The sequence below is a fragment of the Ranitomeya variabilis genome, chromosome 7 (assembly GCF_051348905.1).
Source record: "Ranitomeya variabilis isolate aRanVar5 chromosome 7, aRanVar5.hap1, whole genome shotgun sequence".
In the NCBI taxonomy this organism is placed as follows: Eukaryota; Metazoa; Chordata; class Amphibia; order Anura; family Dendrobatidae; genus Ranitomeya; species Ranitomeya variabilis.
The window spans coordinates 14,080,726-14,224,904 of NC_135238.1; the positions used below are offsets into that span (position 1 = coordinate 14,080,726).

The window sequence follows — 144,179 nt, forward strand, 5'->3', positions numbered from 1 at the left end:
CAATATAAGCTCCCCCAAAATAATAGTACCATATAAGCTCGCCCAAAATAATAGTACCATATAAGCTCCCCCAAAATAATAGTACCATATAAGCTCCCCCAAAATAATAGTACCATATAAGCTCCCCCAAAATAATAGTACAATATAAGCTCGCCCAAAATAATAGTACCATATAAGCTCGCCCAAAATAATAGTACCATATAAGCTCCCCCAAAATAATAGTACCATATAAGCTCGCCCAAAATAATAGTACCATATAAGCTCCCCCAAAATAATAGTACAATATAAGCTCCCCCAAAATAATAGTACCATATAAGCTCGCCCAAAATAATAGTACCATATAAGCTCCCCCAAAATAATAGTACCATATAAGCTCCCCCAAAATAATAGTACCATATAAGCTCCCCCAAAATAATAGTACAATATAAGCTCCCCCAAAATAATAGTACCATATAAGCTCCCCCAAAATAATAGTACAATATAAGCTCCCCCAAAATAATAGTACCATATAAGCTCCCCCAAAATAATAGTACCATATAAGCTCGCCCAAAATAATAGTACCATATAAGCTCCCCCAAAATAATAGCACCATATAAGCTCCCCCAAAATAATAGTACCATATAAGCTCCCCCAAAATAATAGTACAATATAAGCTCCCCCAAAATAATAGTACCATATAAGCTCCCCCAAAATAATAGTACAATATAAGCTCCCCCAAAATAATAGTACCATATAAGCTCCCCCAAAATAATAGTACCATATAAGCTCGCCCAAAATAATAGTACCATATAAGCTCCCCCAAAATAATAGTACCATATAAGCTCCCCCAAAATAATAGTACCATATAAGCTTGCCCAAAATAATAGTACCATATAAGCTCCCCCAAAATAAAAGGAGCATATAACCTCAAAATAATTGTTCCATACAGACCCTAAAATAATACTGCTATACAACTTTAATAGTGCAATACAACCCCAAAACAATAGAGCCTTATAACTGTAAAATAATAATGTCAGGCCAGCTCAAAATAATAGCACCATATAAGCTCCCCCAAAATAACGGCACCATGTAAGTTCCCCCAAAATAATAGCACCATATAAGTTCCCCAAAATAATAGCACCATATAACCTCAAAATAATAGTACCATACAGACCCTAAAATAATACTGTCATATAACCTCAAACTAATAGTGCAATACCACATGAAAATAATAGTGTCATATAACCCCAAAACAATAGTGCCATTAACTCTAAACTAATACTGCCGTACCACCCCAAAATAATTGTGCGATAAAACCCCAAAATACAGCCACGTACACCCAAAATAATAATGAAGACATACAACCAGAAAATAATAGCACCATACAAACCCCAAATAATAGTGCCATGTGGAACCAGAACAAAACTCCTAAAGAATACTACCAGCCTGTGTATAACACGACAATAAATAATAGTGCCGTAGGGAACCCAGGTATAAGTACTACCACACTGTGCACCAGGGCTGGATAGTACCGCCACTCTATCACAGGACCGGTTTTCATTTTGAGGGGTGTCTCGGAGTTCCTGTATGGATAGATTTGCTCAGTTTCTCATACATCAGTAAATACAAATATCTGAATGAATTGATGAGACGGAGACGAGCGGCCATGTTCTTCTCGATGAAAACTTGGAATTCTTATATATTTTAATATATTTAAAGCATGGTGAAAAAACAGCACGAGATCGTTCCATAGACAGTTGCTCTCCAAGAAATGAGAAGAGTCCGAAAAAAGAGACAGCAGGAAAGAAACATGCAGGGGGTGCGGGAGAATGGACCGGGCGGGACATGGGACACGCATACATAGAGACAAACCGTGTCATGTGGGATATGAGAAAGAGAAGGATGAGAAGGTGATACCTGGAGAAAAAGACCCTGTGGAATCAGAGATGGACACAGAGACAGCACGAAACGAGAACGGAAAAGGAATATTTGATTGTATGGTAACCCCTGAAGCTTCCTTTTTACTATCACGTCGTCCAAGTGACATCTCACAGTTCTCGTGAACTCGAAACAAAGGTATCAAAAAAGCACAAATGTCATAAGAAAAAAAAATGGCACTGCTTCTTCCTGGTCTTCTGGGAATGGGGCAGGTCATGGAGGGAAGAGATGAACACTAATGTCCTCCACCTTGATGAAAGCAGTGAATCAAGCAAACAGCAACAATGTACAGGCACTGGGGCAAGCCGGGAAAATGTACGAGGGATGGGACCCCTCCCGATCCAAGCAAAGGTTTATACAAGGTCCTTTCTGCCTGACGTCCCTCGTCGAACAGTCCACCCTACTCATCAACATCTTGTGGTCATCAATCAAGACACGGCATGGTGACCACCGAAGGCCAACCAAGATCTTTCTTCTTCTGGCGTGTTGTCATGTGTAGACCTTGAACCTTTGATAGGAGGTCCTCCATCATTTTATCTAACGCCTTGGCCAAAGCTAAGGTTCCTCTCAAAGTGCCGCCAACCGTAGTCACCAAAAACCATCACGAGGGTCGTTCCTCCAGGACAAGATATAGAAAAACGTCGAGCGAGAAGGTAGCAAACAGGCAGATGTTGGAAACGTCCATACTATATATAGAGACCGGAGTGTAAAAATAAGAAAGGTAACGTGAGATCGTGGCACGGGATGGATCTCTCCAACTACTCTGTCAGAACGGCAGGTGGAGTCTGGACATTTCAACAACAGCCATGCAAAACTTTTCTAAAGAACTTTTCGACAAGTAGCTCCACGATCCGGCAGAAACATTTCCTGACGCTGGTTTTCTTGGACCTTCCCAACTTTAGGATGCAGGTTAAAAAAAACAACAAATCCCTCCAAAATAACCATCTTCAAAAACATTAGGAAACAAACTATGGAGGACCACCCCTGGAACTGGAAGCGACACTCCACAATGTGCTGCGTTTCAACCTCACGCCAAACAATCCCTGTAGAGAGAACGTGGATGGGGTTTCGGATGGGAGCCGGCTCTACTGGTTGTGAGTATCAATCCACGACAGACAAGAGATGAGGCGCGGGAAATAATACAACCCCGACATCGGGACATGGAATGAGGTCTTCACAAACCGGAGTGTGAAATATCTCTCAGGATCTTGCTCTCTTTTTTTCAGCAAATCAGTGACTCGAGATGTCAATGCTCCCGCAGCCAAAGTCCTCCTATCGGATGATGGTCGGTGCTGGGAATGGTTTCAGAGGATGCTGCTCCTGCTGGTTACTCGATCACCACGCAACGAGGCAGGTGCTGGGAGAAATATTTGAAGAGCTCAGGAGTGGCACCGGGACAGTTGGTGAGTTCCAGTTCTTCTAGGTCCTGCAGGTGAACGAGACCCGAAAGGCCGGTGGTGGTGAGGAGAGGACAACCTGGGAGAGACAAGATGGTGATAAGATGGTGATGAGGGTTCTCAAGAGTGGATTTCCCAGGGAGCTTCTCTGGGTGTAACAACCCTCAACATCCAGTCCATGGAGTATAACAACCCTCAACATGAAGTACATATGGACATGCAGTAAAGAATTATAAACTCACCGGCCAGAGATAAGAGGCGTAAACTTTTCATTCCCAGGAGATGCTTCATGCCGAAGTCTTGTACCTGTAACAGAAAGTAACACATGAATGATCAGATGCATCCTGTATTCACAGTCCAAAATTCATAGGCTTAAGATTAGGTACTCTCTGCTTACTGGTGTACGACACATGATAAGATTACATACACAGCTCAGCCAACAGTATCACACATGACAGGATTAGATATACAGGTAGACAATATTACACAGGATAGCAATAGATGCAGTGGCTCAGATACACAAAGATACAGAACATAGACTACACCACGATATTACCTGGCAGCACCAACGGAGGTACAGACTGCGTAGTGATGACATTGTGGACAGGTAGCTGAGTCCGGTGTCTGTGATCCGTACACACCTGAGGAGAGCAATAGTGCATTATATCGGTCTTTCTATATGGACATGGTGCCACCAGTCAAGGCCTTGTCATGTTGGGCTAGGATTCATTCATCTTAATACTCTATTTTAAAATCAATGCTGGGGGCGCTATTGCATAGATTTCTATGACTGCTTACCCATCAGCAGTGGTGGAATGTGGTACTGCAACTTAAAGTAAATGTAAGATTTTGGGGGATCAGCAAGGATTAGTGGGGTGGTGTGATGGATTCAGAGAAACCACTACGATAAGCATCCACTCACCGAAAATGAAGTGTTTATCAATGTGAATTTTAGGAAACCTTACGGTCCTGCTATGGGGTCTCAAGGGATCTCTGAAATGAAAGTTACCCAAGGCTGACAAAAGTGAGTGCTTGCAAGGTGTGGCATAGAAGCATTTTGTGGTTCCTGATGCTAAAATAGCTATAGAATGGCTATCTTTTCCAATTTACTCACCTATCGAGGACAAGTTCTTCCAGCTTGTGCAGATCACATGCAATGTACTCCAATGCTGTGTCCGTTAGTCTGGGGCACCATGACAGGTCCAGTCCTCGTAGTCTTCTCAAATTTTCAGCCACCAGCTCCACCCCATCATCTGTCACTTTGGAGCACCCAGAAAGGCTGAGGACAGTGAGGTTGGGCAGACTGTGGACCACATTGACCACGCCATGGTTGGTGATCTCCCAGCAGGAGTGGAGGCGTAGCGTATGTGTAGCTCGCCCCTGTTTGGCAGTAAAGTACGCCAGCGCTGTGTCCGTTACATGGTAGGCCTGCAGGTTTAGCTCCCCCAGATTGGGGAGCAGCTGGGAGATGGCAGCTACCGCGTCATCCGCCACGTTGATACAGTCACTGACACTTAAAGAAGTGATGCGTCCATGTAAACTGGACCACAAACCGGCCTCTGTGAAGTCATTACACCCAGACAGCTCCAACCGGACCACCCCCTGCATCTGCTCCAGCATCACCTGGGGAAAAGGGAACATTTCAGAGTCGGCACCAAGAATAGAACATCATAGACGTCACATTATCAACATCCTGCAATCATGGGAGCATCTTTTTATTGCTTTGCTACAATGTATCAGTCTAGACAATCCACTGTGAGCGAAACACAGCAGCAAAAACCTTGTCCTGCCCTGTAACAATGTATCAGCGCAGGTACAATGTATCGGTTTGCCCTGGATGCAATCATATGAGGTTTTCAGGTTCTGGATGGAGACAAGACGGTTTCCATTCACTGACGTCGTGCAAAGACCTTGACAATAGCCCTTCATTTACGCAAAGTATATTAGAAAGTTGCAAATTCCAACATCCGACCTCCCAACGTTCTGACATTGATGACCTGTCTCATAGATGACATCACTATCGAAAGCCTGGTCAACTTTAGGCCTCCTTCAGACGTCAGTGTTTACGGTACGGGTAAATTCGGGAGAAAGGAGATTAAACAAAAAGTGGTGAGCACACCTAACACAAGATAAAGATTAAATATAGTATTACTTATTGTACATCCTCAACACATGCAAAAACAATTACGGTAGTTAAAACCACGCCTAAGTTTTAATCCGACCTAAATCGGCCACACCCAACCCTGTGTCTGTTCTGATCCGGCCCATGGACCGAGACAGCTGAAGGGCTGAAAAGAGTGACTCACGGGCCACACCATGCTCTCCCCTGCCCGCAGCTACCGGCTGCCCGATATCACCGCTATCTGCATCCTTAGGTACAGACAGCGGTGAATACATTGGTGGAAAACGAAGCGATCGGCTCCTTCCACCAATAACCGTGTGCGACTGAGACAGCAGAATCAATGACGTCACTACATCGACCACAGACCGGAGCAGGGCGACGCGGAGACACAAGCGAGGAGAGTATCTGTCTATAGAATGTATACCTGTATACGGGGGGCTTTGTGAGCGTTCATACTGAATATAGGGAGGATCAGTGGGGGGCTCACACTATACATGTGGGGCTATGTGGGGGCTGATACTGTATATAGGGGGCTGTGTGGATAGATCATACTGCGAGTGACCTCATATATAGAGATGCTATTGGGTGCTCATACTGTGTATAGGGGGCTGTGTGTGGGTTTATCCTGTACATTGGGGGCCATGTAACGGCTCATACTGAATATAGGGGGCTATGTGACAGCTAATACGAAATACAGGGAGGCTAAATGGGAAGTGTGATGGTGTGATATGCTATGTGGGTATCATTTTTGTGTATATTTCTATTTTACTTATTTTCATGGTGTTCTCTTGTAGGATGAGTTATTTGCCATCTGATATTCTCCCCACAGTTCTGTATTGTTATCTCTCCACAGGATCAGTGAATAATGTTGTTTGCTAATATGCTAATGACATGTTGACCTAGCTTGTTGAAACAATGAGCCCCTGAGACCTCCCCCCTCCTGAGCTGTGAATGAGGAGGGAGACGAGTAAATATCAGCGAGGTGAGACACAGATCAGATCCTGTGTGGAACCATGATGTGATGTGAAGAGCATATCAGAGAGAAAGAAGGGAATATGGACTGTTATCCTCTGTGCTGGATTGTTGGACTTTTATTCTGTAACTGAACTGCATTCGTGTTCTGGAATATTTTATCCTTTGTGTGGTGGATCGTATATGGACCTTTCGTACTTTTGCCTAAATAAAGGTCTTGGGATTGTTCACTCTTCGCTAGCTCTGTTAATTGCGTGGTACCGGAGAAGGAACCTGTGACAGGAAGTCATACTTTATATAGGGGGACTGTGTGGGGGCTTATGCGATATATAGGGACCTATGTAAGTAATATAGTAGTTATATTCTTGTACATAGGAGCAGTATTATAGTAGTTATATTCTTGTACATAGGGGCAGTATTATAGTAGTTATATTCTTGTACATAGGAGCAGTATTATAGTAGTTATATTCTTGTACATAGGAGCAGTATTATAGTAGTTATATTCTTGTACATAGGAGCAGTATTATAGTAGTTATATTCTTGTACATAGGGGCAGTATTATAGTAGTTATATTCTTGTACATAGGAGCAGTATTATAGTAGTTATATTCTTGTACATAGGAGCAGTATTATAGTAGTTATATTCTTGTACATAGGAGCAGTATTATAGTAGTTATATTCTTGTACATAGGTGGCAGTATTATAGTAGTTATATTCTTGTACATACGAGCAGTATTATAGTAGTTATATTCTTGTACATAGGGGCAGTATTATAGTAGTTATATTCCTGCACATAGGGGCAGTATTATAGTAGTTATATTCTTGTACATAGGGGCAGTATTATAGTAGTTATATTCTTGTACATAGGAGCAGTATTATAGTAGTTATATTCTTGTACATAGGAACAGTATTATAGTAGTTATATTCTTGTATATAGGAGCAGTATTATAGTAGTTATATTCTTGTATATAGGAGCAGTATTATAGTAGTTATATTCTTGTACATAGGAGCAGTATTATAGTAGCTATATTCTTGTACATAGGGGCAGTATTATAGTAGTTATATTCTTGTACACAGGGGCAGTATTATAGTAGTTATATTCTCGTACATAGGAGCAGTATTATAGTAGTTATATTCTTGTACATAGGGGGCAGTATTATAGTAGTTATATTCTTGTATATAGGAGCAGTATTATAGTAGTTATATTCTTGTACATAGGGGCAGTATTATAGCAGTTATAGTCTTGTACATAGGGGCAGTATTATAGTAGTTATATTCTTGTACATGGGGCAGTATTATAGTAGTTATATTCTTGTACATAGGAGCAGTATTATAGTAGTTACTGTATATACTTATATATATGACGATCTCTCACCTCCAGACCGGCGTCAGTGATTGTTGACCGCTTCAGGCTCACAGACTTCACCCCTTTCTTGGACAGGGGATAGTTGTCGATGAACTCGCAGATATCCAGATCTGACACTCCGACCAAACAAAATGAATCAAAGCCGCGCACAGCGAATCCCTGCAGACTGACAAACTCCTTCTCCCCCGTGGGTAGGATATTGTATAGTTCCTTGGCATGGAGGACGGGCATCAGGCCCACCCAGAACCTCGGCTGGTAGAGAACCCGCCTCCACGTTTTGCAAACCTGCGCAAGAACGCACTTCTCACAAGCCGAGAAGTAACAGAAAAGACGGTTGAGGATCTTCTCGTCGAGGGCCAGGTGGCCGTCCATCCCCTGACCCTGGACTCTGTCCGGTGAGGGCCCACAAGGGATTGGCGGGTGCTCCTCTCCAGGGCTGAGGCCCAGCGGGATACTGTGGGTCGGGGGAGGCGGAAGGATTGGTAACACTGTGGGGGCGACATGCTCTTGGTGCTTGGGAAAGGCTTGACTTAAGATGGATGGCACGGAGGGCGGCTGGCAAATGCGGTTCTTGACTGCCGGTGTCCCTTTGGTGATGCTGGCAGAGCCCAGGCCATTGGTGGGACCGGGTATTTTCACCAGCCCATTCCGCGGCAAACACTGGGCCTTGGTGTCTCCGTTTGTTGTATTCGACATGTTTTCAATTCGCTAAAAAAAAATAAAATAAAATACAGGTTAGGTAGAAGAAAAGTCCCATAGAACGGCCACATAAGTCACTGTCATTCAGGGGTTTACACAGCAGAGGGCGACGATGAGTAAACAACGAAGCTCCTCCCACAGGAAAAAGAATTGTGCTGCGCCATTTCAGGCTCATTCAAGAACAATAAATGGATTTTGTAGAACCTCATTTTTAAAATATCGTAACCACATTACACAAATATGAGCCCTGCATCGGCCTTGCCAATATCAATCATGGATAGAGTTCCCCTTTAAAGGCGTAGTTTGGTCCAAATTGACTTGTATGGAGAGAAGCCACGCCCACTAGTCAGCCACGCCCACTGAACAGGGCATGACCTTGCGCAACAAGTGTATGGAGAGAAGCCACGCCCACTAGTCGGCCTCTGGCCGGGAGTAAGTATAACGCATACACGCCCTCCAGTCCTGGGTCAGAAACCGCTGAATCCGCGCCGCATACAGTACGATTCATAAGTCCGCAATCACACAGAATGACTGCAGACATCGATTTCAACTGGACAACCCCTTTAATATGCAAGAACAATGGGTTGTTAGAGAAAATGACTTTAAATCAGGATTTTGTGATAAATAATTAAATTTTTGGCAATTTTTTTTCTATATCACAGTCTGATAAAAACTAGAAATGATGTACTTCTCACACCAGCTACTGGGGATTTTTTTAGGCTCTAACTTCCTGTTGTTTTAGGAAATGCACACGAGCATTAGCAGCAATGAAGAGACTCCGCCCCTATCTGTTTTAGTGAAGCAGCTAATGAGCGAGCGCAAAGTTGGGGATTCACTGTCTCAGGGAGGCATTAGGTGGCGTGTTCACACCAGCAATGCGGTTTGGTCCAAACAGGTGCAGTTTTATTGCTTTCATAAAACTTCCAAGGGATTTGAAACCAAAAACAGCCTCTTCTGGGCACAAAGGTACAACAGCAAAATAAACAGTGCATTCAGCAGATACATATGTCAGTGCGGGCTCACCCAAACAGATTACAGTCCTTTCTCCCAGAGCAGACTTCATACACAGAAGTGACTCGATCCCACCAGTCTCATTATCACCTCCAGCCTGAACTCCAGCACCAAATAGAAAGTTACTCTGCAGCTCCAACACACAGACTGCTCAGCTTTCCCAGCTGACCCGTGCAGTTTACATCCAGAAAGAGACTCCTGCATGTCTTTCTTTCAGCTACAGCTCACGTTTCGGCTGGACATTCGCCAGACGCACACTAGACTCTGCTTCTTTCAGCAGACTGACATATCTAGTGAACACAGGTTCTGGTTCTTAGCCAAAGCAAGTCCGCTGCATCTAATAAAGGCCAGCAGTGCTAGGATTTTACCCAGTCCTGCCTGGCTTTGCTACACGAGGTCATTGTGAAGGGTCAGCTGTGACGTCGCCTATTGTGATTGGGGGATGCTGTGTAGAGAGGTGTTACCTGTAATTGCAATGCTGCCTCTGATGATAATGAGACTGCTGAAAACTGTTATCAAAAGCACACAGGACAGTATGATTCTCAAAATGGCCCAGTATGGCGTACATAGCAGGGATACCGAGAGATGCAGAAGCTAGATGTCTGCTGTCCATGGTGCTGAAACTGCTATTTCTATGGGGAAGACTCTACTCGGAGCGGTCACGTGCTCACCCGTCACGATGATCCTGGGATTATTTCCCTAAAAAACTACATCTACGATCAGAATGAATCCAAAATTTGCCACAATCCCTACATTAGCTTAAATGAATGGAGGGCGGCCATTTTTAAAGTGGTAGTAAAGATTAAAGCGCAGTGAGAAGACTATTTTCGGTAAACCCAGGAGTGGCGAGACGGACGATCAATACGGCCACCTCCAGACAGGTGAAATGATGCATACTCTCAGTTATTGCCAGGTGGCAGAACAGACGTGTGAGCGCTTTTCATGGAGGGTCATAAAACCGACGTTCTGCATGCAATTAACCCTTACATCACTCGATGACTGTAGTAAACTGACCCCGTGGTCCATGAGAAAGTCTTTAATCAACGACTTATTATGTCCCCTCCTTCCCCAGAGCACTATGGACCTCTACTTTATACTGATGACAGATCATTTAAAAATATTTATGAATTAAAGGGATTGTTCTACTAATTTTATAAAACATCCATTGTTGTAGATCTCCTTTAAACGATGACAACGTGGGGTCTTTTATTTCTGGGAGACGTCTCATTCTGATCCTATCGTATAGTAAATGTCGACCTTTTGTCCAGGTGAGATTTCTGCGAGATTAGGAGGAAGGGGAGGAGCTACATCATTGCTGACACCGGTGGTGAAAAGTGGTACTGCATGCTACAGGCTTTACACAATAGCTTTTGAAGGAAACATCCTAGAGGAATGATTGAGGTGTCATTCTAATCGGCATGATGGGGTCTACAAGGGACAAAAAGTTAGAAATGCTTAAAAGTCAAACATCAGAAGTAGACAGAGATGATTCTCGCCTCCATTATACTGGAGATCTCAAGAGATCATGATTGCAGGTTCCTTACTGATTATCACAGTGTCCGGGGGCAGCGATAAGAGTGCAGGGCCATCTGAAGTGTGCCAATGAACAACTGGATGATTCTGTGAGTGATTGGGAGAAGGTGCTGTTGTTAGATGAGACAAAAATTGAGGTCTTTGACATTAACTCAACTGGCTGTGTGTGGAGGAAGAGAAATGCTGCCTATGACCCAAAAAACACCATCCCCACTGTCAAGCATGGAGGTGGAAACATTATGTTTTGGGGGTGTTTCTCTGCTAAGGGCACAGGACTACTTCACAGCATCAATGGGAGAAAGGATGGAGCCACGTACTGTAAAATCCTGAGTGACAACCTCCTTCCCTCCGCCAGGACATTGAAAATGGGTCGTGGCTGGGTCTTCCAGCAAGACAATGACCCAAAACATACAGACAAGGCAACAAAGGAGTGGCTCAAAAAGAAGCACATTAAGGTCATGGAGTGGCCTAGCCAGTCTCCAGACCTTAATCCCATAGAAAACTTAATGATTTAGAGATGATCTGCAAAGAGGAGTGGACTAAAATTCCTCCTGATAAACCTCATCAACTACAAAAAACGTCTGACTGCTGTGCTTGCCAACAAGGGTTTTACCACCAAGTATTAAGTCTTTTTTGCCAGAGGGATAAAATACTTATTTCCTTCACTGTATTTAATTCTCTCCTGTGTGACACTTACTGCTGAGCCGTGTATCTATTCCTCTCCTGTGTGATTACCCACTGAGCGATTTCTCCCTGGCATCAGCCGCCCGCTCTGGAGGATTAGTGTGGGGGCGATCTCTGGAGAAAAGATGGAGACTGTCAGCGAAGAGGAAGAGGTGGGAGGACGGGAAGATGAATGTGGCAGAGAAAACACTCAGTGCCGATAATAAACATATGATGCAGGAGGTAAGATGGCGCCCTCCGGAGGACTGGAGGCAGATGGCGCCCCCCAGAGGACTGGAGGCAGATGACGCCCATCCATCCTATTCTAAGAACTACCACATCAATCACGCGTCCGGGCTCCATATTGCTTCCCCCCATCCTCTCCATGTACACATCAGACCACCGAGGTGTACACATACCCCACATCGGGGGCAGCGGCTCGGTGGTCTGATCCTGTCTGCAGTCACCACTAGGGGGAGCTCCCTGTATACAGAGATACATGATAATATCCTGTCTGCAGCCTCCACTAGGGGGAGCTCCCTGTATACAGAGATACATGATAACATCCTGTCTGCAGCCACCACTAGGGGGAGCTCCCTGTATACAAAGATACATGATAAGATCCTGTCTGCAGCCTCCACTAGGGGGAGCTCCCTGTATATAGAGATACATGATAAGATCATGTCTGCAGCCTCCACTAGGGGGAGCTCCCTGTATACAGAGATACATGATAAGATCCTGTCTGCAGCCACCACTAGGGGGAGCTCCCTGTATACAGAGATACATGATAAGATCCTGTCTGTAGCCACCACTAGGGGGAGCTCCCTGTATACAGAGATACAGGATAAGATCTTGTCTGCACCCACCCCTAGGGGGAGCTCCCTGTATACAGAGATACATGATAAGATCCTGTCTGCAGTCACCACTAGGGGGAGCTCTCTGTATACAGAGATACTGTTATGGACTGGTAATTTAGAAGCTCTGAGCAGGTGGTAACTATACTGACCGCAGTTCCTGATCTTAACACAACACTAGAAGTAGCCGTGGGATGTTCCTGTCACTCCCTGGACACCTCGTCACAACCGGAGAACTAGCTACCCCTAAAGATAGAAACAGGAAAGCTATCTTGCCTCAGAGAAAATCCCCAAAGGATAGGACAGCCCCCCACAAATAATTACTGTGAGAGGAGAAGGAAATGACATACATAGAATGAAACAAGATTCAGCAAAGGAGGCCACTTCTAGCTAGCTAGATTGTACAGGACAGAACACTGTGCGGTCAGTAATAAAAACTAGAAAAAGTCCACCGCAGAGAAATGCAAAAATCTCCACACCTGACTAAGGTGTGGAGGGCAAAATCTGCTGCCCAGAGCTTCCAGCTTAGCTGAATAGATCCATACTGATAAGCTGGACAAATGAGCAAAACATAGAATGTGCTGAACAATAAGTCCACAACAAGAGGACTGCAAAAGGACAAGCAAGGACTTATCTTTGCTGAACAGGTCAGAGTGTCAGGGAAATCCAAAAGAGCCATGACTCCAAGCAGGAACAATTGACAACTGGCATTGATTGAGAGATAAGGCCAGACTAAAATAGCCGAGCAGAAAGACGATCAGTGGAAGCAGCTGCTGATGCTAAATCCAAGAAGCAGCCATACCACTCAAAACCACCGGAGGGAGCCCAAGAGCAGAACTCACAAAAGTGCTACTTACAACCACCGGAGGGAGCCCAAGAGCGGAATTCACAACAGTTACATGATAAGATCCTGTCTGCAGCCACCACTAGGGGGAGCTCCCCGTATACAGAGACACATGATAAGATCTTGTCTGCAACCACCCCTAGGGGGAGCTCTCCCTAGTGGTGGCTGCAAACAGAATCTTATCATGTATATATACAGTGAGCTCCCCCTAGTGGTGGCTGCAGACAGGATCTTACCATGTATCTCTGTATACAGGGAGCTCCCCCTAATGGTGACTGCAGACAAAATCTTATCATGTATCTCTGTCTACAGGGAGCTCCCCCTAGTGGTGGCTGCAGACAGGATCTTATCATGTATCTCTGTATACAGGGAGCTCCCCCTAGTGGTGACTGCAGGCAGGATCTTATCATGTATCTCTGTATACAGGAAGCTCCCCCTAATGGTGGCTGCAGACAGGATCTTATCATGTATCTCTGTATACAGGGAGCTCCCCCTAGTGGTGACTGCAGACAGGATCTTATCATGTATCTCTGTATACAGGGAGCTCCCCCTAGTGGTGACTGCAGACAGGATCTTATCCTGTATCTCTGTATACAGAGAGCTCCCTCTAGTGGTGGCTGCAGACAGAATCTTATCCTGTATCTCTGTATACAGGGAGCTCCCCCTAGTGGTGGCTGCAGACAGGATCTTATCATGTATCTCTGTATACAGGGAGCTCCCCCTAGTGGTGACTGCAGACAGGATCTTATCCTGTATCTCTGTATACAGAGAGCTCCCTCTAGTGGTGGCTGCAGACAGAATCTTATCCTGTATCTCTGTATACAGGGAGCTCCCCCTAGTGGTGGCTGCAGAAGGGATCTTATCATGTATCTCTGTATACAGGGAGCTCCCCCTAGTGGTGACTGCAGACAGGATCTTATCATGTATCTCTGTATACAGGGAGCTCCCCCTAGTGGTGGCTGCAGACAGGATCTTATCATGTATCTCTGTATACAGGGAGCTCCCCCTAGTGGTGGCTGCAGACAGGATGTTATCATAAAAACAAAATAATTATGAAATGGGTAAATTTATATTTTACAAGAAGAAAGCTAAACGGTTGTACAATAAAAAGTTCTGTAACTTACTAATACTATTTATTTTTGTCAAGATCTCTGCTCCCTGTTATGGAATAGTAACATTGTTCAGAACCTGTCCCTATCTTGTCCTGCTGACTCAGGTGCGGGGCTTGTTGCATTATGCAGTGTAATCCGCTGTAAATATCGGTGGGATCAGGTGACGAGGATTTTATCAGGTTTTATAATGAGGCTCTAAAGCGACCATTTCTTATCTTATGTTCAATTGACTGAAAAATACCCAGAGCCATGCTGGTCAGCATCTGGGGGCTATAATTTAGAGGCCAAAGCGCAGCAGTTGCCTAGCGACCGCTCCCATAAGCGCACTGTCATAATTTTTTGTCAAGAGGATAAAACCACTTACAGCAGAGGAGGAGGACAGCGTCCTGGGCAACTGCGCTTCACAAATAATTATTCTGACTTAATTGTTCCTTTCTCCTGTCCCTCTGCTAAGGAGAAAAGTCCCATGTGTCTGCTATTAAAATGTTCTCGCTCAAAAGCATCAGAATCTCTGCAAAATCATCATCAATACACAAGCACAGCATGCCACTAAGTGAGGCAGCGAAGCCAACAAGGATGAGGCCATAAGACAGTTATATTCTTGTACATAGGAGCAGTATTATAGTAGTTATATTATGTACATAGGGTGCAGTATTATAGTAGTTATATTCTTGTACATAGGAGCAGTATTATAGTAGTTATATTCCTGTACATAGGAGCAGTATTATAGTAGTTATATTCTTGTACATAGGAGCAGTATTATAGTAGTTATATTCTTGTATATAGGGGCAGTATTATAGTAGTTATATTCTTGTACATAGGGGGCAGTATTATAGTAGTTATATTATGTACATAGGGGCAGTATTATAGTAGTTATATTCTTGTACATAGGGGCAGTATTATAGTAGTTATATTATGTACATAGGGTGCAGTATTATAGTAGTTATATTCTTGTATATAGGGGCAGTATTATAGTAGTTATATTCTTGTATATAGGGGCAGTATTATAGTAGTTATATTCTTGTACATAGGGGGCAGTATTATAGTCGTTATAATCTTGTACATAGGAGCAGTATTATAGTAGTTATATTCCTGTACATAGAGGCAGTATTATAGTATTTATATTCTTGTACATAGGGGCAGTATTATAATAGTTATATTCTTATACATAGGAGGCAGTATTATAGTAGTTATACTCTTGTACATAGGGGGCAGTATTATAGTAGTTATATTCTTGTACATAGGGGGCAGTATTATAGTAGTTATATTCTTGTACATAGGGGCAGTATTATAGTAGTTATATTCTTGTACATAGGGGCAGTATTATAGTAGTTATATTCTTGTACATAGGAGCAGTATTATAGTAGTTATATTCTTGTACATAGGGGCAGTATTATAGTAGTTATATTCTTGTACATAGGAGCAGTATTATAGTAGTTATATTCTTGTACATAGGAGCAGTATTATAGTAGTTATATTCTTGTATATAGGGGCAGTATTATAGTAGTTATATTCTTGTATATAGGGGCAGTATTATAGTAGTTATATTCTTGTACATAGGGGGCAGTATTATAGTAGTTATATTATGTACATAGGGGCAGTATTATAGTAGTTATATTCTTGTACATAGGGGCAGTATTATAGTAGTTATATTATGTACATAGGGTGCAGTATTATAGTAGTTATATTCTTGTATATAGGGGCAGTATTATAGTAGTTATATTCTTGTATATAGGGGCAGTATTATAGTAGTTATATTCTTGTACATAGGGGGCAGTATTATAGTCGTTATATTCTTGTACATAGGAGCAGTATTATAGTAGTTATATTCCTGTACATAGAGGCAGTATTATAGTATTTATATTCTTGTACATAGGGGCAGTATTATAATAGTTATATTCTTATACATAGGAGGCAGTATTATAGTAGTTATACTCTTGTACATAGGGGGCAGTATTATAGTAGTTATATTCTTGTACATAGGGGGCAGTATTATAGTAGTTATATTCTTGTACATAGGGGCAGTATTATAGTAGTTATATTCTTGTACATAGGGGCAGTATTATAGTAGTTATATTCTTGTACATAGGAGCAGTATTATAGTAGTTATATTCTTGTACATAGGGGCAGTATTATAGTAGTTATATTCTTGTACATAGGGGGCAGTATTATAGTAGTTATATTCTTGTACATAGGAGCAGTATTATAGTAGTTATATTCTTGTACATAGGAGCAGTATTATAGTAGTTATATTCTTGTACATAGGAGCAGTATTATAGTAGTTATATTCTTGTACATAGGAGCAGTATTATAGTAGTTATATTCTTGTACATAGGGGGCAGTATTATAGTAGTTATATTCTTGTACATAGGAGCAGTATTATAGTAGTTATATTCTTGTACATAGGAGCAGTATTATAGTAGTTATATTCTTGTACATAGGAGCAGTATTATAGTAGTTATATTCTTGTACATAGGGGCAGTATTATAGTAGTTATATTCTTGTACATAGGGGCAGTATTATAGTAGTTATATTCTTGTACATAGGGGCAGTATTATAGTAGTTATATTCTTGTACATAGGGGCAATATTATAGTAGTTATATTCTTGTACATAGGAGCAGTATTATAGTAGTTATATTCTTGTACATAGGAGCAGTATTATAGTAGTTATATTCTTGTACATAGGGAGCAGTATTATAGTATATTCTTGTACATAGGAGCTGTATTATAGTAGTTATATTCTTGTACATAGGGGCAGTATTATAGTAGTTATATTCTTGTACATAGGGGCAGTATTATAGTAGTTATATTCCTGTACATAGGGCAGTATTATAGTAGTTATATTCTTGTACATAGGGGCAGTATTATAGTATTTATATTCTTGTACATAGGAGCAGTATTATAGTAGTTATATTCTTGTACATAGGAGCAGTATTATAGTAGTTATATTCTTGTACATAGGGGCAGTATTATAGTAGTTATATTCCTGTACATAGGAGCAGTATTATAGCAGTTATATTCTTGTACATAGGTGCAGTATTATAGTAGTTATATTCTTGTATATAGGAGCAGTATTATAGTAGTTATATTCATGTACATAGGGAGCAGTATTATAGTAGTTATATTCTTGTACATAGGGGCAGTATTATTGTAGTTATATTATGTACATAGGGAGCAGTATTATAGTAGTTATATTCTTGTACATAGGGGCAGTATTATAGTAGTTATATTATGTACATAGGGGGCAGTAATATAGTAGTTATATTCATGTACATAGGGGCAGTATTATAGTAGTTATATTCTTGTACATAACTACTGCTTGTACATACAGAGCTTCCCCTTTGTGAGTAGTGTGCATTTCAGTAGGCACAGAAGTGGAATGGTTACACTGATTATGGTATCATCGCCGCTCACCATCCTGATTGATCCCTCAAAGTTTTGTAGAACCTCACAGATGCCAGACATCCATGCTCACTCGTCAGTTGTTATGTGCAGAGGCTGACCGATGATGGGCATGTTGTAGCTGATATTCAGCTATTGCCCTCTTCTGCTCACAAAGTCTTGGCAGCACGTGTAGTGTGGACTGTCACGTGTCACACCAGTCGGTGAGCTGGCACTTGCAATAACTGCTGCAGCACTGCCAGACCGGCGGCAGATGTAGCTACTTGTGGAAATTGGTGCACACTCGTCGTATCTTCACAAGTAGCTCAGGCAAATCTGGATAGGTTTTCATAAACCGCTGAAACATTACCTAACAATGTGGGCCAGGCATGGTACGTATGCGATGCCACCAGGTTACAGCCATTTTCACACAGGACTATGCCTGGTTGTAGGTTCAGCGGCGAGAGCCACAGATGTGTCTGGTCTGTTATACCTTTCAACGGCGGTGTGCGGTTTGTCACCTAAAGAAATTAATTTCAGCAGAGCCTGTTGACCTCTTCACTGAGGCAGTGCTTCCAGCTTGCAACTGATATGGATGACATGCTGCGAGATGACAATTCGGAGATGGAGGATGACGAGAAGATGGAGGAAACTCTGATGGAACTAGGGACCGCAATCATCTGTGTCGGTAGCACATGTGCAGTCCCAGGGAAAATTACTGGCAGCTGAGTTCCGAGGAATGCCTGCCGCCATGAGGTGGCAGAAAGCCTCAGTGTCCACAAGCCTAAATGGCAATATTTCCAGGGCAAGCAGTCCGTTTAGTGTATGGGCCTGCGGGTGGGTATTTTTGCTTCCATTCCAAGGCCTCAGGTAGAGATAGCTGAATGCAGCGCTGGGACAAGGAATTGGACATAGTTGCTGATGGTGCTTGCGAATGTGCAACGACAGGTGCAGGGCAGGAGACATCCGCACCTGCATCCTGGAAAGGGTATTGGCAAGCATGTAATACAGGGGAAGAAGAAATGGTGTCACCAGCAGACATTGAAAGGAAACCAAGGTGTTCGGGCCACCTAGTCAGATGCTTTAACGACATGTGACTGAGCATACTGGTGGTGGTCAGGCTGGGCAAACATGCGGGACAGGGACTCGCAATACTTGATCGAGTAACGAGCGTGTCTGAGCACCCTGATACTGGATCAAGTAACGAGAGTGTCTGAGCACCCTGATGCTCGATCGAGTAACGAGCGTGTCTGAGCACCCTGATGCTGGATCAAGTAACGAGCGTGTCTGAGCACCCTGATGCTGGATCAAGTAACGAGCGTGTCTGAGCACCCTGATGCTCGATTGAGTAACGAGCATGTCTGAGCACCCTGATGCTGGATCAAGTAACGAGCGTGTCTGAGCACCCTGATGCTTGATCGAGTAACGAGCGTGTCTGAGCACCCTGATGCTCGATCGAGTAACGAGCGTGTCTGAGCACCCTGAAGCTGGATCAAGTAATGAGCGTGTCTGAGCACCCTGATGCTGGATCAAGCAACGAGAGTGTCTGAGCACCCTGATGCTGAATCAAGTAACGAGCGTGTCTGAGCACCCTGATGCTGGATCAAGTAACGAGCATGTCTGAGCACCCTAATGCTCAATCGAGTAACGAGCGTGTCTGAGCACCATGATGCTCAATCGAGTAACGAGCGTGTCTGAGCACCCTGATGCTGGATCAAGTAACGAGAGTGTCTGAGCACCCTGATGCTGGATCAAGTAACAAGCGTGTCTGAGCACCCTGATGCTGGATCAAGTAACGAGAGTGTCTGAGCAGCCTGATGCTGGATCAAGTAACGAGCATGTCTGAGCACCCTGATGCTCGATCGAGTAACGAGGGTGTCTGAGCACCATGATGCTGGATCAAGTAACGAGAGTGTCTGAGCACCCTGATGCTGGATCAAGTAACAAGCGTGTCTGAGCACCCTGATGCTGGATCAAGTAACAAGCGTGTCTGAGCACCCTGATGCTGGATCAAGTAACGAGTGTCTGAGCACCCTGATGCTCGATCGAGTAAACAGCGTGTCTGAGCACCCTGATGCTGGATCAAGTAATGAGCGTGTCTGAGCACCCTGATGCTGGATCAAGTAACGAGCGTGTCTGAGCACCCTGATGCTGGATCAATTAACGAGAGTGTCTGAGCACTCTGATGCTGGATCAAGTAACGAGCGTGTCTGAGCACCCTGATGCTGGATCAAGTAACGAGCATGTCTGAGCACCCTGATGCTGGATCAAGTAATGATCGTGTCTGAGCACCCTGATGCTCAATCGAGCAACGAGCGTGTATGAGCACCCTGATGCTCGATCGAGTAACGAGCGTGTCTGAGCACCCTGATGCTCGATCGAGTAACGAGCATGTCTGAGCACCCTGATGCTGGATCGAGTAACGAGCATGTCTGAGCACCCTGATGCTGGATCAAGTAATGAGCGTGTCTGAGCACCCTGATGCTCAATCGAGCAACGAGCGTGTATGAGCACCCTGATGCTCATCGAGTAACGAGCGTGTCTGAGCACCCTAATGCTCGATCGAGTAACGAGCGTGTCTGAGCACCCTGATGCTGGATCAAGTAACGAGCGTGTCTGAGCAACCTGATGCTCGATCGAGTAACGAGAGTGTCTGAGCACCCTGATGCTGGATCAAGTAACGAGCGTGTCTGAGCACCCTGATGCTGGATCCAGTAACGAGAGTGTCTGAGCACCCTGATGCTGGATCAAGTAACGAGCGTGTCTGAGCACCCTGATGCTGGATCCAGTAACGAGAGTGTCTGAGCACCCTGATGCTGGATCAAGTAACGAGCGTGTCTGAGCAACCTGATGCTCGATCGAGTAACGAGAGTGTCTGAGCACCCTGATGCTGGATCAAGTAACGAGCGTGTCTGAGCACCCTGATGCTGGATCCAGTAACGAGAGTGTCTGAGCACCCTGATGCTGGATCAAGTAACGAGCATGTCTGAGCACCCTGATGCTCGATCGAGTAACGAGCGTGTCTGAGCACCCTGATGCTCGATCGAGTAACGAGAGTGTCTGAGCACCCTGATGCTGGATCAAGTAACGAGTGTGTCTGAGCACCCTGATGCTGGATCAAGTAACGAGTGTGTCTGAGCACCCTGATGCTGGATCAAGTAACGAGTGTGTCTGAGCACCCTGATGCTCAATCGAGTAACGAGCGTGTATGAGCACCCTGATGCTCGATCGAGTAACGAGAGTGTCTGAGCACCCTGATGCTCAATCGAGTAACGAGTGTCTGAGCACCCTGATGCTCAATCGAGTAATGAGCGTGTCTGAGCACCCTGATGCTGGATCAAGTAACGAGTGTGTCTGAGCACCCTGATGCTCAATCGAGTAACGAGCGTGTCTGAGCACCCTGATGCTCGATCGAGTAACGAGCGTGTCTGAGCACCCTGATGCTCAATCGAGCAACGAGCGTGTATGAGCACCCTGATGCTCGATCGAGTAACGAGCGTGTCTGAGCACCCTGATGCTCGATCGAGTAACGAGCATGTCTGAGCACCCTGATGCTGGATCGAGTAACGAGCATGTCTGAGCACACTGATGCTGGATCAAGTAATGAGCGTGTCTGAGCACCCTGATGCTCAATCGAGCAACGAGCGTGTATGAGCACCCTGATGCTCATCGAGTAACGAGCGTGTCTGAGCACCCTAATGCTCGATCGAGTAACGAGCGTGTCTGAGCACCCTGATGCTGGATCAAGTAACGAGCGTGTCTGAGCAACCTGATGCTCGATCGAGTAACGAGAGTGTCTGAGCACCCTGATGCTGGATCAAGTAACGAGTGTGTCTGAGCACCCTGATGCTGGATCAAGTAACGAGTGTGTCTGAGCACCCTGATGCTGGATCAAGTAACGAGTGTGTCTGAGCACCCTGATGCTCAATCGAGTAACGAGCGTGTATGAGCACCCTGATGCTCGATCGAGTAACGAGAGTGTCTGAGCACCCTGATGCTCAATCGAGTAACGAGTGTCTGAGCACCCTGATGCTCAATCGAGTAATGAGCGTGTCTGAGCACCCTGATGCTGGATCAAGTAACGAGTGTGTCTGAGCACCCTGATGCTCAATCGAGTAACGAGCGTGTATGAGCACCCTGATGCTCGATCGAGTAACGAGCGTGTCTGAGCACCCTGATGCTCGATCGAGTAACGAGCTTGTCTGAGCACCCTGATGCTCAATCGAGTAACGAGCGTGTATGAGCACCCTGATGCTCGATCGAGTAACGAGCGTGTCTGAGCACCCTGATGCTCAATCGAGTAACGAGTGTCTGAGCACCCTGATGCTCAATCGAGTAATGAGCGTGTCTGAGCACCCTGATGCTGGATCAAGTAACGAGTGTGTCTGAGCACCCTGATGCTCAATAGAGTAACGAGCGTGTCTGAGCACCCTGATGCTCATTAGAGTAACGAGCGTGTCTGAGCACCCTGATGCTCAATCGAGCAGTGATGAGTACGCTTGCTCATCACTAATAACCATGAAATCTGTATGACTAATGTCGCCGCTGTAGTCGTAGCTTTTACAGCTCTGTCTTTATTGAGCATTTTAACTTTGCGTTATGAGACTGCAGTCACTGCAGATGCAGGCCCACACCTCAATCACTTCCCTTATTACAGCAGACTCTTATACATATGTGTACTGACTGACTACCTCCAGAAGTCTTAAAGGGCACTTCCGCTTTTTCTACATTTCTGCATGGATGGAAGCAGCGATCAGATAAACGGAGGAATATGGAGTGTTTTTTTTAGATAAATGCCTCTTACGAGCACTTTTCGTCGTGCTGTAAAGACTATTGCTATCTGCACTAGGGCTGAGCTGACGGTAAAGTGGGCGTGTCGTCCCTACATAACTGAGGGATTTAAAGTGGCAGTACGCATATTTTCTGATCACCTTCCTTTGTGTATAACATATACCCGGAGCCTTAGGGAGAGATTTAAGAACACATTAGAAGGCGATTTTTACAATTTTCCACAGATCAGTTAAAAGCCATAGAGGAAAATGAATTGATATCAATGCTGAGAGCCGATGAGATTGATTAGGAATTTTTTTTTTTTGATTCGGAGAAATCATCCGGTGATGGTTTACGATCCGTCCGTCCCCAGGAGATCTTGCTGAGTGAGGCAGCCCTGTAATTAGTCATGTTAAATGAGGAAGACCTGACAGGGGCCATGTTTTATAGTAATGACACGTTTCCTGCCCGGGGCTGAATGGAGACAAAGCCATGAATGAGAAGAGAGATGAGGTCATAGTGCGCGGAAAAACCTCTCATGATGCGATCACCTGGCGCCTTTCTGATTCCAGCTCTGGAGTAATCGTCAGGGGACTCGGGCAGCAGAAATACAACTCCCGTTCTCCAGGGTTCATGGTTATTTCTTACAAGAAGTTTACTTTATTAATAAAGATTAGCGCTCAAAATAAATCGGTAGGAGCCCCCTGGACCTTACCCCCGTGTCTGATTCCTTTACTCACTGAGCATAAGGACATATAGTCTAGATATGGATGGCGCACTTTAGGCAGGTGCACCGTCTTCTCATGCACCATCTTTACACCACTCCATCCGAAGCTCGGCATTGTGCTTGGTGATGTACGGCTGCATGCAGCTGCTCGGCCATGAAGCTCCTGGCGGGGGCGCAGTGTTTGTGCTGATGCCAGAGGCGGTCTGGACTCACAGGTGATGGGGGACCCCAGTGGCTCCTATTACACGACCGCGCTGGTACCAGGGAGTTCTGCACCAACGGCCGTTCTGTCACATGTTAGTAAAGACGGACAGGGTGGTGGAGGGCCGGAGGTTATACACCGGAGGGGGCGAGGGGTCGGATATTATACACTGGGGGCTATGTCATACTTGGAGCAGGTAGGTGCCGCACATGTAGGCAGCTGGTCAGACCGGACGGTGATTTCACTTCTGTAGGTCGGACAGTGACTGGAGGCTGATGTTATTATGACAGACGTATATTCATTGTCACACTCGCTATAAAAGTGCACAGATGATTGACAGGTCGGTATGTCCCATACATGATACTGTCAGAACAGGTTTAACAGGACAAAAATGTATTTTTATAGTGTCCATTTATCTGTGTAATGTTAGAAGATCGGTGTCCCTGTATCTGTGTATTAGGAGGAGATCGGTGTCCATGTATCTGTGTATTAGGAGGAGATCAGTGTCCCTGTATCTGTGTATTAGGAGGAGATCGGTGTCCCTGTATCTGTGTATTAGGAGGAGATCGGTGTCCCTGTATCTGTGTATTAGGAGGAGATCGGTGTCCCTGTATCTGTGTATCAGGAGGAGATCGGTGTCCCTGTATCTGTGTATTAGGAGGAGATCAGTGTCTCTGTATCTGTGTATTAGGAGATCGGTGTCCCTGTATCTGTGTATTAGGAGGAGATCGGTGTCCCTGTATCTGTGTATTAGGAGGAGATCGGTGTCCCTGTATCTGTGTATTAGGAGGAGATCGGTGTCCCTGTATCTGTGTATTAGGAGATCGGTGTCCCTATATCTGTGTATTAGGAGGAGATCGGTGTCCCTGTATCTGTGTATTAGGAGGAGATCAGTGTCCCTATATCTGTGTATTAGGAGGAGATCGGTGTCCCTGTATCTGTGTATTAGGAGGAGATCAGTGTCCCTGTATCTGTGTATTAGGAGGAGATCGGTGTCCCTGTATCTGTGTATTAGGAGGAGATCAGTGTCCCTATATCTGTGTATTAGGAGGAGATCGGTGTCCCTGTATCTGTGTATTAGGAGGAGATCAGTGTCCCTGTATCTGTGTATTAGGAGGAGATCGGTGTCCCTGTATCTGTGTATTAGGAGGAGATCGGTGTCCCTGTATCTGTGTATTAGGAGGAGATCGGTGTCCCTGTATCTGTGTATTAGGAGGAGATCGGTGTCCCTATATCTGTGTATTAGGAGGAGATCGGTGTCCCTGTATCTGTGTATTAGGAGGAGATCAGTGTCCCTGTATCTGTGTATTAGGAGGAGATCGGTGTCCCTGTATCTGTGTATTAGGAGGAGATCGGTGTCCCTGTATCTGTGTATTAGGAGGAGATCAGTGTCCCTGTATCTGTGTATTAGGAGGAGATCGATGTCCCTGTATCTGTGTATTAGGAGGAGATCGGTGTCCCTGTATCTGTGTATTAGGAGGAGATCGGTGTCCCTTTATCTGTGTATTAGGAGGAGATCAGTGTCCCTGTATCTGTGTATTAGGAGGAGATCGGTGTCCCTGTATCTGTGTATTAGGAGGAGATCGGTGTCCCTGTATCTGTGTATTAGGAGGAGATCGGTGTCCCTGTATCTGTGTATTAGGAGGAGATCGGTGTCCCTTTATCTGTGTATTAGGAGGAGATCGGTGTCCCTTTATCTGTGTATTAGGAGGAGATCGGTGTCCCTGGATCTGTGTATTAGGAGGAGATCGGTGTCCCTGTATCTGTGTATTAGGAGGAGATCGGTGTCCCTTTATCTGTGTATTAGGAGGAGATCGGTGTCCCTGGATCTGTGTATTAGGAGGAGATCGGTGTTCCTGTATCTGTGTATTAGGAGATCGGTGTCCCTGTATCTGTGTATTAGGAGATCGGTGTCCCTGTATCTGTGTATTAGGAGGAGATCGGTGTCCCTGTATCTGTGTATTAGGAGGAGATCGGTGTCCCTGTATCTGTGTATTAGGAGGAGATCGGTGTCCCTGTATCTGTGTATTAGGAGGAGATCGGTGTCCCTGTATCTGTGTATTAGGAGGAGATCGGTGTCCCTGTATCTGTGTATTAGGAGGAGATCGGTGTCCCTGTATCTGTGTATTAGGAGGAGATCGGTGTCCCTGTATCTGTGTATTAGGAGGAGATCGGTGTCCCTGTATCTGTGTATTAGGAGGAGATCGGTGTCCCTGTATCTGTGTATTAGGAGGAGATCAGTGTCCCTGTATCTGTGTATTAGGAGGAGATCGGTGTCCCTGTATCTGTGTATTAGGAGGAGATCGGTGTTCCTGTATCTGTGTATCAGGAGGAGATCGGTGTTCCTTTATCTGTGTATTAGGAGGAGATCGGTGTCCCTGTATCTGTGTATTAGGAGGAGATCGGTGTTCCTGTATCTGTGTATTAGGAGATCGGTGTCCCTGTATCTGTGTATTAGGAGATCGGTGTCCCTGTATCTGTGTATTAGGAGGAGATCGGTGTCCCTGTATCTGTGTATTAGGAGGAGATCGGTGTCCCTGTATCTGTGTATTAGGAGGAGATCGGTGTCCCTTTATCTGTGTATTAGGAGGAGATCAGTGTCCCTGTATCTGTGTATTAGGAGGAGATCGGTGTCCCTGTATCTGTGTATTAGGAGGAGATCGGTGTCCCTGTATCTGTGTATTAGGAGGAGATCGGTGTCCCTGTATCTGTGTATTAGGAGATCGGTGTTCCTGTATCTGTGTATTAGGAGGAGATCGGTGTCCCTGTATCTGTGTATTAGGAGATCGGTGTCCCTGTATCTGTGTATTAGGAGGAGATCGGTGTTACTGTATCTGTGTATTAGGAGGAGATCGGTGTCCCTGTATCTGTGTATTAGGAGGAGATCGGTGTCCCTGTATCTGTGTATTAGGAGATCAGTGTCCCTGTATCTGTGTATTAGGAGGAGATCGGTGTCCCTGTATCTGTGTATTAGGAGGAGATCGGTGTCCCTGTATCTGTGTATTAGGAGGAGATCGGTGTCCCTGTATCTGTGTATTAGGAGGAGATCGGTGTCCCTGTATCTGTGTATTAGGAGGAGATCGGTGTCCCTGTATCTGTGTATTAGGAGGAGATCGGTGTTCCTGTATCTGTGTATCAGGAGGAGATCGGTGTTCCTTTATCTGTGTATTAGGAGGAGATCGGTGTCCCTGTATCTGTGTATTAGGAGGAGATCGGTGTTCCTGTATCTGTGTATTAGGAGGAGATCGGTGTCCCTGTATCTGTGTATTAGGAGATCGGTGTCCCTATATCTGTGTATTAGGAGGAGATCGGTGTCCCTGTATCTGTGTATTAGGAGGAGATCAGTGTCCCTATATCTGTGTATTAGGAGGAGATCGGTGTTCCTGTATCTGTGTATTAGGAGGAGATCGGTGTCCCTGTATCTGTGTATTAGGAGGAGATCGGTGTCCCTGTATCTGTGTATTAGGAGGAGATCGGTGTCCCTGTATCTGTGTATTAGGAGGAGATCGGTGTCCCTATATCTGTGTATTAGGAGGAGATCGGTGTCCCTGTATCTGTGTATTAGGAGATCAGTGTCCCTATATCTGTGTATTAGGAGGAGATCGGTGTCCCTGTATCTGTGTATTAGGAGGAGATCAGTGTCCCTGTATCTGTGTATTAGGAGGAGATCGGTGTCCCTGTATCTGTGTATTAGGAGGAGATCGGTGTCCCTGTATCTGTGTATTAGGAGGAGATCGGTGTCCCTGTATCTGTGTATTAGGAGGAGATCGGTGTCCCTGTATCTGTGTATTAGGAGGAGATCAGTGTCCCTGTATCTGTGTATTAGGAGGAGATCGATGTCCCTGTATCTGTGTATTAGGAGGAGATCGGTGTCCCTGTATCTGTGTATTAGGAGGAGATCGGTGTCCCTTTATCTGTGTATTAGGAGGAGATCAGTGTCCCTGTATCTGTGTATTAGGAGGAGATCGGTGTCCCTGTATCTGTGTATTAGGAGGAGATCGGTGTCCCTGTATCTGTGTATTAGGAGGAGATCGGTGTCCCTGTATCTGTGTATTAGGAGGAGATCGGTGTCCCTGTATCTGTGTATTAGGAGGAGATCGGTGTCCCTTTATCTGTGTATTAGGAGGAGATCGGTGTCCCTGGATCTGTGTATTAGGAGATCGGTGTCCCTGTATCTGTGTATTAGGAGATCGGTGTCCCTGTATCTGTGTATTAGGAGGAGATCGGTGTCCCTGTATCTGTGTATTAGGAGGAGATCGGTGTCCCTGTATCTGTGTATTAGGAGGAGATCGGTGTCCCTGTATCTGTGTATTAGGAGGAGATCGGTGTCCCTGTATCTGTGTATTAGGAGGAGATCGGTGTCCCTGTATCTGTGTATTAGGAGGAGATCGGTGTCCCTGTATCTGTGTATTAGGAGGAGATCGGTGTCCCTGTATCTGTGTATTAGGAGGAGATCGGTGTTCCTGTATCTGTGTATCAGGAGGAGATCGGTGTTCCTTTATCTGTGTATTAGGAGGAGATCGGTGTCCCTGTATCTGTGTATTAGGAGGAGATCGGTGTTCCTGTATCTGTGTATTAGGAGATCGGTGTCCCTGTATCTGTGTATTAGGAGATCGGTGTCCCTGTATCTGTGTATTAGGAGGAGATCGGTGTCCCTGTATCTGTGTATTAGGAGGAGATCGGTGTCCCTGTATCTGTGTATTAGGAGGAGATCGGTGTCCCTTTATCTGTGTATTAGGAGGAGATCAGTGTCCCTGTATCTGTGTATTAGGAGGAGATCGGTGTCCCTGTATCTGTGTATTAGGAGGAGATCGGTGTCCCTGTATCTGTGTATTAGGAGGAGATCGGTGTCCCTGTATCTGTGTATTAGGAGATCGGTGTTCCTGTATCTGTGTATTAGGAGGAGATCGGTGTCCCTGTATCTGTGTATTAGGAGATCGGTGTCCCTGTATCTGTGTATTAGGAGGAGATCGGTGTTACTGTATCTGTGTATTAGGAGGAGATCGGTGTCCCTGTATCTGTGTATTAGGAGGAGATCGGTGTCCCTGTATCTGTGTATTAGGAGATCAGTGTCCCTGTATCTGTGTATTAGGAGGAGATCGGTGTCCCTGTATCTGTGTATTAGGAGATCGGTGTCCCTGTATCTGTGTATTAGGAGGAGATCGGTGTCCCTGTATCTGTGTATTAGGAGGAGATCGGTGTCCCTGTATCTGTGTATTAGGAGGAGATCGGTGTCCCTGTATCTGGGTATTAGGAGGAGATCGATGTCCCTGTATCTGTGTATTAGGAGGAGATCGGTGTCCCTGTATCTGTGTATTAGGAGGAGATCGGTGTCCCTGTATCTGTGTATTAGGAGATCGGTGTCCCTGTATCTGTGTATTAGGAGGAGATCGGTGTCCCTGTATCTGTGTATTAGGAGGAGATCAGTGTCCCTGTATCTGTGTATTAGGAGGAGATCGGTGTCCCTGTATCTGTGTATTAGGAGGAGATCGGTGTCCCTGTATCTGTGTATTAGGAGGAGATCGGTGTCCCTGTATCTGTGTATTAGGAGGAGATCGGTGTCCCTGTATCTGTGTATTAGGAGGAGATCAGTGTCCCTGTATCTGTGTATTAGGAGGAGATCGATGTCCCTGTATCTGTGTATTAGGAGGAGATCGGTGTCCCTGTATCTGTGTATTAGGAGGAGATCGGTGTCCCTTTATCTGTGTATTAGGAGGAGATCGGTGTCCCTGTATCTGTGTATTAGGAGGAGATCGGTGTCCCTGTATCTGTGTATTAGGAGGAGATCGGTGTCCCTGTATCTGTGTATTAGGAGGAGATCGGTGTCCCTGTATCTGTGTATTAGGAGGAGATCGGTGTCCCTGTATCTGTGTATTAGGAGATCGGTGTCCCTGTATCTGTGTATTAGGAGGAGATCGGTGTCCCTGTATCTGTGTATCAGGAGGAGATCGGTGTCCCTGTATCTGTGTATTAGGAGGAGATCGGTGTCCCTTTATCTGTGTATTAGGAGGAGATCGGTGTCCCTGTATCTGTGTATTAGGAGGAGATCGGTGTTCCTGTATCTGTGTATTAGGAGATCGGTGTCCCTGTATCTGTGTATTAGGAGATCGGTGTCCCTGTATCTGTGTATTAGGAGGAGATCGGTGTCCCTGTATCTGTGTATTAGGAGGAGATCGGTGTCCCTGTATCTGTGTATTAGGAGGAGATCGGTGTCCCTGTATCTGTGTATTAGGAGGAGATCGGTGTCCCTGTATCTGTGTATTAGGAGGAGATCGGTGTCCCTGTATCTGTGTATTAGGAGGAGATCGGTGTCCCTGTATCTGTGTATTAGGAGGAGATCGGTGTCCCTGTATCTGTGTATTAGGAGGAGATCGGTGTCCCTGTATCTGTGTATTAGGAGGAGATCGGTGTCCCTGTATCTGTGTATTAGGAGGAGATCGGTGTTCCTGTATCTGTGTATCAGGAGGAGATCGGTGTCCCTGTATCTGTGTATTAGGAGGAGATCGGTGTCCCTGTATCTGTGTATTAGGAGGAGATCGGTGTCCCTGTATCTGTGTATTAGGAGGAGATCGGTGTCCCTGTATCTGTGTATTAGGAGATCGGTGTCCCTGTATCTGGGTATTAGGAGGAGATCGGTGTCCCTGTATCTGTGTATTAGGAGGAGATCGGTGTCCCTGTATCTGTGTATTAGGAGGAGATCGGTGTCCCTGTATCTGTGTATTAGGAGATCGATGTCCCTGTATCTGTGTATTAGGAGATCGGTGTTCCTGTATCTGTGTATTAGGAGGAGATCGGTGTCCCTGTATCTGTGTATTAGGAGATCGGTGTCCCTGTATCTGTGTATTAGGAGGAGATCGGTGTTACTGTATCTGTGTATTAGGAGGAGATCGGTGTCCCTGTATCTGTGTATTAGGAGGAGATCGGTGTCCCTGTATCTGTGTATTAGGAGATCAGTGTCCCTGTATCTGTGTATTAGGAGGAGATCGGTGTCCCTGTATCTGTGTATTAGGAGATCGGTGTCCCTGTATCTGTGTATTAGGAGGAGATCGGTGTCCATGTATCTGTGTATTAGGAGATCGGTGTCCCTGTATCTGTGTATTAGGAGGAGATCGGTGTCCCTGTATCTGTGTATTAGGAGGAGATCGGTGTCCCTGTATCTGTGTATTAGGAGATCGGTGTCCCTGTATCTGGGTATTAGGAGGAGATCGATGTCCCTGTATCTGTGTATTAGGAGGAGATCGGTGTCCCTGTATCTGTGTATTAGGAGGAGATCGGTGTCCCTGTATCTGTGTATTAGGAGGAGATCGGTGTCCCTGTATCTGTGTATTAGGAGATCAGTGTCCCTGTATCTGTGTATTAGGAGGAGATCGGTGTCCCTGTATCTGTGTATTAGGAGGAGATCGGTGTCCCTGTATCTGTGTATTAGGAGGAGATCGGTGTCCCTGTATCTGTGTATTAGGAGGAGATCGGTGTCCCTGTATCTGTGTATTAGGAGGAGATCGGTGTCCCTGTATCTGTGTATTAGGAGGAGATCGGTGTCCCTGTATCTGTGTATTAGGAGGAGATCGGTGTCCCTGTATCTGTGTATTAGGAGATCAGTGTCCCTGTATCTGTGTATTAGGAGGAGATCGATGTCCCTGTATCTGTGTATTAGGAGGAGATCGGTGTCCCTGTATCTGTGTATTAGGAGGAGATCGGTGTCCCTGTATCTGTGTATTAGGAGGAGATCGGTGTCCCGGTATCTGTGTATTAGAAGATCGGTGTCCCTGTATCTGTGTATTAGGAGGAGATCGGTGTCCCTGTATCTGTGTATTGGGAGGAGATCAGTGTCCCTGTATCTGTCTATTAGGAGGAGATCGGTGTCCCTGTATCTGTGTATTAGGAAGAGATCGGTGTCCCTGTATCTGTGTATTAGGAGGAGATCAATGTCCCTGTATCTGTGTATTAGGAGGAGATCGGTGTCCCTGTATCTGTGTATTAGGAGGAGATCGGTGTCCCTGTATCTGTGTATTAGGAGGAGATCGGTGTCCCTGTATCTGTGTATTAGGAGGAGATCGGTGTCCCTGTATCTGTGTATTAGGAGGAGATCGGTGTCCCTGTATCTGTGTATTAGGAGGAGATCGGTGTCCCTGTATCTGTGTATTAGGAGGAGATCAGTGTCCCTGTATCTGTGTATTGGGAGGAGATCAGTGTCCCTGTATCTGTGTATTAGGAGGAGATCGGTGTCCCTGTATCTGTGTATTAGGACGAGATCGGTGTTACTGTATCTGTGTATTAGGAGGAGATCGGTGTCCCTGTATCTGTGTATTAGGAGGAGATCGGTGTCCCTGTATCTGTGTATTAGGAGGAGATCGGTGTCCCTGTATCTGTGTATTAGGAGGAGATCGGTGTCCCTGTATCTGTGTATTAGGAGATCAGTGTCCCTGTATCTGTGTATTAGGAGGAGATCGGTGTCCCTGTATCTGTGTATTAGGAGGAGATCGGTGTCCCTGTATCTGTGTATTAGGAGGAAATCAGTGTCCCTGTATCTGTGTATTAGGAGGAGATCGATGTCCCTGTATCTGTGTATTAGGAGGAGATCGGTGTCCCTGTATCTGTGTATTAGGAGGAGATCGGTGTCCCGGTATCTGTGTATTAGGAGGAGATCGGTGTCCCTGTATCTGTGTATCAGGAGATCGGTGTCCCTGTATCTGTGTATTAGGAGGAGATCGGTGTCCCTGTATCTGTGTATTAGGAGGAGATCGGTGTCCCTGTATCTGTGTATTAGGAGGAGATCGGTGTCCCTGTATCTGTGTATTAGGAGGAGATCGGTGTCCCTGTATCTGTGTATTAGGAGGAGATCGGTGTCCCTGTATCTGTGTATTAGGAGGAGATCGGTGTCCCTGTATCTGTGTATTAGGAGATCGGTGTCCCTGTATCTGTGTATTAGGAGGAGATCGGTGTCCCTGTATCTGTGTATTAGGAGGAGATCGGTGTCCCTGTATCTGTGTATTAGGAGGAGATCGGTGTCCCTGTATCTGTGTATTAGGAGGAGATCGGTGTTCCTGTATCTGTGTATCAGGAGGAGATCGGTGTCCCTGTATCTGTGTATTAGGAGGAGATCGGTGTCCCTGTATCTGTGTATTAGGAGATCGATGTCCCTGTATCTGTGTATTAGGAGATCGGTGTTCCTGTATCTGTGTATTAGGAGGAGATCGGTGTCCCTGTATCTGTGTATTAGGAGATCGGTGTCCCTGTATCTGTGTATTAGGAGGAGATCGGTGTTACTGTATCTGTGTATTAGGAGGAGATCGGTGTCCCTGTATCTGTGTATTAGGAGGAGATCGGTGTCCCTGTATCTGTGTATTAGGAGATCAGTGTCCCTGTATCTGTGTATTAGGAGGAGATCGGTGTCCCTGTATCTGTGTATTAGGAGATCGATGTCCCTGTATCTGTGTATTAGGAGATCGGTGTTCCTGTATCTGTGTATTAGGAGGAGATCGGTGTCCCTGTATCTGTGTATTAGGAGATCGGTGTCCCTGTATCTGTGTATTAGGAGGAGATCGGTGTTACTGTATCTGTGTATTAGGAGGAGATCGGTGTCCCTGTATCTGTGTATTAGGAGGAGATCGGTGTCCCTGTATCTGTGTATTAGGAGATCAGTGTCCCTGTATCTGTGTATTAGGAGGAGATCGGTGTCCCTGTATCTGTGTATTAGGAGATCGGTGTCCCTGTATCTGTGTATTAGGAGGAGATCGGTGTCCATGTATCTGTGTATTAGGAGATCGGTGTCCCTGTATCTGTGTATTAGGAGGAGATCGGTGTCCCTGTATCTGTGTATTAGGAGGAGATCGGTGTCCCTGTATCTGTGTATTAGGAGATCGGTGTCCCTGTATCTGGGTATTAGGAGGAGATCGATGTCCCTGTATCTGTGTATTAGGAGGAGATCGGTGTCCCTGTATCTGTGTATTAGGAGGAGATCGGTGTCCCTGTATCTGTGTATTAGGAGGAGATCGGTGTCCCTGTATCTGTGTATTAGGAGGAGATCGGTGTCCCTGTATCTGTGTATTAGGAGGAGATCGGTGTCCCTGTATCTGTGTATTAGGAGGAGATCGGTGTCCCTGTATCTGTGTATTAGGAGGAGATCGGTGTCCCTGTATCTGTGTATTAGGAGGAGATCGGTGTCCCTGTATCTGTGTATTAGGAGGAGATCGGTGTCCCTGTATCTGTGTATTAGGAGGAGATCGGTGTCCCTTTATCTGTGTATTAGGAGGAGATCGGTGTCCCTGTATCTGTGTATTAGGAGGAGATCGGTGTTCCTGTATCTGTGTATTAGGAGATCGGTGTCCCTGTATCTGTGTATTAGGAGATCGGTGTCCCTGTATCTGTGTATTAGGAGGAGATCGGTGTCCCTGTATCTGTGTATTAGGAGGAGATCGGTGTCCCTGTATCTGTGTATTAGGAGGAGATCGGTGTCCCTGTATCTGTGTATTAGGAGGAGATCGGTGTCCCTGTATCTGTGTATTAGGAGGAGATCGGTGTCCCTGTATCTGTGTATTAGGAGATCGGTGTCCCTGTATCTGTGTATTAGGAGGAGATCGGTGTCCCTGTATCTGTGTATTAGGAGGAGATCGGTGTCCCTGTATCTGTGTATTAGGAGGAGATCGGTGTCCCTGTATCTGTGTATTAGGAGGAGATCGGTGTTCCTGTATCTGTGTATCAGGAGGAGATCGGTGTCCCTGTATCTGTGTATTAGGAGGAGATCGGTGTCCCTGTATCTGTGTATTAGGAGGAGATCGGTGTCCCTGTATCTGTGTATTAGGAGATCGATGTCCCTGTATCTGTGTATTAGGAGATCGGTGTTCCTGTATCTGTGTATTAGGAGGAGATCGGTGTCCCTGTATTTGTGTATTAGGAGATCGGTGTCCCTGTATCTGTGTATTAGGAGGAGATCGGTGTTACTGTATCTGTGTATTAGGAGGAGATCGGTGTCCCTGTATCTGTGTATTAGGAGGAGATCGGTGTCCCTGTATCTGTGTATTAGGAGATCAGTGTCCCTGTATCTGTGTATTAGGAGGAGATCGGTGTCCCTGTATCTGTGTATTAGGAGATCGGTGTCCCTGTATCTGTGTATTAGGAGGAGATCGGTGTCCATGTATCTGTGTATTAGGAGATCGGTGTCCCTGTATCTGTGTATTGGGAGGAGATCGGTGTCCCTGTATCTGTGTATTAGGAGGAGATCGGTGTCCCTGTATCTGTGTATTAGGAGATCGGTGTCCCTGTATCTGTGTATTAGGAGGAGATCGGTGTTACTGTATCTGTGTATTAGGAGGAGATCGGTGTCCCTGTATCTGTGTATTAGGAGGAGATCGGTGTCCCTGTATCTGTGTATTAGGAGATCAGTGTCCCTGTATCTGTGTATTAGGAGGAGATCGGTGTCCCTGTATCTGTGTATTAGGAGATCGGTGTCCCTGTATCTGTGTATTAGGAGGAGATCGGTGTCCCTGTATCTGTGTATTAGGAGGAGATCGGTGTCCATGTATCTGTGTATTAGGAGATCGGTGTCCCTGTATCTGTGTATTAGGAGGAGATCGGTGTCCCTGTATCTGTGTATTAGGAGGAGATCGGTGTCCCTGTATCTGTGTATTAGGAGGAGATCGGTGTCCCTGTATCTGTGTATTAGGAGGAGATCGGTGTCCCTGTATCTGTGTATTAGGAGGAGATCGGTGTCCCTGTATCTGTGTATTAGGAGGAGATCGGTGTCCCTGTATCTGTGTATTAGGAGGAGATCGGTGTCCCTGTATCTGTGTATTAGGAGGAGATCGGTGTCCCTGTATCTGTGTATTAGGAGGAGATCGGTGTCCCGGTATCTGTGTATTAGGAGGAGATCGGTGTCCCTGTATCTGTGTATCAGGAGATCGGTGTCCCTGTATCTGTGTATTAGGAGGAGATCGGTGTCCCTGTATCTGTGTATTAGGAGGAGATCGGTGTCCCTGTATCTGTGTATTAGGAGGAGATCGGTGTCCCTGTATCTGTGTATTAGGAGGAGATCGGTGTCCCTGTATCTGTGTATTAGGAGGAGATCGGTGTCCCTGTATCTGTGTATTAGGAGGAGATCGGTGTCCCTGTATCTGTGTATTAGGAGATCGGTGTCCCTGTATCTGTGTATTAGGAGGAGATCGGTGTCCCTGTATCTGTGTATTAGGAGGAGATCGGTGTCCCTGTATCTGTGTATTAGGAGGAGATCGGTGTCCCTGTATCTGTGTATTAGGAGGAGATCGGTGTTCCTGTATCTGTGTATCAGGAGGAGATCGGTGTCCCTGTATCTGTGTATTAGGAGGAGATCGGTGTCCCTGTATCTGTGTATTAGGAGATCGATGTCCCTGTATCTGTGTATTAGGAGATCGGTGTTCCTGTATCTGTGTATTAGGAGGAGATCGGTGTCCCTGTATCTGTGTATTAGGAGATCGGTGTCCCTGTATCTGTGTATTAGGAGGAGATCGGTGTTACTGTATCTGTGTATTAGGAGGAGATCGGTGTCCCTGTATCTGTGTATTAGGAGGAGATCGGTGTCCCTGTATCTGTGTATTAGGAGATCAGTGTCCCTGTATCTGTGTATTAGGAGGAGATCGGTGTCCCTGTATCTGTGTATTAGGAGATCGATGTCCCTGTATCTGTGTATTAGGAGATCGGTGTTCCTGTATCTGTGTATTAGGAGGAGATCGGTGTCCCTGTATCTGTGTATTAGGAGATCGGTGTCCCTGTATCTGTGTATTAGGAGGAGATCGGTGTTACTGTATCTGTGTATTAGGAGGAGATCGGTGTCCCTGTATCTGTGTATTAGGAGGAGATCGGTGTCCCTGTATCTGTGTATTAGGAGATCAGTGTCCCTGTATCTGTGTATTAGGAGGAGATCGGTGTCCCTGTATCTGTGTATTAGGAGATCGGTGTCCCTGTATCTGTGTATTAGGAGGAGATCGGTGTCCATGTATCTGTGTATTAGGAGATCGGTGTCCCTGTATCTGTGTATTAGGAGGAGATCGGTGTCCCTGTATCTGTGTATTAGGAGGAGATCGGTGTCCCTGTATCTGTGTATTAGGAGATCGGTTTCCCTGTATCTGGGTATTAGGAGGAGATCGATGTCCCTGTATCTGTGTATTAGGAGGAGATCGGTGTCCCTGTATCTGTGTATTAGGAGGAGATCGGTGTCCCTGTATCTGTGTATTAGGAGATCGGTGTCCCTGTATCTGTGTATTAGGAGGAGATCGGTGTCCCTGTATCTGTGTATTAGGAGGAGATCAGTGTCCCTATATCTGTGTATTAGGAGGAGATCGGTGTCCCTGTATCTGTGTATTAGGAGGAGATCAGTGTCCCTGTATCTGTGTATTAGGAGGAGATCGGTGTCCCTGTATCTGTGTATTAGGAGGAGATCGGTGTCCCTGTATCTGTGTATTAGGAGGAGATCGGTGTCCCTTTATCTGTGTATTAGGAGGAGATCGGTGTCCCTGTATCTGTGTATTAGGAGGAGATCGGTGTCCCTGTATCTGTGTATTAGGAGGAGATCGGTGTCCCTGTATCTGTGTATTAGGAGGAGATCGGTGTCCCTGTATCTGTGTATTAGGAGGAGATCGGTGTCCCTGTATCTGTGTATTAGGAGGAGATCGGTGTCCCTTTATCTGTGTATTAGGAGGAGATCGGTGTCCCTGTATCTGTGTATTAGGAGGAGATCGGTGTTCCTGTATCTGTGTATTAGGAGATCGGTGTCCCTGTATCTGTGTATTAGGAGATCGATGTCCCTGTATCTGTGTATTAGGAGGAGATCGGTGTCCCTGTATCTGTGTATTAGGAGGAGATCGGTGTCCCTGTATCTGTGTATTAGGAGGAGATCGGTGTCCCTGTATCTGTGTATTAGGAGGAGATCGGTGTCCCTGTATCTGTGTATTAGGAGGAGATCGGTGTCCCTGTATCTGTGTATTAGGAGATCGGTGTCCCTGTATCTGTGTATTAGGAGGAGATCGGTGTCCCTGTATCTGTGTATTAGGAGGAGATCGGTGTCCCTGTATCTGTGTATTAGGAGGAGATCGGTGTCCCTGTATCTGTGTATTAGGAGGAGATCGGTGTTCCTGTATCTGTGTATCAGGAGGAGATCGGTGTCCCTGTATCTGTGTATTAGGAGGAGATCGGTGTCCCTGTATCTGTGTATTAGGAGGAGATCGGTGTCCCTGTATCTGTGTATTAGGAGATCGATGTCCCTGTATCTGTGTATTAGGAGATCGGTGTTCCTGTATCTGTGTATTAGGAGGAGATCGGTGTCCCTGTATCTGTGTATTAGGAGATCGGTGTCCCTGTATCTGTGTATTAGGAGGAGATCGGTGTTACTGTATCTGTGTATTAGGAGGAGATCGGTGTCCCTGTATCTGTGTATTAGGAGGAGATCGGTGTCCCTGTATCTGTGTATTAGGAGATCAGTGTCCCTGTATCTGTGTATTAGGAGGAGATCGGTGTCCCTGTATCTGTGTATTAGGAGATCGGTGTCCCTGTATCTGTGTATTAGGAGGAGATCGGTGTCCATGTATCTGTGTATTAGGAGATCGGTGTCCCTGTATCTGTGTATTGGGAGGAGATCGGTGTCCCTGTATCTGTGTATTAGGAGGAGATCGGTGTCCCTGTATCTGTGTATTAGGAGATCGGTGTCCCTGTATCTGTGTATTAGGAGGAGATCGGTGTTACTGTATCTGTGTATTAGGAGGAGATCGGTGTCCCTGTATCTGTGTATTAGGAGGAGATCGGTGTCCCTGTATCTGTGTATTAGGAGATCAGTGTCCCTGTATCTGTGTATTAGGAGGAGATCGGTGTCCCTGTATCTGTGTATTAGGAGATCGGTGTCCCTGTATCTGTGTATTAGGAGGAGATCGGTGTCCATGTATCTGTGTATTAGGAGATCGGTGTCCCTGTATCTGTGTATTAGGAGGAGATCGGTGTCCCTGTATCTGTGTATTAGGAGGAGATCGGTGTCCCTGTATCTGTGTATTAGGAGGAGATCGGTGTCCCTGTATCTGTGTATTAGGAGGAGATCGGTGTCCCTGTATCTGTGTATTAGGAGGAGATCGGTGTCCCTGTATCTGTGTATTAGGAGATCAGTGTCCCTGTATCTGTGTATTAGGAGGAGATCGGTGTCCCTGTATCTGTGTATTAGGAGGAGATCGGTGTCCCTGTATCTGTGTATTAGGAGGAAATCAGTGTCCCTGTATCTGTGTATTAGGAGGAGATCGATGTCCCTGTATCTGTGTATTAGGAGGAGATCGGTGTCCCTGTATCTGTGTATTAGGAGGAGATCGGTGTCCCGGTATCTGTGTATTAGGAGGAGATCGGTGTCCCTGTATCTGTGTATCAGGAGATCGGTGTCCCTGTATCTGTGTATTAGGAGGAGATCGGTGTCCCTGTATCTGTGTATTAGGAGGAGATCGGTGTCCCTGTATCTGTGTATTAGGAGGAGATCGGTGTCCCTGTATCTGTGTATTAGGAGGAGATCGGTGTCCCTGTATCTGTGTATTAGGAGGAGATCGGTGTCCCTGTATCTGTGTATTAGGAGGAGATCGGTGTCCCTGTATCTGTGTATTAGGAGATCGGTGTCCCTGTATCTGTGTATTAGGAGGAGATCGGTGTCCCTGTATCTGTGTATTAGGAGGAGATCGGTGTCCCTGTATCTGTGTATTAGGAGGAGATCGGTGTCCCTGTATCTGTGTATTAGGAGGAGATCGGTGTTCCTGTATCTGTGTATCAGGAGGAGATCGGTGTCCCTGTATCTGTGTATTAGGAGGAGATCGGTGTCCCTGTATCTGTGTATTAGGAGGAGATCGGTGTCCCTGTATCTGTGTATTAGGAGATCGATGTCCCTGTATCTGTGTATTAGGAGATCGGTGTTCCTGTATCTGTGTATTAGGAGGAGATCGGTGTCCCTGTATCTGTGTATTAGGAGATCGGTGTCCCTGTATCTGTGTATTAGGAGGAGATCGGTGTTACTGTATCTGTGTATTAGGAGGAGATCGGTGTCCCTGTATCTGTGTATTAGGAGGAGATCGGTGTCCCTGTATCTGTGTATTAGGAGATCAGTGTCCCTGTATCTGTGTATTAGGAGGAGATCGGTGTCCCTGTATCTGTGTATTAGGAGATCGGTGTCCCTGTATCTGTGTATTAGGAGGAGATCGGTGTCCATGTATCTGTGTATTAGGAGATCGGTGTCCCTGTATCTGTGTATTAGGAGGAGATCGGTGTCCCTGTATCTGTGTATTAGGAGGAGATCGGTGTCCCTGTATCTGTGTATTAGGAGATCGGTGTCCCTGTATCTGGGTATTAGGAGGAGATCGATGTCCCTGTATCTGTGTATTAGGAGGAGATCGGTGTCCCTGTATCTGTGTATTAGGAGGAGATCGGTGTCCCTGTATCTGTGTATTAGGAGATCGGTGTCCCTGTATCTGTGTATTAGGAGGAGATCGGTGTCCCTGTATCTGTGTATTAGGAGGAGATCAGTGTCCCTATATCTGTGTATTAGGAGGAGATCGGTGTCCCTGTATCTGTGTATTAGGAGGAGATCAGTGTCCCTGTATCTGTGTATTAGGAGGAGATCGGTGTCCCTGTATCTGTGTATTAGGAGGAGATCGGTGTCCCTGTATCTGTGTATTAGGAGGAGATCGGTGTCCCTGTATCTGTGTATTAGGAGGAGATCGGTGTCCCTGTATCTGTGTATTAGGAGGAGATCAGTGTCCCTGTATCTGTGTATTAGGAGGAGATCGATGTCCCTGTATCTGTGTATTAGGAGGAGATCGGTGTCCCTGTATCTGTGTATTAGGAGGAGATCGGTGTCCCTTTATCTGTGTATTAGGAGGAGATCGGTGTCCCTGTATCTGTGTATTAGGAGGAGATCGGTGTCCCTGTATCTGTGTATTAGGAGGAGATCGGTGTCCCTGTATCTGTGTATTAGGAGGAGATCGGTGTCCCTGTATCTGTGTATTAGGAGGAGATCGGTGTCCCTGTATCTGTGTATTAGGAGGAGATCGGTGTCCCTGTATCTGTGTATTAGGAGGAGATCGGTGTCCCTGTATCTGTGTATTAGGAGGAGATCGGTGTCCCTGTATCTGTGTATTAGGAGGAGATCGGTGTCCCTGTATCTGTGTATTAGGAGGAGATCGGTGTCCCTGTATCTGTGTATTAGGAGGAGATCGGTGTCCCTGTATCTGTGTATTAGGAGGAGATCGGTGTCCCTGTATCTGTGTATTAGGAGATCGGTGTCCCTGTATCTGTGTATTAGGAGGAGATCGGTGTCCCTGTATCTGTGTATTAGGAGGAGATCGGTGTCCCTGTATCTGTGTATTAGGAGGAGATCGGTGTCCCTGTATCTGTGTATTAGGAGGAGATCGGTGTTCCTGTATCTGTGTATCAGGAGGAGATCGGTGTCCCTGTATCTGTGTATTAGGAGGAGATCGGTGTCCCTGTATCTGTGTATTAGGAGGAGATCGGTGTCCCTGTATCTGTGTATTAGGAGATCGATGTCCCTGTATCTGTGTATTAGGAGATCGGTGTTCCTGTATCTGTGTATTAGGAGGAGGTCGGTGTCCCTGTATCTGTGTATTAGGAGATCGGTGTCCCTGTATCTGTGTATTAGGAGGAGATCGGTGTTACTGTATCTGTGTATTAGGAGGAGATCGGTGTCCCTGTATCTGTGTATTAGGAGGAGATCGGTGTCCCTGTATCTGTGTATTAGGAGATCAGTGTCCCTGTATCTGTGTATTAGGAGGAGATCGGTGTCCCTGTATCTGTGTATTAGGAGATCGGTGTCCCTGTATCTGTGTATTAGGAGGAGATCGGTGTCCATGTATCTGTGTATTAGGAGATCGGTGTCCCTGTATCTGTGTATTAGGAGATCGGTGTCCCTGTATCTGTGTATTAGGAGGAGATCGGTGTCCCTGTATCTGTGTATTAGGAGATCGGTGTCCCTGTATCTGGGTATTAGGAGGAGATCGGTGTCCCTGTATCTGTGTATTAGGAGGAGATCGGTGTCCCTGTATCTGTGTATTAGGAGATCGGTGTCCCTGTATCTGTGTATTAGGAGGAGATCGGTGTCCCTGTATCTGTGTATTAGGAGGAGATCAGTGTCCCTATATCTGTGTATTAGGAGGAGATCGGTGTCCCTGTATCTGTGTATTAGGAGGAGATCAGTGTCCCTGTATCTGTGTATTAGGAGGAGATCGGTGTCCCTGTATCTGTGTATTAGGAGGAGATCGGTGTCCCTGTATCTGTGTATTAGGAGGAGATCGGTGTCCCTGTATCTGTGTATTAGGAGGAGATCGGTGTCCCTGTATCTGTGTATTAGGAGGAGATCGGTGTCCCTGTATCTGTGTATTAGGAGGAGATCGATGTCCCTGTATCTATGTATTAGGAGGAGATCGGTGTCCCTGTATCTGTGTATTAGGAGGAGATCGGTGTCCCTTTATCTGTGTATTAGGAGGAGATCGGTGTCCCTGTATCTGTGTATTAGGAGGAGATCGGTGTCCCTGTATCTGTGTATTAGGAGGAGATCGGTGTCCCTGTATCTGTGTATTAGGAGGAGATCGGTGTCCCTGTATCTGTGTATTAGGAGGAGATCGGTGTCCCTGTATCTGTGTATTAGGAGGAGATCGGTGTCCCTGTATCTGTGTATTAGGAGGAGATCGGTGTCCCTTTATCTGTGTATTAGGAGGAGATCGGTGTCCCTGTATCTGTGTATTAGGAGGAGATCGGTGTTCCTGTATCTGTGTATTAGGAGATCGGTGTCCCTGTATCTGTGTATTAGGAGATCGGTGTCCCTGTATCTGTGTATTAGGAGGAGATCGGTGTCCCTGTATCTGTGTATTAGGAGGAGATCGGTGTCCCTGTATCTGTGTATTAGGAGGAGATCGGTGTCCCTGTATCTGTGTATTAGGAGGAGATCGGTGTCCCTGTATCTGTGTATTAGGAGGAGATCGGTGTCCCTGTATCTGTGTATTAGGAGATCGGTGTCCCTGTATCTGTGTATTAGGAGGAGATCGGTGTCCCTGTATCTGTGTATTAGGAGGAGATCGGTGTCCCTGTATCTGTGTATTAGGAGGAGATCGGTGTCCCTGTATCTGTGTATTAGGAGGAGATCGGTGTTCCTGTATCTGTGTATCAGGAGGAGATCGGTGTCCCTGTATCTGTGTATTAGGAGGAGATCGGTGTCCCTGTATCTGTGTATTAGGAGGAGATCGGTGTCCCTGTATCTGTGTATTAGGAGATCGATGTCCCTGTATCTGTGTATTAGGAGATCGGTGTTCCTGTATCTGTGTATTAGGAGGAGATCGGTGTCCCTGTATCTGTGTATTAGGAGATCGGTGTCCCTGTATCTGTGTATTAGGAGGAGATCGGTGTTACTGTATCTGTGTATTAGGAGGAGATCGGTGTCCCTGTATCTGTGTATTAGGAGGAGATCGGTGTCCCTGTATCTGTGTATTAGGAGATCAGTGTCCCTGTATCTGTGTATTAGGAGGAGATCGGTGTCCCTGTATCTGTGTATTAGGAGATCGGTGTCCCTGTATCTGTGTATTAGGAGGAGATCGGTGTCCATGTATCTGTGTATTAGGAGATCGGTGTCCCTGTATCTGTGTATTAGGAGGAGATCGGTGTCCCTGTATCTGTGTATTAGGAGGAGATCGGTGTCCCTGTATCTGTGTATTAGGAGATCGGTGTCCCTGTATCTGTGTATTAGGAGGAGATCGGTGTCCCTGTATCTGTGTATTAGGAGATCAGTGTCCCTGTATCTGTGTATTAGGAGGAGATCAGTGTCCCTGTATCTGTGTATTAGGAGGAGATCGGTGTTACTGTATCTGTGTATTAGGAGATCGGTGTCCCTGTATCTGTGTATTAGGAGGAGATCGGTGTCCCTGTATCTGTGTATTAGGAGGAGATCGGTGTCCCTGTATCTGTGTATTAGGAGATCAGTGTCCCTGTATCTGTGTATTAGGAGGAGATCGGTGTCCCTGTATCTGTGTATTAGGAGGAGATCGGTGTCCCTGTATCTGTGTATTAGGAGGAGATCGGTGTCCCTGTATCTGTGTATTAGGAGATCAGTGTCCCTGTATCTGTGTATTTGGAGGAGATCGATGTCCCTGTATCTGTGTATTAGGAGGAGATCGGTGTCCCTGTATCTGTGTATTAGGAGGAGATCGGTGTCCCTGTATCTGTGTATTAGGAGGAGATCGGTGTCCCTGTATCTGTGTATTAGGAGGAGATCGGTGTCCCGGTATCTGTGTATTAGGAGATCGGTGTCCCTGTATCTGTGTATTAGGAGGAGATCGGTGTCCCTGTATCTGTGTATTGGGAGGAGATCAGTGTCCCTGTATCTGTGTATTAGTAGGAGATCGGTGTCCCTGTATCTGTGTATTAGGAGATCGGTGTCCCTGTATCTGTCTATTAGGAGGAGATCGGTGTCCCTGTATCTGTGTATTAGGAAGAGATCGGTGTCCCTGTATCTGTGTATTAGGAGGAGATCAATGTCCCTGTATCTGTGTATTAGGAGGAGATCGGTGTCCCTGTATCTGTGTATTAGGAGGAGATCGGTGTCCCTGTATCTGTGTATTAGGAGGAGATCGGTGTCCCTGTATCTGTGTATTAGGAGGAGATCGGTGTCCCTGTATCTGTGTATTAGGAGGAGATCAGTGTCCCTGTATCTGTGTATTGGGAGGAGATCAGTGTCCCTGTATCTGTGTATTAGGAGGAGATCGGTGTCCCTGTATCTGTGTATTAGGAGGAGATCGGTGTTACTGTATCTGTGTATTAGGAGGAGATCGGTGTCCCTGTATCTGTGTATTAGGAGGAGATCGGTGTCCCTGTATCTGTGTATTAGGAGGAGATCGGTGTTCCTGTATCTGTGTATTAGGAGGAGATCGGTGTCCCTGTATCTGTGTATTAGGAGGAGATCGGTGTCCCTGTATCTGTGTATTAGGAGGAGATCGGTGTCCCTGTATCTGTGTATTAGGAGGAGATCGGTGTCCCTGTATCTGTGTATTAGGAGGAGATCGGTGTTACTGTATCTGTGTATTAGGAGGAGATCTATGTTCCTGTATCTGTGTATTAGGAGGAGATCTATGTTCCTGTATCTGTGTATTAGGAGGAGATCGGTGTCCCTGTATCTGTGTATTAGGAGGAGATCGGTGTCCTTGTATCTGTGTATTAGGAGGAGATCGGTGTCCCTGTATCTGTGTATTAGGAGGAAATCAGTGTCCCTGTATCTGTGTATTAGGAGGAGATCGATGTCCCTGTATCTGTGTATTAGGAGGAGATCGGTGTCCCTGTATCTGTGTATTAGGAGGAGATCGGTGTCCCGGTATCTGTGTATTAGGAGGAGATCGGTGTCCCTGTATCTGTGTATCAGGAGATCGGTGTCCCTGTATCTGTGTATTAGGAGGAGATCGGTGTCCCTGTATCTGTGTATTGGGAGGAGATCGGTGTCCCTGTATCTGTGTATTAGGAGGAGATCAGTGTCCCTGTATCTGTGTATTAGGAGGAGATCGGTGTCCTGGTATCTGTGTATTAGGAGGAGATCGGTGTCCCTGTATCTGTGTATTAGGAGGAGATCGGTGTCCTGGTATCTGTGTATTAGGAGGAGATCGGTGTCCCTGTATCTGTGTATTAGGAGGAGATCGGTGTCCCTGTATCTGTGTATCAGGAGATCGGTGTCCCTGTATCTGTGTATTAGGAGGAGATCGGTGTCCCTGTATCTGTGTATTAGGAGGAGGTCGGTGTCCCTGTATCTGTGTATTAGGAGATCGGTGTCCCTGTATCTGTGTATTAGGAGGAGATCGGTGTCCCTGTATCTGTGTATTAGGAGGAGATCGGTGTCCCGGTATCTGTGTATTGGGAGGAGATCAGTGTCCCTATATCTGTGTATTAGGAGGAGATCGGTGTCCCTATATCTGTGTATTAGGAGGAGATCGGTGTTCCTGTATCTGTGTATTAGGAGGAGATCGTTGTTCCTGTATCTGTGTATTAGGAGGAGATCGGTGTCCCTGTATCTGTGTATTAGGAGGAGATCAGTGTCCCTGTATCTGTGTATTAGGAGATCAGTGTCCCTGTATCTGTGTATTAGGAGGAGATCGGTGTCCCTGTATCTGTGTATTAGGAGGAGATCGGTGTCCCGGTATCTGTGTATTGGGAGGAGATCAGTGTCCCTATATCTGTGTATTAGGAGGAGATCGGTGTCCCTGTATCTGTGTATTAGGAGGAGATCGGTGTCCCTATATCTGTGTATTAGGAGGAGATTGGTGTCCCTGTATCTGTGTATCAGGAGGAGATCTGTTGTGATCCGGTGACCTTGGAGCCGCATGAAAACTTTCTCTGGAGTCGGTGGAACCTGTACTGACCGCAAATCTAACTAACACCGCAACTAGAAGTAGCCGTGGGGTGTGACTAACAAACCCTAGACACATCGACACAGCTGGAGGACTAAATACCCCTATAGATGGAAATAGGAATGCTATCTTGCCTCAGAGCAGACCCCCAAAGGATAGGCAGCCCCCCACGAATAATGACTGTGAGTAGGAGAAGAATAGACACACGCAGGTAGAAAACAGGATTTAGCAAAAGAGGCCACTCTAGCTAAATAGGAAAGGATAGGACAGATTACTAGGCGGTCAGTATTAAAACCCTTCCAAAAATATCCACAACAGATAATACAAAAAGTTCCACAATCTAACTAAAGACATGGAATGTATATCTGCCACTCCAGAGAATCCAGCAAGACTGAGAAAATACTGACACAATCTAAGCTGGACAAGAAAACACAAAGAATAGCACTGAATTGTGAAGCACACAGCATGTGTGCCACAGGAAAAAAAAACCCAGACACTTATCTTTGCTGATTTGGCAGAAAGACAGGAGGAACCAGGGAGAGGTCCACACCTCCCAACAACAATTGACAACTGGCAAGGACAAATGAATCCTGCACACCTAAATAACCCAGTCAGAACTGCAATCAGCAGACACACCTGACCAGGACTGCAACCCAGGGACAATTGCATTACCACCTACTACCACCGGAGGGAACCCAAAAGCAGAATTCACAACAGTACCCTCCCCTTGAGGAGGGGTCACCGAACCCTCACCAGCGCCCCCAGGCCGATCAGGACGAGCCAGATGAAAGGCACGGACCAGATCAGCAGCATGGACATCAGAAGCAAAAACCCAAGAATTATCCTCCTGGCCATAACCCTTCCATTTGACAAGGTACTGAAGCCTCCGCCTCGAAAAACGAGAATCCAAAATCTTCTCAACCACATACTCCAACTCCCCATCAACCAAAACAGGGGCCGGAGGATCAACAGAGGGAACAACGGGCACCACATATTTCCGCAATAAAGATCTATGGAAGACATTATGGATAGCAAAAGAGGCCGGAAGCGCCAATCGAAAAGACACCGGATTAATAATCTCAGAAATCCTATAAGGACCAATAAACCGAGGCTTAAACTTAGGGGAAGAGACCTTCATAGGAACATGACGGGAAGACAACCAAACCAAATCCCCAACCCGAAGCCGGGAACCAACACACCGACGACGGTTAGCAAAACGTTGAGCCTCCTCCTGAGACAACACCAAATTGTCCACCACATGAGCCCAAATCTGCTGCAACCTGTCAACCACAGAATCCACACCAGGACAGTCAGAAGGCTCAACCTGCCCAGAAGAAAAGCGAGGATGAAAACCAAAATTACAAAAAAAAGGCGAAACCAAAGTAGCCGAACTAGCCCGATTATTAAGGGCAAACTCGGCCAATGGAAAAAAGGCCACCCAATCATCCTGATCGGCAGACACAAAGCATCTCAAATAAGTCTCCAAAGTCTGATTAGTTCGCTCGGTCTGGCCATTTGTCTGAGGATGAAATGCAGAAGAAAAAGACAAATCAATGCCCAGCCTAGCACAAAAGGCCCGCCAAAACCTAGAAACAAACTGGGAACCTCTGTCGGACACAATATTCTCCGGAATACCATGCAAACGAACCACATGCTGAAAAAACAACGGAACCAACTCTGAAGAGGAAGGCAATTTAGGCAAAGGCACCAAATGAACCATCTTAGAAAACCGGTCACAAACAACCCAGATAACCGACATCCTCTGGGAAACTGGAAGATCAGAAATAAAATCCATAGAAATATGCGTCCAGGGCCTCTCAGGGACCGGCAATGGCAAAAGTAACCCACTAGCACGGGAACAACAAGGCTTGGCCCGCGCACAAGTCCCACAGGACTGCACAAAAGAATGCACATCACGTGACAACGAAGGCCACCAAAAGGACCTACCAACCAAATCTCTGGTACCAAAAATACCAGGATGACCAGCCAACACAGAACAGTGAACCTCAGAAATCACTCTACTAGTCCATCTGTCAGGAACAAACAATTTCCCCACAGGACAGCGGTCAGGTCTATCAGCCTGAAATTCCTGAAGAACCCGCCGTAAATCAGGGGAAATGGCAGAAAGGACCACCCCTTCTTTCAGAATGCCGACCGATTCAAGGACCTCAGGAGAATCAGGCAAAAAACTCCTAGAAAGGGCATCAGCCTTAATATTCTTAGAACCCGGAAGATACGAAACCATGAAATCAAAACGGGAAAAAAACAAGGACCATCGAGCCTGTCTAGGACTCAGCCGTTTGGCAGACTCGAGGTAAATCAAATTCTTATGATCGGTCAGGACCACAATACGGTGCTTAGCTCCCTCAAGCCAATGTCGCCACTCCTCAAACGCCCACTTCATAGCCAACAACTCCCGATTGCCAACATCATAATTGCGTTCAGCAGGCGAAAACTTGCGGGAGAAGAAGGCACACGGTTTCATCAAAGAACCAACAGAATCCCTATGAGACAAAACGGCCCCTGCCCCAATCTCAGAAGCATCAATCTCAACCTGAAACGGAAGAGAAACATCTGGTTGGCGCAACACCGAAGCAGAAGTAAATCGGCGTTTAAGCTCCTGAAAGGCAGAGACAGCCGCAGAGGACCAATTCGCCACATCAGCGCCTTTTTTCAACAAATCAGTCAAGGGTTTAACCACGCTGGAGAAGTTAGCAATGAACCGACGATAAAAATTTGCAAAACCCCAAAATTTCTGAAGGCTCTTCACGGATGTGGGTTGAATCCAATCATGAATGGCCTGAACCTTAACCGGATCCATCTCCATAGATGAGGGAGAAAAAATAAAGCCCAAAAAAGAAACCTTCTGCACCCCAAAGAGACACTTAGACCCCTTCACAAACAAAGCATTATCACGAAGGATCTGAAATACCATCCTGACCTGTTCCACATGAGACTTCCAATCATCGGAAAAAAATCTAAATATCGTCCAAATATACAATCAAGAATTTATCAATATAAGTCCGGAAGATATCATGCATGAAGGATTGAAAAACAGATGGAGCATTAGTGAGCCCGAATGGCATCACAAGTTATTCAAAATGGCCTTCGGGAGTATTAAACGCAGTTTTCCATTCATCACCCTGCTTAATACGAACAAGATTATATGCCCCCCGAAGGTCAATCTTCGTAAACCAACTAGCCCCCTTAATCCTAGCAAACAAATCGGAAAGCAAAGGTAAAGGGTATTGAAACTTGACCGTGATCTTATTCAAGAGGTGATAATCAATACAAGGTCTCAAGGAGCCATCCTTCTTAGCAACAAAAAAAAAAACCTGCTCCCAACGGTGAAGAAGATGGCCGAATATGCCCTTTCTCCAAAGACTCCTTAAGATAACTCCGCATGGCGGTATGTTCAGGCACAGACAGGTTGAAAAGTCGGCCCTTAGGAAACTTACTGCCTGGAATCAAGCCAATCGCACAATCACAGTCCCTATGCGGTGGAAGGGAACTGGACTTGGGCTCATCGAATACATCCTGAAAATCAGACAAAAACTCTGGAACTTCAGAAGAGGAGGAAGAGGAGATTGACATCACAGGAACATCATTATGAACCCCCTGACAACCCCAACTAGTCACAGACATAGACTTCCAATCCAACACAGGATTATGTACCTGCAACCACGGGAAACCCAGCACGATAACATCATGCAAATTATGCAACACCAGAAATCGACAATCTTCCTGATGGGCTGGCGCCATGCACATGGTCACCTGTGTCCAAAACTGGGGTTTATTTTTAGCCAAAGGTGTAGCATCAATCCCCCTTAAAGGAATAGGGTTCTGCAAAGGCTGCAAGGGAAAACCACAACGTCTAGTGAATTCAAAGTCCATTAAGTTCAAGGCGGCGCCTGAATCCACAAACGCCATGACAGAAAATGATGACAATGAGCAGATCAAGGACACCGATAACAGAAATTTAGGTTGTACAGTACTGATAGTAAATGAACTAGCGATCCTTTTTGTCCGCTTAGGGCAGACTGAAATGACATGAGAAGCGTCGCCACAATAATAACACAACCTATTCTGACATCTGAATCCTTGTCGTTCCGTTCTAGACAAAATCCTATCACACTGCATTGGCTCAGGACTTTGCTCTAAGGACGACGCCACAGCGCGCACAGTTTGACGCTCCCGCAAACGCCGATCAATCTGAATGGCCAGAGACATAGAATCACTCAGACCAGAAGGCGTGGGAAACCCCACCATAACATCTTTAACAGATTCAGAAAGACCCTTTCTGAAAATTGCCGCCAAAGCATCATCATTCCATTTAGTCAACACAGACCATTTTCTAAATTTCTGACAATACAATTCTGCCGCCTCTTGACCCTGAGACAGGGCCAACAAGGTTTTCTCCGCTTGATCCACAGAACTCGGTTCATCATATAATAATCCTAAAGCCTGAAAAAAGGAATCTACATTAAGCAAGGCCGGATTCCCAGATTCCAGGGAAAATGCCCAAATCTGTGGATCACCACGCAGCAAGGAGATGACAATTTTAACCTGCTGAATGGAATCCCCAGAGGATCGCGGTCTCAGAGCAAAAAACAGTTTACAATTGTTTTTAAAACCCCAAAATTTGGACCTATCACCAAAAAACAAATCAAGAGTAGGAATCTTCGGCTCTAAAGCAGGAGTCTGAACAATATAATCAGAAATATCCTGTACCCTAGCAGCAAGCTGGTCTACACGAGAAGCTAATTCCTGAACATCCATGCTGGCACAAGACTCCTCAGCCACCCATAAATAAAGAGGGAAGAGAAGACAAAACAGGATTTAGCAAAAGAGGCCACTCTAGCTAAATAGGAAAGGATAGGACAGATTACTAGGCGGTCAGTATTAAACCCCTTCCAAAATTATCCACAACAGATAATACAAAAAGTTCCACAATCTAACTAAAGACATGGAATGTATATCTGCCACTCCAGAGAATCCAGCAAGACTGAGAAAATACTGACACAATCTAAGCTGGACAAGAAAACACAAAGAATAGCACTGAATTGTGAAGCACACAGCATGTGTGCCACAGGAAAAAAAAACCAGACACTTATCTTTGCTGATTTGGCAGAAAGACAGGAGGAACCAGGGAGAGGTCCACACCTCCCAACAACAATTGACAACTGGCAAGGACAAATGAATCCTGCACACCTAAATACCCCAGTCAGAACTGCAATCAGCAGACACACCTGACCAGGACTGCAACCCAGGGACAACTGCATTACCACCTACTACCATCGGAGGGAACCCAAAAGCAGAATTCACAACAGAGATCGGTGTCCCGGTATCTGTGTATTAGGAGATCGGTGTCCCTGTATCTGTGTATCAGGAGGAGATCGGTGTCCCTGTATCTGTGTATCAGGAGGAGATCGGTGTCGCTGTATCTGTGTATTAGGAGGAGATCGGTCTCCCTGTATCTGTGTATTAGGAGATCGGTGTCCCTGTATCTGTGTATTAGGAGGAGATCGGTGTCCCTGTATCTGTGTATTAGGAGGAGATCGGTGTCCCTGTATCTGTGTATTAGGAGATCGGTGTCCCTGTATCTGTGTATTAGGAGGAGATCGGTGTCCCTGTATCTGTGTATTAGGAGATCGGTGTCCCTGTATCTGTGTATCAGGAGGAGATCGGTGTCCCTGTATCTGTGTATTAGGAGGAGATCGGTGTCCCTGTATCTGTGTATTAGGAGGAGATCAGTGTCCCTGTATCTGTGTATTAGGAGATCGGTGTCCCTGTATCTGTGTATTAGGAGGAGATCAGTGTCCCTGTATCCATGTATTAGGAGGAGATCGGTGTCCCTGTATCCGTGTATTAGGAGATCGGTGTCCCTGTATCCGTGTATTAGGAGGAGATCGGTGTCCCTGTATCTGTGTATTAGGAGGAGATCGGTGTCCCTGTATCTGTGTATTAGGAGGAGATCGGTGTCCCTGTATCCGTGTATTAGGAGGAGATCGGTGTCCCTGTATCTGTGTATTAGGAGATCGGTGTCCCTGTATCTGTGTATTAGGAGGAGATCGGTGTCCCTGTATCTGTGTATTAGGAGGAGATCGGTGTCCCTGTATCTGTGTATTAGGAGGAGATCGGTGTCCCTGTATCTGTGTATTAGGAGGAGATCGGTGTCCTTGTATCTGTGTATTAGGAGGAGATCGGTGTCCCTGTATCTGTGTATTGGGAGGAGATCGGTGTCCCTGTATCTGTGTATTGGGAGGAGATCGGTGTCCCTGTATCTGTGTATTAGGAGGAGATCAGTGTCCCTGTATCCGTGTATTAGGAGGAGATCGGTGTCCCTTTATCTGTGTATTAGGAGGAGATCAGTGTCCCTGTATCCGTGTATTAGGAGGAGATCGGTGTCCCTGTATCTGTGTATTAGGAGATCGGTGTCCCTGTATCTGTGTATTAGGAGGAGATCGGTGTCCCTGTATCTGTGTATTGGGAGGAGATCGGTGTCCCTGTATCTGTGTATTAGGAGGAGATCGGTGTCCCTGTATGTGTGTATTAGGAGGAGATCGGTGTCCCTTTATCTGTGTATTAGGAGGAGATCGGTGTCCCTGTATCTGTGTATTAGGAGGAGATCAGTGTCCCTGTATCCGTGTATTAGGAGGAGATCGGTGTCCCTGTATCTGTGTATTAGGAGATCGGTGTCCCTGTATCTGTGTATTAGGAGGAGATCGGTGTCCCTGTATCTGTGTATTAGGAGGAGATCGGTGTCCCTGTATCTGTGTATTAGGAGGAGATCGGTGTCCCTGTATCTGTGTATTAGGAGGAGATCGGTGTCCCTTTATCTGTGTATTAGGAGGAGATCGGTGTCCCTGTATCTGTGTATCAGGAGGAGATCGGTGTCCCTGTATCTGTGTATTAGGCGGAGATCGGTGTCCCTGTATCTGTGTATTAGGAGGAGATCGGTGTCCCTTTATCTGTGTATTAGGAGGAGATCGGTGTCCCTGTATCCGTGTATTAGGAGGAGATCAGTGTCCCTGTATCCATGTATTAGGAGGAGATCGGTGTCCCTGTATCTGTGTATTAGGAGATCGGTGTCCCTGTATCTGTGTATTAGGAGGAGATTGGTGTCCCTGTATCTGTGTATTAGGAGGAGATCGGTGTTCCTGTATCTGTGTATTAGGAGGAGATCGGTGTCCCTGTATCTGTGTATTAGGAGGAGATCGGTGTCCCTTTATCTGTGTATTAGGAGGAGATCGGTGTCCCTGTATCTGTGTATTAGGAGGAGATCGGTGTCCCTGTATCTGTGTATTAGGAGGAGATCAGTGTCCCTGTATCTGTGTATTAGGAGGAGATCGGTGTCCCTGTATCTGTGTATTAGGAGGAGATCGGTGTCCCTGTATCTGTGTATTAGGAGATCGGTGTCCCTTTATCTGTGTATTAGGAGGAGATCAGTGTCCCTGTATCTGTGTATTAGGAGGAGATCGGTGTCCCTGTATCTGTGTATCAGGAGGAGATCGGTGTCCCTGTATCTGTGTATTAGGAGATCGGTGTCCCTGTATCTGTGTATTAGGAGGAGATCGGTGTCCCTGTATCTGTGTATTAGGAGATCGGTGTCCCTGTATCTGTGTATTAGGAGGAGATCAGTGTCCCTGTATCTGTGTATTAGGAGGAGATCGGTGTCCCTGTATCTGTGTATTAGGAGGAGATCGGTGTCCCTGTATCTGTGTATTAGGAGATCGGTGTCCCTTTATCTGTGTATTAGGAGGAGATCAGTGTCCCTGTATCTGTGTATTAGGAGGAGATCGGTGTCCCTGTATCTGTGTATCAGGAGGAGATCGGTGTCCCTGTATCTGTGTATCAGGAGGAGATCGGTGTCCCTGTATCTGTGTATTAGGAGGAGATCGGTGTCCCTGTATCTGTGTATTAGGAGGAGATCGGTGTCCCTGTATCTGTGTATTAGGAGGAGATCGGTGTCCCTGTATCTGTGTATTAGGAGGAGATCGGTGTCCCTGTATCTGTGTATTAGGAGGAGATCGGTGTCCCTTTATCTGTGTATTAGGAGGAGATCGGTGTCCCTGTATCTGTGTATTAGGAGGAGATCGGTGTCCCTGTATCTGTGTATCAGGAGGAGATCGGTGTCCCTGTATCTGTGTATCAGGAGGAGATCGGTGTCCCTGTATCTGTGTATTAGGAGGAGATCGGTGTCCCTGTATCTGTGTATTAGGAGGAGATCGGTGTCCCTGTATCTGTGTATTAGGAGGAGATCGGTGTCCCTGTATCTGTGTATTAGGAGGAGATCGGTGTCCCTGTATCTGTGTATTAGGAGGAGATCGGTGTCCCTTTATCTGTGTATTAGGAGGAGATCGGTGTCCCTGTATCTGTGTATTAGGAGGAGATCGGTGTCCCTGTATCTGTGTATTAGGAGGAGATCGGTGTCCCTGTATCTGTGTATTGGGAGGAGATCAGTGTCCCTGTATCTGTGTATTAGGAGGAGATCGGTGTCCCTGTATCTGTGTATTAGGAGGAGATCGGTGTCCCTGTATCTGTGTATTAGGAGATCGGTGTCCCTGTATCTGTGTATTGGGAGGAGATCAGTGTCCCTGTATCTGTGTATTAGGAGATCGGTGTCCCTGTATCTGTGTATTAGGAGATCGGTGTCCCTGTATCTGTGTATTAGGAGGAGATCGGTGTCCCTTTATCTGTGTATTAGGAGGAGATCGGTGTCCCTTTATCTGTGTATTAGGAGGAGATCAGTGTCCCTGTATCTGTGTATTAGGAGGAGATCGGTGTCCCTGTATCTGTGTATTAGGAGGAGATCGGTGTCCCTGTATCTGTGTATTAGGAGGAGATCAGTGTCCCTGTATCTGTGTATTAGGAGGAGATCGGTGTCCCTGTATCTGTGTATTAGGAGGAGATCGGTGTCCCTGTATCTGTGTATTAGGAGGAGATCGATGTCCCTGTATCTGTGTATTAGGAGATCGGTGTCCCTGTATCTGTGTATTAGGAGGAGATCGGTGTCCCTGTATCTGTGTATTAGGAGGAGATCGGTGTCCCTGTATCTGTGTATTAGGAGGAGATCGGTGTCCCTGTATCTGTGTATTAGGAGGAGATCGGTGTCCCTGTATCTGTGTATTAGGAGATCGGTGTCCCTGTATCTGTGTATTAGGAGGAGATCGGTGTCCCTGTATCTGTGTATTAGGAGGAGATCGGTGTCCCTGTATCTGTGTATTAGGAGGAGATCGGTGTCCCTGTATCTGTGTATTAGGAGGAGATCGGTGTCCCTGTATCTGTGTATTAGGAGGAGATCGGTGTCCCTGTATCTGTGTATTAGGAGGAGATCGGTGTCCCTGTATCTGTGTATTAGGAGATCGGTGTCCCTGTATCTGTGTATTAGGAGATCGGTGTCCCTGTATCTGTGTATTAGGAGGCGGTCGGGGTTCCAGTATCTGTGTATTAGCAGTAGATAATGAGGTGGGCTTTCTGTAGATTAGGACTATGACTATAGTTGCTGCAGTACCGTAGACTCCTTTGTATTTGTAATGTTTGTATAGAAAGAATTGGAAGTATGAGGAACTACTGAAAGCTTTATAAGGGGGTGTGAGATCTGTGTATAACACAATGCGGAGATACTTACTGCTGTAAATAAGTAAGGATAAAAGAGGTGAAAGATCTGAGTAACAGAAAAGTATAAGAAGTCAGTGTATAAAGGTAAGTGATCTGTATATAAGAGCAACGTGACAGATGTGTATTATTAGGTGTCCTATGAAGAGGTGAGTGACCTGGATATTACAAACATATTTCTATTATTAGCAATAGATTTCTTGTGTATAAGAGCACAATACCAGCTCCCTGTATTAGAAACAGGGACTGGGGCACCCGCTGTCTGACATAAAGGCTGGTCTACTGTGTATAAAAGGGCTCTGCTTTAGACTTATATAAATGGTCTGTATATACAGTCACAATCAGAATTATTCATCCCTCCATGACGAGCACCTTTAGCACTTAGTAGAGCACCTCTGGCTGCTATGACCTGCTCCTCCTCCGGCTATTGTGACCTGCTGCTCCTCTGGCTGCTATGACCTGCTCCTCCTCCGGCTGTTGTGACCTGCTGCTCCTCTGGCTGCTATGACCTGCTGCTCCTCTGGCTGCTATGACCTGCTCCTCCTCCGGCTGTTGTGACCTGCTGCTCCTCTGGCTGCTATGACCTGCTCCTCCTCCGGCTGTTGTGACCTGCTGCTCCTCTGGCTGCTATGACCTGCTGCTCCTCTGGCTGCTATGACCTGCTCCTCCTCTGGCTGTTGTGACCTGCTGCTCCTCTGGCTGCTATGACCTGCTCCTCCTCCGGCTGTTGTGACCTGATGCTCCTCTGCCAAGCTTCACTGTCAGCATCACTGAGCCACCACCAAGCTTCACTGTACACATCAGAGACCCCACCATACTTCATTGTGGAAGCCACTGCTATGCTACACTGTAGGAATCACCTACCACCGCCATGCTTCACTGCAGACATCATTGAGTCACCTCAATATTTCACTATAGGCATCACCAAGCCACAGCCAATTTTCACTGCAGATATAAGCGAGCCACCGCCATGCTTCACTGTATGCATCACCGAGCCCAAGTCATGCTTCCCTGTAGGCATCACCAAGCACTGCCATGTTTCACTGTAGTCATCAATGAGCCACCGCCAAACATCAATGTAGGCATCACCAATCCACTGCCAAGTTTCACTGTAGGCATCACTGAGTACCTGCCATCCTCCACTGTAGACATCACCAAGCCACCATCATGCTTCACTTTAGTCATCTCTGAGCCTCGAACATGCTTCACTGTAGATACCACTGAGCCGCCGCCATGTTTCACTGTGGACATCATCAAAGCCACCACCATGCTTCACTGAGCGCATCAACTGGCCACAAGCATGCTTCACTGTAGTTATCACTGAGTCGCCACCATGCTTCACTGAGGGTATCACCAAGCCACTGCCATGCTTCCCTGTGGAGATCACTAAGCTCTCACCATGCTTCACTGTAGACATCACCGTTCTTCTGCCATGCTTCACTGTAGGTATCACCAAGCCACCGCCATGCTTCACTGAAGAGTCCCCCTATGCTTCACTGTAGGCATCACCGAGCTATCCGTCATGCTCACTTTTCAGTGTATACTTCCTCATCCTGACCTACAGTAGATTTATAGGCCCATACATAAAGTTCCAGTTTTAATTCATTGCTCAACAGAACAGAATCCCAGAACTTTTGTGACTTATTTATATTGCTTTGAGCAAATTGGAGGCAACTTTTCTTGTACTAATGGGTCAGTAGAGGTGACGACTTAGCGTTCGGGCATGGAGAACTTCAGAGTTTTGTATGTTCTTTACTGTACAAGATGAAAACGCAACACCTGCTGCCACCAAATCTTGCTATCTTTTGCAGATATTCAAGTGATATTGACCACCAGCTATCTCAGGAATCTGGTGGCAGCCGGTGACAGCCATGTCCTGGTTGTGTAGCTGGTGTTCCATTAACTCTGGACTTGAGAACTCTGCTTTTACTTTGTTTCTCAAAGAACATTCATCACTTTTGTATCTATTTTAGCCTTTTCCTTGTTTTTACAAGGCAATGATCTCTTCTCTTTGTGGTGGCCACTTTTAATTTTTTTTTATTATTTCTAACATGTAGTCAAATGTCACAGCCAGTCCAGGTATTTGATGTTTATCTGCTGCTCCTGAAGCAAGAAGGCCTGGCTTAGTACATCTGATGCTGGAGAGTGGAGACAAAGCTATAAGATGGCAGTAATTGGTATTTTGATTTCCTCAGTTTGGAGTATGAGCCACATGCAGAAATCCTGGCACTTAAAGCCTTGTCTGCTATTACTGAGGTTATTAATGGTCGTCTGAGGACGGTTCGGCTGTTGAATGCACTTGGACATATCGGGATCATCTGCTGGCAGCTCCTGTATAGTCACCGACCAATAATGTCCATATGGGCTCGAAGGGAGACAAGTCCGCAGATGCTGCAGCCATGGGAGTATGGTTGGGATATGCAGGCTGCTCACAGTAGCACAAGCGACATGCGGTCTGATGGTGTGTTGAAAAATGGCTCTTGGGACACTTTGGAGAAATGGTTCCACCATCAAATCAATGTAACGCAGAGCTGTTAGTGCACCTGTAATGGAGACTGGAGGGGTCTGACCACCACACACCATAATCCCGGAAGTAGGATGTTCCTTCGTGAAGGCCACTTCATGGCTTAGCCTATGTGGTCTCCAGTTGGACACTAGAGGCTGGAATAGAGGTCTATCCGCTTCAGTGCTACATCTGGCTAAAATCTTAGATGAAATGATACCCAGAGTTTGATCTGGAGATCCCATGGGCAATGACAGGAAGAGGCCTTCACGAGGGAACATCACTCTAGTCCTACTCCTGGAAATATGGCTTGTGGTGGCATAATGTATGGTTAGTGCACCTGGAATGGAGACTTGAGAGGTCCGGCTACCGTACAATATGCCACCACACACCATAATCCCGGGAGTAGGATGTTCCCTTGTGAAGGTCACTTCATGGCTTTGCCTATGTGGTCTCCAGTTGGACACTAGAGGCTGGAATGGAGGTCTATCTGCTTCAGTGGTGAGTCTGGCTATTATCTTAGATGCAATGATACCAAGAGTTTGGTCTGTAGATCCCATGGGCAATGACAGGAAGAGGCCTTCACGAGGGAACATCACTCTAGTCCTACTCCTGGAAATATGGCATGTGGTGGCATAATGTATGGTTAGTGCACTTGGAATGGAGACTTGAGGAGTCCGGCTACCGTAAATTATGCCACCACACACCATAATCCTGGGAGTAGGCTGTTCCTTCGTGGAGGCCACTTCATGGCTTTGCCTATGTGGTCTCCAGTTGAACACTGGAGGATGGAATGGAGGTCTATCCGCTTCAGTGGTGAGTCCTGCTATTATCTTAGATGCAATGATAACCAGAGTTTGGTCTGGAGACCCCATTTGCAATGACAGGAAGAAGCCTTCACGAGGGAACATCATTCTAGTCCTACTCCTGGAAATATGGTGTGTGGTGGCATAATGTACGGTAGTTGAGTCCCTCTAGTCTCCATCCCAGGTACACTATCAGCTCAGTGTTACATTGATTTGTTGGTGGAACCAGTGGTTCAGCCATTTCTCCAAAGTGTCCCAGGAGCCGTTCTTCAACATTATGCCAGGCCGTATGTTGCTCATGTTATTATGAAGAGTTTGCCACATTTTGCAGCATCTCCAGACTAGTCTTCCATCGAGCACATCTGGGATGTCACTATTCGGTGACTACACCAGAGCTGCCAGCAGTGACTCCTGATGATTTGCTCAAGTAAGTTAATCGACAGAACATTCCTCAGACGACCATTAATGACCTCACTGATAGCAGCCGAGGCTCAAAGTGACGGAATTTCCACACAAGGCTGCTACATGGGACTGAAGAAGACCAGAGGTTTGGAAAATGCAGCTTCCATTCCTTCACGACTTGCAGATCGGTAACGTCTCAGTCCTCGGATTTCCACCTTTCCTTTCTGGTGGTGTAATTTCAATGTTGAGGAGCTCTGTATTAGAAATAGCTGAGAGTCCTCTGCAAAAGGAGGTCATAGGAAATACTAGGAGTAGGCAGGTGGCATTCATATAAGAGCAGGGTAAGAGGCCTCTGCATTACGAACAGACGAGTGCAAAAGAGACTAGAAGAAGGTGTCTTGTGTATAAGGATAGGTTATGAGGTCTCTGTATTAGGAGTAAGTGAATCACCTGTGTATAAAACGTAAAAGATGGCAACAGGAGGGATTAGGAAAAGGTGACTGCTCTGTATTTAAGAGCAGGATAACAGATCTCTGTACTAGGAGCAGGCAGGTGGCCTGTATATAAGAATGTCTCAATATAAGGCTCAGTGAGGGTCCTGTGTATAAGGGCAGGTGGGATGTCTCAGTATAAGGCTCAGTGAGGGTCCTGTGTATAAGAGCAGGTGGGATGTCTCACTACAAGGCTCAGTGAGGGTCCTGTGTATAAGAACAGGTGGGATGTCTCAGTATTAGGCTCAGTGAGTGTCCTGTGTATAAGAGCAGGTGGGATGTCTCAGTATAAGGCTCAGTGAGGGTCCTGTGTATAAGAGCAGGTGGGATGTCTCAGTATTAGGCTCAGTGAGTGTCCTGTGTATAAGAGCAGGTGGGATGTCTCAGTAGTAGGCTCAGTGAGAGTCCTGTGTATAAGAACAGGTGGGATGTCTCAGTATAAGGCTCAGTGAGGGTCCTGTGTATAAGAGCAGGTGGGATGTCTCAGTATAAGGCTCAGTGAGAGTCCTGTGTATAAGAGCAGGTGGGATGTCTCAGTATAAGGCTCAGTGAGGGTCCTGTGTATAAGAGCAGGTGGGATGTCTCAGTAGTAGGCTCAGTGAGAGTCCTGTGTATAAGAGCAGGTGGGATGTCTCAGTATAAGGCTCAGTGAGGGTCCTGTGTATAAGAGCAGGTGGGATGTCTCAGTAGTAGGCTCAGTGAGAGTCCTGTGTATAAGAGCAGGTGGGATGTCTCAGTATAAGGCTCAGTGAGGGTCCTGTGTATAAGAGCAGGTGGGATGTCTCAGTAGTAGGCTCAGTGAGAGTCCTGTGTATAAGAGCAGGTGGGATGTCTCAGTATAAGGCTCAGTGAGGGTCCTGTGTATAAGAGCTGGTGGGATGTCTCAGTAGTAGGCTCAGTGAGAGTCCTGTGTATAAGAGCAGGTGGGATGTCTCAGTATAAGGCTCAGTGAGGGTCCTGTGTATAAGAGCAGGGTGGGATGTCTTATTATAAGGCTCAGTGAGGGTCCTGTGTATAAGAGCAAGGTGAGATGTCTCAGTATAAGGCTCAGTGATGGTCCTGTGTATAAGAGCAGGTGGGATGTCTCAGTATAAGGCTCAGTGAGGGACCTGTGTATAAGAGCAGGGTGGGATGTCTCAGTATAAGGCTCAGTGAGGGCCCTGTGTATAAGAGCAGGTGGGATGTCTAAGTATAAGGCTCAGTGAGGGTCCTGTGTATAAGAGCAGGGTGGGATGTCTCAGTATAAGGCTCAGTGAGGGTCCTGTGTATAAGAGCAGGTGGGATGTCTCAGTATAAGGCTCAGTGCGGGTCCTGTGTATAAGAGCAGGGTGGGATGTCTCAGTGTAAGGCTCAGTGGGGGTCCTGTGTATAAGAGCAGGTGGGATGACTCAGTATAAGGCTCAGTGAGGGTCCTGTGTATAAGAGCAGGTGGGATGTCTCACTATAAGGCTCAGTGATGGTCCTGTGTATAAGAGCAGGTGGGATGTCTCAGTATAAGGCTCAGTGAGAGACCTGTGAATAAGAGCAGGGTGGGATGTCTCAGTTTAAGGCTCAGTGAAGGTCTTGTGTATAAGAGCAGGGTGGGATGTCTCAGTATAAGGCTCAGTGAAGGTCCTGTGTATAAGAGCAGGTGGGATGTCTCAGTATAAGGCTCAGTGAGGGTCCTGTGTATAAGAGCAGGTGGGATGTCTCAGTATTAGGCTCAGTGAGGGTCCTGTGTATAAGAGCAGGTGGGATGTCTCAGTATAAGGCTCAGTGAGGGTCCTGTGTATAAGAGCAGGTGGGATGTCTCAGTATAAGGCTCAGTGAGGGCCCTGTGTATAAGAGCAGGTGGGATGTCTCAGTATAAGGCTCAGTGAGGGTCCTGTGTATAAGAGCAGGTGGGATGTCTCAGTATAAGGCTCAGTGAGAGTCCTGTGTATAAGAGCAGGTGGGATGTCTCAGTATAAGGCTCAGTGAGGGTCCTGTGTATAAGAGCAGGTGGGATGTCTCAGTAGTAGGCTCAGTGAGAGTCCTGTGTATAAGAGCAGGTGGGATGTCTCAGTATAAGGCTCAGTGAGAGTCCTGTGTATAAGAGCAGGTGGGATGTCTCAGTATAAGGCTCAGTGAGGGTCCTGTGTATAAGAGCAGGTGGGATGTCTCAGTAGTAGGCTCAGTGAGAGTCCTGTGTATAAGAGCAGGTGGGATGTCTCAGTATAAGGCTCAGTGAAGGTCCTGTGTATAAGAGCAGGTGGGATGTCTCAGTATAATGCTCAGTGAGGGCCCTGTGTATAAGAGCAGGTGGGATGTCTCAGTATAATGCTCTGTGAGGGCCCTGTGTATAAGAGCAGGTGGGATGTCTTGGTATGAGGCTCAGTGAGGGTCCTGTGTATAAGAGCAGGTGGCATGTCTCAGTATAAGGCTCAGTGAGGGTCCAGTGTATAAGAACAGGTGGGATGTCTCAATATTAGGCTCAGTGAGGGTCCAGTGTATAAGAGCAGGTGGGATGTCTCAGTATAAGGCTCAGTGAGGGTCCTGTGTATAAGAGCAAGGTGAGATGTCTCAGTATAAGGCTCAGTGAGGGACCTGTGTATAAGAGCAGGGTGGGATGTCTCAGTATAAGGCTCAGTGAAGGTCCTGTGTATAAGAGCAGGTGGGATGTCTCAGCATAAGGCTCAGTGAGGGTCCTGTGTATAAGAGCAGGGTGGGATGTCTCAGTATAAGGCTCAGTTAAGGTCCTGTGTATAAAAGCAGGGTGGGATGTCTCAGTATAAGGCTCAGTGAAGGTCCTGTGTATAAGAGCAGGTGGGATGTCTCAGTATAATGCTCAGTGAGGGCCCTGTGTATAAGAGCAGGTGGGATGTCTCAGTATAAGGCTCAGTGAGGGTCCAGTGTATAAGAGCAGGTGGGATGTCTCAGTGTTAGGCTCAGTGAGGGTCCAGTGTATAAGAGCAGGTGGGTTATCTCAGTATAAGGCTCAGTGAGGGTCCTGTGTATAAGAGCAGGTGGGATGTCTAAGCATAAGGCTCAGTGAGGGTCCAGTGTATAAGAGCAAGATGAGATGTCTCAGTATAAGGCTCAGTGAGGGTCCTGTGTATAAGAGCAGGGTGGGATATCTCAGTATAAGGCTCAGTGAGGGTCCAGTGTATAAGAGCAAGATGAGATGTCTCAGTATAAGGCTCAGTGAGGGTCCTGTGTATAAGAGCAGATGGGATGTCTCAGTATAAGGCTCAGTGAGGGTCCAGTGTATAAGGGCAGGTGGGATGTCTCATTATAAGGCTCAGTGATTGTCCTGTGTATAAGAGCAAGGTGAGATGTCTCAGTATAAGGCTCAGTGAAGGTCCTGTGTATAAGAGCAGATGGGATGTCTCAGTATAAGGCTCAGTGAGGGTCCAGTGTATAAGAGCAGGTGGGATGTCTCAGTATTAGGCTCAGTGAGGGTCCAGTGTATAAGAGCAGGTGGGATGTCTCAGTATAAGGCTCAGTGAGGGTCCTGTGTATAAGAGCAGGTGGGATGTCTCAGTATAAGGCTCAGTGAGGGTCCTGTGTATAAGAACAGGTGGGATGTCTCAGTATAAGGCTCAGTGAGGGTCCTGTGTATAAGAGCAGGTGGGATGTCTCAGTAGTAGGCTCAGTGAGGGTCCTGTGTATAAAAACAGGTGGGATGTCTCAGTATAAGGCTCAGTGAGGGTCCTGTGTATAAGAGCAGGTGCCTGGGATGTCTCAGTATAAGGCTCAGTGAGGGTCCTGTGCATAAGAAGAGGTGGGATGTCTCAGTATAAGGCTCAGTGAGGGTCCTGTGCATAAGAAGAGGTGGGATGTCTCAGTATAAGGCTCAGTGAGAGTCTTGTGTATAAGAGCAGGTGGGATGTCTCAGTATAAGGCTCAGTGAGGGTCCTGTGTATAAGAGCAGGTGCCTGGGATGTCTCAGTATAAGGCTCAGTGAGGGTCCTGTGTATAAGAACAGGTGGGATGTCTCAGTATAAGGCTCAGTGAGGGTCCTGTGTATAAGAGCAGGTGGGATGTCTCAGTATAAGGCTCAGTGAGGGTCCTGTGCATAAGAAGAGGTGGGATGTCTCAGTATAAGGCTCAGTGAGGGTGCTGTGTATAAGAACAGGTGGGGATGTCTCAGTATAGGGCTCGGTGAGGGTCCTGTGTATAAGAACAGGTGGGGATGTCTCAGTATAAGGCTCAGTGAGGGTCCTGTGTATAAGAACAGGTGGGATGTCTCAGTATAAGGCTCAGTGAGAGTCCTGTGTATAAGAACAGGTGGGATGTCTCAGTATAAGGCTCAGTGAGGGTCCTGTGTATAAGAACAGGTGGGGATGTCTCAGTATAAGGCTCAGTGAGGGTCCTGTGTATAAGAACAGGTGGGATGTCTCAGTATAAGGCTCAGTGAGGGTCCTGTGTATAAGAACAGGTGGGATGTCTCAGTATAAGGCTCAGTGCAGGTCCTGTGTATAAGAGCAGGTGGGATGTCTCAGTATAAGGCTCAGTGACTGTCCTGTGTAAAAGGGCAGGTGGGATGTCTCAGTATAAGGCTCAGTGAAGGTCCAGTGTATAAGAGCAGGTGGGATGTCTCAGTATAAGGCTCAGTGAGGGTGCTGTGTATAAGAGAAAGGTGAGATGTCTCAGTATAAGGCTCAGTGAGGGACCTGTGTATAAGAGCAGGTGGGATGTCTCAGTATAATGCTCTGTGAGGGCCCTGTGTATAAGAGCAGGTGGGATGTCTCAGTATAAGGCTCAGTGAGGGTCCTGTGTATAAGAACAGGTGGGATGTCTCAGTATAAGGCTCAGTGAGGGTCCTGTGTATAAGAACAGGTGGGGATGTCTCAGTATAAGGCTCAGTGAGGGTCCTGTGTATAAGAGCAGGTGGGGATGTCTCAGTATAAGGCTCGGTGAGGGTCCTGTGTATAAGAACAGGTGGGGATGTCTCAGTATAAGGCTCAGTGAGGGTCCTGTGTATAAGAACAGGTGGGATGTTTCAGTATAAGGCTCAGTGAGGGTCCTGTGTATAAGAACAGGTGGGGATGTCTCAGTATAAGGCTCAGTGAGGGTCCTGTGTATAAGAACAGGTGGGGATGTCTCAGTATAAGGCTCAGTGAGGGTCCTGTGTATAAGAACAGGTGGGGATGTCTCAGTATAAGGCTCAGTGAGGGTCCTGTGTATAAGAACAGGTGGGGATGTCTCAGTATAAGGCTCAGTGAGGGTCCTGTGTATAAGAACAGGTGGGATGTCTCAGTATAAGGCTCAGTGAGGGTCCTGTGTATAAGAACAGGTGGGGATGTCTCAGTATAAGGCTCAGTGAGGGTCCTGTGTATAAGAACAGGTGGGATGTCTCAGTATAAGGCTCAGTGAGGGTCCTGTGTATAAGAACAGGTGGGGATGTCTCAGTATAAGGCTCAGTGAGGGTCCTGTGTATAAGAACAGGTGGGATGTCTCAGTATAAGGCTTAGTGAGGGTCCTGTGTATAAGAACAGGTGGGGATGTCTCAGTATAAGGCTCAGTGAGGGTCCTGTGTATAAGAACAGGTGGGGATGTCTCAGTATAAGGCTCAGTGAGGGTCCTGTGTATAAGAGCAGGTGGGATGTCTCAGTATAAGGCTCAGTGAGGGTCCTGTGTATAAGAGCAAGGTGAGATGTCTCAGTATAAGGCTCAGTGAGGGTCCTGTGTATAAGAACAGGTGGGATGTCTCAGTATAAGGCTCAGTGAGGGTCCTGTGTATAAGAACAGGTGGGATGTCTCAGTATAAGGCTCAGTGAGGGTCCTGTGTATAAGAGCAGGTGGGATGTCTCAGCATAAGGCTCAGTGACGGTCCTGTGTATAAGAGCAGGTGGGATGTCTCAGTATAAGGCTCAGTGAGGGTCCTGTGTATAAGAGCAGGTGGGATGTCTCAGTATAAGGCTCAGTGAGGGTCCTGTGTATAAGAACAGGTGGGGATGTTTCAGTATAAGGCTCAGTGAGGGTCCTGTGTATAAGAACAGGTGGAATGTCTCAGTATAAGGCTCAGTGAGGGTCCTGTGTGTAAGAGCAGGTGGGGATGTTTCAGTATAAGGCTCAGTGAGGGTCCTGTGTATAAGAGCAGGTGGGATGTCTCAGTATAAGGCTCAGTGAGGGTCCTGTGTATAAGAACAGGTGGGATGTCTCAGTATAAGGCTCAGTGAGGGTCCTGTGTATAAGAGCAGGTGGGGATGTTTCAGTATAAGGCTCAGTGAGGGTCCTGTGTATAAGAACAGGTGGGATGTCTCAGTATAAGGCTCAGTGAGGGTCCTGTGTGTAAGAGCAGGTGGGATGTCTCAGTATAAGGCTCAGTGAGGGTCCTGTGTATAAGAGCAGGAGGGATGTCTCAGTATAAGGCTCAGTGAGGGTCCAGTGTATAAGAACAGGTGGGATGTCTCAGTATAAGGCTCAGTGAGGGTCCTGTGTATAAGAGCAGGTGGGATGTCTCAGTATAAGGCTCAGTGAGGGTCCTGTGTATAAGAACAGGTGGGATGTCTCAGTATAAGGCTCAGTGAGGGTCCTGTGTATAAGAGCAGGTGGGATGTCTCAGTATTAGGCTCAGTGAGGGTCCTGTGTATAAGAGCAGGTGGGATGTCTCAGTATAAGGCTCAGTGAGGGTCCAGTGTATAAGAACAGGTGGGATGTCTTAGTATAAGGCTCAGTGAGGGCCCTGTGTATAAGAGCAGGTGGGATGTCTCAGTATTAGGCTCAGTGAGGGTCCTGTGTATAAGAGCAGGTGGGATGTCTCAGTATAAGGCTCAGTGAGGGTCCAGTGTATAAGAGCAGGTGGGATGTCTTAGTATAAGGCTCAGTGAGGGACCAGTGTATAAGAACAGGTGGGATGTCTCAGTATAAGGCTCAGTGAGGGACCTGTGTATAAGAGCAGGTGGGATGTCTCAGTATTAGGCTCAGTGAGGGTCCTGTGTATAAGAGCAGGTGGGATGTCTCAGTATAAGGCTCAGTGAGGGTCCAGTGTATAAGAACAGGTGGGATGTCTCAGTATAAGGCTCAGTGAGGGACCTGTGTATAAGAGCAGGTGGGATGTCTCAGTATAAGGCTCAGTGAGGGTCCTGTGTATAAGAGCAGGTGGGATGTCCAGTATAAGGCTCAGTGAGGGACCTGTGTATAAGAGCAGGTGGGATGTCTCAGTATAAGGCTCAGTGAGGGTCCTGTGTATAAGAGCAGGTGGGATGTCTCAGTATAAGGCTCAGTGAGGGTCCTGTGTATAAGAGCAGGTGGGATGTCTCAGTATTAGGCTCAGTGAGGGTCCTGTGTATAAGAGCAGGTGGGATGTCTCAGTATAAGGCTCAGTGAGGGTCCTGTGTATAAGAGCAGGTGGGATGTCTCAGTATTAGGCTCAGTGAGGGTCCTGTGTATAAGAGCAGGTGGGATGTCTCAGTATAAGGCTCAGTGAGGGTCCAGTGTATAAGAACAGGTGGGATGTCTTAGGATAAGGCTCAGTGAGGGACCTGTGTATAAGAGCAGGTGGGATGTCTCAGTATAAGGCTCAGTGAGGGTCCTGTGTATAAGAGCAGGTGGGATGTCCAGTATAAGGCTCAGTGAGGGACCTGTGTATAAGAGCAGGTGGGATGTCTCAGTATAAAGCTCAGTGAGGGTCCTGTGTATAAGAGCAGGTGGGATGTCTCAGTATAAGGCTCAGTGAGGGTCCTGTGTATAAGAACAGGTGGGATGTCTCAGTATAAGGCTCAGTGAGGGTCCTGTGTATAAGAGCAGGTGGGATGTCTCAGTATAAGGCTCAGTGAGGGTCCTGTGTATAAGAGCAGGTGGGATGTCCAGTATAAGGCTCAGTGAGGGTCCTGTGTATAAGAGCAGGCGGGATGTCTCAGTATAAGGCTTAGTGAGGGTCCTGTATATTAGAGCAGGTGGGATGTCTCAGTATAAGGCTCAGTGAGGGTCCTGTGTATAAGAGCAGGTGCCTGGGATGTCTCAGTATAAGGTTCAGTGAGGGTCCTGTGTATAAGAGCAGGTGGGATGTCTCAGTATAAGGCTCAGTGAGGGTCCTGTGTATAAGAGCAGGGTGGGATGTCTCAGTATAAGGCTCAGTGAAGGTCCTGTGTATAAGAGCAGGTGGGATGTCTCAGTATAAGGCTCAGTGAGGGTCCTGTGTATAAGAGCAGGTGGGATGTCTCAGTATAAGGCTCAGTGAGGGTCCTGTGTATAAGAGCAGGTGGGATGCCTCAGTATAAGGCTCAGTGAGGGTCCTGTGTATAAGAGCAGGTGGGATGTCTCAGTATAAGGCTCAGTGAGGGTCCTGTGTATAAGAGCAGGTGGGATGTCTCAGTATAAGGCTCAGTGAGGGTCCTGTGTATAAGAACAGGTGGGATGTCTCAGTATAAGGCTCAGTGAGGGTCCTGTGTATAAGAGCAGGTGGGATGCCTCAGTATAAGGCTCAGTGAGGGTCCTGTGTATAAGAGCAGGTGGGATGTCTCAGTATAAGGCTCAGTGAGGGTCCTGTGTATAAGAACAGGTGGGATGTCTCAGTATAAGGCTCAGTGATGGTCCTGTGTATAAGAGCAGGTGGGATGTCTCAGTATAAGGCTCAGTGAGGGTCCTTTGGATAAGAGCAGGTGGGATGTCTCAGTATAAGGCTCAGTGAGGGTCCTGTGTATAAGAGCAGGTGGGATGTCTCAGTATAAGGCTCAGTGAGGGTCCTGTGGATAAGAGCTGGTGGGATGTCTCAGTATAAGGCTCAGTGAGGGTCCTGTGTATAAGAGCAGGTGGGATGCCTCAGTATAAGGCTCAGTGAGGGTCCTGTGTATAAGAGCTGGTGGGATGTCTCAGTATAAGGCTCAGTGAGGGTCCTGTGTATAAGAGCAGGTGGGATGTCTCAGTATAAGGCTCAGTGAGGGTCCTGTGTATAAGAGCAGGTGCCTGGGATGTCTCAGTATAAGGCTCAGTGAGGGTCCTGTGTATAAGAACAGGTGGGATGTCTCAGTATAAGGCTCAGTGAGGGTCCTGTGTATAAGAGCAGGTGGGATGTCTCAGTATAAGGCTCAGTGAGGGTCCTGTGTATAAGAGCAGGTGCCTGGGATGTCTCAGTATAAGGCTCAGTGAGGGTCCTGTGTATAAGAACAGGTGGGATGTCTCAGTATAAGGCTCAGTGAGGGTCCTGTGTATAAGAGCAGGTGGGATGCCTCAGTATAAGGCTCAGTGAGGGTCCTGTGTATAAGAGCAGGTGCCTGGGATGTCTCAGTATAAGGCTCAGTGAGGGTCCTGTGTATAAGAACAGGTGGGATGTCTCAGTATAAGGTTCAGTGAGGGTCCTGTGCATAAGAGCAGGTGGGATGTCTCAGTATAAGGTTCAGTGAGGGTCCTGTGTATAAGAACAGGTGGGGATGCCTCAGTATAAGGCTCAGTGAGGGTCCTGTGTATAAGAGCAGGTGGGATGTCTCAGTATTAGGCTCAGTGAGTGTCCTGTGTATAAGAGCAGGTGGGATGTCTCAGTATAAGGCTCAGTGAGGGTCCTGTGTATAAGAGCAGGTGGGATGTCTCAGTATTAGGCTCAGTGAGTGTCCTGTGTATAAGAGCAGGTGGGATGTCTCAGTATTAGGCTCAGTGAGTGTCCTGTGTATAAGAGCAGGTGGGATGTCTCAGTATAAGGTTCAGTGAGGGTCCTGTGTATAAGAGCAGGTGGGATGTCTCAGTATAAGGCTCAGTGAGGGTCCTGTGTATAAGAGCAGGTGGGATGTCTCAGTATAAGGTTCAGTGAGGGTCCTGTGTATAAGAACAGGTGGGATGTCTCAGTATAAGGCTCAGTGAGGGTCCTGTGTATAAGAGCAGGTGGGATGTCTCAGTATTAGGCTCAGTGAGTGTCCTGTGTATAAGAGCAGGTGGGATGTCTCAGTATAAGGCTCAGTGAGGGTCCTGTGTATAAGAACAGGTGGGATGTCTCAGTATAAGGCTCAGTGAGGGTCCTGTGTATAAGAGCAGGTGGGATGCCTCAGTATAAGGCTCAGTGAGGGTCCTGTGTATAAGAGCTGGTGGGATGTCTCAGTATAAGGCTCAGTGAGGGTCCTGTGTATAAGAGCAGGTGGGATGTCTCAGTATAAGGCTCAGTGAGGGTCCTGTGTATAAGAGCAGGTGGGATGTCTCAGTATAAGGCTCAGTGAGGGTCCTGTGTACAAGAGCAGGTGCCTGGGATGTCTCAGTATAAGGCTCAGTGAGGGTCCTGTGTATAAGAACAGGTGGGATGTCTCAGTATAAGGCTCAGTGAGGGTCCTGTGTATAAGAGCAGGTGGGATGTCTCAGTATAAGGCTCAGTGAGGGTCCTGTGTATAAGAGCAGGTGCCTGGGATGTCTCAGTATAAGGCTCAGTGAGGGTCCTGTGTATAAGAGCAGGTGGGGATGCCTCAGTATAAGGCTCAGTGAGGGTCCTGTGTATAATAGCAGGTGGGATGTCTCAGTATAAGGCTCAGTGGGGGTCCTGTGTATAAGAACAGGTGGGATGTCTCAGTATAAGGCTCAGTGAGGGTCCAGTGTATAAGAGCAGGTGGGGATGCCTCAGTATAAGGCTCAGTGGGCCTCCTCCCTCTCCCGGCTCCTCGCAGCCCCTGCTCCATCTCCCCGCGTTATAGCCGGCCCCGTCTTACCGTCCGCGCTCCTCCGCGGCTCAGGGCATCGCTGCCTCCAGGACGGTGCGGACAGGTGACAAGATGCCGCCGCTGACGGCTCCGCGCTCCCCGGCCCTGGGAGGAGGCGGAGGAGGAGACGGGCCGGGGTCTCCGCTGGATCCAATGCGTCTGTATAATCCAAGTGTCCACAACAACCGTCAGCAGAGGGAGGTCACCGCGGCGTCTGCCATCCCGGCACCGGGCGCCTCCTCGGCTCAGTCCGGGGCAGCCATAGACCCTCCGGAGGATGCGGGGAGGTGGGGGAGACAGCTGCAGGTGCAGCACCAAAACCCGGCGAGGAGGAAGGATGAAAACGGGCAAAGCCTCCCTGTGTCAGCGAGAGCTGGGGATAAAGCTCCCAGGAAAAGCCCGAAACGCCCGAGTCTTCCCCACCCTGAGGCGGCACACGGGAGTCACACGGCGTTAAAGAGACATCAGCAGGAGCATCAATAATTCATGACCGCTCGCCTCCTCCCCGGCCGTGTATGCCCTCCTCCTCCTCAGTCACCGGCCCCTCCTCCGGAGCCGTGAACCACCGGGGCCGGCCGGAGCCTGAGACGTGAAGCGCTGCTGTCCCTGCGCTATAGGTGGCGGCTGCTCCTCCTCATCACCGGGAGCCGGCGACAGTCTGTATCCACACAGCATCCAAGATGGCGGCAGGGTGGGATCACACGCATCATCCCAGGTCCATGGGCCCACTATAAACCCAGCAGAAAGGACTGCACCCATCCTACTGTGCACTGGTCCAGAGCCTGACATCTTCTACATGATGGCAGTATTATAGTAGTTATATTCTTATACACAGGGGCAGTATTATAGTAGTTATATTCTTGTACATAGAGGCAGTATTATAGTAGTTTTATTCTTGTACATAGGAGCAGTATTATAGTAGTTATATTCTTATACACAGGGGCAGTATTATAGTAGTTATATTCTTGTACATAGGGGGCAGTATTATAGTAGTTATATTCCTGTACATAGGAGCAGTATTATAGCAGTTATATTCTTGTACATAGGGGGCAGTATTATAGTAGATATATTCTTGTACATAGGAGCAGTATTATAGTAGTTATATTCTTGTACATAGGGGCAGTATTATAGTAGTTATATTCCTGTACATAGGAGCAGTATTATAGTAGTTATATTCTTGTACATAGGAGCAGTATTATAGTAGTTATATTCTTGTACATAGAGGGCAGTATTATAGTAGTTATATTCTTGTACATAGGAGCAGTATTATAGTAGTTATATTCTTGTACATAGGGGCAGTATTATAGTAGTTATATTCTTGTACATAGGGGGCAGTATTATAGTAGTTATATTCCTGTACATAGGAGCAGTATTATAGTAGTTATATTCTTGTACATAGAGGGCAGTATTATAGTAGTTATATTCTTGTACATAGGAGCAGTATTATAGTAGTTATATTCTTGTACATAGGAGCAGTATTATAGTAGTTATATTCTTGTACATAGAAGCAGTATTATAGTAGTTATATTCTTGTACATAGGAGCAGTATTATAGTAGTTATATTCTTGTACATAGGAGCAGTATTATAGTAGTTATATTCTTGTACATAGAAGCAGTATTATAGTAGTTATATTCTTGTACATAGGGGGCAGTATTATAGTAGTTATATTCCTGTACATAGGAGCAGTATTATAGTAGTTATATTCTTGTACATAGGAGCAGTATTATAGTAGTTATATTCTTGTACATAGGGGGCAGTATTATAGTAGTTATATTCCTGTACATAGGAGCAGTATTATAGTAGTTATATTCTTGTACATAGGGGCAGTATTATAGTAGTTATATTCTTGTACATAGGAGCAGTATTATAGTAGTTATATTCTTGTACATAGGGGCAGTATTATAGTAGTTATATTCTTGTACATAGGGGGCAGTATTATAGTAGTTATATTCCTGTACATAGGAGCAGTATTATAGTAGTTATATTCTTGTACATAGGGGCAGTATTATAGTAGTTATATTCTTGTACATAGGGGGCAGTATTATAGTAGTTATATTCTTGTACATAGGAGCAGTATTATAGTAGTTATATTCTTGTACATAGGAGCAGTATTATAGTAGTTATATTCTTGTACATAGAAGCAGTATTATAGTAGTTATATTCTTGTACATAGGGGGCAGTATTATAGTAGTTATATTCCTGTACATAGGAGCAGTATTATAGTAGTTATATTCTTGTACATAGAAGCAGTATTATAGTAGTTATATTCTTGTACATAGAAGCAGTATTATAGTAGTTATATTCTTGTACATAGGAGCAGTATTATAGTAGCTATATTCTTGTACATAGAGAGCAGTATTATAGTAGTTATATTCTTGTACATAGAGAGCAGTATTATAGTAGTTATATTCCTGTACATAGGAGCAGTATTATAGTAGTTATATTCTTGTACATAGGAGCAGTATTATAGTAGTTATATTCTTGTACATAGGAGCAGTATTATAGTAGTTATATTCTTGTACATAGAAGCAGTATTATAGTAGTTATATTCTTGTACATAGGGGCAGTATTATAGTAGTTATATTCTTGTACATAGGGGCAGTATTATAGTAGTTATATTCTTGTACATAGGAGCAGTATTATAGTAGTTATATTCTTGTACATAGGAGCAGTATTATAGTAGTTATATTCTTGTACATAGAGGGCAGTATTATAGTAGTTATATTCTTGTACATAGGAGCAGTATTATAGTAGTTATATTCTTGTACATAGGAGCAGTATTATAGTAGTTATATTCTTGTACATAGGGGCAGTATTATAGTAGTTATATTCTTGTACATAGGAGCAGTATTATAGTAGTTATATTCTTGTACATAGGAGCAGTATTATAGTAGTTATATTCTTGTACATAGAAGCAGTATTATAGTAGTTATATTCTTGTACATAGGGAGCAGTATTATAGTAGTTATATTCTTGTACATAGGAGCAGTATTATAGTAGTTATATTCTTGTACATAGGAGCAGTATTATAGTAGTTATATTCTTGTACATAGAAGCAGTATTATAGTAGTTATATTCTTGTACATAGGGGGCAGTATTATAGTAGTTATATTCCTGTACATAGGAGCAGTATTATAGTAGTTATATTCTTGTACATAGGAGCAGTATTATAGTAGTTATATTCTTGTACATAGGGAGCAGTATTATAGTAGTTATATTCTTGTACATAGAAGCAGTATTATAGTAGTTATATTCTTGTACATAGGAGCAGTATTATAGTAGTTATATTCTTGTACATAGGAGCAGTATTATAGTAGTTATATTCTTGTACATAGAGGGCAGTATTATAGTAGTTATATTCTTGTACATAGGAGCAGTATTATAGTAGTTATATTCTTGTACATAGGAGCAGTATTATAGTAGTTATATTCTTGTACATAGGGGCAGTATTATAGTAGTTATATTCTTGTACATAGAGGGCAGTATTATAGTAGTTATATTCTTGTACATAGGAGCAGTATTATAGTAGTTATATTCTTGTACATAGGAGCAGTATTATAGTAGTTATATTCTTGTACATAGGAGCAGTATTATAGTAGTTATATTCTTGTACATAGGAGCAGTATTATAGTAGTTATATTCTTGTACATAGGAGCAGTATTATAGTAGTTATATTCTTGTACATAGGAGCAGTATTATAGTAGTTATATTCTTGTACATAGAAGCAGTATTATAGTAGTTATATTCTTGTACATAGGAGCAGTATTATAGTAGTTATATTCTTGTACATAGGAGCAGTATTATAGTAGTTATATTCTTGTACATAGAAGCAGTATTATAGTAGTTATATTCTTGTACATAGGGGGCAGTATTATAGTAGTTATATTCCTGTACATAGGGGCAGTATTATAGTAGTTATATTCTTGTACATAGGAGCAGTATTATAGTAGTTATATTCTTGTACATAGGAGCAGTATTATAGTAGTTATATTCTTGTACATAGGAGCAGTATTATAGTAGTTATATTCTTGTACATAGAAGCAGTATTATAGTAGTTATATTCTTGTACATAGGGAGCAGTATTATAGTAGTTATATTCTTGTACATAGGAGCAGTATTATAGTAGTTATATTCTTGTACATAGGAGCAGTATTATAGTAGTTATATTCTTGTACATAGAAGCAGTATTATAGTAGTTATATTCTTGTACATAGGGGGCAGTATTATAGTAGTTATATTCCTGTACATAGGAGCAGTATTATAGTAGTTATATTCTTGTACATAGGAGCAGTATTATAGTAGTTATATTCTTGTACATAGGGAGCAGTATTATAGTAGTTATATTCTTGTACATAGAAGCAGTATTATAGTAGTTATATTCTTGTACATAGGAGCAGTATTATAGTAGTTATATTCTTGTACATAGGAGCAGTATTATAGTAGTTATATTCTTGTACATAGAGGGCAGTATTATAGTAGTTATATTCTTGTACATAGGAGCAGTATTATAGTAGTTATATTCTTGTACATAGGAGCAGTATTATAGTAGTTATATTCTTGTACATAGGGGCAGTATTATAGTAGTTATATTCTTGTACATAGAGGGCAGTATTATAGTAGTTATATTCTTGTACATAGGAGCAGTATTATAGTAGTTATATTCTTGTACATAGGAGCAGTATTATAGTAGTTATATTCTTGTACATAGGAGCAGTATTATAGTAGTTACATACATAGTTACATAGTTACATAGTTATTAAGGTTGAAGGAAGACTGAAAGTCCATCTAGTTCAACCCATAGCCTAACATGCCCTAACATGTTGATCCAGGGGAAGGCAAAAAAACCCCATGTGGCAAAGAGTAAGCTCCACCATGGGGAAAAAAATTCCTTCCCGACTCCACATACGGCAATCAGACTAGTTCCCTGGATCAACGCCTTATCAAGGAATCTAGTGTATATACCCTGTAATATTATACTTTTCCAGAAAGGTATCCAGTCCCCTCTTAAATTTAAGTAACGAATCACTCATTACAACATCATACGGCAGAGAGTTCCATAGTCTCACTGCTCTTACAGTAAAGAATCCGCGTCTGTTATTATGCTTAAACCTTCTTTCCTCCAGACGTAGAGGATGCCCCCTTGTCCCTGTCACCGGTCTATGATTAAAAAGATCATCAGAAAGGTCTTTGTACTGTCCCCTCATATATTTATACATTAAAATAAGATCACCCCTTAGTCTTCGTTTTTCCAAACTAAATAGCCCCAAGTGTAATAACCTATCTTGGTATGGCAGACCCCCCAGTCCTCTAATAACCTTGGTTGCTCTTCTCTGCACCCGCTCCAGTTCAGCTATGTCTTTCTTATACACCGGAGACCAGGACTGTGCACAGTATTCTAAGTGTGGTCGAACTAGTGACTTGTATAGAGGTAAAATTATGTTCTCCTCATGAGCATCTATGCCTCTTTTAATGCATCCCATTATTTTATTTGCCTTTGTAGCAGCTGCCTGACACTGGCCACTGAATATGAGTTTGTCATCCACCCATACACCCAGGTCTTTTTCATTGACGGTTTTGCCCAGAGTATTAGAATTAAGCACATAGTTATACATCTTATTACTTCTACCCAAGTGCATGACCTTACATTTATCCCCATTAAAACTCATTTGCCATTTATCAGCCCAAGCTTCTAGTTTACATAAATCATCCTGTAATATAAAATTGTCCTCCCCTGTATTGATTACCCTGCAGAGTTTAGTGTCATCTGCAAATATTGAAATTCTACTCTGAATGCCCCCTACAAGGTCATTAATAAATATGTTAAAAAGAAGAGGGCCCAATACTGACCCCTGTGGTACCCCACTGCTAACCGTGACCCAGTCCGAGTGTTATATTCTTGTACATAGGAGCAGTACTATAGTAGTTATATTCTTGTACATAGAAGCAGTATAATAGTAGTTATATTCTTGTACATAGAAGCAGTATTATAGTAGTTATATTCTTGTACATAGGAGCAGTATTATAGTAGTTATATTCTTGTACATAGGAGCAGTATTATAGTAGTTATATTCTTGTACATAGAAGCAGTATTATAGTAGTTATATTCTTGTACATAGAAGCAGTATTATAGTAGTTATATTCTTGTACATAGGAGCAGTATAATAGTAGTTATATTCTTGTACATAGAAGCAGTATTATAGTAGTTATATTCTTGTACATAGGAGCAGTATTATAGTAGTTATATTCTTGTACATAGAAGCAGTATTATAGTAGTTATATTCTTGTACATAGGAGCAGTATTATAGTAGTTATATTCTTGTACATAGAAGCAGTATTATAGTAGTTATATTCTTGTACATAGAAGCAGTATTATAGTAGTTATATTCTTGTACATAGGAGCAGTATTATAGTAGTTATATTCTTGTACATAGAAGCAGTATTATAGTAGTTATATTCTTGTACATAGGAGCAGTATTATAGTAGTTATATTCTTGTACATAGAAGCAGTATTATAGTAGTTATATTCTTGTACATAGGAGCAGTATTATATTAGTTATATTCTTGTACATAGGAGCAGTATTATAGTAGTTATATTCTTGTACATAGAGGGCAGTATTATAGTAGTTATATTCCTGTACATAGCAGCAGTATTATAGTAGATATATTCTTATACATAGGAGGCAGTATTATAGTAGTTATATTCTTGTACATAGAGGGCAGTATTATAGTAGTTATATTCTTGTACATAGAAGCAGTATTATAGTAGTTATATTCTTGTACATAGGGAGCAGTATTATAGTAGTTATATTCTTGTACATAGGAGCAGTATTATAGTAGTTATATTCTTGTACATAGGAGCAGTATTATAGTAGTTATATTCTTGTACATAGAGGGCAGTATTATAGTAGTTATATTCCTGTACATAGGAGCAGTATTATAGTAGATATATTCTTATACATAGGAGGCAGTATTATAGTAGTTATATTCTTGTACATAGAGGGCAGTATTATAGTAGTTATATTCTTGTACATAGGAGCAGTATTATAGTAGTTATATTCTTGTACATAGGAGCAGTATTATAGTATTTATATTCTTATACACAGGGGCAGTATTATAGTAGTTATATTCTATAGATAGGGGCAGTATTATAGTAGTTATATTCTTGCACATAGGAGCAGTATTATAGTAGTTATATTCTTGTACATAGGGGCAGTATTATAGTAGTTATATTCTTGTACATAGGGGCAGTATTATAGTAGTTATATTCTTGTACATAGGAGCAGTATTATAGTAGTTATATTCTTGTACATAGGGGCAGTATTATAGTAGTTATATTCTTGTACATAGGGGCAGTATTATAGTAGTTATATTCTTGTACATAGGAGCAGTATTATAGTAGTTATATTCTTGTACATAGGAGCAGTATTATAGTAGTTATATTCTTGTACATAGGAGCAGTATTATAGTAGTTATATTCTTGTACATAGGGGCAGTATTATAGTAGTTATATTCTTGTACATAGGGGCAGTATTATAGTAGTTATATTCTTGTACATAGGAGCAGTATTATAGTAGTTATATTCTTGTACATAGGAGCAGTATTATAGTAGTTATATTCTTGTACATAGGGGCAGTATTATAGTAGTTATATTCTTGTACATAGGAGCAGTATTATAGTAGTTATATTCTTGTATAAAAGAGCAGTATTATAGTAGTTATATTCTTGTACATAGGGGCAGTATTATAGTAGTTATATTCTTGTACATAGGAGCAGTATTATAGTAGTTATATTCTTGTACATAGGGGCAGTATTATAGTAGTTATATTCTTGTACATAGGAGCAGTATTATAGTAGTTATATTCTTGTACATAGGAGCAGTATTATAGTAGTTATATTCTTGTACATAGGGAGCAGTATTATAGTAGTTATATTCTTGTACATAGGGACAGTATTATAGTAGTTATATTCTTGTACATAGGAGCAGTATTATAGTAGTTATATTCTTGTACATAGGGACAGTATTATAGTAGTTATATTCTTGTACATAGGAGCAGTATTATAGTAGTTATATTCTTGTACATAGGGGCAGTATTATAGTAGTTATATTCTTGTACATAGGGGCAGTATTATAGTAGTTATATTCTTGTACATAGGAGCAGTATTATAGTAGTTATATTCTTGTACATAGGGGCAGTATTATAGTAGTTATATTCTTGTACATAGGAGCAGTATTATAGTAGTTATATTCTTGTACATAGGAGCAGTATTATAGTAGTTATATTCTTGTACATAGAAGCAGTATTATAGTAGTTATATTCTTGTACATAGGGGGCAGTATTATAGTAGTTATATTCCTGTACATAGGAGCAGTATTATAGTAGTTATATTCTTGTACATAGGAGCAGTATTATAGTAGTTATATTCTTGTACATAGGGAGCAGTATTATAGTAGTTATATTCTTGTACATAGAAGCAGTATTATAGTAGTTATATTCTTGTACATAGGAGCAGTATTATAGTAGTTATATTCTTGTACATAGGAGCAGTATTATAGTAGTTATATTCTTGTACATAGAGGGCAGTATTATAGTAGTTATATTCTTGTACATAGGAGCAGTATTATAGTAGTTATATTCTTGTACATAGGAGCAGTATTATAGTAGTTATATTCTTGTACATAGGGGCAGTATTATAGTAGTTATATTCTTGTACATAGAGGGCAGTATTATAGTAGTTATATTCTTGTACATAGGAGCAGTATTATAGTAGTTATATTCTTGTACATAGGAGCAGTATTATAGTAGTTATATTCTTGTACATAGGAGCAGTATTATAGTAGTTATATTCTTGTACATAGGAGCAGTATTATAGTAGTTATATTCTTGTACATAGGAGCAGTATTATAGTAGTTATATTCTTGTACATAGGAGCAGTATTATAGTAGTTATATTCTTGTACATAGAAGCAGTATTATAGTAGTTATATTCTTGTACATAGGAGCAGTATTATAGTAGTTATATTCTTGTACATAGGAGCAGTATTATAGTAGTTATATTCTTGTACATAGAAGCAGTATTATAGTAGTTATATTCTTGTACATAGGGGGCAGTATTATAGTAGTTATATTCCTGTACATAGGAGCAGTATTATAGTAGTTATATTCTTGTACATAGGAGCAGTATTATAGTAGTTATATTCTTGTACATAGGAGCAGTATTATAGTAGTTATATTCTTGTACATAGGAGCAGTATTATAGTAGTTATATTCTTGTACATAGAAGCAGTATTATAGTAGTTATATTCTTGTACATAGGGAGCAGTATTATAGTAGTTATATTCTTGTACATAGGAGCAGTATTATAGTAGTTATATTCTTGTACATAGGAGCAGTATTATAGTAGTTATATTCTTGTACATAGAAGCAGTATTATAGTAGTTATATTCTTGTACATAGGGGGCAGTATTATAGTAGTTATATTCCTGTACATAGGAGCAGTATTATAGTAGTTATATTCTTGTACATAGGAGCAGTATTATAGTAGTTATATTCTTGTACATAGGGAGCAGTATTATAGTAGTTATATTCTTGTACATAGAAGCAGTATTATAGTAGTTATATTCTTGTACATAGGAGCAGTATTATAGTAGTTATATTCTTGTACATAGGAGCAGTATTATAGTAGTTATATTCTTGTACATAGGAGCAGTATTATAGTAGTTATATTCTTGTACATAGGAGCAGTATTATAGTAGTTATATTCTTGTACATAGGAGCAGTATTATAGTAGTTATATTCTTGTACATAGGAGCAGTATTATAGTAGTTATATTCTTGTACATAGAAGCAGTATTATAGTAGTTATATTCTTGTACATAGGAGCAGTATTATAGTAGTTATATTCTTGTACATAGGAGCAGTATTATAGTAGTTATATTCTTGTACATAGAAGCAGTATTATAGTAGTTATATTCTTGTACATAGGGGGCAGTATTATAGTAGTTATATTCCTGTACATAGGAGCAGTATTATAGTAGTTATATTCTTGTACATAGGAGCAGTATTATAGTAGTTATATTCTTGTACATAGGAGCAGTATTATAGTAGTTATATTCTTGTACATAGGAGCAGTATTATAGTAGTTATATTCTTGTACATAGAAGCAGTATTATAGTAGTTATATTCTTGTACATAGGGAGCAGTATTATAGTAGTTATATTCTTGTACATAGGAGCAGTATTATAGTAGTTATATTCTTGTACATAGGAGCAGTATTATAGTAGTTATATTCTTGTACATAGAAGCAGTATTATAGTAGTTATATTCTTGTACATAGGGGGCAGTATTATAGTAGTTATATTCCTGTACATAGGAGCAGTATTATAGTAGTTATATTCTTGTACATAGGAGCAGTATTATAGTAGTTATATTCTTGTACATAGGGAGCAGTATTATAGTAGTTATATTCTTGTACATAGAAGCAGTATTATAGTAGTTATATTCTTGTACATAGGAGCAGTATTATAGTAGTTATATTCTTGTACATAGGAGCAGTATTATAGTAGTTATATTCTTGTACATAGAGGGCAGTATTATAGTAGTTATATTCTTGTACATAGGAGCAGTATTATAGTAGTTATATTCTTGTACATAGGAGCAGTATTATAGTAGTTATATTCTTGTACATAGGGGCAGTATTATAGTAGTTATATTCTTGTACATAGAGGGCAGTATTATAGTAGTTATATTCTTGTACATAGGAGCAGTATTATAGTAGTTATATTCTTGTACATAGGAGCAGTATTATAGTAGTTATATTCTTGTACATAGGAGCAGTATTATAGTAGTTACATACATAGTTACATAGTTACATAGTTATTAAGGTTGAAGGAAGACTGAAAGTCCATCTAGTTCAACCCATAGCCTAACATGCCCTAACATGTTGATCCAGGGGAAGGCAAAAAAACCCCATGTGGCAAAGAGTAAGCTCCACCATGGGGAAAAAAATTCCTTCCCGACTCCACATACGGCAATCAGACTAGTTCCCTGGATCAACGCCTTATCAAGGAATCTAGTGTATATACCCTGTAACATTATACTTTTCCAGAAAGGTATCCAGTCCCCTCTTAAATTTAATTAATGACTCACTCATTACAACATCATACGGCAGAGAGTTCCATAGTCTCACTGCTCTTACAGTAAAGAACCCACGTCTGTTATTATGCTTAAACCTTCTTTCCTCCAGACGTAGAGGATGCCCCCTTGTCCCTGTCACCGGTCTATGATTAAAAAGATCATCAGAAAGGTCTTTGTACTGTCCCCTCATATATTTATACATTAAAATAAGATCACCCCTTAGTCTTCGTTTTTCCAAACTAAATAGCCCCAAGTGTAATAACCTATCTTGGTATGGCAGACCCCCCAGTCCTCTAATAACCTTGGTCGCTCTTCTCTGCACCCGCTCCAGTTCAGCTATGTCTTTCTTATACACCGGAGACCAGGACTGTGCACAGTATTCTAAGTGTGGTCGAACTAGTGACTTGTATAGAGGTAAAATTATGTTCTCCTCATGAGCATCTATGCCTCTTTTAATGCATCCCATTATTTTATTTGCCTTTGTAGCAGCTGCCTGACACTGGCCACTGAATATGAGTTTGTCATCCACCCATACACCCAGGTCTTTTTCATTGACGGTTTTGCCCAGAGTATTAGAATTAAGCACATAGTTATACATCTTATTACTTCTACCCAAGTGCATGACCTTACATTTATCCCCATTAAAACTCATTTGCCATTTATCAGCCCAAGCTTCTAGTTTACATAAATCATCCTGTAATATAAAATTGTCCTCCCCTGTATTGATTACCCTGCAGAGTTTAGTGTCATCTGCAAATATTGAAATTCTACTCTGAATGCCCCCTACAAGGTCATTAATAAATATGTTAAAAAGAAGAGGGCCCAATACTGACCCCTGTGGTACCCCACTGCTAACCGTGACCCAGTCCGAGTGTTATATTCTTGTACATAGGAGCAGTACTATAGTAGTTATATTCTTGTACATAGAAGCAGTATTATAGTAGTTATATTCTTGTACATAGAAGCAGTATTATAGTAGTTATATTCTTGTACATAGAAGCAGTATTATAGTAGTTATATTCTTGTACATAGGAGCAGTATAATAGTAGTTATATTCTTGTACATAGAAGCAGTATTATAGTAGTTATATTCTTGTACATAGGAGCAGTATTATAGTAGTTATATTCTTGTACATAGAAGCAGTATTATAGTAGTTATATTCTTGTACATAGGAGCAGTATTATAGTAGTTATATTCTTGTACATAGAAGCAGTATTATAGTAGTTATATTCTTGTACATAGAAGCAGTATTATAGTAGTTATATTCTTGTACATAGGAGCAGTATTATAGTAGTTATATTCTTGTACATAGAAGCAGTATTATAGTAGTTATATTCTTGTACATAGGAGTAGTATTATAGTAGTTATATTCTTGAACATAGAAGCAGTATTATAGTAGTTATATTCTTGTACATAGGAGCAGTATTATATTAGTTATATTCTTGTACATAGGAGCAGTATTATAGTAGTTATATTCTTGTACATAGAGGGCAGTATTATAGTAGTTATATTCCTGTACATAGCAGCAGTATTATAGTAGATATATTCTTATACATAGGAGGCAGTATTATAGTAGTTATATTCTTGTACATAGAGGGCAGTATTATAGTAGTTATATTCTTGTACATAGAAGCAGTATTATAGTAGTTATATTCTTGTACATAGGGAGCAGTATTATAGTAGTTATATTCTTGTACATAGGAGCAGTATTATAGTAGTTATATTCTTGTACATAGGAGCAGTATTATAGTAGTTATATTCTTGTACATAGAGGGCAGTATTATAGTAGTTATATTCCTGTACATAGGAGCAGTATTATAGTAGATATATTCTTATACATAGGAGGCAGTATTATAGTAGTTATATTCTTGTACATAGAGGGCAGTATTATAGTAGTTATATTCTTGTACATAGGAGCAGTATTATAGTAGTTATATTCTTGTACATAGGAGCAGTATTATAGTATTTATATTCTTATACACAGGGGCAGTATTATAGTAGTTATATTCTATAGATAGGGGCAGTATTATAGTAGTTATATTCTTGCACATAGGAGCAGTATTATAGTAGTTATATTCTTGTACATAGGGGCAGTATTATAGTAGTTATATTCTTGTACATAGGGGCAGTATTATAGTAGTTATATTCTTGTACATAGGAGCAGTATTATAGTAGTTATATTCTTGTACATAGGGGCAGTATTATAGTAGTTATATTCTTGTACATAGGGGCAGTATTATAGTAGTTATATTCTTGTACATAGGAGCAGTATTATAGTAGTTATATTCTTGTACATAGGAGCAGTATTATAGTAGTTATATTCTTGTACATAGGAGCAGTATTATAGTAGTTATATTCTTGTACATAGGGGCAGTATTATAGTAGTTATATTCTTGTACATAGGGGCAGTATTATAGTAGTTATATTCTTGTACATAGGAGCAGTATTATAGTAGTTATATTCTTGTACATAGGAGCAGTATTATAGTAGTTATATTCTTGTACATAGGGGCAGTATTATAGTAGTTATATTCTTGTACATAGGAGCAGTATTATAGTAGTTATATTCTTGTATAAAAGAGCAGTATTATAGTAGTTATATTCTTGTACATAGGGGCAGTATTATAGTAGTTATATTCTTGTACATAGGAGCAGTATTATAGTAGTTATATTCTTGTACATAGGGGCAGTATTATAGTAGTTATATTCTTGTACATAGGAGCAGTATTATAGTAGTTATATTCTTGTACATAGGAGCAGTATTATAGTAGTTATATTCTTGTACATAGGGAGCAGTATTATAGTAGTTATATTCTTGTACATAGGGACAGTATTATAGTAGTTATATTCTTGTACATAGGAGCAGTATTATAGTAGTTATATTCTTGTACATAGGGACAGTATTATAGTAGTTATATTCTTGTACATAGGAGCAGTATTATAGTAGTTATATTCTTGTACATAGGGGCAGTATTATAGTAGTTATATTCTTGTACATAGGGGCAGTATTATAGTAGTTATATTCTTGTACATAGGAGCAGTATTATAGTAGTTATATTCTTGTACATAGGGGCAGTATTATAGTAGTTATATTCTTGTACATAGGAGCAGTATTATAGTAGTTATATTCTTGTACATAGGGGCAGTATTATAGTAGTTATATTCTTGTACATAGGGGCAGTATTATAGTAGTTATATTCATGTACATAGGAGCAGTATTATAGTAGTTATATTCATGTACATAGGAGCAGTATTATAGTAGTTATATTCTTGTACATAGGAGCAGTATTATAGTAGTTATATTCTTGTACATAGAGGCAGTATTATAGTAGTTATATTCTTGTACATAGGGGCAGTATTATAGTAGTTATATTCTTGTACATAGGGGCAGTATTATAGTAGTTATATTCTTGTACATAGGAGCAGTATTATAGTAGTTATATTCTTGTACATAGGGGCAGTATTATAGTAGTTATATTCTTGTACATAGGGGCAGTATTATAGTAGTTATATTCATGTACATAGGAGCAGTATTATAGTAGTTATATTCATGTACATAGGAGCAGTATTATAGTAGTTATATTCTTGTACATAGGGGGCAGTATTATAGTAGTTATATTCTTGTACATAGAGGCAGTATTATAGTAGTTATATTTTTGTACATAGGGGCAGTATTATAGTAGTTATATTCTAATACACAGGGGCAGTATTATAGTAGTTATATTCTTGTACATAGGGGGCAGTATTATAGTAGTTATATTCTTGTACATAGAGGCAGTATTATAGTAGTTATATTCTTGTACATAGGGGCAGTATTATAGTAGTTATATTCTTATACACAGGGGCAGTATTATAGTAGTTATATTCTTGTACATAGAGGCAGTATTATAGTAGTTATATTCTTGTACATAGGGGCAGTATTATAGTAGTTATATTCTTGTACATAGGGGCAGTATTATAGTAGTTATATTCTTGTACATAGGAGCAGTATTATAGTAGTTATATTCTTGTACATAGGGGCAGTATTATAGTAGTTATATTCCTGTACATAGGAGCAGTATTATAGTAGTTATATTCTTGTACATAGGAGCAGTATTATAGTAGTTATATTCTTGTACATAGGAGCAGTATTATAGTAGTTATATTCTTGTACATAGGGGCAGTATTATAGTAGTTATATTCTTGTACATAGGGGCAGTATTATAGTAGTTATATTCTTGTACATAGGGACAGTATTATAGTAGTTATATTCTTGTACATAGGGACAGTATTATAGTAGTTATATTCTTGTACATAGGAGCAGTATTATAGTAGTTATATTCTTGTACATAGGAGCAGTATTATAGTAGTTATATTCTTGTACATAGGGGCAGTATTATAGTAGTTATATTCTTGTACATAGGGACAGTATTATAGTAGTTATATTCTTGTACATAGGGGCAGTATTATAGTAGTTATATTCTTGTACATAGGAGCAGTATTATAGTAGTTATATTCTTGTACATAGGAGCAGTATTATAGTAGTTATATACTTGTACATAGGAGCAGTATTATAGTAGTTATATTCTTGTACATAGGGGCAGTATTATAGTAGTTATATTCTTGTACATAGGAGCAGTATTATAGTAGTTATATTCTTGTACATAGGGGCAGTATTATAGTAGTTATATTCTTGTACATAGGAGCAGTATTATAGTAGTTATATTCTTGTACATAGGGAGCAGTATTATAGTAGTTATATTCTTGTACATAGGGACAGTATTATAGTAGTTATATTCTTGTACATATGAGCAGTATTATAGTAGTTATATTCTTGTACATAGGGACAGTATTATAGTAGTTATATTCTTGTACATAGGAGCAGTATTATAGTAGTTATATTCTTGTACATAGGGGCAGTATTATAGTAGTTATATTCTTGTACATAGGGACAGTATTATAGTAGTTATATTCTTGTACGTAGGAGAAGTATTATAGTAGTTATATTCTTGTACATAGGAGCAGTATTATAGTAGTTATATTCTTGTATATAGGAGCAGTATTATAGTAGTTATGTTCTTGTACATAGGGGCAGTATTATAGTAGTTATATTCTTGTACATAGGAGCAGTATTATAGTAGTTATATTCTTGTACATAGGGGCAGTATTATAGTAGTTATATTCTTGTACATAGGAGCAGTATTATAGTAGTTATATTCTTGTACATAGGGGCAGTATTATAGTAGTTATATTCTTGTACATAGGGGCAGTATTATAGTAGTTATATTCATGTACATAGGAGCAGTATTATAGTAGTTATATTCATGTACATAGGAGCAGTATTATAGTAGTTATATTCTTGTACATAGGAGCAGTATTATAGTAGTTATATTCTTGTACATAGGGGCAGTATTATAGTAGTTATATTCTTGTACATAGGGGCAGTATTATAGTAGTTATATTCTTGTACATAGGGGCAGTATTATAGTAGTTATATTCATGTACATAGGAGCAGTATTATAGTAGTTATATTCATGTACATAGGAGCAGTATTATAGTAGTTATATTCTTGTACATAGGAGCAGTATTATAGTAGTTATATTCTTGTACATAGGGGCAGTATTATAGTAGTTATATTCTTGTACATAGGGGCAGTATTATAGTAGTTATATTCATGTACATAGGAGCAGTATTATAGTAGTTATATTCATGTACATAGGAGCAGTATTATAGTAGTTATATTCTTGTACATAGGAGCAGTATTATAGTAGTTATATTCTTGTACATAGGGGCAGTATTATAGTAGTTATATTCTTGTACATAGGGACAGTATTATAGTAGTTATATTCTTGTACATAGGAGCAGTATTATAGTAGTTATATTCTTGTACATAGGGGCAGTATTATAGTAGTTATATTCTTGTACATAGGAGCAGTATTATAGTAGTTATATTCTTGTACATAGGGGGAGTATTATAGTAGTTATATTCTTGTACATAGGGGCAGTATTATAGTAGTTATATTCTTATACATAGGGACAGTATTATAGTAGTTATATTCTTGTACATAGGAGCAGTATTATAGTAGTTATATTCTTGTACATAGGGGGCAGTATTATAGTAGTTATATTCTTGTACATAGGAGCAGTATTATAGTAGTTATATTCTTGTACATAGGGGCAGTATTATAGTAGTTATATTCTTGTACATAGGGGCAATATTATAGTAGTTATATTCTTGTACATAGGGGCAGTATTATAGTAGTTATATTCTTGTACATAGGGGGCAGTATTATAGTAGTTATATTCTTGTACATAGGAGCAGTATTATAGTAGTTATATTCTTGTACATAGGGGCAGTATTATAGTAGTTATATTCTTGTACATAGGAGCAGTATTATAGTAGTTATATTCTTGTACATAGGGACAGTATTATAGTAGTTATATTCTTGTACATAGGAGCAGTATTATAGTAGTTATATTCTTGTACATAGGGGGAGTATTATAGTAGTTATATTCTTGTACATAGGGGCAGTATCATAGTAGTTATATTCTTGTACATAGGAGCAGTATTATAGTAGTTATATTCTTGTACATAGGGGGAGTATTATAGTAGTTATATTCTTGTACATAGGGGCAGTATTATAGTAGTTATATTCCTGTACATAGGAGCAGTATTATAGTAGTTATATTCTTGTACATAGGGGGCAGTATTATAGTAGTTATATTCTTGTACATAGGGAGCAGTATTATAGTAGTTATATTCTTGTACATAGGGGCAGTATTATAGTAGTTATATTCTTGTACATAGGAGCAGTATTACAGTAGTTATATTCCTGTACATAGGAGCAGTATTATAGTAGTTATATTCTTGTACATAGGAGCAGTATTATAGTAGTTATATTCTTGTACATAAGGAGCAGTATTATAGTAGTTATATTCTTGTACATAGGGGCAGTATTATAGTAGTTATATTCTTGTACATAGGGAGCAGTATTATAGTAGTTATATTCCTGTACATAGGGGCAGTATTATAGTAGTTATATTCTTGTACATAGGAGCAGTATTATAGTAGTTATAGTCTTGTACATAGGAGCAGTATTATAGTAGTTATATTCTTGTACATAGGGAGCAGTATTATAGTAGTTATATTCTTGTACATAGAGGGCAGTATTATAGTAGTTATATTCCTGTACATAGCAGCAGTATTATAGTAGATATATTCTTATACATAGGAGGCAGTATTATAGTAGTTATATTCTTGTACATAGAGGGCAGTATTATAGTAGTTATATTCTTGTACATAGAAGCAGTATTATAGTAGTTATATTCTTGTACATAGGGAGCAGTATTATAGTAGTTATATTCTTGTACATAGGAGCAGTATTATAGTAGTTATATTCTTGTACATAGGAGCAGTATTATAGTAGTTATATTCTTGTACATAGAGGGCAGTATTATAGTAGTTATATTCCTGTACATAGGAGCAGTATTATAGTAGATATATTCTTATACATAGGAGGCAGTATTATAGTAGTTATATTCTTGTACATAGAGGGCAGTATTATAGTAGTTATATTCTTGTACATAGGAGCAGTATTATAGTAGTTATATTCTTGTACATAGGAGCAGTATTATAGTATTTATATTCTTATACACAGGGGCAGTATTATAGTAGTTATATTCTATAGATAGGGGCAGTATTATAGTAGTTATATTCTTGCACATAGGAGCAGTATTATAGTAGTTATATTCTTGTACATAGGGGCAGTATTATAGTAGTTATATTCTTGTACATAGGGGCAGTATTATAGTAGTTATATTCTTGTACATAGGAGCAGTATTATAGTAGTTATATTCTTGTACATAGGGGCAGTATTATAGTAGTTATATTCTTGTACATAGGGGCAGTATTATAGTAGTTATATTCTTGTACATAGGAGCAGTATTATAGTAGTTATATTCTTGTACATAGGAGCAGTATTATAGTAGTTATATTCTTGTACATAGGAGCAGTATTATAGTAGTTATATTCTTGTACATAGGGGCAGTATTATAGTAGTTATATTCTTGTACATAGGGGCAGTATTATAGTAGTTATATTCTTGTACATAGGAGCAGTATTATAGTAGTTATATTCTTGTACATAGGAGCAGTATTATAGTAGTTATATTCTTGTACATAGGGGCAGTATTATAGTAGTTATATTCTTGTACATAGGAGCAGTATTATAGTAGTTATATTCTTGTATAAAAGAGCAGTATTATAGTAGTTATATTCTTGTACATAGGGGCAGTATTATAGTAGTTATATTCTTGTACATAGGGGCAGTATTATAGTAGTTATATTCTTGTACATAGGAGCAGTATTATAGTAGTTATATTCTTGTACATAGGGGCAGTATTATAGTAGTTATATTCTTGTACATAGGGGCAGTATTATAGTAGTTATATTCATGTACATAGGAGCAGTATTATAGTAGTTATATTCATGTACATAGGAGCAGTATTATAGTAGTTATATTCTTGTACATAGGAGCAGTATTATAGTAGTTATATTCTTGTACATAGAGGCAGTATTATAGTAGTTATATTCTTGTACATAGGGGCAGTATTATAGTAGTTATATTCTTGTACATAGGGGCAGTATTATAGTAGTTATATTCTTGTACATAGGAGCAGTATTATAGTAGTTATATTCTTGTACATAGGGGCAGTATTATAGTAGTTATATTCTTGTACATAGGGGCAGTATTATAGTAGTTATATTCATGTACATAGGAGCAGTATTATAGTAGTTATATTCATGTACATAGGAGCAGTATTATAGTAGTTATATTCTTGTACATAGGGGGCAGTATTATAGTAGTTATATTCTTGTACATAGAGGCAGTATTATAGTAGTTATATTCTTGTACATAGGGGCAGTATTATAGTAGTTATATTCTAATACACAGGGGCAGTATTATAGTAGTTATATTCTTGTACATAGGGGGCAGTATTATAGTAGTTATATTCTTGTACATAGAGGCAGTATTATAGTAGTTATATTCTTGTACATAGGGGCAGTATTATAGTAGTTATATTCTTATACACAGGGGCAGTATTATAGTAGTTATATTCTTGTACATAGAGGCAGTATTATAGTAGTTATATTCTTGTACATAGGGGCAGTATTATAGTAGTTATATTCTTGTACATAGGGGCAGTATTATAGTAGTTATATTCTTGTACATAGGAGCAGTATTATAGTAGTTATATTCTTGTACATAGGGGCAGTATTATAGTAGTTATATTCCTGTACATAGGAGCAGTATTATAGTAGTTATATTCTTGTACATAGGAGCAGTATTATAGTAGTTATATTCTTGTACATAGGAGCAGTATTATAGTAGTTATATTCTTGTACATAGGGGCAGTATTATAGTAGTTATATTCTTGTACATAGGGGCAGTATTATAGTAGTTATATTCTTGTACATAGGGACAGTATTATAGTAGTTATATTCTTGTACATAGGGACAGTATTATAGTAGTTATATTCTTGTACATAGGAGCAGTATTATAGTAGTTATATTCTTGTACATAGGAGCAGTATTATAGTAGTTATATTCTTGTACATAGGGGCAGTATTATAGTAGTTATATTCTTGTACATAGGGACAGTATTATAGTAGTTATATTCTTGTACATAGGGGCAGTATTATAGTAGTTATATTCTTGTACATAGGAGCAGTATTATAGTAGTTATATTCTTGTACATAGGAGCAGTATTATAGTAGTTATATACTTGTACATAGGAGCAGTATTATAGTAGTTATATTCTTGTACATAGGGGCAGTATTATAGTAGTTATATTCTTGTACATAGGAGCAGTATTATAGTAGTTATATTCTTGTACATAGGGGCAGTATTATAGTAGTTATATTCTTGTACATAGGAGCAGTATTATAGTAGTTATATTCTTGTACATAGGGAGCAGTATTATAGTAGTTATATTCTTGTACATAGGGACAGTATTATAGTAGTTATATTCTTGTACATATGAGCAGTATTATAGTAGTTATATTCTTGTACATAGGGACAGTATTATAGTAGTTATATTCTTGTACATAGGAGCAGTATTATAGTAGTTATATTCTTGTACATAGGGGCAGTATTATAGTAGTTATATTCTTGTACATAGGGACAGTATTATAGTAGTTATATTCTTGTACGTAGGAGAAGTATTATAGTAGTTATATTCTTGTACATAGGAGCAGTATTATAGTAGTTATATTCTTGTATATAGGAGCAGTATTATAGTAGTTATGTTCTTGTACATAGGGGCAGTATTATAGTAGTTATATTCTTGTACATAGGAGCAGTATTATAGTAGTTATATTCTTGTACATAGGGGCAGTATTATAGTAGTTATATTCTTGTACATAGGAGCAGTATTATAGTAGTTATATTCTTGTACATAGGGGCAGTATTATAGTAGTTATATTCTTGTACATAGGGGCAGTATTATAGTAGTTATATTCATGTACATAGGAGCAGTATTATAGTAGTTATATTCATGTACATAGGAGCAGTATTATAGTAGTTATATTCTTGTACATAGGAGCAGTATTATAGTAGTTATATTCTTGTACATAGGGGCAGTATTATAGTAGTTATATTCTTGTACATAGGGGCAGTATTATAGTAGTTATATTCTTGTACATAGGGGCAGTATTATAGTAGTTATATTCATGTACATAGGAGCAGTATTATAGTAGTTATATTCATGTACATAGGAGCAGTATTATAGTAGTTATATTCTTGTACATAGGAGCAGTATTATAGTAGTTATATTCTTGTACATAGGGGCAGTATTATAGTAGTTATATTCTTGTACATAGGGGCAGTATTATAGTAGTTATATTCATGTACATAGGAGCAGTATTATAGTAGTTATATTCATGTACATAGGAGCAGTATTATAGTAGTTATATTCTTGTACATAGGAGCAGTATTATAGTAGTTATATTCTTGTACATAGGGGCAGTATTATAGTAGTTATATTCTTGTACATAGGGACAGTATTATAGTAGTTATATTCTTGTACATAGGAGCAGTATTATAGTAGTTATATTCTTGTACATAGGGGCAGTATTATAGTAGTTATATTCTTGTACATAGGAGCAGTATTATAGTAGTTATATTCTTGTACATAGGGGGAGTATTATAGTAGTTATATTCTTGTACATAGGGGCAGTATTATAGTAGTTATATTCTTATACATAGGGACAGTATTATAGTAGTTATATTCTTGTACATAGGAGCAGTATTATAGTAGTTATATTCTTGTACATAGGGGGCAGTATTATAGTAGTTATATTCTTGTACATAGGAGCAGTATTATAGTAGTTATATTCTTGTACATAGGGGCAGTATTATAGTAGTTATATTCTTGTACATAGGGGCAATATTATAGTAGTTATATTCTTGTACATAGGGGCAGTATTATAGTAGTTATATTCTTGTACATAGGGGGCAGTATTATAGTAGTTATATTCTTGTACATAGGAGCAGTATTATAGTAGTTATATTCTTGTACATAGGGGCAGTATTATAGTAGTTATATTCTTGTACATAGGAGCAGTATTATAGTAGTTATATTCTTGTACATAGGGACAGTATTATAGTAGTTATATTCTTGTACATAGGAGCAGTATTATAGTAGTTATATTCTTGTACATAGGGGGAGTATTATAGTAGTTATATTCTTGTACATAGGGGCAGTATTATAGTAGTTATATTCTTGTACATAGGAGCAGTATTATAGTAGTTATATTCTTGTACATAGGGGGAGTATTATAGTAGTTATATTCTTGTACATAGGGGCAGTATTATAGTAGTTATATTCCTGTACATAGGAGCAGTATTATAGTAGTTATATTCTTGTACATAGGGGGCAGTATTATAGTAGTTATATTCTTGTACATAGGGAGCAGTATTATAGTAGTTATATTCTTGTACATAGGGGCAGTATTATAGTAGTTATATTCTTGTACATAGGAGCAGTATTACAGTAGTTATATTCCTGTACATAGGAGCAGTATTATAGTAGTTATATTCTTGTACATAGGAGCAGTATTATAGTAGTTATATTCTTGTACATAAGGAGCAGTATTATAGTAGTTATATTCTTGTACATAGGGGCAGTATTATAGTAGTTATATTCTTGTACATAGGGAGCAGTATTATAGTAGTTATATTCCTGTACATAGGGGCAGTATTATAGTAGTTATATTCTTGTACATAGGAGCAGTATTATAGTAGTTATAGTCTTGTACATAGGAGCAGTATTATAGTAGTTATATTCTTGTACATAGGGAGCAGTATTATAGTAGTTATATTCTTGTTCATAGGGGCAGTGTTATTGTAGTTATATTCTTGTATATAGGGGCAGTATTATAGTAGTTATATTCTTTTTACATAGGGGCAGTATTATAGTAGTTATATTCCAGTACATAGGAGCAGTATTCTAGTAGTTATATTCTTGTACATAGGAGCAGTATTATAGTAGTTATAGTCTTGTACATAGGGGGGCAGTATTATAGTAGTTATATTCCTGTACATAGGAGCAGTATTATAGTAGTTATATTCTTGTACATAGGGGGCAGTATTATAGTAGTTATATTCTTGTACATAGGGGGGCAGTATTATAGTAGTTATATTCCTGTACATAGGAGCAGTATTATAGTAGTTATATTCTTGTACATAGGGGGCAGTATTATAGTAGTTATATTCTTGTACATAGGAGCAGTATTATAGTAGTTATATTCCTGTACATAGGAGCAGTATTATAGTAGTTATATTCTTGTACATAGGAGCAGTATTATAGTAGTTATATTCTTGTACATAAGGAGCAGTATTATAGTATTTATATTCTTGTACATAGGGGCAGTATTATAGTAGTTATATTCTTGTACATAGGGAGCAGTATTATAGTAGTTATATTCCTGTACATAGGGGCAGTATTATAGTAGTTATATTCTTGTACATAGGAGCAGTATTATAGTAGTTATAGTCTTGTACATAGGAGCAGTATTATAGTAGTTATATTCTTATACATAGGGAGCAGTATTATAGTAGTTATATTCTTGTACATAGGGGCAGTGTTATAGTAGTTATATTCTTGTATATAGGGGCAGTATTATAGTAGTTATATTCTTTTTACATAGGGGCAGTATTATAGTAGTTATATTCCTGTACATAGGAGCAGTATTATAGTAGTTATATTCTTGTACATAGGAGCAGTATTATAGTAGTTATATTCTTGTACATAGGAGCATTATTATAGTAGTTATATTCTTGTACATAGGAGCAGTATTATAGTAGTTATATTCTTGTACATAGGGGCAGTATTATAGTAGTTATATTCTTGTACATAGGGAGCAGTATTATAGTAGTTATATTCTTGTACATAGGGAGCAGTATTATAGTAGTTATATTCTTGTACATAGGGGCAGTATTATAGTAGTTATATTCTTGTACATAGGAGCAGTATTATAGTAGTTATATTCTTGTACATAGGGGCAGTATTATAATAGTTATATTCTTGTACATAGGAGCAGTATTATAGTAGTTATATTCCTGTACATAGGGGCAGTATTATAGCAGTTATATTCTTGTACATAGGGGGCAGTATTATAGTAGTTATATTCTTGTACATAGGGAGCAGTATTATAGTAGTTATATTCTTGTACATAGGGGCAGTATTATAGTAGTTATATTCTTGTACATAGGAGCAGTATTATAGTAGTTATATTCCTGTACATAGGAGCAGTATTATAGTAGTTATATTCTTGTACATAGGAGCAGTATTATAGTAGTTATATTCTTGTACATAAGGAGCAGTATTATAGTAGTTATATTCTTGTACATAGGGGCAGTATTATAGTAGTTATATTCTTGTACATAGGGAGCAGTATTATAGTAGTTATATTCCTGTACATAGGGGCAGTATTATAGTAGTTATATTCTTGTACATAGGGAGCAGTATTATAGTAGTTATATTCTTGTACATAGGGGCAGTGTTATAGTAGTTATATTCTTGTTTATAGGGGCAGTATTATAGTAGTTATATTCTTTTTACATAGGGGCAGTATTATAGTAGTTATATTCTTGTACATAGCAGTATTATAGTAGTTATATTCTTGTACATAGGGGCAGTATTATAGTAGTTATATTCTTGTACATAGGGAGCAGTATTATAGTAGTTATATTCTTGTACATAGGAGTAGTATTATAGTAGTTATAGTCTTGTACATAGGAGCAGTATTATAGTAGTTATATTCTTGTACATAGGGAGCAGTATTATAGTAGTTATATTCTTGTACATAGGGGCAGTGTTATAGTAGTTATATTCTTGTATATAGGGGCAGTATTATAGTAGTTATATTCTTTTTACATAGGGGCAGTATTATAGTAGTTATATTCTTGTACATAGGAGCAGTATTCCAGTAGTTATATTCTTGTACATAGGAGCAGTATTATAGTAGTTATAGTCTTGTACATAGGGGGGCAGTATTATAGTAGTTATATTCCTGTACATAGGAGCAGTATTATAGTAGTTATATTCTTGTACATAGGGGGCAGTATTATAGTAGTTATATTCTTGTACATAGGGGGGCAGTATTATAGTAGTTATATTCCTGTACATAGGAGCAGTATTATAGTAGTTATATTCTTGTACATAGGGGGCAGTATTATAGTAGTTATATTCATGTACATAGGAGTAGTATTATAGTAGTTATATTCATGTACATAGGAGCAGTATTATAGTAGTTATATTCTTGTACATAGGAGCAGTATTATAGTAGTTATATTCTTGTACATAGGGGCAGTATTATAGTAGTTATATTCTTGTACATAGGGGCAGTATTATAGTAGTTATATTCATGTACATAGGAGCAGTATTATAGTAGTTATATTCATGTACATAGGAGCAGTATTATAGTAGTTATATTCTTGTACATAGGAGCAGTATTATAGTAGTTATATTCTTGTACATAGGGGCAGTATTATAGTAGTTATATTCTTGTACATAGGGACAGTATTATAGTAGTTATATTCTTGTACATAGGAGCAGTATTATAGTAGTTATATTCTTGTACATAGGGGCAGTATTATAGTAGTTATATTCTTGTACATAGGAGCAGTATTATAGTAGTTATATTCTTGTACATAGGGGCAGTATTATAGTAGTTATATTCTTGTACATAGGAGCAGTATTATAGTAGTTATATTCTTGTACATAGGGGCAGTATTATAGTAGTTATATTCTTGTACATAGGAGCAGTATTATAGTAGTTATATTCTTGTACGTAGGAGAAGTATTATAGTAGTTATATTCTTGTACATAGGAGCAGTATTATAGTAGTTATATTCTTGTATATAGGAGCAGTATTATAGTAGTTATATTCTTGTACATAGGGGCAGTATTATAGTAGTTATATTCTTGTACATAGGAGCAGTATTATAGTAGTTATATTCTTGTACATAGGGGCAGTATTATAGTAGTTATATTCTTGTACATAGGAGCAGTATTATAGTAGTTATATTCTTGTACATAGGGGCAGTATTATAGTAGTTATATTCTTGTACATAGGGGCAGTATTATAGTAGTTATATTCATGTACATAGGAGCAGTATTATAGTAGTTATATTCATGTACATAGGAGCAGTATTATAGTAGTTATATTCTTGTACATAGGAGCAGTATTATAGTAGTTATATTCTTGTACATAGGGGCAGTATTATAGTAGTTATATTCTTGTACATAGGGGCAGTATTATAGTAGTTATATTCATGTACATAGGAGCAGTATTATAGTAGTTATATTCATGTACATAGGAGCAGTATTATAGTAGTTATATTCCTGTACATAGGAGCAGTATTATAGTAGTTATATTCTTGTACATAGGGGCAGTATTATAGTAGTTATATTCTTGTACATAGGGACAGTATTATAGTAGTTATATTCTTGTACATAGGAGCAGTATTATAGTAGTTATATTCTTGTACATAGGGGCAGTATTATAGTAGTTATATTCTTGTACATAGGAGCAGTATTATAGTAGTTATATTCTTGTACATAGGGGGAGTATTATAGTAGTTATATTCTTGTACATAGGGGCAGTATTATAGTAGTTATATTCTTATACATAGGGACAGTATTATAGTAGTTATATTCTTGTACATAGGAGCAGTATTATAGTAGTTATATTCTTGTACATAGGGGGCAGTATTATAGTAGTTATATTCTTGTACATAGGAGCAGTATTATAGTAGTTATATTCTTGTACATAGGGGCAGTATTATAGTAGTTATATTCTTGTACATAGGGGCAATATTATAGTAGTTATATTCTTGTACATAGGGGCAGTATTATAGTAGTTATATTCTTGTACATAGGGGGCAGTATTATAGTAGTTATATTCTTGTACATAGGAGCAGTATTATAGTAGTTATATTCTTGTACATAGGGGCAGTATTATAGTAGTTATATTCTTGTACATAGGAGCAGTATTATAGTAGTTATATTCTTGTACATAGGGACAGTATTATAGTAGTTATATTCTTGTACATAGGAGCAGTATTATAGTAGTTATATTCTTGTACATAGGGGGAGTATTATAGTAGTTATATTCTTGTACATAGGGGCAGTATTATAGTAGTTATATTCTTGTACATAGGAGCAGTATTATAGTAGTTATATTCTTGTACATAGGGGGAGTATTATAGTAGTTATATTCTTGTACATAGGGGCAGTATTATAGTAGTTATATTCCTGTACATAGGAGCAGTATTATAGTAGTTATATTCTTGTACGTAGGGGGCAGTATTATAGTAGTTATATTCTTGTACATAGGGAGCAGTATTATAGTAGTTATATTCTTGTACATAGGGGCAGTATTATAGTAGTTATATTCTTGTACATAGGAGCAGTATTACAGTAGTTATATTCCTGTACATAGGAGCATTATAGTAGTTATATTCTTGTACATAGGAGCAGTATTATAGTAGTTATATTCTTGTACATAAGGAGCAGTATTATAGTAGTTATATTTTTGTACATAGGGGCAGTATTATAGTAGTTATATTCTTGTACATAGGGAGCAGTATTATAGTAGTTATATTCCTGTACATAGGGGCAGTATTATAGTAGTTATATTGTTGTACATAGGAGCAGTATTATAGTAGTTATAGTCTTGTACATAGGAGCAGTATTATAGTAGTTATATTCTTGTACATAGGGAGCAGTATTAAAGTAGTTATATTCTTGTTCATAGGGGCAGTGTTATTGTAGTTATATTCTTGTATATAGGGAGCAGTATTATAGTAGTTATATTCTTTTTACATAGGGGCAGTATTATAGTAGTTATATTCCAGTACATAGGAGCAGTATTCTAGTAGTTATATTCTTGTACATAGGAGCAGTATTATAGTAGTTATAGTCTTGTACATAGGGGGGCAGTATTATAGTAGTTATATTCCTGTACATAGGAGCAGTATTATAGTAGTTATATTCTTGTACATAGGGGGCAGTATTATAGTAGTTATATTCTTGTACATAGGGGGGCAGTATTATAGTAGTTATATTCCTGTACATAGGAGCAGTATTATAGTAGTTATATTCTTGTACATAGGGGGCAGTATTATAGTAGTTATATTCTTGTACATAGGAGCAGTATTATAGTAGTTATATTCCTGTACATAGGAGCTGTATTATAGTAGTTATATTCTTGTACATAGGAGCAGTATTATAGTAGTTATATTCTTGTACATAAGGAGCAGTATTATAGTATTTATATTCTTGTACATAGGGGCAGTATTATAGTAGTTATATTCTTGTACATAGGGAGCAGTATTATAGTAGTTATATTCCTGTACATAGGGGCAGTATTATAGTAGTTATATTCTTGTACATAGGAGCAGTATTATAGTAGTTATAGTCTTGTACATAGGAGCAGTATTATAGTAGTTATATTCTTATACATAGGGAGCAGTATTATAGTAGTTATATTCTTGTACATAGGGGCAGTGTTATAGTAGTTATATTCTTGTATATAGGGGCAGTATTATAGTAGTTATATTCTTTTTACATAGGGGCAGTATTATAGTAGTTATATTCCTGTACATAGGAGCAGTATTATAGTAGTTATATTCTTGTACATAGGAGCAGTATTATTTTAGTTATATTCTTGTACATAGGAGCAGTATTATAGTAGTTATATTCTTGTATATAGGAGCAGTATTATAGTAGTTATATTCTTGTACATAGGGGCAGTATTATAGTAGTTATATTCTTGTACATTGGGAGCAGTATTATAGTAGTTATATTCTTGTACATAGGGAGCAGTATTATAGTAGTTATATTCTTGTACATAGGGGCAGTATTATAGTAGTTATATTCTTGTACATAGGAGCAGTATTATAGTAGTTATATTCTTGTACATAGGGGCAGTATTATAATAGTTATATTCTTGTATATAGGAGCTGTATTATAGTAGTTATATTCTTGTACGTAGGGGCAGTATTATAGTAGTTATATTCTTGTACATAGGGGCAGTATTATAGTAGTTATATTCCTGTACATAGGGGCAGTATTATAGCAGTTATATTCTTGTACATAGGGGGCAGTATTATAGTAGTTATATTCTTGTACATAGGAGCAGTATTATAGTAGTTATATTCTTGTACATAGGAGCAGTATTATAGTAGTTATATTCTTGTACATAGGAGCAGTATTATAGTAGTTATATTCCTGTACATAGGAGCAGTATTATAGTAGTTATATTCTTGTACATAGGAGCAGTATTATAGTAGTTATATTCTTGTACATAAGGAGCAGTATTATAGTAGTTATATTCTTGTACATAGGGGCAGTATTATAGTAGTTATATTCTTGTACATAGGGAGCAGTATTATAGTAGTTATATTCCTGTACATAGGGGCAGTATTATAGTAGTTATATTCTTGTACATAGGGAGCAGTATTATAGTAGTTATATTCTTGTACATAGGGGCAGTGTTATAGTAGTTATATTCTTGTACATAGGGGCAGTATTATAGTAGTTATATTCCTGTACATAGGAGCAGTATTATAGTGGTTATATTCTTGTACATAGGGGCAGTATTATAGTAGTTATATTCTTGTACATAGGGGCAGTATTATAGTAGTTATATTCTTGTACATAGGGGCAGTATTATAGTAGTTATATTCTTGTACATAGGGGCAGTATTATAGTAGTTATATTCTTGTACATAGGAGCAGTATTATAGTAGTTATATTCTTGTACATAGGAGCAGTATTATAGTAGTTATACTCTTGTACATAGGGGGCTGTATTATAGTAGTAATATTCTTGTACATAGGGGCAGTATTATAGTAGTTATATTCTTGTACATAGGGGCAGTATTATAGTAGTTATATTCTTGTACATAGGAGCAGTATTATTTTAGTTATATTCTTGTACATAGGAGCAGTATTATAGTAGTTATATTCTTGTATATAGGAGCAGTATTATAGTAGTTATATTCTTGTACATAGGGGCAGTATTATAGTAGTTATATTCTTGTACATTGGGAGCAGTATTATAGTAGTTATATTCTTGTACATAGGGAGCAGTATTATAGTAGTTATATTCTTGTACATAGGGGCAGTATTATAGTAGTTATATTCTTGTACATAGGAGCAGTATTATAGTAGTTATATTCTTGTACATAGGGGCAGTATTATAATAGTTATATTCTTGTATATAGGAGCTGTATTATAGTAGTTATATTCTTGTACGTAGGGGCAGTATTATAGTAGTTATATTCTTGTACATAGGGGCAGTATTATAGTAGTTATATTCCTGTACATAGGGGCAGTATTATAGCAGTTATATTCTTGTACATAGGGGGCAGTATTATAGTAGTTATATTCTTGTACATAGGAGCAGTATTATAGTAGTTATATTCTTGTACATAGGAGCAGTATTATAGTAGTTATATTCTTGTACATAGGAGCAGTATTATAGTAGTTATATTCCTGTACATAGGAGCAGTATTATAGTAGTTATATTCTTGTACATAGGAGCAGTATTATAGTAGTTATATTCTTGTACATAAGGAGCAGTATTATAGTAGTTATATTCTTGTACATAGGGGCAGTATTATAGTAGTTATATTCTTGTACATAGGGAGCAGTATTATAGTAGTTATATTCCTGTACATAGGGGCAGTATTATAGTAGTTATATTCTTGTACATAGGGAGCAGTATTATAGTAGTTATATTCTTGTACATAGGGGCAGTGTTATAGTAGTTATATTCTTGTACATAGGGGCAGTATTATAGTAGTTATATTCCTGTACATAGGAGCAGTATTATAGTGGTTATATTCTTGTACATAGGGGCAGTATTATAGTAGTTATATTCTTGTACATAGGGGCAGTATTATAGTAGTTATATTCTTGTACATAGGGGCAGTATTATAGTAGTTATATTCTTGTACATAGGGGCAGTATTATAGTAGTTATATTCTTGTACATAGGAGCAGTATTATAGTAGTTATATTCTTGTACATAGGAGCAGTATTATAGTAGTTATACTCTTGTACATAGGGGGCTGTATTATAGTAGTAATATTCTTGTACATAGGGGCAGTATTATAGTAGTTATATTCTTGTACATAGGGGCAGTATTATAGTAGTTATATTCTTGTACATAGGGAGCAGTATTATAGTAGTTATATTCTTGTACATAGGGGCAGTATTATAGTAGTTATATTCCTGTACATAGGGGCAGTATTATAGTAGTTATATTCTTGTACATACGAGCAGTATTATAGTAGTTATATTCTTGTACATAGGGGCAGTATTATAGTAGTTATATTCCTGTACATAGGAGCAGTATTATAGTGGTTATATTCTTGTACATACGAGCAGTATTATAGTAGTTATATTCTTGTACATAGGAGCAGTATTATAGTAGATATATTCTTTTACATAGGAGCATTATTATAGTAGTTATATTCTTGTACATAGGGGCAGTATTATAGTAGCTATATTCTTGTACATAGGAGCAGTATTATAGTAGTTATATTCTTGTACATAGGGGCAGTATTATAGTAGTTATATTCTTGTACATTGGAGCAGTATTATAGTAGTTATATTCTTGTACATAGGGGCAGTATTATAGTAGTTATATTCTTGTACATAGGGAGCAGTATTATAGTAGTTATATTCTTGTACATAGGAGCAGTATTATAGTAGTTATATTCTTGTACATAGGGGCAGTATTATAGTAGTTATATTCTTGTACATAGGAGCAGTATTATAGTAGTTATATTCTTGTACATAGGGGCAGTATTATAGTAGTTATATTCTTGTACATAGGGGCAGTATTATAGTAGTTATATTCATGTACATAGGAGCAGTATTATAGTAGTTATATTCATGTACATAGGAGCAGTATTATAGTAGTTATATTCTTGTACATAGGAGCAGTATTATAGTAGTTATATTCTTGTACATAGAGGCAGTATTATAGTAGTTATATTCTTGTACATAGGGGCAGTATTATAGTAGTTATATTCTTGTACATAGGGGCAGTATTATAGTAGTTATATTCTTGTACATAGGAGCAGTATTATAGTAGTTATATTCTTGTACATAGGGGCAGTATTATAGTAGTTATATTCTTGTACATAGGGGCAGTATTATAGTAGTTATATTCATGTACATAGGAGCAGTATTATAGTAGTTATATTCATGTACATAGGAGCAGTATTATAGTAGTTATATTCTTGTACATAGGGGGCAGTATTATAGTAGTTATATTCTTGTACATAGAGGCAGTATTATAGTAGTTATATTTTTGTACATAGGGGCAGTATTATAGTAGTTATATTCTAATACACAGGGGCAGTATTATAGTAGTTATATTCTTGTACATAGGGGGCAGTATTATAGTAGTTATATTCTTGTACATAGAGGCAGTATTATAGTAGTTATATTCTTGTACATAGGGGCAGTATTATAGTAGTTATATTCTTATACACAGGGGCAGTATTATAGTAGTTATATTCTTGTACATAGAGGCAGTATTATAGTAGTTATATTCTTGTACATAGGGGCAGTATTATAGTAGTTATATTCTTGTACATAGGGGCAGTATTATAGTAGTTATATTCTTGTACATAGGAGCAGTATTATAGTAGTTATATTCTTGTACATAGGGGCAGTATTATAGTAGTTATATTCCTGTACATAGGAGCAGTATTATAGTAGTTATATTCTTGTACATAGGAGCAGTATTATAGTAGTTATATTCTTGTACATAGGAGCAGTATTATAGTAGTTATATTCTTGTACATAGGGGCAGTATTATAGTAGTTATATTCTTGTACATAGGGGCAGTATTATAGTAGTTATATTCTTGTACATAGGGACAGTATTATAGTAGTTATATTCTTGTACATAGGGACAGTATTATAGTAGTTATATTCTTGTACATAGGAGCAGTATTATAGTAGTTATATTCTTGTACATAGGAGCAGTATTATAGTAGTTATATTCTTGTACATAGGGGCAGTATTATAGTAGTTATATTCTTGTACATAGGGACAGTATTATAGTAGTTATATTCTTGTACATAGGGGCAGTATTATAGTAGTTATATTCTTGTACATAGGAGCAGTATTATAGTAGTTATATTCTTGTACATAGGAGCAGTATTATAGTAGTTATATACTTGTACATAGGAGCAGTATTATAGTAGTTATATTCTTGTACATAGGGGCAGTATTATAGTAGTTATATTCTTGTACATAGGAGCAGTATTATAGTAGTTATATTCTTGTACATAGGGGCAGTATTATAGTAGTTATATTCTTGTACATAGGAGCAGTATTATAGTAGTTATATTCTTGTACATAGGGAGCAGTATTATAGTAGTTATATTCTTGTACATAGGGACAGTATTATAGTAGTTATATTCTTGTACATATGAGCAGTATTATAGTAGTTATATTCTTGTACATAGGGACAGTATTATAGTAGTTATATTCTTGTACATAGGAGCAGTATTATAGTAGTTATATTCTTGTACATAGGGGCAGTATTATAGTAGTTATATTCTTGTACATAGGGACAGTATTATAGTAGTTATATTCTTGTACGTAGGAGAAGTATTATAGTAGTTATATTCTTGTACATAGGAGCAGTATTATAGTAGTTATATTCTTGTATATAGGAGCAGTATTATAGTAGTTATGTTCTTGTACATAGGGGCAGTATTATAGTAGTTATATTCTTGTACATAGGAGCAGTATTATAGTAGTTATATTCTTGTACATAGGGGCAGTATTATAGTAGTTATATTCTTGTACATAGGAGCAGTATTATAGTAGTTATATTCTTGTACATAGGGGCAGTATTATAGTAGTTATATTCTTGTACATAGGGGCAGTATTATAGTAGTTATATTCATGTACATAGGAGCAGTATTATAGTAGTTATATTCATGTACATAGGAGCAGTATTATAGTAGTTATATTCTTGTACATAGGAGCAGTATTATAGTAGTTATATTCTTGTACATAGGGGCAGTATTATAGTAGTTATATTCTTGTACATAGGGGCAGTATTATAGTAGTTATATTCTTGTACATAGGGGCAGTATTATAGTAGTTATATTCATGTACATAGGAGCAGTATTATAGTAGTTATATTCATGTACATAGGAGCAGTATTATAGTAGTTATATTCTTGTACATAGGAGCAGTATTATAGTAGTTATATTCTTGTACATAGGGGCAGTATTATAGTAGTTATATTCTTGTACATAGGGGCAGTATTATAGTAGTTATATTCATGTACATAGGAGCAGTATTATAGTAGTTATATTCATGTACATAGGAGCAGTATTATAGTAGTTATATTCTTGTACATAGGAGCAGTATTATAGTAGTTATATTCTTGTACATAGGGGCAGTATTATAGTAGTTATATTCTTGTACATAGGGACAGTATTATAGTAGTTATATTCTTGTACATAGGAGCAGTATTATAGTAGTTATATTCTTGTACATAGGGGCAGTATTATAGTAGTTATATTCTTGTACATAGGAGCAGTATTATAGTAGTTATATTCTTGTACATAGGGGGAGTATTATAGTAGTTATATTCTTGTACATAGGGGCAGTATTATAGTAGTTATATTCTTATACATAGGGACAGTATTATAGTAGTTATATTCTTGTACATAGGAGCAGTATTATAGTAGTTATATTCTTGTACATAGGGGGCAGTATTATAGTAGTTATATTCTTGTACATAGGAGCAGTATTATAGTAGTTATATTCTTGTACATAGGGGCAGTATTATAGTAGTTATATTCTTGTACATAGGGGCAATATTATAGTAGTTATATTCTTGTACATAGGGGCAGTATTATAGTAGTTATATTCTTGTACATAGGGGGCAGTATTATAGTAGTTATATTCTTGTACATAGGAGCAGTATTATAGTAGTTATATTCTTGTACATAGGGGCAGTATTATAGTAGTTATATTCTTGTACATAGGAGCAGTATTATAGTAGTTATATTCTTGTACATAGGGACAGTATTATAGTAGTTATATTCTTGTACATAGGAGCAGTATTATAGTAGTTATATTCTTGTACATAGGGGGGAGTATTATAGTAGTTATATTCTTGTACATAGGGGCAGTATCATAGTAGTTATATTCTTGTACATAGGAGCAGTATTATAGTAGTTATATTCTTGTACATAGGGGGAGTATTATAGTAGTTATATTCTTGTACATAGGGGCAGTATTATAGTAGTTATATTCCTGTACATAGGAGCAGTATTATAGTAGTTATATTCTTGTACATAGGGGGCAGTATTATAGTAGTTATATTCTTGTACATAGGGAGCAGTATTATAGTAGTTATATTCTTGTACATAGGGGCAGTATTATAGTAGTTATATTCTTGTACATAGGAGCAGTATTACAGTAGTTATATTCCTGTACATAGGAGCAGTATTATAGTAGTTATATTCTTGTACATAGGAGCAGTATTATAGTAGTTATATTCTTGTACATAAGGAGCAGTATTATAGTAGTTATATTCTTGTACATAGGGGCAGTATTATAGTAGTTATATTCTTGTACATAGGGAGCAGTATTATAGTAGTTATATTCCTGTACATAGGGGCAGTATTATAGTAGTTATATTCTTGTACATAGGAGCAGTATTATAGTAGTTATAGTCTTGTACATAGGAGCAGTATTATAGTAGTTATATTCTTGTACATAGGGAGCAGTATTATAGTAGTTATATTCTTGTACATAGAGGGCAGTATTATAGTAGTTATATTCCTGTACATAGCAGCAGTATTATAGTAGATATATTCTTATACATAGGAGGCAGTATTATAGTAGTTATATTCTTGTACATAGAGGGCAGTATTATAGTAGTTATATTCTTGTACATAGAAGCAGTATTATAGTAGTTATATTCTTGTACATAGGGAGCAGTATTATAGTAGTTATATTCTTGTACATAGGAGCAGTATTATAGTAGTTATATTCTTGTACATAGGAGCAGTATTATAGTAGTTATATTCTTGTACATAGAGGGCAGTATTATAGTAGTTATATTCCTGTACATAGGAGCAGTATTATAGTAGATATATTCTTATACATAGGAGGCAGTATTATAGTAGTTATATTCTTGTACATAGAGGGCAGTATTATAGTAGTTATATTCTTGTACATAGGAGCAGTATTATAGTAGTTATATTCTTGTACATAGGAGCAGTATTATAGTATTTATATTCTTATACACAGGGGCAGTATTATAGTAGTTATATTCTATAGATAGGGGCAGTATTATAGTAGTTATATTCTTGCACATAGGAGCAGTATTATAGTAGTTATATTCTTGTACATAGGGGCAGTATTATAGTAGTTATATTCTTGTACATAGGGGCAGTATTATAGTAGTTATATTCTTGTACATAGGAGCAGTATTATAGTAGTTATATTCTTGTACATAGGGGCAGTATTATAGTAGTTATATTCTTGTACATAGGGGCAGTATTATAGTAGTTATATTCTTGTACATAGGAGCAGTATTATAGTAGTTATATTCTTGTACATAGGAGCAGTATTATAGTAGTTATATTCTTGTACATAGGAGCAGTATTATAGTAGTTATATTCTTGTACATAGGGGCAGTATTATAGTAGTTATATTCTTGTACATAGGGGCAGTATTATAGTAGTTATATTCTTGTACATAGGAGCAGTATTATAGTAGTTATATTCTTGTACATAGGAGCAGTATTATAGTAGTTATATTCTTGTACATAGGGGCAGTATTATAGTAGTTATATTCTTGTACATAGGAGCAGTATTATAGTAGTTATATTCTTGTATAAAAGAGCAGTATTATAGTAGTTATATTCTTGTACATAGGGGCAGTATTATAGTAGTTATATTCTTGTACATAGGGGCAGTATTATAGTAGTTATATTCTTGTACATAGGAGCAGTATTATAGTAGTTATATTCTTGTACATAGGGGCAGTATTATAGTAGTTATATTCTTGTACATAGGGGCAGTATTATAGTAGTTATATTCATGTACATAGGAGCAGTATTATAGTAGTTATATTCATGTACATAGGAGCAGTATTATAGTAGTTATATTCTTGTACATAGGAGCAGTATTATAGTAGTTATATTCTTGTACATAGAGGCAGTATTATAGTAGTTATATTCTTGTACATAGGGGCAGTATTATAGTAGTTATATTCTTGTACATAGGGGCAGTATTATAGTAGTTATATTCTTGTACATAGGAGCAGTATTATAGTAGTTATATTCTTGTACATAGGGGCAGTATTATAGTAGTTATATTCTTGTACATAGGGGCAGTATTATAGTAGTTATATTCATGTACATAGGAGCAGTATTATAGTAGTTATATTCATGTACATAGGAGCAGTATTATAGTAGTTATATTCTTGTACATAGGGGGCAGTATTATAGTAGTTATATTCTTGTACATAGAGGCAGTATTATAGTAGTTATATTCTTGTACATAGGGGCAGTATTATAGTAGTTATATTCTAATACACAGGGGCAGTATTATAGTAGTTATATTCTTGTACATAGGGGGCAGTATTATAGTAGTTATATTCTTGTACATAGAGGCAGTATTATAGTAGTTATATTCTTGTACATAGGGGCAGTATTATAGTAGTTATATTCTTATACACAGGGGCAGTATTATAGTAGTTATATTCTTGTACATAGAGGCAGTATTATAGTAGTTATATTCTTGTACATAGGGGCAGTATTATAGTAGTTATATTCTTGTACATAGGGGCAGTATTATAGTAGTTATATTCTTGTACATAGGAGCAGTATTATAGTAGTTATATTCTTGTACATAGGGGCAGTATTATAGTAGTTATATTCCTGTACATAGGAGCAGTATTATAGTAGTTATATTCTTGTACATAGGAGCAGTATTATAGTAGTTATATTCTTGTACATAGGAGCAGTATTATAGTAGTTATATTCTTGTACATAGGGGCAGTATTATAGTAGTTATATTCTTGTACATAGGGGCAGTATTATAGTAGTTATATTCTTGTACATAGGGACAGTATTATAGTAGTTATATTCTTGTACATAGGGACAGTATTATAGTAGTTATATTCTTGTACATAGGAGCAGTATTATAGTAGTTATATTCTTGTACATAGGAGCAGTATTATAGTAGTTATATTCTTGTACATAGGGGCAGTATTATAGTAGTTATATTCTTGTACATAGGGACAGTATTATAGTAGTTATATTCTTGTACATAGGGGCAGTATTATAGTAGTTATATTCTTGTACATAGGAGCAGTATTATAGTAGTTATATTCTTGTACATAGGAGCAGTATTATAGTAGTTATATACTTGTACATAGGAGCAGTATTATAGTAGTTATATTCTTGTACATAGGGGCAGTATTATAGTAGTTATATTCTTGTACATAGGAGCAGTATTATAGTAGTTATATTCTTGTACATAGGGGCAGTATTATAGTAGTTATATTCTTGTACATAGGAGCAGTATTATAGTAGTTATATTCTTGTACATAGGGAGCAGTATTATAGTAGTTATATTCTTGTACATAGGGACAGTATTATAGTAGTTATATTCTTGTACATATGAGCAGTATTATAGTAGTTATATTCTTGTACATAGGGACAGTATTATAGTAGTTATATTCTTGTACATAGGAGCAGTATTATAGTAGTTATATTCTTGTACATAGGGGCAGTATTATAGTAGTTATATTCTTGTACATAGGGACAGTATTATAGTAGTTATATTCTTGTACGTAGGAGAAGTATTATAGTAGTTATATTCTTGTACATAGGAGCAGTATTATAGTAGTTATATTCTTGTATATAGGAGCAGTATTATAGTAGTTATGTTCTTGTACATAGGGGCAGTATTATAGTAGTTATATTCTTGTACATAGGAGCAGTATTATAGTAGTTATATTCTTGTACATAGGGGCAGTATTATAGTAGTTATATTCTTGTACATAGGAGCAGTATTATAGTAGTTATATTCTTGTACATAGGGGCAGTATTATAGTAGTTATATTCTTGTACATAGGGGCAGTATTATAGTAGTTATATTCATGTACATAGGAGCAGTATTATAGTAGTTATATTCATGTACATAGGAGCAGTATTATAGTAGTTATATTCTTGTACATAGGAGCAGTATTATAGTAGTTATATTCTTGTACATAGGGGCAGTATTATAGTAGTTATATTCTTGTACATAGGGGCAGTATTATAGTAGTTATATTCTTGTACATAGGGGCAGTATTATAGTAGTTATATTCATGTACATAGGAGCAGTATTATAGTAGTTATATTCATGTACATAGGAGCAGTATTATAGTAGTTATATTCTTGTACATAGGAGCAGTATTATAGTAGTTATATTCTTGTACATAGGGGCAGTATTATAGTAGTTATATTCTTGTACATAGGGGCAGTATTATAGTAGTTATATTCATGTACATAGGAGCAGTATTATAGTAGTTATATTCATGTACATAGGAGCAGTATTATAGTAGTTATATTCTTGTACATAGGAGCAGTATTATAGTAGTTATATTCTTGTACATAGGGGCAGTATTATAGTAGTTATATTCTTGTACATAGGGACAGTATTATAGTAGTTATATTCTTGTACATAGGAGCAGTATTATAGTAGTTATATTCTTGTACATAGGGGCAGTATTATAGTAGTTATATTCTTGTACATAGGAGCAGTATTATAGTAGTTATATTCTTGTACATAGGGGGAGTATTATAGTAGTTATATTCTTGTACATAGGGGCAGTATTATAGTAGTTATATTCTTATACATAGGGACAGTATTATAGTAGTTATATTCTTGTACATAGGAGCAGTATTATAGTAGTTATATTCTTGTACATAGGGGGCAGTATTATAGTAGTTATATTCTTGTACATAGGAGCAGTATTATAGTAGTTATATTCTTGTACATAGGGGCAGTATTATAGTAGTTATATTCTTGTACATAGGGGCAATATTATAGTAGTTATATTCTTGTACATAGGGGCAGTATTATAGTAGTTATATTCTTGTACATAGGGGGCAGTATTATAGTAGTTATATTCTTGTACATAGGAGCAGTATTATAGTAGTTATATTCTTGTACATAGGGGCAGTATTATAGTAGTTATATTCTTGTACATAGGAGCAGTATTATAGTAGTTATATTCTTGTACATAGGGACAGTATTATAGTAGTTATATTCTTGTACATAGGAGCAGTATTATAGTAGTTATATTCTTGTACATAGGGGGAGTATTATAGTAGTTATATTCTTGTACATAGGGGCAGTATTATAGTAGTTATATTCTTGTACATAGGAGCAGTATTATAGTAGTTATATTCTTGTACATAGGGGGAGTATTATAGTAGTTATATTCTTGTACATAGGGGCAGTATTATAGTAGTTATATTCCTGTACATAGGAGCAGTATTATAGTAGTTATATTCTTGTACATAGGGGGCAGTATTATAGTAGTTATATTCTTGTACATAGGGAGCAGTATTATAGTAGTTATATTCTTGTACATAGGGGCAGTATTATAGTAGTTATATTCTTGTACATAGGAGCAGTATTACAGTAGTTATATTCCTGTACATAGGAGCAGTATTATAGTAGTTATATTCTTGTACATAGGAGCAGTATTATAGTAGTTATATTCTTGTACATAAGGAGCAGTATTATAGTAGTTATATTCTTGTACATAGGGGCAGTATTATAGTAGTTATATTCTTGTACATAGGGAGCAGTATTATAGTAGTTATATTCCTGTACATAGGGGCAGTATTATAGTAGTTATATTCTTGTACATAGGAGCAGTATTATAGTAGTTATAGTCTTGTACATAGGAGCAGTATTATAGTAGTTATATTCTTGTACATAGGGAGCAGTATTATAGTAGTTATATTCTTGTTCATAGGGGCAGTGTTATTGTAGTTATATTCTTGTATATAGGGGCAGTATTATAGTAGTTATATTCTTTTTACATAGGGGCAGTATTATAGTAGTTATATTCCAGTACATAGGAGCAGTATTCTAGTAGTTATATTCTTGTACATAGGAGCAGTATTATAGTAGTTATAGTCTTGTACATAGGGGGGCAGTATTATAGTAGTTATATTCCTGTACATAGGAGCAGTATTATAGTAGTTATATTCTTGTACATAGGGGGCAGTATTATAGTAGTTATATTCTTGTACATAGGGGGGCAGTATTATAGTAGTTATATTCCTGTACATAGGAGCAGTATTATAGTAGTTATATTCTTGTACATAGGGGGCAGTATTATAGTAGTTATATTCTTGTACATAGGAGCAGTATTATAGTAGTTATATTCCTGTACATAGGAGCAGTATTATAGTAGTTATATTCTTGTACATAGGAGCAGTATTATAGTAGTTATATTCTTGTACATAAGGAGCAGTATTATAGTATTTATATTCTTGTACATAGGGGCAGTATTATAGTAGTTATATTCTTGTACATAGGGAGCAGTATTATAGTAGTTATATTCCTGTACATAGGGGCAGTATTATAGTAGTTATATTCTTGTACATAGGAGCAGTATTATAGTAGTTATAGTCTTGTACATAGGAGCAGTATTATAGTAGTTATATTCTTATACATAGGGAGCAGTATTATAGTAGTTATATTCTTGTACATAGGGGCAGTGTTATAGTAGTTATATTCTTGTATATAGGGGCAGTATTATAGTAGTTATATTCTTTTTACATAGGGGCAGTATTATAGTAGTTATATTCCTGTACATAGGAGCAGTATTATAGTAGTTATATTCTTGTACATAGGAGCAGTATTATAGTAGTTATATTCTTGTACATAGGAGCATTATTATAGTAGTTATATTCTTGTACATAGGAGCAGTATTATAGTAGTTATATTCTTGTACATAGGGGCAGTATTATAGTAGTTATATTCTTGTACATAGGGAGCAGTATTATAGTAGTTATATTCTTGTACATAGGGAGCAGTATTATAGTAGTTATATTCTTGTACATAGGGGCAGTATTATAGTAGTTATATTCTTGTACATAGGAGCAGTATTATAGTAGTTATATTCTTGTACATAGGGGCAGTATTATAATAGTTATATTCTTGTACATAGGAGCAGTATTATAGTAGTTATATTCCTGTACATAGGGGCAGTATTATAGCAGTTATATTCTTGTACATAGGGGGCAGTATTATAGTAGTTATATTCTTGTACATAGGGAGCAGTATTATAGTAGTTATATTCTTGTACATAGGGGCAGTATTATAGTAGTTATATTCTTGTACATAGGAGCAGTATTATAGTAGTTATATTCCTGTACATAGGAGCAGTATTATAGTAGTTATATTCTTGTACATAGGAGCAGTATTATAGTAGTTATATTCTTGTACATAAGGAGCAGTATTATAGTAGTTATATTCTTGTACATAGGGGCAGTATTATAGTAGTTATATTCTTGTACATAGGGAGCAGTATTATAGTAGTTATATTCCTGTACATAGGGGCAGTATTATAGTAGTTATATTCTTGTACATAGGGAGCAGTATTATAGTAGTTATATTCTTGTACATAGGGGCAGTGTTATAGTAGTTATATTCTTGTTTATAGGGGCAGTATTATAGTAGTTATATTCTTTTTACATAGGGGCAGTATTATAGTAGTTATATTCTTGTACATAGCAGTATTATAGTAGTTATATTCTTGTACATAGGGGCAGTATTATAGTAGTTATATTCTTGTACATAGGGAGCAGTATTATAGTAGTTATATTCTTGTACATAGGAGTAGTATTATAGTAGTTATAGTCTTGTACATAGGAGCAGTATTATAGTAGTTATATTCTTGTACATAGGGAGCAGTATTATAGTAGTTATATTCTTGTACATAGGGGCAGTGTTATAGTAGTTATATTCTTGTATATAGGGGCAGTATTATAGTAGTTATATTCTTTTTACATAGGGGCAGTATTATAGTAGTTATATTCTTGTACATAGGAGCAGTATTCCAGTAGTTATATTCTTGTACATAGGAGCAGTATTATAGTAGTTATAGTCTTGTACATAGGGGGGCAGTATTATAGTAGTTATATTCCTGTACATAGGAGCAGTATTATAGTAGTTATATTCTTGTACATAGGGGGCAGTATTATAGTAGTTATATTCTTGTACATAGGGGGGCAGTATTATAGTAGTTATATTCCTGTACATAGGAGCAGTATTATAGTAGTTATATTCTTGTACATAGGGGGCAGTATTATAGTAGTTATATTCATGTACATAGGAGTAGTATTATAGTAGTTATATTCATGTACATAGGAGCAGTATTATAGTAGTTATATTCTTGTACATAGGAGCAGTATTATAGTAGTTATATTCTTGTACATAGGGGCAGTATTATAGTAGTTATATTCTTGTACATAGGGGCAGTATTATAGTAGTTATATTCATGTACATAGGAGCAGTATTATAGTAGTTATATTCATGTACATAGGAGCAGTATTATAGTAGTTATATTCTTGTACATAGGAGCAGTATTATAGTAGTTATATTCTTGTACATAGGGGCAGTATTATAGTAGTTATATTCTTGTACATAGGGACAGTATTATAGTAGTTATATTCTTGTACATAGGAGCAGTATTATAGTAGTTATATTCTTGTACATAGGGGCAGTATTATAGTAGTTATATTCTTGTACATAGGAGCAGTATTATAGTAGTTATATTCTTGTACATAGGGGCAGTATTATAGTAGTTATATTCTTGTACATAGGAGCAGTATTATAGTAGTTATATTCTTGTACATAGGGGCAGTATTATAGTAGTTATATTCTTGTACATAGGAGCAGTATTATAGTAGTTATATTCTTGTACGTAGGAGAAGTATTATAGTAGTTATATTCTTGTACGTAGGAGCAGTATTATAGTAGTTATATTCTTGTATATAGGAGCAGTATTATAGTAGTTATATTCTTGTACATAGGGGCAGTATTATAGTAGTTATATTCTTGTACATAGGAGCAGTATTATAGTAGTTATATTCTTGTACATAGGGGCAGTATTATAGTAGTTATATTCTTGTACATAGGAGCAGTATTATAGTAGTTATATTCTTGTACATAGGGGCAGTATTATAGTAGTTATATTCATGTACATAGGAGCAGTATTATAGTAGTTATATTCATGTACATAGGAGCAGTATTATAGTAGTTATATTCTTGTACATAGGAGCAGTATTATAGTAGTTATATTCTTGTACATAGGGGCAGTATTATAGTAGTTATATTCTTGTACATAGGGGCAGTATTATAGTAGTTATATTCATGTACATAGGAGCAGTATTATAGTAGTTATATTCATGTACATAGGAGCAGTATTATAGTAGTTATATTCCTGTACATAGGAGCAGTATTATAGTAGTTATATTCTTGTACATAGGGGCAGTATTATAGTAGTTATATTCTTGTACATAGGGACAGTATTATAGTAGTTATATTCTTGTACATAGGAGCAGTATTATAGTAGTTATATTCTTGTACATAGGGGCAGTATTATAGTAGTTATATTCTTGTACATAGGAGCAGTATTATAGTAGTTATATTCTTGTACATAGGGGGAGTATTATAGTAGTTATATTCTTGTACATAGGGGCAGTATTATAGTAGTTATATTCTTATACATAGGGACAGTATTATAGTAGTTATATTCTTGTACATAGGAGCAGTATTATAGTAGTTATATTCTTGTACATAGGGGGCAGTATTATAGTAGTTATATTCTTGTACATAGGAGCAGTATTATAGTAGTTATATTCTTGTACATAGGGGCAGTATTATAGTAGTTATATTCTTGTACATAGGGGCAATATTATAGTAGTTATATTCTTGTACATAGGGGCAGTATTATAGTAGTTATATTCTTGTACATAGGGGGCAGTATTATAGTAGTTATATTCTTGTACATAGGAGCAGTATTATAGTAGTTATATTCTTGTACATAGGGGCAGTATTATAGTAGTTATATTCTTGTACATAGGAGCAGTATTATAGTAGTTATATTCTTGTACATAGGGACAGTATTATAGTAGTTATATTCTTGTACATAGGAGCAGTATTATAGTAGTTATATTCTTGTACATAGGGGGAGTATTATAGTAGTTATATTCTTGTACATAGGGGCAGTATTATAGTAGTTATATTCTTGTACATAGGAGCAGTATTATAGTAGTTATATTCTTGTACATAGGGGGAGTATTATAGTAGTTATATTCTTGTACATAGGGGCAGTATTATAGTAGTTATATTCCTGTACATAGGAGCAGTATTATAGTAGTTATATTCTTGTACGTAGGGGGCAGTATTATAGTAGTTATATTCTTGTACATAGGGAGCAGTATTATAGTAGTTATATTCTTGTACATAGGGGCAGTATTATAGTAGTTATATTCTTGTACATAGGAGCAGTATTACAGTAGTTATATTCCTGTACATAGGAGCAGTATTATAGTAGTTATATTCTTGTACATAGGAGCAGTATTATAGTAGTTATATTCTTGTACATAAGGAGCAGTATTATAGTAGTTATATTTTTGTACATAGGGGCAGTATTATAGTAGTTATATTCTTGTACATAGGGAGCAGTATTATAGTAGTTATATTCCTGTACATAGGGGCAGTATTATAGTAGTTATATTCTTGTACATAGGAGCAGTATTATAGTAGTTATAGTCTTGTACATAGGAGCAGTATTATAGTAGTTATATTCTTGTACATAGGGAGCAGTATTAAAGTAGTTATATTCTTGTTCATAGGGGCAGTGTTATTGTAGTTATATTCTTGTATATAGGGAGCAGTATTATAGTAGTTATATTCTTTTTACATAGGGGCAGTATTATAGTAGTTATATTCCAGTACATAGGAGCAGTATTCTAGTAGTTATATTCTTGTACATAGGAGCAGTATTATAGTAGTTATAGTCTTGTACATAGGGGGGCAGTATTATAGTAGTTATATTCCTGTACATAGGAGCAGTATTATAGTAGTTATATTCTTGTACATAGGGGGCAGTATTATAGTAGTTATATTCTTGTACATAGGGGGGCAGTATTATAGTAGTTATATTCCTGTACATAGGAGCAGTATTATAGTAGTTATATTCTTGTACATAGGGGGCAGTATTATAGTAGTTATATTCTTGTACATAGGAGCAGTATTATAGTAGTTATATTCCTGTACATAGGAGCTGTATTATAGTAGTTATATTCTTGTACATAGGAGCAGTATTATAGTAGTTATATTCTTGTACATAAGGAGCAGTATTATAGTATTTATATTCTTGTACATAGGGGCAGTATTATAGTAGTTATATTCTTGTACATAGGGAGCAGTATTATAGTAGTTATATTCCTGTACATAGGGGCAGTATTATAGTAGTTATATTCTTGTACATAGGAGCAGTATTATAGTAGTTATAGTCTTGTACATAGGAGCAGTATTATAGTAGTTATATTCTTATACATAGGGAGCAGTATTATAGTAGTTATATTCTTGTACATAGGGGCAGTGTTATAGTAGTTATATTCTTGTATATAGGGGCAGTATTATAGTAGTTATATTCTTTTTACATAGGGGCAGTATTATAGTAGTTATATTCCTGTACATAGGAGCAGTATTATAGTAGTTATATTCTTGTACATAGGAGCAGTATTATTTTAGTTATATTCTTGTACATAGGAGCAGTATTATAGTAGTTATATTCTTGTATATAGGAGCAGTATTATAGTAGTTATATTCTTGTACATAGGGGCAGTATTATAGTAGTTATATTCTTGTACATTGGGAGCAGTATTATAGTAGTTATATTCTTGTACATAGGGAGCAGTATTATAGTAGTTATATTCTTGTACATAGGGGCAGTATTATAGTAGTTATATTCTTGTACATAGGGGCAGTATTATAATAGTTATATTCTTGTATATAGGAGCTGTATTATAGTAGTTATATTCTTGTACGTAGGGGCAGTATTATAGTAGTTATATTCTTGTACATAGGGGCAGTATTATAGTAGTTATATTCCTGTACATAGGGGCAGTATTATAGCAGTTATATTCTTGTACATAGGGGGCAGTATTATAGTAGTTATATTCTTGTACATAGGAGCAGTATTATAGTAGTTATATTCTTGTACATAGGAGCAGTATTATAGTAGTTATATTCTTGTACATAGGAGCAGTATTATAGTAGTTATATTCCTGTACATAGGAGCAGTATTATAGTAGTTATATTCTTGTACATAGGAGCAGTATTATAGTAGTTATATTCTTGTACATAAGGAGCAGTATTATAGTAGTTATATTCTTGTACATAGGGGCAGTATTATAGTAGTTATATTCTTGTACATAGGGAGCAGTATTATAGTAGTTATATTCCTGTACATAGGGGCAGTATTATAGTAGTTATATTCTTGTACATAGGGAGCAGTATTATAGTAGTTATATTCTTGTACATAGGGGCAGTGTTATAGTAGTTATATTCTTGTACATAGGGGCAGTATTATAGTAGTTATATTCCTGTACATAGGAGCAGTATTATAGTGGTTATATTCTTGTACATAGGGGCAGTATTATAGTATTTATATTCTTGTACATAGGGGCAGTATTATAGTAGTTATATTCTTGTACATAGGGGCAGTATTATAGTAGTTATATTCTTGTACATAGGGGCAGTATTATAGTAGTTATATTCTTGTACATAGGAGCAGTATTATAGTAGTTATATTCTTGTACATAGGAGCAGTATTATAGTAGTTATACTCTTGTACATAGGGGGCTGTATTATAGTAGTAATATTCTTGTACATAGGGGCAGTATTATAGTAGTTATATTCTTGTACATAGGGGCAGTATTATAGTAGTTATATTCTTGTACATAGGAGCAGTATTATTTTAGTTATATTCTTGTACATAGGAGCAGTATTATAGTAGTTATATTCTTGTATATAGGAGCAGTATTATAGTAGTTATATTCTTGTACATAGGGGCAGTATTATAGTAGTTATATTCTTGTACATTGGGAGCAGTATTATAGTAGTTATATTCTTGTACATAGGGAGCAGTATTATAGTAGTTATATTCTTGTACATAGGGGCAGTATTATAGTAGTTATATTCTTGTACATAGGAGCAGTATTATAGTAGTTATATTCTTGTACATAGGGGCAGTATTATAATAGTTATATTCTTGTATATAGGAGCTGTATTATAGTAGTTATATTCTTGTACGTAGGGGCAGTATTATAGTAGTTATATTCTTGTACATAGGGGCAGTATTATAGTAGTTATATTCCTGTACATAGGGGCAGTATTATAGCAGTTATATTCTTGTACATAGGGGGCAGTATTATAGTAGTTATATTCTTGTACATAGGAGCAGTATTATAGTAGTTATATTCTTGTACATAGGAGCAGTATTATAGTAGTTATATTCTTGTACATAGGAGCAGTATTATAGTAGTTATATTCCTGTACATAGGAGCAGTATTATAGTAGTTATATTCTTGTACATAGGAGCAGTATTATAGTAGTTATATTCTTGTACATAAGGAGCAGTATTATAGTAGTTATATTCTTGTACATAGGGGCAGTATTATAGTAGTTATATTCTTGTACATAGGGAGCAGTATTATAGTAGTTATATTCCTGTACATAGGGGCAGTATTATAGTAGTTATATTCTTGTACATAGGGAGCAGTATTATAGTAGTTATATTCTTGTACATAGGGGCAGTGTTATAGTAGTTATATTCTTGTACATAGGGGCAGTATTATAGTAGTTATATTCCTGTACATAGGAGCAGTATTATAGTGGTTATATTCTTGTACATAGGGGCAGTATTATAGTAGTTATATTCTTGTACATAGGGGCAGTATTATAGTAGTTATATTCTTGTACATAGGGGCAGTATTATAGTAGTTATATTCTTGTACATAGGGGCAGTATTATAGTAGTTATATTCTTGTACATAGGAGCAGTATTATAGTAGTTATATTCTTGTACATAGGAGCAGTATTATAGTAGTTATACTCTTGTACATAGGGGGCTGTATTATAGTAGTAATATTCTTGTACATAGGGGCAGTATTATAGTAGTTATATTCTTGTACATAGGGGCAGTATTATAGTAGTTATATTCTTGTACATAGGGAGCAGTATTATAGTAGTTATATTCTTGTACATAGGGGCAGTATTATAGTAGTTATATTCCTGTACATAGGGGCAGTATTATAGTAGTTATATTCTTGTACATACGAGCAGTATTATAGTAGTTATATTCTTGTACATAGGGGCAGTATTATAGTAGTTATATTCCTGTACATAGGAGCAGTATTATAGTGGTTATATTCTTGTACATACGAGCAGTATTATAGTAGTTATATTCTTGTACATAGGAGCAGTATTATAGTAGATATATTCTTTTACATAGGAGCATTATTATAGTAGTTATATTCTTGTACATAGGGGCAGTATTATAGTAGCTATATTCTTGTACATAGGAGCAGTATTATAGTAGTTATATTCTTGTACATAGGGGCAGTATTATAGTAGTTATATTCTTGTACATTGGAGCAGTATTATAGTAGTTATATTCTTGTACATAGGGGCAGTATTATAGTAGTTATATTCTTGTACATAGGGAGCAGTATTATAGTAGTTATATTCTTGTACATAGGAGCAGTATTATAGTAGTTATATTCTTGTACATAGGGGCAGTATTATAGTAGTTATATTCTTGTACATAGGGACAGTATTATAGTAGTTATATTCTTGTACATAGGGGCAGTATTATAGTAGTTATATTCTTGTACATAGGGGCAGTATTATAGTAGTTATATTCTTGTACATAGGGGCAGTATTATAGTAGTTATATTCTTGTATTTAGGGGCAGTGTTATAGTAGTTATATTCTTGTACATAGGAGCAGTATTATAGTAGTTATATTCTTGTAGATAGGGAGCAGTATTATAGTAGTTATATTCATGTACATATGGGGCAGTATTATAGTAGTTATATTCTTGTACATAGGTGTTGTGAATTTGCTTTTTGCTCCCTCTAGTGGTTGCTAGTTTTTTGACTCTGGTTTTTCTGTCATTCCTTTTATTCGCACCTGGGTCGTTAGTTAGGGGTGTTGCTATATAAGCTCCCTAGACCTTCAGTTCAATGCCTGGCAACGTAGTTATCAGAGCTAGTCTGCTGTGCTCTTGTCTACTGATCCTGGTTCCAGTTATATCAGCTAAGTCCGCCTTTTGCTTTTTGCTATTTGTTTTGGTTTTGTATTTTTGTCCAGCTTGTTCCAAATCTATATCCTGACCTTTGCTGGAAGCTCTAGGGGGCTGGTGTTCTCCCCCCGGACCGTTAGACGGTTCGGGGGTTCTTGAATTTCCAGTGTGGATTTTGATAGGGTTTTTGTTGACCATATAAGTTACCTTTCTTTATTCTGCTATCAGTTAGCGGGCCTCTCTGTGCTAAACCTGGTTCATTTCTGTGTTTGTCATTTCCTCTTACCTCACCGTTATTATTTGTGGGGGGCTTCTATCCAGCTTTGGGGTCCCCTTCTCTGGAGGCAAGAAAGGTCTTTTGTTTTCCTCTACTAGGGGTAGCTAGATTCTCCGGCTGGAGCGTGTCATCTAGAATCAACGTAGGAATGATCCCCGGCTACTTCTAGTGTTGGCGTTAGGAGTAGATATATGGTCAACCCAGCTACCACTGCCCTATGAGCTGGATTTTTGTATTCTGCAGACTTCCACGTTCCTCTGAGACCCTCGCCATTGGGGTCATAACAGTTTGCCAGGCCAGTATTAAATGTTTAATGCGTTGCAGAAGAGGGATTATAAGAAAGAAGATTCTGAGTTTTTTTTTTTTTCTCCTTCCCCTTTACCTCAGAGTGGCTATGCTTGCTGCAGACATGAATGTCCAGACCTTGATTACAAGTGTGGACCAGCTGGCTACTCGTGTGCAGGGCATACAAGACTATGTTATCAGAAATCCTAGGTCAGAACCTAAAATACCGATTCCTGAACTGTTTTCCGGAGACAGGTTTAAGTTTAGGAATTTTGTGAATAATTGTAAATTGTTTTTGTCCCTGAGACCCTGTTCATCTGGAGACTCTGCTCAGCAAGTAAAAATAGTTATTTCGTTCTTACGGGGCGACCCTCAGGATTGGGCTTTTTCGCTGGCGCCAGGAGATCCGGCATTGGCTGATATTGATGCGTTTTTTCTGGCGCTCGGTTTACTTTATGAGGAACCCAATCTTGAGATTCAGGCAGAAAAGGCCTTGCTGGCTATGTCTCAGGGGCAGGACGAGGCTGAAGTGTACTGCCAAAAATTTCGGAAATGGTCCGTGCTGACACATTGGAACGAGTGTGCACTGGCCGCTAATTTTAGAAATGGCCTATCTGAAGCCATTAAGAATGTTATGGTGGGTTTTCCCATTCCCACAGGTCTCAATGATACTATGGCACTGGCTATTCAAATTGACCGGCGGTTGCGGGAGCGCAAAACCGCAAATTCCCTCATGGTGTTGTCTGAACAGACACCTGATTTAATGCAATGTGATAGAATCCTGACTAGAAATGAGCGGAAAATTCATAGACGCCGGAATGGCTTGTGCTACTACTGTGGTGATTCTACACATGTTATCTCAGCATGCTCTAAACGTATAGCTAAGGTTGTTGGTCCTGTCACCGTTGGTAATTTGCAACCTAAATTTATTCTGTCTGTAACTTTGATTTGCTCACTGTCGTCTTATCCTGTCATGGCGTTTGTAGATTCAGGTGCTGCCCTGAGTCTTATGGATCTGTCATTTGCTAAGCGCTGTGGATTTACTCTTGAACCATTAGAAAATCCTATTCCTCTTAGGGGTATTGATGCTACACCATTGGCAGCAAATAAACCGCAGTATTGGACACAGGTTACCATGTGCATGACTCCTGAACACCGCGAGGTGATGCGTTTCCTGGTTTTACATAAAATGCATGATTTGGTCGTTTTAGGGCTGCCATGGTTACAGACCCATAATCCAGTCCTGGACTGGAAGGCTATGTCAGTCTCAAGTTGGGGCTGTCGTGGTATTCATGGGGATTCCCTGCCTGTGTCTATTGCTTCTTCTACGCCTTCGGAAGTTCCGGAGTATTTGTCTGATTATCAGGATGTCTTCAGTGAGTCTGAGTCCAGTGCATTGCCTCCTCATAGGGACTGTGACTGTGCAATAGATTTGATCCCAGGCAGTAAGTTTCCTAAGGGAAGACTGTTTAATCTGTCGGTACCTGAACATACCGCTATGCGTTCATATATCAAGGAGTCTCTGGAGAAAGGACATATTCGTCCGTCTTCTTCCCCCCTTGGTGCGGGATTCTTTTTTGTGGCAAAAAAGGACGGATCTTTGAGACCTTGTATTGATTATCGGCTTTTAAATAAGATCACTGTCAAATTTCAGTATCCTTTACCGCTGTTGTCTGACTTGTTTGCCCGGATTAAAGGTGCCAAGTGGTTCACCAAGATAGACCTTCGTGGTGCGTACAACCTTGTGCGCATTAAGCAAGGTGATGAATGGAAAACCGCATTCAATACGCCCGAAGGTCATTTTGAGTACTTGGTGATGCCTTTTGGGCTCTCCAATGCGCCTTCAGTTTTTCAGTCCTTTATGCATGACATTTTCCGGAAGTATCTGGATAAATTTTTGATTGTTTATCTGGATGATATTTTGGTTTTTTCTGATGATTGGGATTCGCATGTGGAGCAGGTCAGGTTGGTCTTTAAAATTTTGCGTGAAAATTCTTTGTTTGTCAAGGGCTCAAAGTGTCTCTTTGGTGTACAGAAGGTTCCCTTTTTGGGGTTCATTTTTTCCCCTTCTGCTGTGGAGATGGACCCAGTCAAGGTCCGAGCTATTCTTGATTGGACTCAGCCCTCGTCGGTTAAGAGTCTTCAGAAGTTCTTGGGTTTCGCTAACTTCTACCGTCGTTTTATCGCTAATTTTTCTAGCATTGTGAAACCGTTGACGGATATGACCAAGAAGGGCTCCGATGTAGCTAACTGGGCTCCTGCTGCCGTGGAGGCTTTCCAGGAGTTGAAGCGCCGGTTTACTTCGGCGCCTGTTTTGTGCCAGCCCGATGTCTCACTTCCCTTTCAGGTTGAGGTGGATGCTTCAGAGATTGGAGCAGGGGCCGTTTTGTCGCAGAGAGGCCCTGGTTGCTCTGTTATGAAACCTTGTGCCTTTTTCTCCAGGAAGTTTTCGCCTGCCGAGCGAAATTATGATGTGGGCAATCGGGAGTTGTTGGCCATGAAATGGGCATTTGAGGAGTGGCGTCATTGGCTCGAGGGTGCTAAGCATCGTGTGGTGGTCTTGACTGATCACAAAAATCTGATGTATCTCGAGTCTGCTAAACGCCTTAATCCGAGACAGGCCCGCTGGTCATTGTTTTTCTCCCGCTTTGATTTTGTTGTCTCGTATTTACCAGGTTCAAAGAATGTGAAGGCCGATGCTCTTTCTAGGAGCTTTGTGCCTGATGCTCCTGGAGTCGCTGATCCTGTTGGTATTCTTAAAGATGGAGTTATCTTGTCAGCTATTTCTCCGGATCTGCGACGTGTGTTGCAGAGATTTCAGGCTGATAGGCCTGAGTCTTGTCCACCTGACAGACTGTTTGTCCCGGATAAATGGACCAGCAGAGTCATTTCCGAGGTTCATTCCTCGGTGTTGGCAGGTCACCCGGGAATTTTTGGCACCAGAGATCTGGTGGCCAGGTCCTTTTGGTGGCCTTCCTTGTCAAGGGATGTGCGGTCATTTGTGCAGTCCTGTGGGACTTGTGCTCGAGCTAAGCCTTGCTGTTCTCGTGCCAGCGGTTTGCTCTTGCCCTTGCCTGTCCCGAAGAGACCTTGGACACATATCTCCATGGATTTCATTTCTGATCTTCCGCTATCTCAGGGCATGTCCGTTATCTGGGTGATATGTGATCGCTTCTCCAAGATGGTCCATTTGGTTCCTTTGCCTAAGCTGCCTTCCTCTTCCGATCTGGTTCCTGTGTTTTTCCAGAACGTGGTTCGTTTGCACGGCATCCCTGAGAATATTGTGTCAGACAGAGGATCCCAGTTCGTTTCTAGGTTCTGGCGATCCTTTTGTAGTAGGATGGGCATTGATTTGTCGTTTTCGTCTGCTTTCCATCCTCAGACTAATGGACAGACGGAGCGAACCAATCAGACTTTGGAGGCTTATTTGAGGTGTTTTGTCTCTGCTGATCAGGACGATTGGGTGACATTCTTGCCGTTGGCTGAGTTTGCCCTTAATAATCGGGCTAGTTCCGCCACCTTGGTTTCGCCTTTTTTCTGCAACTCTGGTTTCCATCCTCGCTTTTCTTCGGGTCATGTGGAGCCTTCTGACTGTCCTGGGGTGGATTCTGTGGTAGATAGGTTGCAGCGGATCTGGAATCATGTGGTGGACAACTTGAAGTTGTCACAGGAGAGGGCTCAGCGCTTTGCCAACCGCCGCCGCGGTGTGGGTCCCCGACTACGCGTTGGGGATTTGGTATGGCTTTCTTCCCGCTTTGTTCCTATGAAGGTCTCCTCTCCCAAATTTAAACCTCGTTTTATTGGGCCTTACAAGATATTGGAAATCCTTAATCCTGTATCTTTTCGTCTGGATCTTCCTGTGTCGTTTGCTATTCACAATGTATTTCATAGGTCCTTGTTGCGGCGGTACATTGTGCCTGTAGTTCCTTCTGCTGAGCCTCCTGCTCCGGTGTTGGTTGAGGGCGAGTTGGAGTACGTGGTGGAGAAGATCTTGGATTCTCGCCTCTCCAGGCGGAGGCTTCAGTACCTGGTCAAGTGGAAGGGCTATGGTCAGGAGGATAATTCCTGGGTGGTCGCCTCTGATGTTCATGCGGCCGATTTAGTTCGTGCCTTTCATGCCGCTCATCCTGATCGCCCTGGTGGTCGTGGTGAGGGTTCGGTGACCCCTCACTAAGGGGGGGGGTACTGTTGTGAATTTGCTTTTTGCTCCCTCTAGTGGTTACTAGTTTTTTGACTCTGGTTTTTCTGTCATTCCTTTTATCCGCACCTGGGTCGTTAGTTAGGGGTGTTGCTATATAAGCTCCCTAGACCTTCAGTTCAATGCCTGGCAACGTAGTTATCAGAGCTAGTCTGCTGTGCTCTTGTCTACTGATCCTGGTTCCAGTTATATCAGCTAAGTCTGCCTTTTGCTTTTTGCTATTTGTTTTGGTTTTGTATTTTTGTCCAGCTTGTTCCAAATCTATATCCTGACCTTTGCTGGAAGCTCTAGGGGGCTGGTGTTCTCCCCCCGGACCGTTAGACGGTTCGGGGGTTCTTGAATTTCCAGTGTGGATTTTGATAGGGTTTTTGTTGACCATATAAGTTACCTTTCTTTATTCTGCTATCAGTAAGCGGGCCTCTCTGTGCTAAACCTGGTTCATTTCTGTGTTTGTCATTTCCTCTTACCTCACCGTTATTATTTGTGGGGGGCTTCTATCCAGCTTTGGGGTCCCCTTCTCTGGAGGCAAGAAAGGTCTTTTGTTTTCCTCTACTAGGGGTAGCTAGATTCTCCGGCTGGAGCGTGTCATCTAGAATCAGCGTGGGGGTGGTCCCCGGCTGCTTCTGGTGTTGGCGTTGGGAGTGGATGTATGGTCGGCCCAGTTGCCACTGCCCTATGGGCTGGATTTTTGTATTCTGCAGACTTCCACGTACCTCTGAGGCCCTCGCCATTGGGGTCATAACACATAGGAGCAGTATTATAGTAGTTATATTCTTGTACATAGGAGGCAGTATTATAGTAGTTATATTCTTGTACATAGGGGCAGTATTATAGTAGCTATATTCTTGTACATAGGAGCAGTATTATAGTAGTTATATTCTTGTACATAGGGGCAGTATTATAGTAGTTATATTCTTGTACATAGGGAGCAGTATTATAGTAGTTATATTCTTGTACATAGGGGCAGTATTATAGTAGTTATATTCTTGTACATATGGGGCAGTATTATATTAGTTATATTCTTGTACATAGGAGCAGTATTATAGTAGTTATATTCTTGTACATAGGGGCAGTATTATAGTAGTTATATTCTTGTACATAGGGGCAGTATTATAGTAGTTATATTCTTGTACATAGGGGCAGTATTATAGTAGTTATATTCTTGTATATAGGGGCAGTATTATAATAGTTATATTCTTGTACATAGGAGTGGTATTATAGTAGTTATATTCTTGTACATAGGGGCAGTATTATAGTAATTATATTCCTGTACATAGGGGCAGTATTATTGTAGTTATATTCTTGTACATAGGAGCGGTATTATAGTAGTTATATTCTTGTACATAGGGGCAGTATTATAGTAGTTATATTCTTGTACATAGGGGCAGTATTATAGTAGTTATATTCTTGTACATAGGAGCAGTATTATAGTACTTATATTCTTGTACATAGGAGCAGTATTATAGTAGTTATATTCTTGTACATAGGGGCAGTATTATAGTAGTTATATTCTTGTACATAGGGGCAGTATTATAGTAGTTATATTCTTGTACATAGGGGCAGTATTATAGTAGTTATATTCTTGGACGTAGGGGGCAGTATTATAGTAGTTATATTCTTGTACATAGGGGCAGTATTATAGTAGTTATATTCTTGTACATAGGAGCAGTATTATAGTACTTATATTCTTGTACATAGGAGCAGTATTATAGTAGTTATATTCTTGTACATAGGGGCAGTATTATAGTAGTTATATTCTTGTACATAGGGAGCAGTATTATAGTAGTTATATTCTTGTACATAGGGGCAGTATTATAGTAGTTATATTCTTGTACATAGGGGCAGTATTATAGTAGTTATATTCTTGTACATAGGGGCAGTATTATAGTAGTTATATTCTTGTACATAGGAGCAGTATTATAGTAGTTATATTCTTGTACATAGGGGCAGTATTATAGTAGTTATATTCTTGGACGTAGGGGGCAGTATTATAGTAGTCATATTCTTGTACATGTAGGTTTCGATCACTGTAGTAGTGTGTAACGTACAGCATGACTATAGTGATACATGTTCCCAGGAGACATCTATGTCATTACTATTGTGATTCTCTTTCCTCAGCTTTGTGGTCTCAGGGTCGGCGTTAACCTTCTGTAATCAGCTGATTTCGCCTTTGTGAGTAATGCTTGTGTTCCAGTTATTACCCTTCCCCCATCATTCGGGTCAATATAGTGGAGTTTACCAATTAACATGTCAGATTAGCACTGGGTTTAATGCCACAGCGAAAAGGGAATAATAATAAAAAAGATATTAATAAAACAAAGGATTCTTCTGTGATAATTGTGTGACTTGTTCTAGAACATGAAAACTTTGAATAAACTTGATCACAAATAATGCTGGAGTCATGGGACTGATGTGGACAGGAGGTTGCAGGGAGCCGAGGAGTTAGGCATGGACCATCTTTGTACGGTTAGAACATACAGCGGTGCAGACTGCTCCGAGAACTCGTGCATATACATTATACACAGCAGAAAGATAAAAGTGTTTGCACCCCATAATATTTGTTGGGTTTGGTCGAATGACACGATTCCAAATATAGCCATGCAATTTGTCATTGACATCACGGATGTTACCAGAGTACATGGAAAGCCGCCATACTAACACCGGCCATCTCGAAAGCAGCACTTCTGTGCACAGACTGTCTTCAATAAAACCAAGTTTTTCGTCGTCTCTGGAAGGAAAGTCGGCACAAGAATTCTTCATCCATGTTCTCGAGGATCGGTTTCCCATGGTCGTTCCATCATAGACAACACTGAGAATGCCGGACTCGGTGCTAGGTCTAACAAATTGAAGCTGCACTCCGTAACGCTACAGTATGCAAACATGGAACATATGAAGTAGGAACTGCATTGCTGCTCTAGAAAAAAAAAGTTAAAATGAAGATACTTAGTGCACAAATTCGCCAATTCATGTGTGCCCAGCAGCCAACGACAAGGCGACCTTCTTTGCTGGGAACCTAATACGAAACCTGTAATGCCTCTCTTAGCTTGCACCAGTTCACACCTATTTTTCTCTTTGGATGGGATGGTCAGTCTTTCTTATTTGTATACATAGGCTTTTTGGACCGAGCGCTCCACCCATCAGCCTATGGTGGTTTTAATCACAGCTCGATCTCACCTACCCATATAATTGTAGGCGATCTGCTCTGGCGAGGGATCATATTAAGATAGATTCCCAGCAAAGAAGGTCACCTTGTCGTTGGCTGTTGGGCGCACATGAATTGGCCGGTTTATACGCTCAGTATCTTAATTTTATCTTATTTTCTAGAGCAGCAATGCAATTAAAATTTCCTATATTCCATGTTTGCATACTATAGCGTTACAAAGTGCCGCTCTAATTTGTTAGTTACACATGGCAGTGGCTCTCTTAGCTTGCACCTGTTTACACCTGGTTTTCTGTTTGGAAAGTCAGTCTTTAGGTCTAGGCTTGAAAGGCATATAACCACCTCACCATATTCGACAGTGGTTGAAATGCACTTGTTGATCTGGCATTCGGAGGATGGACCTGGGTTTAGGGGATGCCAGGAAAATTTTTATCTAAACGAAAGGTGCCACCTAAAATGCTTGGTGGAATAGGGAAACCATAATGCTCAAGCAATCAGTGATACTTAGGGAAATTGTGAGCTCCCACTAACCAGTAGAATGGTGGATCTCCAACGGTGGATGCGGTTCCAGATAATAGTCGCGTTTGGTTGCTAGACTCCGTTCCTCTTGTCCACATCATGGTGTGGTAGCAACTGAGGCTTCCAGGAGAAGATATGAGAGGGGCCTGCATGAACCTGGTCAATGAGGCACCGTACATCCTCCTGGTACTGACCTTAATCTTGTTCCCAAAAATGTTCCTGCCTTCCGTTGGGCCCTTACGTTGCTCCTGTGTCATTACTTTGGCTTGTGACATCCTTTCTGCTCTCCTGCTAACGACCTTCAACTCTGCCAATTTGTGGCTATTCTTGAGACCATGATTTGATAAACGTCCTTCAGTAAGTTCCACAGCTTGTAAGAAGATTAAATTGAAAACCAAGGTGTTCCTTAAAACAATTTAGACATCCATGCAACACGGTTAAAGTTCATAATGTGAATTTTGGAATGACTGTGGATCATCTCACCCGAACTCGACAGCCGCATTAGCATATATAGGGCTGTTGAGTTCGGGTCAGGAGATCTGCAATCAGTCCTGAAGTCGAGATGTTTCAAGGACATCTGAATTCAGCCTTAGACCCAGCACCCCAGCCCAACATGTGGATTGTAGCTTAGTAGGGTTCACATTATGGACTCCAAAGGGCGCCGCTGCCTCAACTCCACTGCCTATTGAGGTCTATGACCTGACTGGTTGAGCAAGGGACTCAGCAAGGCTTCTGTCCACATGAAATTATACAGTCTCTACCGGGAATCATCAGTCGTTTTGATTGTCCTGCAACTGCTCCTGTCGGTCATATCTGTTGCTCCTATAACTTGCCAAGTTTCATGTGTGACCACTTAACCGGACTCCTACACCTCAGATTCCTTATCTCTTCACAAATTTTTTAATCAGTCAACTATATACTTTGAGCTATTCCTCATGCAGTCGGCTCTGTTTGTGCCAAGGTGACTTCTATGATATCTTTAGATGACCCAACTGGGTGTTGTCGAGAGGGAAACGATCCTATTGCGTCTCTCCTTACTACCTTTCAGAAAGTTTTTGAGGAAACTGGCAAAATCTCTTCGCCAGACAAGGATCTCCACTGTCAAAAACGGTCATTAATTACTTTGACTTCTAAATTATCTTGGAATGATAATGCTGGTGGTTTTCTATTAAGCGTAGTCTGGTCAAACAACTAATGAACGAAGTGCTAACATGACCTTATCACCTTTTTTTTTTTTTACAAGTGTGCATAGGTATTTCTATTTCCAGGAGAGGTCTCGATAAAAAGAGCCCCTTATTGGCGTCCTCACCTTCCTCCAACCTCATAACAGTCCTCTCGATGTTGACCCCAGACGAGCTTATGTACTTGGGTTTCTCTGTACTGTCACAGCATGAAAGAACCCATTCGTTGACCCAAAGTTTGTGCCTCTGTTGTTGGGAAAAAAGGCATCTCTGTTCCAACTGCCCCGTGAGCTCTGTGTAACTTCAAGACCCAGGTAAGTTCAGGAACATCACCTGGGGCCTAACTCATTCCTTCCACGACGATTAATTGCTGGAGCCAGTCAAGTTTCATTCCAAACATCTGGTGTGCTCCTGGGGCTACCATGGCTCAGATATAATAATAAATAATAATAATATCATGCTCCATTGATACCATTGATAAACTTGTCATCAGGTTAGTTTGATTGCTGGTTCTCCTTCTAGACCTGGATCGACCTCTCTCGCTCCCAGTTATGTCACTTTCTCTGGGAACCAAGGTTCCACCAGCATATCTGGACTTTGCAGGTGTGTTCTGCTCTTTCCACCACATGATCCTCACAAGGATTGAGTGAACTCTCTTCCCCTAAATGAGATGTCCTCCTATGTTAAAGATTTTTTTTCTGGTAGTCTTCTTCACCAGCAGGCGTTGGATTCTAATTTTGTGAAAAGGAAATCCTTTATCCATTGTATAGATTACCATTGCCTGAATGAAATGTCTGAGTTTAGCTGGGACAGCCTATACCATAATGCTTTAGTATATCTTGGAGATAAACTTTATTAATTCTAGGAATCTGTATACTCATGATCTGTAAGTCCATCCAGTGCTGCAACGGCTTTACAAAAATTCTCGCCAGAGTTGGGTCACACCATCGCGTTCCTCTGCTGCTTCTATCGGTGGCCAAGTTGTAGACAAGATGTCAATGATGGTATTTCAATGTGTGCGTATGTTCTTAATTTAAGCAATCTGGACAAGCAATTTCATATAGTCTCCATCTCTTTGCCTGTTCCAAGACAACTTTGTACCGACATCTCAACACACTTTGTTGCTTAGTTTACCATCAGCACCACGATCAGCTCCATGTCATGACTTGGCCATTCCAAAAAGCAAATCCTCTTTTTTTCCCCCTAACTATTCTTTGTGCCATGGTCATTGCATTGTTTCATCACCTGACGTCTCATCAGCTTGAGATCATGGACAATGACTTTACTTTCTCCTGAAAAACATCTGTAACCTCAATGATCACAAAGTGTTCAGACCTCAAGGAAGCAAAGCAGCTTCAAACAATGCTGTTCCTTCACCATGTTGCATCCTCCACCATGTTTCACAGTTAGGATGTGATTTTTGTGCTAGTGTAATGTTTAGTGAACGTTCTCGGGTAGCGTGTTATCAGAGTATCATGGGCAGGTTTGAATAATATGTTCGAGTCCATGCGGCTGAATGTTTTGCATCCCCACATGTGTTGCTTCTAACAGTCTTGAACATATTATTCGAACATGCCCTAGATACTCGGATAACATAATAACCGAGCACGCTCGCATATCACTAGTAGACACATGAACAAAGGTGTGAGTAATTTGTAGAACCTTCAGGAAGTCCCTTGGTTCTTTCTTACCTCTTTCATGGTTGTTTTTGAACCTTATTCCAGCTTCTTATCATTAAACTTGTCAAAGATTTGGGTGGATGCAAACAACACTTTAGTGACCAGTGTCAGGAAGCTGCCGCCAAGGAAAATATAATAATGGGATGCATTAAAAGAGGCATAGATGCTCATGATGAGAACACAGTTTTCCTCTACACAAGTCCCTAGTACGGCCACATTTAGAACACAGTGTACAATTTTGTTCTCCGATGTATAAGAAACACATAGCTGAACTAGAGCAGATGTGGGATAGATTAGAATATCCAAGAATCCCGAGGCACCAGAGGGTAATCCTTAAAAAGTTAGAACTTTATTCTATCATATATTAAAAAAAAATCACAATAGAAAGACGAGGCAATGTTTTGGCCATATCTGGCCTTCGTGAAACCTCAAAATGCAGCTCAAAAGATCTAACTTTTAAAGGATTACCCTATGGTTCCTGGGGATTCTTGGATATGCTACTGTTTTTGAGCCTAGTAGGAGGCCCTACCGAGAAAGCACAGGACATATCAATGGTGCATGGGACATGGACCCCATATCCAATAGATAAAAGTCATACGAACCCACCTATTTCAGATGACCCCAACCTTTGGGTGGGAGCCACGTGTGGCTTAGAAATCCATGATGCGTGGCTTGCGGCTGTTGGCCAACTTGGAGAATTAGTACCAGGTCTAGCCGTGCAGTTAATACGGTAATATTTTAATCTTGAGATAGGGTTAACCAGTTAAGAGGTTTGCTTGAGGCTGGTTGCGACAATGTTTAGGGAATGCTCGATGCAAGAATACCTAATGGGGGTAAGGCGAGGACCCCTAGATGTAAGTATACTGCCTATAAGGGAAGACGACACAACGGTTTTTGGAGGGAACCTTTGGCTGTCATTATACCGGTCATGGGGGCTCTTGGTGTCACTATTGTGGTTAGGGTGTGTTGAAGGTCATTACTCAATGGGCTCAAGATGGGGCTTGTGACCACATCTCAAAGCTAAAAGTGGCTTCTAAGGTAAAAAAAAGGTTGGGGGAACACTGATCTAATGTGTATGGGAGACTCCCAACCCTCGCCCCCGACAGATGACATTGGGGTAGAGAAGGATCCGGCCTGTTGAATTTCAGCAGCTGATTCTTTTGTTTGACGAGATAATCCGAGGCCGCCGGCCAAGTGAACCTAATCCGAGATCCGCCTTTCAGATAGGTGTTGAGCAATGGTTTCAGAAAACATGAAATCTGGAAGGCTTGTCCCTGTGGATGACCCTGGACCTACAGCTCCTATATAACATGTCAGCAGTGTAAGACACGGCAGTGTCGGATGTTTCTCGGCATTGGATGAGCAACCCTCTAATAAAACAACCATACGTGGTTTATCCTCGCTGTATGAAACGGCTCCATCTCGTTATCCAAGAAACTCAGTAATTAAAGCCCGGACTCATTTATATTTTAATGCAGCCGCCGTCTCCCCTCCCTGTGACTATGCACATATTAAAGTTTAATTAGCATAAAATAAAACATATCATGCAAAATAATAATACAAAAAAAGCTGAAGGTCATAAAAAAAAGATGAGGGACATCAATAATTGATATTGCGGGGGTCTAACAAGGATGATCTGTACATCATGCGCCCAGAACCGGCAGCCATAATGTAAGACACAGCAAGAACCAACCGCTATCATCATGAAACAAGAGAGAAATCATTTTGTTTCAATGAAATGTAACATCAAAGGCAAAAGTGCGACATAAAGAGCGACATAAAGAGCCTCGGGGTTCAATAAAACCTGACTGTAATGGGACTGCATGATAAGATACACCGCCCTGGTGTATAACGCTGCATTACCATACATAATATAAACTTTCTGATCTATTAAGGTCTATATTCTGCCCCACAGGGCGGTATTATAATAGTTATAATCTTGTACAAAGGGGGCAGTATTATAGTAGTTATATTCTTGAACTTAGGAGCAGTATTATAGTAGTTATATTCTTGTATATAGGGGGCAGTATTATAGTAGTTATATTCTTGTATATAGGGGGCAGTATTATAGTAGTTATATTCTTGTACATAGGGGGCAGTATTATAGTAGTTATATTCTTGTACATAGGAGCAGTATTATAGTAGTTATATTCTTGTACATAGGGGCAGTATTATAGTAGTGATATTCTTATACATAGGAGCAGTATTATAGTAGTTATATTCTTGTACATAGGAGCAGTATTATAGTAGTTATATTCTTGTACATAGGAGCAGTATTATAGTAGTTATATTCTTGTACATAGGAGGCAGTATTATAGTAGTTATATTCTTGTACATAGGGGCAGTATTATAGTAGTTATATTCTTGTACATAGGGGGCAGTATTATAGTAGCTATATTCTTGTACATAGGGAGCAGTATTATAGTAGTTATATTCTTGTACATAGGGGCAGTATTATAGTAGCTATATTCTTGTACATAGGGGCAGTATTATAGTAGCTATATTCTTGTACATAGGAGCAGTATTATAGTAGTTATATTCTTGTACATAGGAGGCAGTATTATAGTAGTTATATTCTTGTATATAGCATGCAATATTATAGTAGTTATATTCTTGTACATAGGGGGCAGTATTATAGTAGCTATATTCTTGTACATAGGGAGCAGTATTATAGTAGTTATATTCTTGTACATAGGGGCAGTATTATAGTAGCTATATTCTTGTACATAGGGGCAGTATTATAGTAGCTATATTCTTGTACATAGGGAGCAGTATTATAGTAGTTATATTCTTGTACATAGGGGCAGTATTATAGTAGCTATATTCTTGTACATAGGGAGCAGTATTATAGTAGTTATATTCTTGTACATAGGGGGCAGTATTATAGTAGTTATATTCTTGTACATAGGGGCAGTATTATAGTAGTTATATTCTTGTACATAGAGGCAGTATTATAGTAGTTATATTCTTGTACATAGGGGCAGTATTATAGTAGTTATATTCTTGTATATAGGGGCAGTATTATAGTAGTTATATTCTTGTACATAGGGGCAGTATTATAGTAGTTATATTCTTGTACATAGGGGCAGTATTATAGTAGCTATATTCTTGTACATAGGGGCAGTATTATAGTAGCTATATTCTTGTACATAGGAGCAGTATTATAGTAGTTATATTCTTGTACATAGGAGGCAGTATTATAGTAGTTATATTCTTGTATATAGCATGCAATATTATAGTAGTTATATTCTTGTACATAGGGGGCAGTATTATAGTAGCTATATTCTTGTACATAGGGAGCAGTATTATAGTAGTTATATTCTTGTACATAGGGGCAGTATTATAGTAGCTATATTCTTGTACATAGGGGCAGTATTATAGTAGCTATATTCTTGTACATAGGGAGCAGTATTATAGTAGTTATATTCTTGTACATAGGGGCAGTATTATAGTAGCTATATTCTTGTACATAGGGAGCAGTATTATAGTAGTTATATTCTTGTACATAGGGGGCAGTATTATAGTAGTTATATTCTTGTACATAGGGGCAGTATTATAGTAGTTATATTCTTGTACATAGGAGCAGTATTATAGTAGTTATATTCTTGTACATAGGGGCAGTATTATAGTAGTTATATTCTTGTACATAGGGGGCAGTATTATAGTAGCTATATTCTTGTACATAGGGGGCAGTATTAGTTTTGTATAGGATGCAGGATTCAGTAATGATAGTATATTTGGTCGTTTCGCACCACTGTTGGATTCGGCAGACCTCTTCTTTCTTGTACCATTTTCCTGCCCTCTTACATGGTAGTGGTGCGGCGTGATTAATGCAGTGGCCATATCTGCTTCCTCTGCTCGGGATACACCATGTATCCGCCGTCTTTTTCTGTTTTCTGCTCGATTATTTAAGAGTCTGATCAGGTTTCTCTGGTGTAAGGTGAAGGGAGGAGGGAGCCAGGACGAAAATAGAAACGCGCTCACACGACACGCTTTCCCGCTCTGCACGCACCTCGCTCTCCCTTTACCCCCCCATTGTTATTGTCATTAAGTATGTGCAGCTTAGTGTTGTATCGATACTGAGCCAAGAAGCAGCAGAGGATTCTGGGAGCTGAAATATTGCATTTATGAAATGACGGGGTTTCCCTTCATACCGATATGTGAAGCCTTTAATATGGGGTCATTAGGCGATCAATCATTGAGACCCCCCGGTAATCGTACGGTGCGTCGGGAGTGGTGGCTGCTCATTTATAGATGGGGGCACCAATGAGTATCAGGATTTGAGGAGCATAGTAAGGCCATTGCATCATATTTTTGGTCCATAAATGCATGTTCTTACATTCTATAGACGAGGCCTGGCGGTGGTTTCCATGCTGCACCGTTTGATCATGCGTTTCTGCACTACCTGCGACATGCTGCTGCTGCACAGTGCACGTAGCATCCTCTCTTATGCTTTACCCATGTCTGTGTCTCTCCAGTACCCAAGTCATAATTATAAGTGGTATATAGGACATTAGCTACTGGCAGATGAATTCGGGGGGGAATGGAAGACCACTGTTATAATGCGGGTGAGGTTTACAGGCCGTTACATCCCCCCCTCGTTTATCTGCTGGGGTTTCGTTTTACATAAAACCTCTAACTCCTTTTCTGTTGTCTGGTTCTTTGCAGGAATATCTTAACTCGTCTTCTTCATATACACCAATGATTGCACGGAGGGCGGATTAACCCTTAAAGGGCTGTTCGTGTGACTCCTTTGAGAGTGGTGGACATACGTAGGCCTCAACGTCTCCATTTCTCGTCCATCTCCCCAGGCTGGGACAGGATCTGGTGTATGGATAGATGAGATGTGTACGTGGCCGTCCCCTTTTCACGCGCCGTCTACACTCACGGAGCGGCTTGGGGACATCGATATCATCTTCATCCTTTTCCTCGACGACATGTTTGGTCCAACTGCACTGCGGATGAGACAGGCCCCTGCTGTCGCCCTGGCAACTGCCATCACCTAGCAATGGCTGTCTCCCCCAGTAACAGTCGTAACCTGGTAACGGGATATTTTTCACAGCTCCCTGGATGGGGAGAGCGAGTGAGGGGGAGGAAGGGAGGGAGCGCCTATTTATAGCCGTGCGCGGGGCGGGGGTCTCACGGGATGGAAGCTTCTAAGGACAAATAATAGGGTCTATAAAATGTACGGGTGGGTCGTTAGTGGTAATTAGGGCACGCTGTTAACCCTTCATCTGCTGGACGGACGAGGGCTACAGTGTCACCACTCATTAGAACTACAGGTGTGAGACCGGCTGGAGGGTACTGTCACAGACTGCCCAACATGACCAAGTCCAAGCAACACATCCAACCCTCGGGACTATGGGATCACCCGTGACCAGAAGGGGCAGCATCATTATTACCGCCAGGACCTCAAAAATACAGAATAGTGACGTGCTGCAGCAATCAGCCAGGGACAAATATGCTGTAACGTGTCCTACCTCTCAGGAGCAGAACTATGGGACTAAATCTAGGACAATTACCCCCCCAACTGAAGAAGTAATAACCAAGACCCTCAAAGAGAGCAGACAGGCGAGATACACAACCTGTCACATCACAAGGAAATAATACACACGAGGCAGAGGCCAGACCGCGGAGACTGTAAAAACTGATCCCTGAACACCGGCTACTACAAGGACAATTCCTGTCACATTCACTATTAATATTCTCTGGCTCAGAAAGAATAATAATATTCTATAACAAAGGCTCTACTAAGTCCAATCAATGAATATCCCTACAATGAAGCCTACTATAATACTGCCCCTATGTACAAGAATATAACTACTATAATACTGCTCCTATGTACAAGAATATAACTACTATAATACTGCCCCTATGTACAAGAATATAACTACTATAATACTGCTCCTATGTACAAGAATATAACTACTATAATACTGCTCCTATGTGCAAGAATATAATTACTATAATACTGCCCCTAAGTACAAGAATATAACTACTATAATACTGCCACCTATGTACAAGAATATAACTACTATAATACTGCTCCTATGTACAAGAATATAACTACTATAATACTGCTCCTATGTACAAGAATATAACTACTATAATACTGCTCCTATGTACAAGAATATAACTACTATAATACTGCTCCTATGTACAAGAATATAATTAATATAATACTGCTCCTATATACAAGAATATAACTACTATAATACTGCTCCTATGTACAAGAATATAACTACTATAATACTGCTCCTATGTGCAAGAGTATAATTACTATAATACTGCCCCTAAGTACAAGAATATAACTACTATAATACTGCCACCTATGTACAAGAATATAACTACTATAATACTGCTCCTATGTACAAGAATATAATTAATATAATACTGCTCCTATATACAAGAATATAACTACTATAATACTGCTCCTATGTACAAGAATATAACTACTATAATACTGCCCCTATGTACAAGAATATAACTACTATAATACTGCTCCTATGTACAAGAATATAACTACTATAATACTGCTCCTATGTGCAAGAATATAATTACTATAATACTGCCCCTAAGTACAAGAATATAACTACTATAATACTGCTCCTATGTACAAGAATATAACTACTATAATACTGCTCCTATGTGCAAGAATATAATTACTATAATACTGCCCCTAAGTACAAGAATATAACTACTATAATACTGCCACCTATGTACAAGAATATAACTACTATAATACTGCTCCTATGTACAAGAATATAATTAATATAATACTGCTCCTATATACAAGAATATAACTACTATAATACTGCTCCTATGTACAAGAATATAACTACTATAATACTGCCCCTATGTACAAGAATATAACTACTATAATACTGCCCCCTATGTACAAGAATATAACTACAATAATACTGCCCCCTATGCACAAGAATATAACTACTATAATACTGCCCCCTATGTACAAGAATATAACTACTATAATACTGCCCCCTATGTACAAGAATATAACTACTATAATACTGCCCCCTATGTACAAGAATATAACTACTATACTACCCCTAAGTACAAGAATATAACTACTATAATACTACCCCCTATGTACAAGAATATAACTCCTATAATACTGCTCCTATGTACAAGATTATAACTACTATAATACTGCTCCTATGTACAAGAATATAACTACTATAATACTGCCACCTATGTACAAGAATATAACTACTATAATACTGCTCCTATGTACAAGAATATAATTAATATAATACTGCTCCTATATACAAGAATATAACTACTATAATACTGCTCCTATGTACAAGAATATAACTACTATAATACTGCCCCTATGTACAAGAATATAACTACTATAATACTGCTCCTATGTACAAGAATATAACTACTATTATACTGCTCCTATGTGCAAGAATATAATTACTATAATACTGCCCCTAAGTACAAGAATATAACTACTATAATACTGCTCCTATGTACAAGAATATAACTACTATAATACTGCTCCTATGTGCAAGAATATAATTACTATAATACTGCCCCTAAGTACAAGAATATAACTACTATAATACTGCCACCTATGTACAAGAATATAACTACTATAATACTGCTACTATGTACAAGAATATAATTAATATAATACTGCTCCTATATACAAGAATATAACTACTATAATACTGCTCCTATGTACCAGAATATAACTACTATAATACTGCTCCTATGTGCAAGAATATAATTACTATAATACTGCCCCTAAGTACAAGAATATAACTACTATAATACTGCCACCTATGTACAAGAATATAACTACTATAATACTGCTATGTACAAGAATATAATTAATATAATACTGCTCCTATATACAAGAATATAACTACTATAATACTGCTCCTATGTACAAGAATATAACTACTATAATACTGCCCCCTATGTACAAGAATATAACTACTATAATACTGCCCCTATGTACAAGAATATAACTACTATAATACTGCCCCCTATGTACAAGAATATAACTACTATAATACTGCCCCCTATGTACAAGAATATAACTACTATAATACTGCTCCTATGTGCAAGAATATAACTACTATAATACTGCTCCTATGTACAAGAATATAACTACTATAATACTGCCCCCTATGTACAAGAATATAACTACTATAATACTGCCCCTATGTACAAGAATATAACTACTATAATACTCCCCCTATGTACAAGAATATAGCTCCTATAATACTGCTCCTATATACAAGAATATAACTACTATAATACTGCCCCTATGTACAAGAATATAACTACTATAATACTGCCCCCTACGTACAAGAAAATAACTACTATAATACTGTCCCTATGTACAAGAATATAACTACTATAACACTGCTCCTATGTACAAGAATATAACTACTATAATACTGCCCCCTATGTACAAGAATATAACTACAATAATACTGCCCCCTATGTACAAGAATATAACTACTATAATACTGCCCCCTATGTACAAGAATATAAGTACTATAATACTGCCCCCTATGTACAAGAATATAACTAATATAATACTGCCCCCTATGTACAAGAATATAACTACTATAATACTACCCCTAAGTACAAGAATATAACTACTATAATACTGCCCCCTATGTACAAGAATATAACTCCTATAATACTGCTCCTATGTACAAGATTATAACTACTATAATACTGCTCCTATGTACAAGAATATAACTACTATAATACTGCTCCTATGTACAAGAATATAATTAATATAATACTGCTCCTATATACAAGAATATAACTACTATAATATTGCTCATATGTACAAGAATATAACTACTATAATACTGCCCCTATGTGCAAGAATATAACTACTATAAAACTGCCCCTATGTACAAGAATATAACTACTATAATACTGCTCCTATGTACAAGAATATAACTACTATAATACTACTTCTATGCACAAGAATATAACTACTATAATACTGCCCCTATGTACAAGAATATAACTACTATAATACTGCTCCTATGTACAAGAATAAAACTACTATAATACTGCTCCTATGTACAAGAATATAACTACTATAATACTGCTCCTATGTGCAAGAATATAACTACCGTACTATAATACTGCTCCTATGTACAAGAATATAACTACTATAATACTACCCCTAAGTACAAGAATATAACTACTATAATACTGCCCCCTATGTACAAGAATATAACTCCTATAATAATGCTCCTATGTACAAGAATATAACTACTATAATACTGCTCCTATGTACAAGAATATAACTACTATAATACTGCCCCTATGTACAAGAATATAACTACTATAATACTGCTCCTATGTACAAGAATACAACTACTATAATACTGCTCCTATGTACAAGAATATAACTACTATAACACTGCCTCCTATGTACAGGAATATAACTACTATAATACTGCCCCTGTGTACAAGAATATAACTACTATAATACTGCCCCTATGTACAAGAATATAACTACTATAATACTGCTCCTATGTACAAGAATATAACTACTATAATACTGCCCCTAAGTACAAGAATATAACTACTATAATACTGCCCCCTATGTACAAGAATATAACTACTATAATACTGCCCCTATGTACAAGAATATAATTAATATAATACTGCTCCTATATACAAGCATATAACTACTATAATACTGCTCCTATGTACAAGAATATAACTACTATAATACTGCTCCTATGTACAAGAATATAACTACTATAATACTGCCCCTATGTACAAGAATATAACTACTATAATACTGCTCCTATGTACAAGAATATAACTACTATAATACTACTTCTCTGCACAAGAATATAACTACTATAATACTGCCCCTATGTACAAGAATATAACTACTATAATACTGCCCCTATGTACAAGAATATAACTACTATAATACTGCTCCTATGTACAAGAATAAAACTACTATAATACTGCCCCTATGTACAAGAATATAACTACAATACTGCTCCTATATACAAGAATATAACTACTATAATACTGCCCCTATGTACAAGAATATAACTACTATAATACTGCCCCTATGTACAAGAATATAACTACTATAATACTGCCCCCTATGTACAAGAATATAACTACTATACCACTGCCCGCTATGTACAAGAATATAACTACTATAATTCTGCTCCTATGTGCAAGAATATAACTACTATAATACTGCTCCTATGTACAAGAATATAACTACTATAATACTGCCCCCTATGTACAAGAATATAACTACTATAATACTGCCCCTATGTACAAGAATATAACTACTATAATACTCCCCCTATGTACAAGAATATAGCTCCTATAATACTGCTCCTATATACAAGAATATAACTACTATAATACTGCCCCTATGTACAAGAATATAACTACTATAATACTGCCCCTATGTACAAGAATATAACTACTATAATACTGCCCCTATGTACAAGTATATAACTACTATAATACTGTCCCTATGTACAAGAATATAACTACTATAATACTGCTCCTATGTACAAGAATATAACTACTATAATACTGCCCCTATGTACAAGAATATAATTACTATAATACTGCCCCTAAGTACAAGAATATAACTACTATAATACTGCCCCTATGTACAAGAATATAACTACTATAATACTGCTCCTATGTACAAGAATAAAACTACTATAATACTGCTCCTATGTACAAGAATATAACTACTATAATACTGCTACTATGTGCAAGAATATAACTACTATAATACTGCTCCTATGTACAAGAATATAACTACTATAATACTACCCCTAAGTACAAGAATATAACTACTATAATACTGCCCCTATGTACAAGAATATAACTCCTATAATAATGCTCCTATGTACAAGAATATAACTACTATAATACTGCTCCTATGTACAAGAATATAATTACTATAATACTGCCCCTAAGTACAAGAATATAACTACTATAATACTGCCCCCTATGTACAAGAATATAACTACTATAATACTGCCCCTATGTACAAGAATATAATTAATATAATACTGCTCCTATATACAAGAATATAACTACTATAATACTGCTCCTATGTACAAGAATATAACTACTATAATACTGCTCCTATGTACAATAATATAACTACTATAATACTGCCCCTATGTACAAGAATATATCTACTATAATACTGCTCCTATGTACAAGAATATAACTACTATAATACTACTTCTCTGCACAAGAATATAACTACTATAATACTGCCCCTATGTACAAGAATATAACTACTATAATACTGCCCCTATGTACAAGAATATAACTACTATAATACTACTCCTATGTACAAGAATAAAACTACTATAATACTGCCCCTATGTACAAGAATATAACTACAATACTGCTCCTATATACAAGAATATAACTACTATAATACTG

General features: G+C 40.0%; 1 protein-coding gene across 2 annotated transcripts; it reads right to left on the reverse strand.

Annotated features, from left to right (window-relative positions):
• Positions 1-1,644: 1,644 nt before the first annotated feature.
• On the reverse strand, positions 1,645-71,056 carry FBXL16 (F-box and leucine rich repeat protein 16). Of its 2 annotated transcripts, none has more exons than XM_077274191.1 (6): positions 70,359-71,056; positions 7,783-8,481; positions 4,429-4,937; positions 3,871-3,955; positions 3,557-3,620; positions 1,645-3,393 (listed from the first exon to the last, which is right to left on the reverse strand). In XM_077274191.1, exons 2-6 carry the CDS (start codon positions 8,467-8,469, stop codon positions 3,245-3,247), a joined length of 1,494 nt encoding a protein of 497 aa, XP_077130306.1. In that variant the 5' UTR covers positions 8,470-8,481; positions 70,359-71,056; the 3' UTR covers positions 1,645-3,244. The 2 variants fall into 2 exon arrangements, with proteins under 2 accessions (XP_077130306.1, XP_077130307.1); XM_077274192.1 differs by lacking the exon at positions 70,359-71,056 and adding an exon at positions 11,714-11,820.
• Between the last annotated feature and the right edge of the window lie 73,123 nt (positions 71,057-144,179).

Excerpts from the sequence above, each read along its gene's own strand:
- FBXL16 (XM_077274191.1), bottom strand. The coding sequence starts at position 8,469 with ATGTCGAATACAACAAACGGAGACACCAAGGCCCAGTGTTTGCCGCGG. Across the intron at positions 4,938-7,782 it reads TCACTGACGCCGGTCTGGAG|GTGATGCTGGAGCAGATGCA; the intron begins GTGAGAGATCGT and ends CCTTTTCCCCAG. Across the intron at positions 3,956-4,428 it reads GAAGAACTTGTCCTCGATAG|GTGTGTACGGATCACAGACA; the intron begins GTGAGTAAATTG and ends TGCTCTCCTCAG.